The 144179-nt window shown below is 44.5% G+C and overlaps 3 protein-coding genes and 1 long non-coding RNA gene across 13 annotated transcripts; 2 read left to right on the top strand and 2 right to left on the bottom strand.

The window, feature by feature from the left end:
• Positions 1-19405: 19405 nt before the first annotated feature.
• On the bottom strand, positions 19406-48432 carry LOC128326133 (toll-like receptor 6). Of its 7 annotated transcripts, none has more exons than XM_053252367.1 (2): positions 48342-48432; positions 19406-23269 (listed from the first exon to the last, which is right to left on the bottom strand). In XM_053252367.1, the coding sequence occupies exon 2, from the start codon at positions 23202-23204 to the stop codon at positions 20838-20840; it is 2367 nt and encodes a 788-aa protein (XP_053108342.1). In that variant the 5' UTR covers positions 23205-23269; positions 48342-48432; the 3' UTR covers positions 19406-20837. The 7 variants fall into 7 exon arrangements, with proteins under 7 accessions (XP_053108342.1, XP_053108343.1, XP_053108345.1 ...); XM_053252368.1 differs by lacking the exon at positions 48342-48432 and adding an exon at positions 35906-36161; XM_053252370.1 differs by lacking the exon at positions 48342-48432 and adding an exon at positions 33017-33298.
• On the top strand, positions 32695-43900 carry LOC128326136 (uncharacterized). Its single transcript, XR_008307863.1, has 3 exons — positions 32695-32791; positions 34147-34180; positions 43750-43900. It is a non-coding gene; the product is annotated as an uncharacterized LOC128326136 (long non-coding RNA).
• On the bottom strand, positions 41820-53604 carry LOC128326132 (toll-like receptor 6). 2 transcript variants are annotated; one of them, XM_053252366.1, is made up of 4 exons: positions 53558-53604; positions 48342-48430; positions 42190-44276; positions 41820-42065 (listed from the first exon to the last, which is right to left on the bottom strand). In XM_053252366.1, exons 3-4 carry the CDS (start codon positions 44210-44212, stop codon positions 42037-42039), a joined length of 2052 nt encoding a protein of 683 aa, XP_053108341.1. In that variant the 5' UTR covers positions 44213-44276; positions 48342-48430; positions 53558-53604; the 3' UTR covers positions 41820-42036. The 2 variants fall into 2 exon arrangements, with proteins under 2 accessions (XP_053108341.1, XP_053108340.1); XM_053252365.1 differs by having other exon boundaries at positions 41820-44276.
• A 9690-nt stretch (positions 53605-63294) lies between these two features.
• On the top strand, positions 63295-136289 carry FAM114A1 (family with sequence similarity 114 member A1). Of its 3 annotated transcripts, none has more exons than XM_053252376.1 (14): positions 63295-63316; positions 66171-66496; positions 70986-71073; positions 88863-88973; positions 89532-89641; positions 93764-93898; positions 97316-97468; positions 101791-101914; positions 113855-113940; positions 115453-115614; positions 122508-122647; positions 123991-124063; positions 131345-131398; positions 133673-136289. In XM_053252376.1, the coding sequence occupies exons 2-14, from the start codon at positions 66182-66184 to the stop codon at positions 133766-133768; spliced, it is 1647 nt and encodes a 548-aa protein (XP_053108351.1). In that variant the 5' UTR covers positions 63295-63316; positions 66171-66181; the 3' UTR covers positions 133769-136289. The 3 variants fall into 3 exon arrangements, with proteins under 3 accessions (XP_053108351.1, XP_053108349.1, XP_053108350.1); XM_053252374.1 differs by lacking the exon at positions 63295-63316 and adding an exon at positions 63663-64154; XM_053252375.1 differs by lacking the exon at positions 63295-63316 and adding an exon at positions 64468-64588.
• Positions 136290-144179: the final 7890 nt, after the last annotated feature.

Raw genomic sequence — 144179 nt, 5'->3', positions numbered from 1 at the left:
TTGCGCTTCAATTGCCTACCTTGCTGCTTCAGCCCCCGTAGATCTTCCATATACCAAGGGGCCAATTTTGAGGCGGGTCGGAGGGGACACTTAGGAGCAATCGTGTCTACTGCCCTGGTGAGCAAGTTGTTCCAATTCTCAACCAGGGCATCAACAGGATCACCAGCAAAGCCAACATTAAATCCTTCCAAGGCTTCTTGGAATCTTACTGGATCCAATAGCCTCTTTGGGTGGACCATTCTAATAGGCCCCTCGCCCTTGAGGAGGTGGGAAGTGGTTGTGATCTCAACCTTAACCAGATGGTGGTCCGTCCATGACAATGGGGAAGTCACAGGAGTCCCCACCCACGGAACACCACCCTGATCAGAGTAAAAGACCAAATCAAGCGTGTGACCTGCAGTGTGCATCGGTCCAGAGACCACTTGGGATAGGCCCATAGTTGTCATGGCCACTATGAACACCTGAGCTGCCCCAGACAGATTGGTCCCAAAACGAACATTGAAGTCCCCCAGCACCAAAAGTCTGTAAGACTCCAATGCCAAGCCTGTGACCAAGTCTGTGAGCTCAGTAGCATAGTAGCATAGTAAGCTGCCATATACTGAGTCAGACCATTGGTCTATCTAGCTCAGTATTGTCTTCACAGACAGGCAGCGGCTTCTCCAAGATTGCAGGCAGGAATCTCTCTCAGCCCTATCTTGGAGAAACCAGGGAGGGAACTTTAAACCTTCTGCTCTTCCCAGAGCGGCTTCATCCCCTCAGGGGAATACCTTGTAGTGCTCACACATCAAGTCTCCCATTCATATGCAACCAGGGCAGACCCTGCTTAGCTATGGGGACAAGTTATGCTTGCTACCACGAGACTCAGTTGGGCAGCAGGGCGATCGGTACACCAACAAAAGTCCCAATCTATCCCTGGTCCCCAAACTTAAGTACACACATTTAATATGGTCCGATACCCTAACAGGGACCCTGGTAAGGGAAATGTTATCCCTATAGACCACAGCCACTCCACCTCCCCGCCCACATCCCCTCACCTGCTCCTCTACAGAATATCCTGGAGGAAGAAGCTGGGACCAAACTGGACCACTAGCTTCCCCCAACCAAGTCTCAGTAATACATACCAGGTCGGCCCCTTCATCCATAATCAAATCTCAGATGAGCTCTGGTTTATTTTGGACCAACCTGGCATTGCAGAGGAGCAAGGTGAGGCTATGTGGGTTGTTGGCAATGCTCCCCGAGGTCAAAGAGCTGGCAGGACAGCTAGAAGGGGAGACAGCTATTAAATTTCTGACTATCCTTCCCCTGGAACGGCCTGCTGACCTACCAACGTTACTTCTTCTGTTCCCCACCACCACAGGAATAGCTGCCCCACATTCAATGCAGGCGCCCCCTGTCTCCCCATCTCCAGGCAAACCCAAACACATTACCCAATCTCAGTGACAAAGCTGGCACACTTACTGCTACAACTCCTCAAACAGTTAAACTGAATAGAGTGCAGCCCACCCCTCAGCCCTACACCAAAGGCCGGCCCCCTTTGGCGGCCAGCTTCGGCGGCCACCTGCAGGCTGGCTGTGCCGCCAGCTGTGCCACCTGCCACTGCCCTTCCCTTAAATAGGCCCCTGAGGCCGTCCTCTTGCAAAGGACCCTGGGTAGGGCTGATGTAAGCACTCAGTGCCTGCAGATGGTAAAGCATTGGCACTTGGGGAAGGGAGGATCCCAATTAGGCAGCAGGTCTGTGCTGGGCTCAGTTGGTCCATCCAGCAAACAAAGGGGGGGTGGGGAGGAGTCGCTCCAAAGCTCTCAGCTGTCTGACAAAGGAGGCTAGATAGTGAAAAGCCGCAGCTCATCTCCTCCACAGATGCTCTTGCCGCAGCCCTTCCCTTAAATAGCCCCTTGAGTCCTTCCTCTCACAAAGGACCCTGGGTAGGGCTGGTGTAAGCACTCCGTGCCTGTAGGTGGTGAAGCATTGGCACTTGGGGAAGGGAGGATCCCAATCAGGCAGCAGGTCTGTGCTGGGCTCAGTTGGTCCATCCAGCAAAATAAGGGTGGAGAGCCTTCACCTGATGGCCTGGAAAATTGTTCCCTGTGGTGTCCAGTTGTCCATACCGTGTTAGCAGCATCTACGACAATAAAATCATATAATGCACAATGGAGAAGATTCATGGACTATGGAAAATGACATAATTTGGATCCACAGCTCACCCCCATATACTCTGTGCTCTTGCATTTACTGAACTTGAAGAAATCTAGCCTCTTCAGTATGTGTTCACTTGGTGGCAATCATGGCCCTACCACCAGTGGAGCCTTACCTTTTGCTGATCCTACAGTCAAACGATCCCTTAAAGGTCTAGCCAACCTTTGCCCAGATGCTCCCACAGCTTCATACCTTGGGATCTACTCTTAGTTCTATCCCAACTAATAGCAAGCCATTTGAACCCATGGCCTCTGATTTTAGACCTTCAAAATGGCCTTGATAGCAATCACATCAAAGCACAGAGTTGAAGAACTTAAGTTCTCTTAAGCGCTTATGAGACAGCCACTTCTTCTTGTATTCTGTCCGGTATCTGTTATGTTTTGTTGTTCAGAAGTTTGTCCCAGTGGGAATCCTGTAGAGAGTGGAGGGTGGGGTTTGAAGTCAGAAAGAAAAAGGGTGGGAAAGGAGAAGGAGAAAATGGAGTTGTCTCTGAATAAACTCTTAGTTAAAACTAAATAAGATTATTTTGTATTTGTGAGGGAAGCAGTTATACAACACCACACTTCCTTACTTTTCATAAGAACAAGGTTATCCTGAGGCCAGATATCCAATTTCTTCCCAAGGTCATTTCATTCTTTTCACAGATCCTATCTTCTTCCTGAATCCTATCTCAGAAACAGAACACAGCCTACATGCTCTCGATGTCTGCAGGGCACTAGCATTCTATTCTGACAGGACATCTGACATCTCGAACACAGACTTTCTATTCATTTCCTATGGAGAAGCTTGCAAGGGAGCACAGCCTTCCTCCCAATCTATCTGGATTAATAATCCAGATAGCATTATTTCAATAGTCAATATCATTAAACTCTGCTACCAGCTGGCTAGCTACTCTGCACCCCCTCTCTGAAGGCTCATTCCACCAGAACTCTTGCAACTTCTACAGCTTTTGATAGAGCCATACTTTTGGACCTGATTTTCTGGGCGGCCATCTGGGCAAGGCCAACATCCTTCATATATGCCTTGGATGTGCAAGTGACTTGAAGTGCCTCCTTTGGCCAAGCTGTTCTACAATCAATCTTCTCTTGACTGCTGCACCCACCACCATGTAGACCAAACTGGAATGTGCCCAGTTGTGTGAAGGACAGAGACCACTTGGAAGAATATCAGGTTGCTTACCTGTAACTTTAGTTCTTTCAGTGGTCATCTGTCCCTTCCACCCCACTGCAGGAGCTAGTGGTGGACACTCAATCGGAGGTAAGAGGGGAAGCAACACTGCCTATATGGGAGCCAGTAGGGGGAAGAGTTTCTGCCAAAATGAGAGAGAGAGAAGCTTGGAAGGTTCCCGAATGTGCCTCTGCACAGGCACAAAAGCCCAGTAGTGTGAAATGCCAACTGACCACTGAAAAAATCAAAGTTACAGGTAGGCAACCTGATGTTTCAGGAGATATAGAGCAGAGTGTCATGTGCATACTGGTAACAACCAATCCATCAGATAACCTCCCGTGAATACTATTCAACCTCGCTCTCTTATATAAATCTGTTGAACTAGATAATCCGGCGCAGAGCATCTGCACCCCTAGTCCCCCCCACCCCCACAGCTTTTTTGTTTGCCACCTCCACCGCATTCTTCCCAGTCACCCCCTTCTTCTCCCCCTGCCCACAGCAGCTGCGTCTGCTAGCCTGCCGGGCCCACCTACCATTCGCGGCTGATTCGGCCGCCCACCATTTGCTGCTCCGGTCACGACAGCCGCCTGCCGTTCACGGCCGCCCATCTGCTGGGCGTGGTCGCAGCCACTCCAACCGCCCACCAGGCTCACCGGTCACAGCTGCTCTGACTGGCCACCCACCAGTCACGGCCACTGGCCTGCCAGGCCCACCTGCCATTTGCAGCCGCCATTTGCGGCCGCCTGTCAGCCATCTTCTCCCTGCCTCCTGGTGACTGGACATTCACTGAGCCGCTGCTTCTCCCCACCCCACCCCCAGCTTCGGCCACCTGCCATTTGTTGCTCCGGTCATGGCGGTCGCCTGCTGTTCACAGCCACATGTCTGCTGGGCCCAGTCAAGGCTGCTGCAGCCACTCTGGCTGGCTGGCTGCCCGCTGGTCACGGCTGCATTCGCAGCCGCCCATCAGCTGTCTTCTCCCTCCCCCCCGCCAGCATCCAGCCATTCACTGGGCCACCGCTTCTCCCCCCCCCATGGCCGGCCATTCACCAGGCCGCTTCTTCTGCCCCCCTGCAGTCCCCCATAGCTAATCGGCAACTCTCACAAGAGCTGCCACATATGGGATTAGCGACGGGTGTGCCTAAGAGAATTAAATATATAGATAGTTGCGGGGGTGGGCAGAATAGAATCCTGTGAAACACCATATGTCAAGGACCAAACTGTTCAAGCAAGAGTTCCCCACCCCGAGGCGCTCTGACCCATGGACTTCTGGGCCAAAGTCCATGGCCTCCACAGCCCCTAGGCCCCCCCAAAACCTCTTTAGTCTGTCCTGGATGCTGTAGTTGCCTGGCTGAGCATGATGATGCTTAATTTGCAGGGGGGGGGAGGCCTCCAAAGGCCTTTAGGTCCAGGCTCCAAAATTACCTAGGTGCACCTCTGTCCCTATTGCCACCTTCGGAGACATGAAAAATCAGAACCACTCAGGCGCAGAGCCAGCCAAGTGGTGGCCAGGGTCCAGCCCTGCCCGGCAGCCCCTCTGATGATGTCCCATGCATGTGATGTCACACGCATGGGGTGTGCCCCGAACGAAGCCCGCCCCCGCCCGGGCTACTGGGACCCCCGGGCGAGCGCCTGCCGATCCTTTTCAGGCAGTGTTGCTGCCTGAAAGCATCTATTCCCTTTTCTCTCCCTCCAGAGAGGGAGAGAAAGGGAGAATAGATGCTTTCAAGCAGCAAGTGCTGCCTGCAATGACACGGAAGCATTCGCTTGGGCTCTTCGGAGCTTGAGACCTTTTGTGGTTGACATCATGTGCAAAGGGGGCATGGCCTCCAGCTCCAAAGAGCCCGAGCGAACACTTCCGTGTCATTTCAGGCAGCGCTTGCTGCCTGAAAGCATCTTTTCTCCCTTTCTCTCCCTCTCTGGAGGGAGAGAATGGGGAATAGTCACTTTCAAGCAGCAAACGCTGCCTGGAAAGGATCGGCAAGTGCTCGCTTGGGGCCCCCTGTAACCCAGGCATGGGTAGGGGGGGTTGTTCAAGCCTCTTCTGGAGCCCAAGCCACGCCCCCCAGGGCTTCAGCGGCCCCTACCATTGGCAGCCCAGGTTCTTTGAACCCATTCACATAATGGTGACTACGCCCCTGGAACTACTGTAAAACAGTGTCCCCTAGTCCATAGTTAGGCAGCTGAGAAGGATACTATGGTTGATGGTACTGAAAGGTCCTGAGAAGTCTAGCAGAACCAAGAAGAATGCATTTTCCTTGCCTAATTCCCAGGGTAGATCATCCACTAGGAGACCAAGGCTGTCTCACTCCCTTAACTGCATTAGAAGCCAGACTAAAATGAGTCACTATACTTAATTTATCCAGGACTTTTTGGAGTTGGCTCATCATCACATGCATCACATGCTTTCAACAATGAGGTAGTGGTCTGCATTAGGGATGTGCATAAAATGCATTTAGTGTTCTGTTTAGAGCTCAGAATGGAATGCTAAATCCATGGAACATCCCATCGGAACAACTGGTTTAGCCGGTTGTTCTGACAGAACAGCTCGTTTCAACTCAGACTATTCAAAGCGGTAATTCTGGATTTCAAAATGGCACTCTTTTGGCCTCTGTGCACATGTGGTGGCCATTTGCATGGTGGTGCTAACCATGCAAATAGCTGCCACACATGTGCAGAGGCTAGACGATTCCAAAATGGCGCTATGAACGTTCGGAACATTCCAACTCAGAATGGGCCATTCCACTCCAAGTTCAGAACAGGTCCTTCATTTAAAAGGTGTTCTGTTATGAGCTTGGAACCCTTGAAATGGCCTGTTTTAAGTTGGACTATTCCGACTGCGGAACATTCTGCACATCCCTAGTCTGCATAAAGAACCACTGATCCATCTAGCTCAGTATTATCTACACTGATTGGCAGAAGTCTCTCCCAGCCCTACCTGGAAATTCCAGAGAATTAACCTGGAAACTTCTGCATGCAAGCATGTAGATGCTCTCCCATGGAGCTATGGCCCCATCCCCTAAGCACTTACAGTGCTCACATGTAGTCTCCCATCCAAATGCAAACAAGGTAGACCTTGCTTAGTAAAGGGGATAATTCATGCTTGGCACTATGAGAGAAGATGCTCAGGAGCTATCATATTAATGGCCCAGGCCACCATCTTCTTTCAGAGATTGATCAGGACCTCAGCCATACTTGAAGGAAAATCCTGCAGAGCAATCAGGAATTCATCCAGACCCAAAAGTCTCCAGGGCACGGCTTCCTAATGGCCCCCCCACCCTTGCAGAGATTAGGAGCCCCACAAAATGCCTCTGAGATGCCTCTGAGTACCAGTTGCAGGGGAGTAACAGCAGGAGAGAGGGCATGCCCTCAACTCCTGCTGTAGGCTTCCAGTGGCATCTGGTGGGCCACTGTGTGAAACAGGATGCTGGATTAGATGGGCCTTGGGCCTGATCCAGCAGGGCTGTTTTATGTTCTTAAAAGTCTAAACCCTACCTGGTAATATGACCTGTCCACAGTAAAGGAATAATCTTTATTAGCAGCTCAGTGGAACTCAGAAGTAGATAAATCAATGCTGTTAACTCAAATCTTTTGTAACATCCGTTTTCTTCCATCTGCTCATGCTAGGAGGAAGCCACGCTTTGGATGGAAGATCCAATGCAGCTGGCTCTGCCTGATATTGTTTCCTAGGCTAGCTTTGCACAAATAGCTGCTCATAGTTAATACATCTGGGTGTTCCACATTAAACTAAAGACATCTTTCCCATAATCCCATTTCTTTCGCAGAAAGTAGTGGGTTTCCAAGTTAAGTGTAAGCATAACAATCACCACTAGATGCTGCAAAGACTCTATCAAGTTATTGATACCAAAGACAGTGACCACCTCTAGAGGGCACTAAGGCTCTATGAAAAACCTGGGTTTTCCCCCTCCCCCCCTGCTTCTAACTGTTGTATATATTTCAACTGTTGTGGGAAATGTATACTCAACAGGAAGAGTGCATGAATGCTGGCAGTTGTGCAGATTTTCATCTAGGCATAGATAATGTAGCAAAATTCTCATATACAGAATTATCATATTAATTTCAGAACATTGCCCAGTCAATTTCATTTATTTATCTATCTATCATATTTATATACCGCCTGATATGTGTATCCTTAGGCAGTGTACACAGTTTAAAACACAGCAAATATAAAACAGAGTAAAAACAATTTCACAGAATAAAAAAGTTAAAATAATTTCATGGGATAAAAACAGTTTAAAATTAATTTCAGTTAAAAGCCTGAGAAAACAGGTGTATCTTGAGGGGCTGCCTAAAAGCAATCAAAGATGGAGGTGCTCTTATATTGACAGGGAGCACGTTCTAAAGCCCTGGGGCAGCCACAGAGAAGGCCTGGTCCAGAGTCGCCAAACGGGCTGGTGGCAACTGTAACCAGAGCAATCCAGATTATTTTAATAGGCGACAGGGTACATCTTATTTATTTTATTGTTTCTCTGTGTAAACCGCCCTGAGCCATTTTTGGATGGGCAGTATAGAAATTGAATAAATAATGAATTATCATTATCATCAACAATAATAATAATACCTGACAAGGACGGTGCTCTCTTAAGTACCCTGGACCCAAACATTGAGGGCTTTATAGGTAATAAGAGACACTTTGTGTTCCGCTCAGAAACATATCAGTAGCCATTACAGTTATTTCAAAATCAGCATAGGAACATAGGAAACTGCCATATACTGAGTCAGACCATTGGTCTATCTAGCTTAGTATTGTCTTCACAGACTGGCAGCGGCTTCTCCAAGGTTGCAGGCAGGAATCTCTCTCAGCCCTATCTTGGAGAAGCCAGGGAGGGAACTTGAAACCTTCTGCTCTTCCCAGAGCGGCTTCACCCCCTGAGGCGAATATCCCCTGAGGGGAATATCTTGCAGTGCTCACACATCAAGTCTCCCTTTCATATGCAACCAGGGCAGACCCTGCTTAGCTATGGGGACAAGTCATGCTTGCTACCACAAGACCAGCTCTCCTCTCCATTATATGGCGTCATATGGTGTAGTGCATGAAGTAGACTCAGCTTTTATATGTCTCAGGGACAGTCAGACCCTCAACTAAGATACCAGGCCTGTTCATAGAGCAGGAAATTCTTTGGGGAGCTCTGAACTTTGATCTTTGAGGATAGGGCGCTTATGCTGAAGGAATGCTGACAGAGAGGCTTTCTCTGGGAATGATGTTGTGTGCTGATGTGTGCTCTGTGCTGTTCTCATAGAAATGTTGACGAAGAAGCTTTTGAAATTCTGATCAAGCTGCTATACCAAACTTAAAGGTCATTTGGACCTGAGTTTTGCAATAATCATGCTAATCAATGCATATCTATATTGTAACCTGAGCTTGCAAGTTTTATGTAATACTGAGATATTTGAGATGCTTGTCAATAAGGTTCTATAAGGCTGTTTTGCATCTTTTGGTTTTCCTTACTCTCAGCTTCCCCCCGCCCCATCTCTCATCTTTGGAGCCGCAAGAACTGCTGTACTTCAGTTACTCAGAGAGAAACTCAGAGATAGCAAAATTCATGAAGCCTTAGCTTCAAGAAAAGACAACAGAGGCTGTATGAAGCTGGCAGAAGTGATACTTTTAGCAGTGATAAGACTGGTAAAGTTCTGTGTGAAAGGCTTTTCTGAAGGGAGGGGCAGGAACAGTTTTTTCACTAAAACAGCATAAGAGAAATGGCAAAAAGGGAAGAGACACAGAGATTTTGGGAGAGAAAGGAGAAGGGCTTTTGGTTTTGGCTTCTGACTCTTTTGGATGGGCACTGCAGAGTGTGCATCGAAAAGGAGATAGTTGTAAGCCAGGCCTTATCCATAGCACTGAGTCTCTGTTTGTGAGCTCTGCTGAAGAGCGGAGTTCAGAGAAGAGATTTTTACCTGGAACCGGATCTTCTGTTTTTCCAGGCCTACACTCTCAATAAGCTCCGAGACCTTCCAACACCTGAAGCCAGCTTCCAATTTCCAACAAAACCAGCCTTGAGCCTAGTCTGAAGCCTGGTAATATGAACTTTTCCTGGAAAACTTCAGATCCATCCATTCCTTCCTCTAATCCTAATCTCTCTACCTCTCCCCACCTCTTCCCCAACTTCTTCCTTTTCTTACAAAGTTAAGATGTTCTTAATAGTTTTTATGTATTCGTTATTGCTAATCATTAAGGCAACACACATACACACCACCTGCCAGAGGTTATTTCTCTGTAAAAGCGTCTATTAGTTAAGTAAACATTTTAAAACACAGTTTGGTGTCTGTATCTTTCTCATGTCTCTGCCAAGAATTTGCCATACTCGGTAGAGGACCAAAGAGTTCCCAGAGGGTAGTGTTCAGTTCCTTTGTCACTGAGGTGCTCTAGAGCATATGCAGAGTGCAAAGTGACTGAGGACACAGCATCTGAGAGGTACTTAATCTCAGAACAATGTATGGACTCAAAGTTGAAGACCTGGAATCGAACAGATCCTTGGAATAAAGATCTAAATTTGTGGCACTGGAATTGGGCATGTCTGTCTCTGCTCTGAGAGAGAAAGAGCTCTCAAATCCATCCTTGGAATATTGATCAAGTATCTAGCTTTTTGCGTTAGATATTTCAAATCCATTCTGATATATGTAAGAGATCAATTGGACAAGACTTTCTGTGAAGGTGATAGGCACATTATTAACACTTAGTGGCATAAGCATAATACACACAGAGAAACAAGGTCTTCCAAGTCCAAATTACCCCTGTGGGCACAAGAAGTGGGTGGGGGTCCCTTCTGTCTTACTACTCTTTCAACCTTCTCAATCAAATTTTCATAGGTATCAAGCAATTCGTCCCCCCGCCACCCCAAGACCCATGTTTGTGTGGTAGTAAGGAAGTAGGCCGCTGGCTGTACTCTGTAGCTCCTCAGTAGTCCAAGCTACTCTAATGACATCTGCGGCAGCCCCAGGTGGTTTTAGTCCTGAGATTACCCAAGATGTGGCTGTCCTGTATATGTACTCAAGAGGATCCTCTCCTTCCTTCTGTTGTGATGCCATGTTGTCCCAGAGACTAGTCTGCCGCATTCTGTACCAATTGTAGTTTCCAGACAACTTACAAAGACAGCCCCACGTAGAGTGCATTACAGTACTCAAGCCTGGAGGTTACCCGCATTTGCACAAGTGTTTTAAGGTCATTTTACCTTAAGGCCTTGGAAAGGATATTTAGATGCCGTGACATATCTATACCTACAAAGATTGGAATCGGTCGGACAATGGTTTTTCTTGTGACATTCTATGGATGCGAAAGCTGGACTTCGAAGAAGCAAGAAAGAAAAAGCGTTGACACTTTTGAACTTTGGTGCTGGAGAAGACTTTTGAGGATATGATGGACAGCCAGGAAAACAAACAAATGGATCACAGAACAAATCAATCCAGAATTTTCACTCGAGGCACAAATAACCAGGCTCACACTCAGGGGCATATCTAGGGTGAGGCAGGCAGGGCACGTGCCCAGGGCGCCACTTGAAGGGGGGCGCCATTTTGTAAAATTAAAAAAAAATTAAAAATGGCTGCCAAAAACAAAATGGCCACCGTGCATGCTCAAATGGCCTCTATGAGGCCCTAGGTCATGCCAGGCCTTGCAGAGGCCATTTGAGCATGCGCGGTGGCCATTTTGTTTTCAGTGGCCTTTAAAAAAAAAAGATAATTTTTAAAATTGGCCACCACACATGCTCAAATGGTACCTGTGAGGCCCTAGAGGCCAGCGGGGTGAGGGGGAACCTTTGCAACCCCCCCCCAGACTTTAGGAAGCCCCCCAAAGGGGCTACAGGTTAAAAAAAATTTTAAAAATTAATATAATATAAGACACTGTACACATATTCAGATTGGCACTATGTACAGAGAATCAGGGCTTGTGAATACTGAGCTGAAGCTTATGAGCTAGGATTGTAGTCATTTGCTCTTACTTTGCTTCTTGTGATAAGTGAGTTAAATGTGATGTCTTAATAATATGGTTATTAATGGTGAGTTTGTCTTTGAATCAGTGTGAAATCCTTAATATTAAGGCCCACTTGCTCTCTTTCTCTCATTTTAACTATCTTTCTGAAATACTGGAATATATTCCAAGCAGTGACACAGTCTACTCTGCATATCCTTTAATTATTTTCAGAGTATCTGGGAAAAGTCAAATTCTCCATTGATTTTTAAAACTTATGTAATAGTGATGCTACAATGCATAGTAGAGGATTAGACAGGCACTTCTAGTTTTCTAAGTACACCTCCACATAGTATTTGGGTATTTCATGAGCCCCAGCATACTGAAATTTGTAGTTTTCCAGCATTTTTTGATCTGGCTAAGTCCACTGCTAAATAGTTTTTGAAATATTAAAAGATTAACGAGCCTGACTTGTATTTTTCAGCTGATATTATGGTAAAGTTATCTGAAAGATGGGTGTCAGATGCTCGGACAGGGGGCGCAATTTCAGTGCTTGCCCTAGGCGCTATTTTCCCTAGATATGCCTCTGCTCACACTATCATACTTTGGATACATTATGCAAAGACCCAGCTCCCTTGAGAAGTCCATAATGCTGCGGAAGGAAAGAGAAGAAGGAAGGAAAGAGAAGAAGAGGACGACCAGTAGCAAGGTAGATGGACTCAATTACAACAACAATGAATGCACCACTGAGAGACCTTAAAGGCCAAGTTGAAGACAGATCATCCTGGAAAGGATCTGTCTATGTGGTCGCCAAGAGTCGACACCGACTTGACAGCACTTAATCAATCATTCACCTCCAGAAATGATATCAGTCACCTCCAGAACTGATATAGCAGCCCAATCTGATAAAAAGCATTCCTGGCTACTACCTCAACCTGAAAAACCAGAGAGCTTTTGAGATCCTCGAGCACTCCCTACATACTTGATCTTTCAGGAGCAGTGTAACCCCCATATAGAACAGGCAGTTCTAAACCATCTCTCTAGTCCTGAAACCACCCACCCACCCACTCCACTGTCAGTACCTCTGTCTTATTTGGATTAAATTTCAGTTTGCTATCCCTCATCAAGCCCATTACCACCTCCAGGCACACAGTTAGGGAAGTTATGATATTTCCTGATGAGTTCAATATGGAGAAATAAATCTGGGTATCATCAGCATATTGTTAACACCCTGCACCAAATCTCCTGATGATCTCTCCCAGCAATTCCATGTAGATGTTAGAGCATTGGAGACAGTATGGAGCCTTGTTGAATGCCATACTTCTCACTTTGCGGAGCAACAGTCTCCAAGCAAAACCATCTGGAATCTACCAGAGAGGTAGGAGCGCAACCACTGTAAAACAGTGCCACCCAATCCCACCTCCTTCAAGCAACCCAGCAGGATACCATGGTCAATGGTATCAAAAGCTGCTGAGAAATCCAAAGGGATCAGCAGTGTCACACTCCCTCTGTTGATAGCCAATTGGAGATCATCGATCAGGCTGACCAAGGCAGACTGAACCCCATAGTCCGCTTGAAAGCTGGTTTGAAATGGGTCTAGATAATCTGTATCATCCAAAACTGCCTGGAGTTGAGAGGTCACTATCTGCTCAATCACCTAACCATAGAAGATTGGAAATGGGTCTGTAATTAGCTAACTGAGGGATCCATTGCAGGTTTCTTCAAATAGGGTCTAACAATAGCCTCCTTAAGACAAAGAGACATCCTGCCCTGCCTCAGAGAAGCATTTATGATATTTACCAGACCCTCTCTAATACGATTACCAGATGAAAAATCCAAGTTGGGCAAGGGTCAAGATAACAGGTTGTAGGATTGTACAGTCTGAACGTAAAGTCCACATCCACAGGAATCACAAACTGAAAGTGATTATGTGAAAGTGAAAGATTATCATAAGAACATAAGAACAGCCCTGCTGGATCAGGCCCAAAGCCCATCGAGTCCAGCATCCTGTTTCGCACAGTGGCCCACCAGATGCCACTGGAAGCCTACAGACAGGAGATGAGGGCATGCCCTCTCTCCTGCTGTTACTCCTCTGCAACTGGTACTCAGAGGCATCCTGCCTTTGAGGATGGAGGTGGCCTATAGCCCTCCGACTAGTAGCCATTGATAGACCTTTCCTCCACGAAGTTATCCAAACCCCTCCTAAAGCCATCCAGGTTGTTGGCTGTCACCACACCTTGTGGCACAGAATGCCCCAAGTAGATTATGCGTTGTATGAAAAAGTACTTCCGTTTGTTGGTCCTAGATTTCCTGGCAATCAATTTCATGGGATGACCCCTGGTTCTAGTGTTATGTGACAGGGAGAAGAATTTCTCTCTATCCACTCTCTCCACACCATGCATGATTTTATAGACCTCGATCATGTCTCCCCGCAGTTGTCTTTTTTCTAAACTAAATAGCCCCAGGTCTTGTAGCCTTGCCTATTAAGGAAGGTGTTCTAGGCCCTGATCATCGTGGTTGCCCTCTTCTGCACCTTTTCTAGTTCTATAATGACCTTTTTTAGATGTGGTGACTAGAATCGTACACAGTATTCTAGGTATGGCCGCACCATAGTTTTGTATAAGGGCATTCTAATATTAGCAGTTTTATTTTCAATCCCCTTTCTAATGATCACTAGCATGGAATTGGCCTTTTCCACAGCTGCCACACATTGAGTTAACACTTTCAACAAGCTGTCCACCATGACCCCATTATCCCTCTCCTGGTCAGTTCACCAACAGCTCAGATCTCATCAACTTATACTTGAAGTTGGGGTTTTTCGTCCCAATGTGCATCACATTACACTTGCAAACACTGAACCACATTTGCCATTTTGTTGCCCACTCACTCAATTTGGAGAGATCCTTTTGGAGCTCCTCACAATCTGTTTTGGATTTCACAACCCGAAAGAGTTTGGTATCATCTGCAAATTTGGCCACTTCGCTGCTTATCCCTACTTCTAGATCATTTATGAATAAACTAGTAGGCATTAAGCCCGTTACATTAACGGGCGCTAGAAGAGTTGTGTAGAGAACAGTCTTTCTTCAAGGGCAAGGGACGTGGACTTTCCCTGTTCCTAGGTGTCCCCCTGCTGTTGGTCCCCGGCAGCTGGCATGCAGTGTTAGACTGCTTCTATTCAAGGAGGCTCCGTTTGGTCATTAGGACTGACAAACCACATACCACCACCCCCCAAACAAACAAACCCTGTCTCCTTCTTTACATGAAAAGGGGCAGGAGGGACTGCCAAATCCTGCACCTGGGCCAGGCTCCCAGAGATTAGAGCTTAGGGTTTTATTATATAGGATAGGAGGAAGCAGCTAATCAGGAGGAACAGGGAGCTAGGACAGCTAGGACTCACAGTTTAGTGAGGCTGCAGCTTCCTTCCCCAGGCAGCCAGGGCTGGCTTCCCCGCAGGGCCTTTCTCCCCCGTCACAGCAGCGGGCAAGTTTCTGGGGAGGAGGAAGCACGACATCATCCCCCTCTCTCCTCCAGGGCGAGCCATCCCAGGGCGGGGGATGCATTGGGCTCCCTCTGCCGCTGCGCCTGGGCGCACGTGAGCAGCCGTTGCGGGCGGCCGTGGCAGCACCAACCGGCACCTCTCCATCTCCTGCGAGCGCTGGGGGCGCAGCCGCCCGTCTTCTAGCCGCCCTCCTGGGCTCCCGCTGCACTCCCTTTCACAGAGGTGACACCGGGCGGGGGGCGCGGGTGGGCGAGGGGAGGACGCTAAGACCCAGAGGCTGCAGAGCAGGGGCAGCACCAGCAGCCACAGCAACCGCTCCCCCAGCTCGCTGCCGCTGTCCAAGGTGGCTACTGCTGCTGCTGGCCAGGCCGCCACCTCCTCCTGTTCACCCCTCCCCTCCTCCCTCTCCCCCGTGCAGCGGCACCGGCGGCAGCAGCAGCAGGAGCCGGTCCAGCCGCACCCGCCGCAGCCACCCTGATGGCCTCCCCGTGGCCGGGCCGGGCCCGCTACCACCGCTTCTGGCCTCCCCGCGGCTGGGCTGGGCCCGCCGCCGCCACCTCTGGCCTCCCCGTGGCCAGGCCCGCCACTGCGCCTCTGCCCCACACATGCGCAGAACACCCGCAAGAGACACGGACGCAGGTACCTTAGGGTTTTATTATATAGGATTTAAAAAGCACCAGTCCCAGTACGGATCCCTGGGGGACCCCACTTCTTACTTCTCTTCATTGTGAAAACCATTTAAACCTACCCTCTGTTTCCTGTCCAACTAGTTAGTAATCCACACATGTACAGTACTTGTCCCCTTATCCCATTACTGCTAAGTTTTCTCAAGAATCTTTGATGAGGAACTTTGTCGAAAGCTATTTGGAAGTCCAGGTATACTATGTCAACTAGATCACCTTTATCCACACACTTGTTGACACTCTCAAAGAACTCCAGAAGTTTGGTGAGGCAAGATTTACCTTTGCAGAAGCCATGCTGGTTCTCTCCCAGCAGGGCCTGTTGTTCTATGTGCTTTACAATATTATCCTTGAGGATGCTTTCCATCAATTTGCCTGGAACAGACGTTGAGCTAATCAGCCTGTATTTTCCCAGATTGCCCCTGGATCCCTTTTTGAAAAGCAGTGTTACATTGGCTACTTTCCAGTCCTCCTGTATAGAGCCTGATTGCAGGGATAAGTTATATATTTTGGCAAAGAGGTCGTCAATTTCACATTTGAGTTCTTTGAGGACTCTTGGATGGATGCCATCCGACCCTGGCGATTTGTTAGTTTCCAATTTTTCCAGACAGTTTAGAACATCATCTCTTGTCCCTTCTATCTGACTCAGTTCTTTAGCCTCCATCCCCAAAAAGCCTGGTTCAGGAACAGGTATAAGCTCAGTATCCTCTGCCATGAAGACGGACACAAAGAACTCATTTAGCTTCTCTGCAACCTCTATATCCTCCTTAATAATCCCTTTCACTTCCTCCTTGTCTAATGGTCCAACTGCCTCCCTGGCAGGTTTCTTGCATCTGATGTATTTAAAGAAGTTTTTGTTATTCCCCTTGATGCTTTTAGCTAAATGTTCCTCAAACTCTCTTTTCGCCTCCCTTATGATCACCTTGCATTTCTTTTGCCAGAGCTTGTTCGCTTCATTTGGACAGTCCTTCCAATTTCAGAAAGGAGTCTTATTCCCTTTTATGGCTTCCTTGACTTTACCTGTTAGCAATGCTAGCATTCTCCTGAACTTAGTGGTATCTTTCCTCCTTTTGGGTATACAATCTAACTGGGCTTCTAGTATTGTGGTTTTGAGTAAACTCCCTGCATTCTGGAGCGAAGTGACTCTCCTGCTTTTCCCTTTGAGCTTTCTTGTCACCATACTCATTTTGGAAAAGTTTCCTCTTCTGAAATTCAAAGTGTCTGTGTTAGACTTCCTTGGGGATTCTCTCCTTGCATGTATGCTGAATTTGTTCGCACTATGGTCACTGTTCCCTAAGGGGTCAATGACAGTGGCATCATGCACCAGGTCCTGGGTGCCACTCAGGATTAAGTCCAAGGTCGCCTTTTCTCTGGTTGGTTCCGAGACCAACTGTTCTAGGGCACAGTCATTCAGCGTATCTAGAAATCTGACCTCTTTGTCATTACCTGTGAATTTACCCAGTCTATGTGTGGGTAATTGAACTCGCCCATTATTACTGCCCTGCCTCTCCTTGACACCTCCCTGATTTCCTCCTGCAGCTCCCAGTCACTGTCAGTGTTTTGCTCTGGAGGGCGATAGCATGTCCCCAACAGCACATTTCCTTTCAGGCCTTGTATTGTAACCCACAGGGTTTCTGTGGAGGACTCTGGCCCTTCTAGGTTTTCTACCTTGTTAGATTCTATCCCTTCTTTAACATACAGTGCTACTCCACCTCCAAGACGCCCCTCCCTGTCCTTTCTATAGAGTTTATATACAGGGACAACAGTGTCCCACTGGTTCTCACTGTTCCACCATGTTTCTGTTATGCCCACTATATCTATTTATGTGTTAGCAGCCAAGCACTCCAGCTTGCCCATCTTGACTCGGAGGGTTCTGGCATTGGCATATAAGCACCTATATCCTGAATCTCTTACCTGGTGTAGGCTTTCTTTTGACTCTTTGATCAGATGGTACAGCCTTCTGCCTGCTCTTTATGTGGTTCTGCTCTGTGACCTTCTGCTCTTTATGTGGTTCTGCTCTGTCCCCCTTCAGCTCCTGTCGGCTATTTCCCAGGCATCGTTTTAAAAGCTGCTCTGCAACAGTCTGGTTCCATCTTGGTTCAAGTGCTACCCATCCCTTTTGTACAGGCCTTACTTGTCCCAAAATGTATCCCAGTACGTAACAAATCTAAACCCTTTCTCCTGGCACCATCTTATCCATGCACTGAACCCACCCCAGCTCTGCCTGTCTCACTGTACCTGCACATGGAACAGGTAGCATTTCTGAGAATGCTACCTTGGGGGTCCTGGACTTCAGTACGCTACCTATCAGCCTAAATTTGGCTTCCAGGACGTCCCGACTACATTTCCCCACATTGTTGGTGCTGACGTACACCACAACAGCTGTCTCCTCTCCAGCACTGCCTAACAGTCTATCCAGATGCTGTGTGATGTCCGCAACCTTCACACCAGGCAGGCAAGTTACCATGAGGTCAGTACGTGGGTCACAAACCCATATCTTTATACCTCTAATGATCTAATCACACACTACAAGGAGGCCCCCAACCCCCGGAGGAGTATCCCCTCTGCAAGAGGATATGGGCTCTTAATCCACGGAAAGGATCAATTTCCCTGTTCCTCAGACTGATGTCCTCCTTCCCCAAGACCTTCATTCTCCCTGACAGCAGAATTGCTATCAGCCTTGGAGTGGGATTCCTCTACCACATCCCTGAAGGTCTCGTCCACATGCCTCTCTGTCTCTCTGAACTTGTGCAGATCTGTCATCTTGGTCTCGAGAGAACAAACTTGTTCCCTGAGAGCCAGGAGCTCCTTGCACTGAGCACACACCCATGACTTTTGTCCATGGAGCAAACAGTCATACATGTGACACTCTGTGCAATACACAGGGAAGTGCCCCTCCTCTGCTGCCTTTCTATCTTCAAAACTGGTTTTCTTGGAAGTTTACAGTATTTAGAGATAGTTTATTAGAAAGATAGGTCTCAGCTGTATTTGACAGCTATTTAACTGTCCAAACTGACTTTCTCAATATGAGGGAGAGATCAGTACTTATATGAGGGAGGGATTAGAATATGAGGGAGGGATCAGTACTTATGATGGAAAGATTTGTACTTACATTCTCTTCTTCACTGGGCTCCTTGTGATCACGGGGACTTGTTTCAAGCTCCCCTGCACACTTCCCACTAAATTCCCGCAAAGCTCCAATGCTCTGTTTGCTATCCCTGTTTGCTACGCTCTCAGGCCTTCACCTCTTATGTAGAGAGCAGGCATGTGGCTCAGGAATGTGGGCCCTCCCATAGCCCTAGATGACTCCACCCCCTCCAGGCAGGGAGAAACAACAACTGAATGACACAGGGCCCCCAATGCTAACCCTGGCAAATGCTAGCCCTAGCAAATAGCCCTATTAGATTGATCCAATCTAATCCTAGGACTTGCTAGACACCTCCATAGTTGACTCTGCAGTAACTGTGGAATCCAGTTCAGATTCCAAGAGAATCCGGATTCAAGAGATTTTATCCACAGAAAAATCATTGAAGATGTCACAGTGAATTACTGATGGTTCCAAGTTCAAATTCAAGGGGAAGGGGGCACATACTAGCCTCCTCACAATCCTAGACAACTCAGTTGGACTTTATATGCATAGCCTCCAAGTGATGTCAGAATTTTCTTCAGCTGACATACCTAGTTTTTACTTGGCAACTTCACTGAGCAGTGCACTGGCTAAGTAACCACTTGATATCCTTGAGGTTGAAGGTTCTGGGCCTGCTGCAGGCCTGAATCCTGCCTTGATAAACTCACATGAAAACACTTTCTATATATTACTTAAGAAATGTGAAGCCTTATCAAGAACAGTCTTTTGGCAGCTCCCATGGCAAGGTATGAATGAGGCTTCAGTACGTTGTGAACACACATTTAGTTCCAGTTGGATGACAGAGAGGGCAACAGTAAAAATTGTATGATGTGTTTATTTTTAAAGAATACCTACACCATCTTCCAACAAATAATATGGTGGCTGACAAGACATAAAAATGCAATGCATTAAAACACAAAATACACAACAGCACATGCTGAATTAAAAAAACAGAGAGATAAAAGCAATTGTTAAAATATTATCGTACCAAAGCAACTCAACTCAACTAATAACTAATTAAAACACCAGCATGAAAAACCCAATGCCAATTGAAACAGGATGGACTTGGGCTGGTTCCTAAAAGATAACAAAGGTGCCAGGTGGATCTCCCTGGGGAAGGACAGTCATGACTGGAGCACAACCACAGAAGCTCCTTTCCCTGGGAGCCGCCTGCCTAACTTCTGCAGGCAGCCTGGAAGAGGTTAGGCAGGTGAAGAGGAGGTAGAGCTGAGGTGAAGATCTCGGCTCCTCGGCAGGTTCACATGGGAAAAGCAGTACCCTGGGCCCAGGTCCTTTAGAGCTTTATAGAGCAAAACCAGCACCTTGAATAGGGCTTGCAAACAAACTTGGAGCCAGCAATGTTCTTTGGGAACTGATTCCATATGTTCACAATGGCCAACAGCCTACTTGCTGTATTCTGGACCAGCTGAAGTTTTCAAAGACTTTTCAACGGCAGCAGTGGCGCTCCTACCCCTGGACTTTGGGGCCGAAGTCCTGGGGCCCCTCCAAATCCTCTTTAGTCTGTCCTGGATGGTATGGTTGCCGTTGGCCTGCACTGCGCCAGGCGACTGAGTGTGATTATGACCTGTACACAGGTGCTTTAGAGACAGAAGGGGGAGTGTGGAAAGAAATATGTGAGATAAGAATAGGGGGTGATGCTTAACTTGCAGCAGGGGGCGGGGGAGGGTGTTTGAGGCTCCAAAGACTTTTAGGTCCAGGCTCCAAAATTACTTAGGTACACCTCTGAAGGGCAGCCCCACATATAACACATAATAGTTTGCAAGCCTGGATGTGACTAAATCACAATTATCACAGTTAACATGTTACTAAATCACAGTTATCTATAACTGTGGTCAGGCCTTTCTGTTTCAAGAGAACTTTGCTGGTGTACAACCGAAGCTGGAAAGAGGCACTCAGAACTACAACGCCACATGAGCACATAATGGTTTCCAATGCAATATATCTGCCTTTTTAACGCAGCAGATAATTTTGAATTACATGTATCCTGTCTATAGAAATACTGCATACCACAATTACATAATGCAATCTTACATCATGAAGAACTTTTCTATTAATGTGTAGAAAACATCCAATATCCACTCTCTACTTCATTCCAAAATGTTTTCAAAATTGTGTACAATTTGCATAGAAAATTTATAATTGTTGCAACAATATTCAGCAATATAACATGTGTATCATTATCTGATACTTTGAATATAAATTCATCTCATTGAAAACTGACTTTTAATCTACAAATACTCCATGACTTCACTGCTTGGAAGTTTAATATTAATAGATGCCTTCAGATTAGCCCAGAAAAGTCCATGCTTGCTCTTCTCCCTTGGCCACTCCAAGTAGGTTCTCTTAGCCATGAGAGCTTTCAGTTTGTGGTACCTGGCAGGAATGATGTATGAAGGGATTGATTCCAGCAAGAGGAGGATTAAACCATCTGCATTTTCATTAAACAACCTGTGATGAGCAAAGTACAGCTCGTAATGACACCATTCGCTCTGCACAAAATTGGGAGACAACACAAAGATTGACTTGTAACTTTTCTCAATGCAGTCTATGATATTCTCAACAATGCTCTTGCCTGCAATAAAGTTCCTCTCATGTTGGCAGATCCGTACAGACCCATCCTCTTTCTCCAGGTTTGGAATCAGGACATTTTTCACCCAGTCAGAATCACGTTCACTGTAGGAGATAAAAACATGGAACTGTACATTGTCAATCATGCCTTCAGGCTTCTTCTTCCAAACCCTGTGTTTTACTCGAGTCCACTGCCAAATCATCTTCAAATACCATGGGACATCATAACGGAAGCACAAGAAGGAAACAGCAGCTGCTAAGACCAATGCAATAATTAAAAATACAACCACCTGAAGAGTCGTACTGCAAACAAACTCAGAAATGTGAAAATCTGTTAAAAGGGTTCCCTTTAAGACTCCTGGAGATGAACACACATAAGACTCAGGCCAACCAACAAATTTCACAAATCCTTGTTTTTCAAGGTTAATTAACTGTCTTAATTCACAAGAGCATGTAAATGGATTGTGTCCTGCTTTTAGTCTTTTGATATTCTGACAGCTTTGGGAAAATTCAGAAGACTGAAAGAAACCTGAATTCCTTTCTACATTTAGCAATCTCAGACCTCTAAACTGACCACATCCAGGCAAATCAGTTAGTTTATTAGAAGCCAAATTTAGCTCTTCCAAATGGCTCAGCTCAATAATGTCTTTAGGGATGCTTGAAATTTGGTTTTTTTGTAGATCCAACACCTGAATATTGACTGGTAAACATCTAAAGACTGAATCGGACAACCTGTTGGTCGACAAATTCAAATTAATCAGATTTTTCCCCCAGGAGCACTTCTCACTGTTTTCATATCGCAAGGAGTTCTGGCTCACATCCATAACTTTCAGGGACTTCATGAGACTGGTCATCAAACTCACTCTGGTGAGTAGTTGGAGCTTATTCTTTTGTAAAATAAGTGTTTCTAGACGGGTTAAGTTATTGCAGTCTTTGAAAACCATGTCAGTCAATTGATTATTTGAAAAGCATAAGTAGGTAAACTTGTTGGCTTTTGGAGGACAAAGCATTTGTAACATTTTTGAATCAGAAATGGTCAAGGAAGCAATGTTCATATCTGAAAATGTTTGATAGACATATCTCTGGTCAAACTCCGTATCAATAAGTTCAGTACCTTTAATTGTCAATGCTTTTAGTGAGGTAGGAAGATAACTGGGATGTAGAGAATCTGTCACTTCTAAAAGTGACAAATTGTAGATACTGAAATATTCTATGGTGCTTTGCCACACAGCCTGAAAAGTTGTAGTAACGGTATTCCAGGATACTTCTATATTGTTCAGTGTTAGGTTTAGCAATCTTCCTTTTTTTGGTAGATTTGACAAAAATATTGTCAAGTCATGGACCTGCTTATCTCTCATATTTGAAAGTGTTAAGCTTTCTGTAACGTCGACTTCTAGATCCAACAAAATGGAGAATTCTCTATTCTTGGGGAGTGCAATCCCAAGGCTCTTTGTGTTAAACACTGGAAGTTTTCCATATTCAGAGATATCTTCTAAGCCTAAAAACAGAAAGCCCAGCTGTAAATGAGCAAGAACACTGAAATCTGATTTCTCTATTCTTCTAGCACTGAGGCTAAGATGTTCCAGCTTCGACATTTTGCCAAATTCTGGGCAAATGGGCATGGCTGTATAGTTATTGTATGAGAGATCTAGATACTGGAGACTTGCAACGAGATGGCAAGAAAGAGCCGACAAGTTGTTGTGGGAAAGATCAAGATATTCCAAGTCTTCATTGTACTGGAAAACACTGAAGTCAAGGTCTCTGATGAAGTTATGAGAAAGAATTAATATCTGCAATTTAGAAAGATACTTGAAATCTGAAATCTGAAGTTCAGAGATAGTATTGTGTGACAAATCCAACTCTACCGTTTGTGCTGGAAGTTTCTTAGGAACAGCATCTAGGAAACTCGCTGAATGGTTTTCTGTAAATCCATTTTCTGCAGAAGTATGGATATAATTCCAGAAGGTAATCATAAAGATGCAAATGTAGAGGAAATTGTTGATGCCCAAACATTTTGTGTCTGCCATGGTGTAAGAAGATTCTTTAAATATGTTAACTGGTGCTCTTGTTGCTTTCTACTTTCCACCAAGTTCTATAAAAAAGAAAATAATTTACATTTAAATAATGAGTATCCTAATAGAAATGTTAGTTCTTAGTCTTCCAAGACTCAAAGTATCGTATTATTTATTATTTTAATAAAAATGAAAGACATTTCACCATTCAGCAGAAGAACAGAATAAAGTATATATTAAGCATATAATTAGGAAGAGATTTGATGCTGGCCATGTGTGTCTGCAATCAAAAGGTACTGAAAACTTTATTTGTCACATCGATCACCAAACTGGTGAGCCATCTGCCTGGGAGTTTAAAAAATATGTATTACTACGAATCTGGAAAGTGTTCAGCAGCAGGGATATATATATATATCTTTGATTGTTTGTGATCCATGTTTCTTTCTGAGTCAGGTCCAACCTAGAAGTTTCTATAGTATATCCTATAAGATACTGTAATTGTGCGTTTTCCCTCATGAGGCAAACAGCAACTTGTGGATGGGTGGGGGATTTAAATTGGGGAAATGGTGTGGGGAAAGGTTCCCACAGTGTTGTCTCTCTGACCTCTTCCTCAACACACATGTGCACACACATAAACTGCTGCTTTTATCAGAAAAAGAAATGTAGTTGATCAATCATATATCTCCTGATATCTTATCTTGCCTGACTATAATTCAGACAAAAAGGCAGAGTAGAATCGGCTTAAATGGGTAGCATTGATAGCAATGCTCATGGAAGAACTTTTTGCAGTCACGGTAACACCAGAAGAGGAACCACTCAAATGCATGCTGCACAAGGAGTTCCCCTTATACTGTATATGGGTTTGTATAAGAGGCTGAGCAACAACTGCAATATGCTGTACTAGTAGAAGAACAAGTCTGGAAAGAGGTGCATTTCATTGTGCAACAACTGGGCACTAGGTCCTAAGTGAGCACAACAATATTTACTGGATGCTACCCAATATATTGGACACAATATATTGGAGTTTACCGCAGCTGGCTTGCTGGGGTGAGGGCTTCCAGGTTTTAGGGGAAACTGTTAATGCTTGAATGGCTGCCACCAGTTTTTTTTTTTGGTGCATGTCTGCTCCCCTGTGCTCAACTAGTATATTTGTAAATAAACAGCTACTGCAGAATCACCATGCGTTTTTGTACCCTCTACTCAAAAGGAAACTGATCCTGTAAAAAAGCTGCCCTTGAAATTTACAAGCAGCAAAAGTATTTTCGATCACCTTAAACAGCATCGTTAAATTGTTTGCCTAATGGAGAATGAGTGTGAGGTAGAGAATCTGGAAGACAGGCTGGCCCCCAGAACGAAAGGTTCTTTCTAGAGGTTGGCTCGTGGCTATGGTTAGAGACAGCCGTCTCAGGGATGGGCCCACTCTTCCTGGAATGCTTTGAGCCAGATTAAAGGGATGTGCACCGAAACACTTCAGTGCCATCCCAAGGGTGGCAAGGGGTTTCCTTAAGAGGAGGCGGGCAGGTCCTACCTGCCTGTCCTCCAAGCCCCCGCAACAGCGCTGTTCAACCAGAAAGACCTCTGTGCAAGTGGCAGCTTGTGCCACTTTCCCCTTTAAAATGCCGCACCGCAGCAACAGGATACTTCCCCGGGGTCCCTTGCACAGCATCGGCACAAAAATGGCATTGGCGCATGCATCAATGCCATTTACGGGGCCAGCAACAGCAGCCTGCAGGGGAATCCAAGCAAGAGACAGGACTAGTCAGGAATGGTGAGGAGGAAAAGGCTGGATCAGAGGAAGTTCAGTCACAGAGTAGACATTTTCCCACCTGTGAGAGATCCAGAAAGCGCTAGAGGTTGGAATATTCAAACAAAAATAGGTAGATGGCTACATCATTTCATTTATATCGCTTACTTGCAAAACCCAAGTAGAAGGGACTCTCTTTAGCTAACAGAGAACGGAAAGGGGGGAAAAGTTTATGCAGTATTTTCACAGCAGTCATATTCACTATACAAGTTAGAGAGCCACAAGTAATATCTTGGCTAATTCTTTTTGAAAGCTTCTTATTTTAGCTCAGTGTATATTTCTGCATATATCTAAAGGCAAAGCATAACATCATCTGCCTTATGCCTCAGAGTGACAGCAGAGAAGGACAATTGTAACCGTCATGCCACTGTCAGAAAGCCATTGTCTTAAAGCTAGGACAGAAGCTGCCCCCTGCTTGCTGTACAACCGAAACCACCCATCTGTTCAACGGAGTGTACTCTTGAAAGACAGTAAGAACAAAAGAACTAAGTAGACAATAGTGACAGTATTTTCACAAGGGGTTATAAGCATTCATCTGGACCTGAGGAAACTCAATGCAGAACTTGTCTCACCACTCTGTCATGAGCTAAAAATAACCGAATTTACAAGAAGTCAATGCTACTTGCCAACACTTCTTCTCTTTTTGTATGTGTGGGTTGTTGTTTTTTAAATTGTCCTATAGACCCAAATATTGTTGAAAACTAATATATAGTAGTATACATAACCTCACTACAGAAAAAGGAAAAACAGTGCAGAGAAAAACAAAAATGAAGCATGAGCTTTTCTTGAAAAAAAGAGGTTCCTGTTGAGTTCATACTAGGTACTGGCATAACTTTACATACTGTTGCAATATTATTGTTATGAATATTTCTATACTGTTTTTCATCAAAACGTTCTCAAACTGGTTTGCATAGAAAAAGAAATAAGATGCCTCCCTGTCCATAAGGGACTCGCAATCTAAAAAGAAACATAAGTTAGACATCAGGAACAACCATTGGAAGGAATAAACAGTACCACTCCCCTATTCTTTGAATAAAAGGATAATTGTATATTACTTAGTCTGAGAAACTCACGTGCTATTGTTTTCTTAGGATGCAGTCCTGCTACGCATGCTGTAGTTAGACTGCTTAAATCCCACTGAAAACCATGGGATTTAAGCAACCTACCTGTTTCTATGGTATTTCCAAACAGAGGTTGATTCCATCATTAAAGCCATTCTGATGGACAATTTTGCACAACATTCAGGCAACATTTTCCTCTGTTCGTGAGAAAGGAGCCCTACTCCTGTGAGGCATTTGTATCCTTTCAGGACACATTTTTCCTAATTTAAGGTGCTGAGGGGAAAACTTGCAGGAAGAGGAGAGGTATAGATGGCCCATCACACAATTTGAAGAGAAGCAGCTTCCTGCCAAGCAAGGTGGTGACGTATGGGAGCGTTGGCTCCTAACAGCACACCCCACTTCTTCTACTACTACTACTACTACTACTACTACTACTACTACTACAATATTACACTCACTCGGCACCTGAGTGTACCTTTGCCACTTTATTTCTAACCACGGTCTTTTGAGGTTCTGTTTTGGTTTTATGCCCCCCACCCCTGAAAGGTATTACCACTATTGCGATAGTTTTCACCTCAACCTGTGTGTGTCTGTGTGTGTGTGTGTACAGATGAGAGAGGACGAGGCTCCCCGGTGGTCCCCAGTGTGTGAGTGAAGAAGCAGGAGTGTGGTGCAGACAGAGATGAAGAGCTGAAAGCACCTTTAAAGTGCGGGGCTTCTCCAGCAATCTGATGTGAGGAGGTGGATCAGCTTCCTGGTTGAGCCTCTGCTGCTGTCTCTCCCAGGGCGGAGCCAACATTGGGTGGATGGATTCAAAGAACCTGGGCCGCAGCCAATCAGGGGCCATGCCTCGCGGCCCTGACACACACACACACACACACAGACACACCAGCGTCTGACGTCAGATGCAGAGGTGCTGGTTTAGCTCCCGAGCGGGGGCCGCGGAGTTAAATGGCTGCTGTGTTCAAGGCGTGGCCAGGTGTGGCTCTTCCCTGCCTTTAAGGCAGGGAAGAGCCACTCCTGGCCGTGCTGCAAATGCAGCACAGGCCCCAACATAGTTCCCAAATGGGGCCACACAACCCCTTTCGGGAGTTGGACGGCCCACGCCGCGTTCGCAGTGCTGCATTCTGCTGGTAATAAACGCCGGCAATTCCGCCAGTAATAAACAGCACCACACCGGTGCTGCATTCGCAGTGCGGCCAGGAGCAGCTCTTCCCTGCCTTAAAGGCAGGGGAGAGCCGCTTCTGGCCACGCTGCGAAGGCAGCACCGGCCCGACTCAAACTCCCAAACAGAGCCGCACGGCTCCATTCAGGAGCCAGACCACACACCCCGCGTCTGATGTCAGATGCGGGGGGTGGGGTAAGCAGGGCCGCTGATGGTCTGGCTCCGCGCCTGGTCTCTCCTCATGCTCTACTTTTATACTTTTAAATAAATCAAACATTACTAGAACTCCATAAGTCTCGAGAGCTCTTTTCTTGCAAAGGAAAGCAACTCCAAACAATACTACCCTTGGAATTTCTCCCCATTGTAGAACTGGAGAGTGTGCAACAACATGAACTGGGCCTAAAATTTATTTTTTATTTTATTTATTTATTTATTTATTACATTTATATCCCGCTCTTCCTCCAAGGAGCCCAGAGCAGTGTACTACATACTTGAGTTTCTCTTTCACAACAACCCTGTGAAGTAGGCTAGGCTGAGAGAGAAGTGACTGGCCCAGAGTCACCCAGCTAGTTTCATGGCTGAATGGGGATTTGAACTCGGGTCTCCCCGGTCCTAGTCCAGCACTCTAACCACTACACCACGCTGGCTCACATGATTGAAAATGATTCACATGCTACATTTTCCAGATCTCTTCCAGCATGTCCAACTCCTCAGGTGGTTTTAACTTCAAGACCTTATTGCAGTCTATCTGAGGATGACTTGGGAAATTAATCAGGGCTTAAATGGTGCAGAACAAGTGGACAGCTAAGCGTACAGGAGGGAGCATTACCAAGTTAGCATCACCCCTGCTAACTTGGCAAAGAGGCACCTTTTAACATGGTGATTCTCTTTATTTAGCAGGGGGAGAGTAAATGGCCCTATCCACCCCCAGCAAAGTACCTCCAGTGACTGTTGCTGGTCTCTATCTTATGTTTCTTTTTAGATTGTGAGCCCTTTGGGGACAGGGATCCATCTTATTTATTTATTATTTCTCTGTGTAAACCGCCCTGAGCCATTTTTGGAATGGCGGTATAGAAATCAAATAAATAAAATAAAATAAAATAAAAAGAGCATTGCACACCAGTGTCTGCACTGCTTTTTCTATAAGCAGGGTTGTGTTTGATCAGTGCTTACATTGTTAATTCAACCAGTTAGGAAGATTGGAAACCCAATAACGGAGCAAATAAATGCCCAAAATAAGCTGAATCACCAAAATAGTCCTACAAGCATGAGATCTGGCAGAAATGTTTTCAGATACACCTTTTTTTCAGAAAATAAGGGCAACACACCAAAAATCCAACATGATGGCTAATAATAAACATATAAAATATGCAATATAAAATATCTATATCCATGTCTATATATTTCTCTTAGGCGTACCCGTCACTAATCCCATGTGTGGCAACTCTCGCGAGAGTTCGCAAGCAAGCTGATGGCAGGGGAAGAGGAAAGTGGCGGTGCCAGAGGCAAGGCGGGAAACAAAACAACGGCGGTGAGCAGGGGGGTGGACAAAATAAAACTGCGGCAGGGGGCGGGCAGGGGGAGAAAACAGCAGCAGGCTGGCTAGGAAAGAAATTGGCATCAGCAGCAGCAGGCGGGAGAAACTAGAGGCACAGATGTTCTGTGCCAGGCCCAACTAGTATAATGTAAAATGTAGAAAATCATTAGAATCATTCACATTGTGATACAAACCTGAGATTTAGCAGCAATATTGTACTAGTATAATATGTTTATGATTTTAGAAATTTCTAACCCTTAGGCACCCAAAACATCCTATGCACCTTACTGGATGCACCCAAGCTCCGATTGTAAAGGTAATGCACAAGAACGATTTACAGTAACTTCAGCATGCAAAGCAAAGAAGGATTCTGAACTCCCTGCAGGCATGCAGGGAGCTTGCTGGTGGCCACGCGACAAGGTCCTGTCACCGGCTCCCTTCTTCATTGATTTCTGTGCACACATTGGCATGCACGTGCCCAAGTCATGACCCCTATGTCCACATCAGATGCATGGGGCGTGGTCTATACTAGAATGGGGCTATTTAGCCACAAAGCAAAGTTTCCTCTCCAGAGTCAGCAGTTTGTTGAATCGCAGAGAAAGCAGCTCCAAGTCAGCGATACAATGAACTGCTGACTGGGGTGAGGAAACAGGGCTGAATAGCCCCATCTGGGCACTGACCATGCCCCCTGCGCCCAACATGGACACAGGGGGAGTAGCCGGTAGGAATCCTTCCCAGCCAGAGTTTCAGTCAAATGCTGGCTGGTTCTGTGTTTTGCCTCACTAAAAGTGAGGCAGGGGGAAAGTCCTGAAGCAGCCAGCATTTCAGTAAAACACTGGCTGGGAAGGAGAGGGGCACACCTCACTCTCCCTGCCAGCAAACTCACTGGCTGGGTGCAGGAAGGGGCAGGAGCAGGAGGGGTGCCCTGGGTTGGGGGTACCCTTGCAGCTCCCCCAGACCCTGGCGGCCAAGGGATGCTCATCTCCATCTGCTCCATTGTCCCCACACCCTTGACTCCCTGATACTTTCACCAATATCAGACCAGCTTACTTTCCAAAGAGCACACCAACTCCTCCTAAAATGATATCTTCCTGTCCTGTAGTGTTACCTGCCTTGTTACTCGTCAGAGACATCCTACATATGGAGACAGAATGGCTAGTGAAGATAAGCCTCATGGAAGAGGTGGACAATGTTGCCTGCATCACCTGGTCAGCCCACCATGCACACAGAGAAGTAAACAGTTTGAAATCAGCATCACATTACAGCTGCCTCTGCTACATGAGGAAGCCCATTCAATAGCTACTGTAAAATATGTTTTGAACAAAACACGGGAGACAGTTTAGCTCTTAAACCCAGGGCAAACTCCCATCATGGCTGCTAACCAATCGTTCTTTACTATCGCCAAACAAATCCAGTGGCAATAGACAAAATCATATGGAGAGGACAAGTTTGTCATAATGTTTGGAGGGTTACATATTGAAATGGTTGCATTAAGATCAATTGGGAATTTGCTGCACAACTGTGGTTGGATAGGGTTGCAGCCCTTGTCAAAGCAGGCACAGCATTATTATTATTATTATTATACATTTATATCCCGCTCTTCCTCCAAGGAGCCCAGAGCGGTATATTACATACTTGAGTTTCTCTATCACAACAACCCTGTGAAGTAGGCTAGGCTGAGAGAGAAGTGACTGGCTCAGAGTCACCCAGCTAGTATCATGGCTGAATGGAGATTTGAACTCGGGTCTACCCAGTCCTAGTCCAGCACTCTAACCACTACACCACGCTGGCTCTCATTTGGTACTCCAAATATATATATATATATATATATATACCGGTAGTTAAGAAAAAACATACCATCATATATATATATATATATATATATATATATATATATATATATATATATATAGTGTTGAAATCATGTTGATTTCAACACCATGATTTCATGTTGAAATCATGTTGATTTCAAAAGTTGAAATCCTGAGGTGCTCAATAAACACAGGTATGTTTTCTCTTACCTATAATCTTATCATGCTTTTGGAAAAAGAAAATTTGTTTAATAGTTCAGGTTTTAAGAAAAGAAAATTCTGCATCAGGCAATCCTAGTACTGCATCAAGAAAAGTTCTGCATTTTGTGTAATTATACAAACTGATTTGTGCTGGCCTACTTTGATACATTGCCTTCGGCGGTTGTACAATGTAGATATAGTCAGCTTCCTTACTCTGAATACTACTGCCCATGTGATGCACAGATGTGATGCACATAAAGGATGTGGCTCATGTTTTATTATATTGTAATTTTTATAGGGACTAGCCTTGATTAAGGATATACTAGGAACTTAAGAGAAGATGAAGTATACAGTATATCTCATTTCTTTTGTCAGATTATCAAGCCAGCATTACTCACAACATGGTTAACTTTTGTCTAACAGCAATGAATAGACGGTAATACCTAATGACTAATGTAGTTGAAAAATTTACAATATAATTACATATGCATTAAAACTATACTGCTGCTATTTTAACAGATGTGATATTATGTTGCTTCATGTTTCTGTCCTGGTCAAAGACTGTAATAAACTTTATCTACAAATTGAGCATATTTTCATTCTCTCTTATTTTACATTATTTGTTCTTCAATTTGTACTATTTTGCATAATTTATTCTGGTGTTTCCAGAGTAATGTGGAGGGCTGAAGAGTTATGCAGCATACTGAAAATTACTGGGAAATGTTCTGGCTTCTGAGATTTCATGCATTGCTGACACACTTTTAGGCATACTTTTGCATCCATACAAGCTAGAAACTTGCTTTTTTAAAAACTGAAATCCTGAGGTGGTCAATAAGCTGAATTCTGCACGGAATGTAATTCTGAATTCTGTTTTTTGTCTGTGTTCCTGTGAAATTGCAGCACTTGCAACCTTTTGGGCACAATTCAAAGTGCTGGCTTAACTATTCTAAATTTTAAAGAACTTGGACCTTGAAGACATAAGGGATCACCTCTTCTTCAGCCATAATCCAAATCTATAATACATCAAGAATATATATATATATTTGTAAGAACATGTAAAGAAGCATTTTTGGTGGCTGATAAACTCCATCATCGGCATTCAGGCTTTAGGCACAAGGTATACATTGAGGCAGAGATGGGAAAGCCAGTGGTATGCCATCTTGGGAAGGAGGGGGACCTTATAAGGGCCATATAAGAGTAACAATACTAATTTATTATTGATTAACTAAACAGAAGTTTCAGGTATCCAGATATTATTTGGATTTCTGTTTGCAGCTTTAAAAATCCTTCCCCTTCCCCATGCACCTCCCCCTCCCAAGATAGGACTCTCTGCTTTTCCTAGCTCTATGATATAATCATTCCCATGATAGAGTTTTTCCTGCATTTTCTAAGATGTTAATTCATTTCTCCAAGGTTTTAGATTTTTGTGGTAGGCTGGCCAAGGTCTGGAACCTACCTGTGAAACCATCATGTTTCTATCTTTCATGGTTTGGTTTGGGAGTTTCACAGCAGTCAGTGAGGGAGTGACTCAATGAGAGCTTGCAGTTTGCAAGCATATTAACGTCTTAGCTATCTGTGACTCTAGTCTTTTGCTGTCTCTATGGGCTCTCATTCCCTATGCTTTCCAATGATAGCATTTTCCCAGATTTTCTGGGAAAGTAATGCATTTTGTTTTGTTTTTTGTCATCTGGACAAGTTCTGGAACCTATATGCGAAAATGACATGTTCCTATCTTTTGTGGGTTTGTGGAGTTTCATGTCAGTGAGTGATAGGAATGCCAGCTGTCCCACATTGCGTGGGATGTCCCTATTCCTGCTTTCTGACTTTTTTTTTAAACTTAAAAAAAAAACCACCTTTCAAAGCAGAACAGGGATGGCGACAAGAGTTCCGTCCGCCTCACCATCTTTCCCGCCTGCCTCCAGCACACACGCCCCACCCCATCAACTGTCACAGTTCGGGAGGCGGGCAGAGCTCTCACCGCAGTCCCTGCTCTGCCACGGCCACACAGCGGCAGCCACCACCAGTAAGAGTGCCCGCCCGGTAGCTTGCTCCAGAGGACCTGACTGTGCCCTTGCCACCTGGGGCCAAGTCCTGCCCCTAGGTGGCCCCACCCCCAAGATTCCCCCACGTGTCCCGATCTTGGCCAACGTAATGTTGGCAGCCCGAGTGAGCGAGTCATTCAGGCCTAAGCCTCTCTCTCTCCCTCTCTCTCTGCAGAAATAGCTTCAGTCAGAGTTGGCAATCCTACCTCAGTTGGGCTCAGGGGAGAAGCTACATCCCAAAGGATGCAGGGCTGGGCCTAGATCATCGCAGAGCCATAGGTTCCACGACATTTTTTTTACTTTTGTTTCTTCTAGAAGTCTGTGGCGGAGGGCAGCCTTTGTTGCTGTCGTGGCTTGCCACTGCCACTACCGCTGCTGCCGCCACCTCAATGGCAGCAGCAGAACTAAGCAGCACACTACTGCCTGGCATGTGGGGGGTGGTGGCAATTAGCCAGCATAGCGTAGTAGTTAGAGTGTTGGACTAAGACTGGGAAGACCCGGGTTCGAATCCCCATTCAACCATGAAACTCACTAGCTGACTCTGGGCCAGTCATGTATCTCTCAGCCTAACCTACCTCACAGGGTTGTTGTGAGAATAAAAATAAGCATGTACACCACTCTGAGCTCCTCAGAGGAAGAGTGGGATATAAATCTAAGTAAGTAAGTAAATAAAATTAGGCACATTCCGCTAGCTTTTAAAAACATCTCTCAGATATACAGCTACAGGATCAAAAGTGTAGACATATGTGTAAATAGGAGTTTCTCCAATGAGGTGTGTGTGAGAGTGAGTGAGTGTGTGTGTGTGTGTGTGTGTGTGTGTGAGAGAGAGAGAGAGAGAGAGAGAGAGAGAGAGAGAGTTATGAATTATTATTATTATTATTATTTATTTGATTTATATACCGCCCTTCCAAAGAATCACAAATTATTATCACTGTGCTTACAACCAAAGATAATTTGTCTCAAAAATAGAAAAAACCAAGACGCTCTGTCAACAGAGCAGTCCCCTGCTAACTGGGCAAAGAGGCACCTTTAAACATGTTGATTCTCTTTATTTAGCAGGGGGAGAGTAACTGGCCCTATCCACCCCCAGCACAGTACCTCCAGTGACTGTTGCTGGTGTCTGTCTTATGTTTCTTTTTAGATTATGAGCCCTTTGGGGACAGGGACCCAATTTATTTATTTGTTATTTCTCTGTGTAAACTGCCCTGGACCATTTTTGGAAGGGCAATATAGAAATCAAATAAATAAATAAATAAACAAAACAAAACAAAACAGAATAGTAGCTTCAGAAAAACAAGGCACATGGTTTAAGAAAATTATTATATGTATTTGACAGGGAGAGTCAATGCCATGGAATTGTTTGTTGAAAGGTAATTTCTTTTAATTATTAGAAATGAGATATGGTATATTGAAGCAATAGATTTTAGCTCTGTTGTGATAAGCTTTACTGTCTGTATGACTAAAAGCCACAATAATTTGTTTATTTGAATGTTAATCTTTGAGATATTATTCTGATTTGTTTTGTTATGTTTTTATATTTTTCATAGAAAATTGAAGAAAACTTCAGATCTACCCCAAGCAAAGTCTCTAGATTAAATCTGGAGATGCTGAACAGTCTTTTGCTGAAAAAAGCAAAAGACTATGCAATTATAGCTTCTCCTTCCCCTCTACCTATTTGAATTCTATAGTCTTGATCACTATTGGTTTGCACTATTGATATGATTTATTGATATGAGTGTTAGACTTCTATATGTACCTGCATTTTGTCTTTTTTTTGCGGGGGTGTGTGTCTATTTTTTAAAACATTTTGTCTATTTTGGGCTCCTGAGTACAAGGAAGAGGAAGTGAGAGGGGAGAGAAAAAAGCCAAGCCACCTCAATTATGCAATGGGTTTAAAAACACCACAAAAACACCGAGTTAGATATTTTCTGTGCTTGCTGTCAGATACTACATTACATCAACCCAGGAATTTCCCTGCAATTGTACATCATACAGGTAACTGTTTAGTAAGGACTGCTAACACCTTTTTCTGGCAGGACTCCTGGGTCTTTAACAGCTACATGGCACACAGAAATACCATCACTGAAGTGTTTCCCATCATTGCATCTGTATGCAGGAAAAAGCTTCTCTTCTGGCATTTATTCCTTCTAGAAACTTTCCAGAAAAGAAAGGTAGTAATCCTGCGGGTTACACTATCTGAAAACAGCAGACTAGGTTGACCAAATGTACATGAGAACAAGTTTCCTATAGCTTGAAGAGTTGTGTGGAAGAAACAGAATTTCAAAAAAGTAAGATTCTTTTCTCATCTCTGCATGACAAGCAGCAAATTTCCTCCTTCTGCACAACTATTACAGATGTTACTTAAAGGGTGGGCATGGGCATGACAAAAACTCCATGGCAAAGCTAGGAATTCTCCAAAACTGCCTTAGAGAATATGAAATCCCAAACCTCATCATGAAAACCACTTAGAAGCTTGAGGTGCACGTATTTTATTTATCTAAATCTAAGAATAGCCCCCGCCCCCCCGCCTCTAGTTCTTTGATGTTAGAAATCGGGGGTGGGGGGTGTTCCTTACATTCAGAATCCTTTTTCTTTCGGGTAAATACAGTATAACCTGTATTTAAACTGTGTTTTTAAGGGGGTCGTGGTACATTCAGAGTCATCTTCTATTCAGGCAAATACGGCAATGTTAACTGCAAAATAATAGCCGTGTTTGTCTGTAGGGCTGGAACAAGAAGGAAAAGTGGGGTGGGCACCGGAACAGTTTCGAACGGCAGCTTAAAGTACTTGCTGGTTAATATGTGCACGCGTTTTTGAAATGAATCCATCCCACTGCACATTTTTAAAGGGTGTGTGTCTCTTGCCAAGTTTGGAACCTTGAAAAAACAGATCGGAAACTAAAACGAGCTTGTGCTCTCTCTGCTTCCCTCCCCATGCCAAGTTCTTTAAGAACCCAATTTGGAAGAACTAAGGTTCTTTAAATGCCATTGTTAAATGGAAGCCAGGAGCGGAGAAAGGGTATACTGAGCACTCAAGCCTGCAGGCGAAACGCAAACAGCAAAAAGGATCCTCTGTGAGGCTCCCCGTTTTATTACCTGCTTTGCTGCGAAGGAAGTGCGCGCCTTAGACGACGAGGCCATAGGCAGAAGCTCTTTTTTTGCCCAGAGGAGAAATCCTAGAGCCTCCTCCGAGTTGATGAGAGTGCCAGGCAGGCGGAGCGTTATCAGTTCTTCTGTACGTCTCCTTATGCCTATTATCACTTCCTCTCCTCCCCCGCTCCCCCACCCCCGGGTTTCAAGTATGAGGAAGAAGTTTTGTTTCCTTGCCTTCGAAATAAAGCTGTGTTTTTTAGCCTGCTTTCCTTAAGGGGGAAAAGTAGGTGTTCTCATAAGATCACCAGAATGTGTGTGCAGTCCGTCCCCGCCCCCCACCATCAACTTCATAATTACTGGACCAATATGAACCAAATTGGGAACAGTTATAGAGACACATAGGACACATCTCAACGGCGTAGTTTGTGATGATGTCATCTACCCCAGTTCAAGATGGTGGATGTAATGTAAACAATTTGAAGAGCAAGTGTGCTAACTTGTGAACTGCTTAACTCAGCCCTGGATTAACCATAAGGCAAAACAAGCACATGCTTAAGGCATCAAGGGAAGGGGGGCACCACAGAGTTTTCCCCCAAGCTATCATGCCCTTAACTCTTTCACTGAAGAAAAGAACAGCTCTGCTGGATCAGACCAAAGGGCCATCTAGTCCAGCATCCTGTTTCACACAGTGGCCCACCAGATGCCGCTGGAAGCCACCGGCAGGAGTTGAGGGCATGCCCTCTCTCCTGCTGTTACTCCCCTGCAACTCAGGGGAGTAACTCCCCTACAACTCAGAGGCATCCTGCTTTTGAGGATGGAGGTGGCCTATAGCCCTCCGACTAGTAGCCATTGATAGACCTCTCCTCTATGAAGTTATCCAAACCCCTCTTAAAGCCACCCAGGTTGTTGGCTGTCACCACATCTTGTGGCAGAGAATTCCACAAGTTGATTATGCATTGCGTGAAAAAGTACTTCCATTTGTTGGTCCTAGATTTCCTGGCAATCCATTTCATGGGACAACCCCTGGTTCTAGTGTTATGTGACAGGGAGAAGAATTTCTCTCTATCCACTTTCTCCACACCATGCATGGTTTTATAGACCTCTATCATGTCTCCCCACAGTCGTCTTTTTTCTAAACGAAAAAGCCTCAGGTGTTGTAGCCTTGCCTCCTAAGAAAGGTGCTCTAGGCCCCTGATCATCTTGGTTGCCCTCTTCTGCACCTTTTCCAGTTCTACAATGTCCTTCTTTAGATGTGGTGAGCAGAATTGTACATAGTACACCAGATGTGGCCGCACCATCGTTTTGTATAAGGGCATTATAATATTACTAGTTTTATTTTCAATCCCCTTCCTAGTGATCCCTAGCATGGAATTGGCCTTTTTCACAGCTGCCGCACATTGAGTCAACACTTTCAACGAGCTGACCACCACAACCCCAGGGGCATTGCAAGGTTGGAGTGGGCCCAGAGGCAAGATTTTAAATGTCCCCCCGCCCACTGAAGTTCAGCTCATGAAGTAAAGAAATCTTAAATGAGGCTGAATAGTGGTAACAAAAAGCATAGGGGTGTGTGTGTGTGTAACCTATGTGCCACAATAGAACATCATCCTAAATTATTTTTTAAAAGGTTTTGTAAATTGTGGACAATGCAAGTCATTTAATGGTACTAGAGAAAGACATGCTGTTCTGGTAGCTCCAGGTCTTAACGCTCACATCAATTTCTGAGGATGAATACAACTGAAGGAAGCCCGGGCGGGTGTGCAGCTGGGGGAGTCAGTCATGTGACTTGCTTTTGGGGGGCCCCTCAAGGCAGTGGGCCCCAGACAACTGTCTCCCCTTGCCCTATTATAGTTACGCCCCTGCACAACCCCCTCTCCTGGTCTGTCACCAACAGCTCAGATTCCATCAGCGTATACTTGAAGCTGGGGTTTTTTGTCCCAATGTGTATCATTTTACACTTGTCAACACTGAAGCACATTTGTCATTTTGTCGCCCACTCCCCCAGTTTGGAGAGATCCTTTTGGAGCTCCTCACAATCTGTTTTGGATTTCACTACCCAAAAGAGTTTGGTATCATCTGCAAATTTGGCCACCTCACTGCTTACCCCTACTTCTAGATCATTTATGAATAAATTAATAAGCACCAGTCCCAGTACAGATCCCTGGGGGACCCCACTTCTTACTCCCTCCATTGTGAAATCTCGCCATTTATACCTACCCTCTGTTTCCTGTGTTTTAACAAGTTTGCAATTCACACATATACTTGTCCCCTTATCCCATGACTGCTAAGTTTCCTCAGGAGACTTTAATGAGGAACTTTGTTTAAAGCTTTTTGGAAGTCCAGGTATACGATGTCAACTAGATCACCTTGATCCACACACTTGTTGACACTCTCAAAGAACTCCAAAAGGTTTGTGAGGCAAGATTTACCTTTGAAGAAGCTATGCTAGTTCTCTCCCAATAGGGCTTGTTCTTCTATGTGCTTTACAATTTTTTCCTTGAGGATGTTTTCCATCAATTTGCATGGAACGGACGTTAAGCTAACCAGTCTGTAATTTCCCGGATTGCCCCTGGCACCATTTTTGAAAATCGGTGTTACATTGGCTACCCTCCAGTCTTCCGGTACGGAGCTTGATTGCAGGGATAAGTTATATATTTTGGCAAGGAGGTTGGCAATTTCACATTTGAGTTCTTTGAGGACTCTTGGATGGATGCCATCTGGCCCTGGCGATTTGTTAGTTTTCAGTTTCCCCAGACAGTTTAACCTTGGCCCTCCAAGGTTGGGTGGGGAACCTTGGCTCTCCAGCTGTTGTTGAACTACAACTCCCATCATCCCCAGCCATGGTGGGAGTTGTAGTTCAAAAACAGCTGGACGGCCAAGGTTCCCGACCCCTGGTTTAGAACATAATCTCTTGTCACTTCTATCTGACTCAGTTCTTTAGCCTCCATCCTTGAAAAGTCTGGTCTAGGAACAGGTATATGCTCTGTATCCTCTGCCATGAAGATGAACATAACGAACTCATTGAGCTTCTCTGCAACCTCCATATCCACCTTAAATAACCCCTTTCACTCCCTCATAGTCTAATGGTCCAATAGCCTCCCTAGCAGGTTTCCTGCTTCTGATGTATTCAAAGAAGTTTTTATTATTCCCCTTGATACTTTTAGCTAAATGTTCCTCAAACTCTTATTTCACCTCCCTTATTGTCACCTTGCATTTCTTTTGCCACCTTGCATTTCATTGCCACACTCAACTTTAGTTCATTTTTTGGTAACTGTTTTTATCTTCCATGTTCGACTTTACTCTGCATTGTTAAAGAAACGTTTTCTTTGGCTCGGTGAGTGACTAAAGTTTCAAGAAACCACTGAACTATCTATCTGAAGTAAAAAGTCATTGATTTGCAAAAGATTACTGTAAAGAGCATTACAAAATATTGATAAAACTTCACATAAAAGATGGTCGGATGTTATGATGTCTGACGATGAAGATATTTTTCTCAATCATTCCTTCTGTTGCAGCTATTTATAAGAAATTATAGGCAGTGGAACTGTTTTGTTTTACCTTAAAAAATCTAGAATAAAACTTTTTAAAATTTAAATAAATTTTAAGGTATAAGTAAATAATTTGCTTGAGCCTTAATGTCTTGTCAGTTAAGCAATGGAGGGGGCTGGGGGGGCACCATTATTGGGCTGTGCTTAGGGCTTCAGTTGCCCTTAATCTGGCCCTGGCATAACTGATTTGAACCAAGTTGGGTACAGTTGTAGTACACGTAGGGACACCTCAAAGGCATAGTTGTTTGCTCTGATCAGGGTGGTGTTCAGTGGGTGGGGACTCCTGTGATTTCCCCATTGTCATGGATGGACCACCACCTGGTGAAGGTTCAGTTTGCTGCTGCTAGTCACCTCTGCAGTGGTGAAGGGCCAATTAGGTCAGGATGGTCTGCCCAGGGAGGCTATTGGATCCAATAGGATTCAAAGAAACCTTGGAGGGTTTTACTGTTGGCTCTGTTGGTGATCTTGTTGACACCCTGGTGGAAAACTGGAATAACAAGTTCACTAGGGTATTAACCGCCCTGAGCCATTTTTGGAAGGATGGTATAGAAATCGAATGAATGAATGAATGAATGAATAAGGGAGCTTAGCCCGCTTTCCACGGACTGTGGGAACCACCGAGCTTGCAGGCAAACCCAGTTTCCCCAAAGCGGGTAACCCACTTAAACACCCCTCCCCTTAGCCCAAGTTAGTGGAGTGAGCGCTCCGCTAACCCAGGTTTTTCCAATCGTGTATTGCCGTGCTGCCGCTCTGTGCCGCGGCAACTCACAAGACCCCTGTCAGGAGGCTGCAAGCAGCCTCCCAGGCTCGGGGGTCTCTCCAGCATGACCCACGCACTCGTGCGGGGCATCCTGGAACTTCCAGGGGTCACGTGGCCCCCGATCCCTGCAGCCCCTACCGGCTCCATGACAGAGCCAGCAACCTTGATCATCTGCAGGGAGAGCAGGCTAAGCCCGCTCTCCCTGCAGAATCCCCTCTGGCGGGTCTCACTGATCATGAGACTCGCCTCATTGTCTAACAAGCTTTGTGTTTGGTTTTGCTCCAATACTTTTATTTATATGTAGCATGGTCAGATTGGAATTATACTGGTCTTTCCTCCACAAACACTAGATGGTAAATAACATGGCCTGTGCTGTATTAACTAGCCTGCATTTAGAAGATAAAACTTTAATAATTATGAGGAATTCGCATGAGAAACATTTGTAATAAAAGACAAGACATCCAGCGATACTGTCTGGTGTGTTCCAACCAACAGGTATCTCTGACGATGATCTCAGACTGGGATTATCTCCCAGGAAGTTGTCACTGCCCCTGAATCTGACAGAACTAGAGTGCAAGTGGGAACTCCAAGTTGACTCCTAGACCATTGGGAGAAGGGCAAGGAAGCCAATAGTGAAGCAAGGTCATTGGAGGCAGTCTGTAATCAACACAAGAATAAGCACAAGCAGTGCTCCTAGTTACTCAGATGAGAGAGCAAGCCTGACTCAGAAGCCTTTCTACAGGGTCAAAGAACCAGCATGCATTGGCCTATTTTTATTATGAGGCTTCATTGCTGGTCTCCCTTTAATTTAATTTAATTGTCTCCTCTGGTCACAGTTAGGAATATAGGAAGCAGCCTTATTCCAAATCAGAGCATTGGTCCATCTAGCTCAATATTGTCTACACAGACTGGCAGTGGCTTCTCCAAGGTTGCTCCAGGAGTCTCTCTCAGCCCTATCTTGGAGATGCCAGGGAGGAAACCTGGAACCTGCATGCAAGCATGCAGATGCTCTTCCCAGACCATTCCCCAAGGGGAATATCTTACAGTGCTCACAAATGTCTCCAATTCAAATGAAAACCAGGGTGGACCCTGCTTATCAAAGAGGACAATTCATGCTTGCTACCACAAGAGTAGCTCTCCTCCCATATTCAGGTGGGGAGAGGTGCAGCCCTGCCAGGCCGGCTTGAAGCTCTCTGTTGCTAGAGGCAAAAGCCAAGATGCCACTGGACCCATTCCATGAAGCTGGTGTCAGGCCCTGATGCTGGTGCCAGTTTTACTTCAGTCCCTGGCCCGCTCTCTTCCCCAACAACCAGCTACCTTTAGCTTCTGGGTGCACCGCTGTGTCTATTTTAATGGCAAGTTGACAAGAGAGGCAGCAAGGATAGGACTTCCAGCATGGAGCATCGGACATGCTGCTGTCACTTTGCAAGGTCCAGGAGCCAGACCACGTTCTCTCTTCCTCTTCATGCCTTCCATTAGAAATATGCTGTGTAAAAAAACTCTTTTCATCCTGGTGCCTTTACTCTGTGTTCCATATTTGCTCCCCAACTAAGTTCAGCACGTGTAGAACACTTGTTTTCGTACTTTTAAAAAATTAATTTCATTTCCTAGATCAAATAATACAAACTGACTTTTAATCTACAAATACTCCATGACTTCACTGCTTGGAAGTTTAATATTAATAGATGCCTTCAGATTAGCCCAGAAAAGTCCATGCTTGCTCTTCTCCCTTGGCCACTCCAAGTAGGTTCTCTTAGCCATGAGAGCTTTCAGTTTGTGGTACCTGGCAGGAATGATGTACGCAGGGATTGATTCCAGCAAGAGGAGGATTAAACCATCTGCATTTTCATTAAACAACCTGTGATGAGCAAAGTACAGCTCGTAATGACACCATTCGCTCTGCACAAAATTGGGAGACAACACAAAGATTGACTTGTAACTTTTCTCAATGCAGTCTATGATATTCTCAACAATGCTCTTGCCTGCAATAAAGTTCCTCTCATGTTGGCAGATCCGTACAGACCCATCCTCTTTCTCCAGGTTTGGAATCAGGACATTTTTCACCCAGTCAGAATCACGTTCACTGTAGGAGATAAAAACATGGAACTGTACATTGTCAATCATGCCTTCAGGCTTCTTCTTCCAAACCCTGTGTTTTACTCGAGTCCACTGCCAAATCATCTTCAAATACCATGGGACATCATAACGGAAGCACAAGAAGGAAACGGCAGCTGCTAAGACTAATGCAATCATTAAAAATACAACCACCTGAAGAGTCGTACTGCAAACAAACTCAGAAATATGGAAATCTGTTAAAAGGGTTCCTTCTAAGACTCCTGGAGATGAACACACATAAGACTCAGGCCAACCAACAAATTTCACAAATCCTTGTTTTTCAAGGTTAATTAACTGTCTTAATTCACAAGAGCATGTAAATGGATTGTGTCCTGCTTTTAGTCTTTTGATATTCTGACAGCTTTGGGAAAATTCAGAAGACTGAAAGAAACCTGAATTCCTTTCTACATTTAGCAATCTCAGACCTCTAAACTGACCACATCCAGGCAAATCAGTTAGTTTATTAGAAGCCAAATTTAGCTCTTCCAAATGGCTCAGCTCAATAATGTCTTTAGGGATGCTTGAAATTTGGTTTTTTTGTAGATCTAACACCTGAATATTGACTGGTAAACATCTAAAGACTGAATCGGACAACCTGTTGGCCGACAAATTCAAATTAATCAGATTTTTTCCCCAGTGGCACTTCTCACTGTTTTCATATCGCAAGGAGTTCTGACTCACATCCATAACTTTCAGGGACTTCATGAGACTAGTCATCCAACTCACTCTGGTGAGTAGTTGGAGCTTATTCTTTTGTAAAATAAGTGTTTCTAGATGGGTTAAGTTATTGCAGTCTTTGAAAATGCTGTCTGTTATACTGTTATTTGAAAAACATATGTAGGTAAAATGAGTAGGTTTTAAAGGGCAAAGCATGTGTATCAAACCTGCATCAGAAATGGTCAAGGCTGTAATATTCATCTCTGAAAATAGTGTATACATATGTTTTGGGTCAGAACGAAATGTTGTGATCGTAGTCTGCTTTATTGTCAATGCTTTGAGCGAAGTTTCAGTATAATTAAAAGGTATTGTATTAGGAGCCTCCAATGATCCCATGTTGGATACTTCAAAATATTCTATGGTTGATTCCCACACATTCTGAAGAATGTCCGTGAAATCTTCCCAGGTGCATTGTGCATTATTCAATGTTAAGTTGAGCAATCTTCCACTTTTTTTCAGATTTGACAAAAATGTTTTAAGGTCATGGACCTGTTTATCTTGGATATTTGAAAGTTCTAAATGTTCTATAACACTGAGTTCTAGATCCAACAAAATGGAGAATTCTCTATTCTTGGGGAGTGCAATCCAAAGGCTCTTTGTGTTAAAAACTGGAAGTTTTCCATATTCAGAGAGATCTTCTAAGTCCAAAAACAGAAAATCCAGCTGTAAATGAGCAAGAACACTGAAATCTGATTTCTCTATTCTTCTAGCACTGAGGCTAAGATGTTCCAGCTTCGACATTTTGCCAAATTCTGGGCAAATGGGCATGGCTGTATAGTTATTGTATGAGAGATCTAGATACTGGAGACTTGCAACGAGATGGCAAGAAAGAGTCGACAAGTTGTTGTGGGAAAGATCAAGATATTCCAAGTCTTCATTGTACTGGAATATACTGAAGTCAAGCTCTTGGATGAGGTTATGAGACAGAATTAATAACTGCAATTTGAAAAGATTCCTAAAATCTGAAAGTTGAAGTTCAGATATAGTATTTTGTGACAAATTCAACATCATTGTCTGAGCTGGCAAATTTTTAGGAACTGTAGCAAGGAATCTGTTGGAATAGTCCACAGTAAAGCCATTTTCCACAGAAGACTGGATAGTATACCAGATGGTTACTGTAATAATAAAAGCACTAAGGAAACTGTTGGTGATTGAACTTCTTGTATCTGCCATAGTTCGTGAGGATTCTTTAAATGTGCTGGTTGTTGACCTTCATCACCCCATTTTGGACACAGTCCTTAAAAAGAATTTGGATTAAACTATTAATGTAATCATTTTTACAAAGTTTCTTTCCACTCTGCACAAATGGACAGATACTGCCCTCCAAATACATTCAGTGTTATGTGTGGCATGAGATATTGCCTGCCCCTCCCCCACAACATTGGCTTACATGTCCCGCAGTGTAACACAGGCATTGCAGAAACACCCACACCACTGCGGGCCTCTAACATATGTGGTGATGGTATGGTAGTACCGGAATTACTGACCTCCTGCACAATCATGCTTTGTGCACTACTTCTATCATTCCCAATAGAAGTAGTGTGTGATGGGCAATCATACAAGAGGTCAGTCGTTCTGCATGTGTTAGGGCCCCACAGTAGTACAGGCAGTTCTGCACTGCCTGTGTTACACTGCAAGACATATAAGCCAGTGTCTTCAAGGGCAGTTTTATATCTTCTGCAATGTGTGAACTATTTGCTTATATGGAAGAGATAAAGGGGTGCATATGAGTGGACCACAGATGTAGGTTGGGAGTATACCTGCCCCTGCCTCTTGTGACGCCAGTGTTTGAGGTAGTTATCAGGTTTTGTTTCCTTTCACTAGTTTGAGTGCCTGTTTCAGATGGTAGTCAAGTTTTGCTTCCTCTCAACAGGAACCACTAAACATGGGATGCATTCACATGTAACATGGAACCAGAGTTGAAGGGGCCATAGGTTACCGGACCGTTAGTCCAAATGCAGGCCAGCCCTTCAGAACAACAGTTCTGCTCAAAGAACAACCCAGGTTCTGCTCTCTGAACTGCAATTTGTACTCCTGGGTTGTAGTGAGTTTTGCTACTCTAACCCAAGGTTTAACACATCCTGCATTACGTCTGAATGCATTAACTTCAACCAAAGTTGAGGGAGGAAGTTCCTCCCTCTCTCCAGCCATCATTGGCTGTGTGGGCCATCCCACATTTTAAAAAGGAAGCCCACAGAGCCAGTTCCCCCTCCTCTCTGCAGTCTCGCTGACTGCAGAAAGGGAGCTCTCCATTACATTCCAATTTGGACAGTAAGTGGGGGCAGTGGGAGTGCATTGAACCCGCAGTTCCATGTTACATATTAATGTGGCCATGGAGCCACCATTTCTCTGCATAGCCCCTATCTGCACAGCCTAAAATAACATGTGTGCAACCCTCTGCCAATCCTTGGCAAGAACCTTGTATTCCTAGTTCACTGATGGTCACTGATAGCAGTCAGAAAAATCTAGGCAATGCATTAATTTTGATAAGGTTTGAGTTCCTGGAGATGGAAAATAAGTCATAATAGCTTTGCATAGATTTTTCTGCATTATCTTCACATTTTTGGCCATGCCACCTGCATCTGGTAAAGACAAAATTCCAAAACTGTGTCAGAGGGTCTTTATATCAATACTAGTAAAACGGTTTGCAGTTTGCAAGCATGCCTCTAGTGATAGGGTTTGGGGGGCAGGTGAGGACAGGGGAAAATACCTTTCAAAAATGATGAACATCGCCGCTGGCACCCAGCATCCTGCGGAAAGCCTGGGAGGCAGATCCAGCATCCCACAAGGAGGCTGCCCTGCCCCTGTTGGTCAGCTGGCCTCTGAGCATGTGCAGCGGCCACTTGAGTGGCCATCATGGCAGTTGAGTGCAGGGCTGACCACTCAAATGGCCACCTCACATCTACAGAGGCCAGCTGTAGTGATGTGCACGGTCCGGAGAAGTCCGGACCGGCACCGAAGGGGGGCCTTGTTTTTAGGGCGGGGAGGGCTTGCTTAGCCCTCCCGCCTCCTTGCCCCCGCCAGCGCCCGTATTGAACAGTATAGGGGCGCTGGAAACCAGCCGCCCCCCCCCGCTACCCGCCGCGGCCGCGGCGAAATAACCCCCAAAGCCAGCCAGCCAGCCAGCCCTCCCTCCCTCCCAGCTAGCTGCCCGCCCACCCACCCACCCACTCGCTCACTGGATAAGAAACGAGAGGAGCTCCGGCACAGAGCTCCTACGTTCGGAAGGCCTCCTGCAGAATGGCAGCATGCGCACGCGCATGCGCGCGCCGCAAAGCACGCCGTTCTCCGGAGGCCCGGTCTACCCGCCGGGAAAGGGCCGGGTAGACCGGGCCTCCGATCGCTGAGTAGACCGGGCCTCCGATCGCCGGAGGCCCGGTCTACCCAGCGATCGGAGGCCCGGTCTACCCGCCGGGAAAGGGCCGGGTAGACCGGGCCTCCGATCGCTGGGTAGACCGGGCCTCCGGCGATCGGAGGCCCGGTCTACTCAGCGATCGGAGGCCCGGTCTACCCGGCCCTTTCCCGGCGGGTAGACCGGGCCTCCGGAGAACGGCGTGCTTTGCGGCGCGCGCATGCGTGCGCGCGCAAGCCGCCATTCTGCAGGAGGCCTTCCGAACGAGAGGAGCTCTGTGCCGGAGCTCCTCTCGTTTCTTATCCAGTGAGCGAGCGGGTGGGTGGGTGGGTGGGCGGGAAGCTAGCTGGGAGGGAGGGAGGGCTGGCTGGCTGGCTTTGGGGGTTATTTCGCCGCGGCAGCGGCGGCGGGCGGCTGGTTTCCAGCGCCCCTATACTGTTCAATACGGGCGCTGGCGGGGGCAAGGAGGCGGGAGGGCTAAGCAAGCCCTCCCGCCCTTCAAGGCATACCCCCCACCCGGACCCGAACCAGGCAGGGCCGGACCGGTCCGGCAGTTCAGCCATTCTTTGGAATGGCCGCCGGACCGGTTCGGGCACACTGCTAGCCAGCTGAATGGTAAGAGTGGAGCAGCCTCCCCATGGGATGCTGGCCTCCCAGACTTCCCGCAGGATGCCCGACACTAGCAAGGGTGATATTCACCATTTTTAAAAGGTATTTTAAAATTTGTTAAAATTTCTTGGTTTATTTTATTGCTATAAACCACCTAGAGACTTTGGTAGTGGGTGGCATACAAATATGTCAAATACAATATTTTTCCCCACCTCACTGGAACCGCCATCACCAGCCACTACTGTTGTATCTGTCTGTGACACTAGTCTTTTTCTGTCTCTATCTCTCATGCTTTTCAATGGTAGAATTTCCCTGCATTTCCCAGGGAATTAATTATTTTTCCCAGGCATTAAGTTCTGGAATCTACTTTTCAAAACAGCATGTTTCTATCTTTCACGGTTTGGCCTGGAAATTCCATGTGAGTGAGTGAGTCTCAAGCAGCTTTATATATAGGGAGATTCTATAAAATCTAAATTGGTTAACTCGGGACATTCAAATGAAGAACAAAGATAATAAAGCAACTGCCCTTGCTAGGGTAACCAAAAGCATTCAGTTACCTTAACTGATTTGTCATCAGCAGCTCTTCTATTTTTCCTTATAAAATCCCTTCTCCAAATGCTCATAGGTATATTGGCTGACATCCAAAATAATGCTGCATTGGTGCTACGAGGGAGGAGCAATTTCTGCCATTCTCCACTTTCCTCTCAAGCCCACTGTGCCTCCCAAAAATATATCCCTGAGGATAACGTGTCCCTCAGAGGACACTTCCTTATTCTGTTTGTAATTGCTACTTTTTTTAGTTGTTTTATTTCTGAACAAAATACAATGATACAAAGAGAAGTTTATTAACATTCTTTCTGTCAGTCACTTTAATCATGTTGGCTAACATCCTGACTAAATTAATCAATGGAACTACTACTGAAAGTAAGTAGTCCTTTAGAGCAGCTCCTGAATAGTAATATTCAGACTAGTTTTGCGCTAGCTCAAACATGGTTGTGTTTGCACAACAAAGTGTGCAGCCTGTGGTATGCCTCATACGTTTTACAGGGAACTTTTGCACAAGAGCACAAAGACGCAATTCCGAAAATCCCAGTGATTTAGCACAGTTATATGATATTCTTACACTAACGCAACTTGGTACATTGTGCAACTACTGCATTTGTCATGGTGTCAGATGGTGAATTTTTATGCCCCATTTGCACTATCAACCAATATTGCTTCCAAATTGTGTATGAAGGTGAAATTTACTACTCAGAGGAGCTCTAAAGACCTTGATCCACACAACCTTAGATGGTGGCTCTGCATTAACCTCCTTGCCACATTACTAGGCAGCAAACTCACCAGATCGACTGGGCGGCAAGTGACAAGAACAGACAATGAATCCTGTTGGATCAGAATCAGGTCCAGGAGGTCCTACTGGCTACATTAATCTGGAAAGAGATAAAAGACCACCAAATTGTTATGCATATCCTTATATGCCATGCTACAACAATAGGATCATTTGAGGCAATGGCTATCTCCAGAAGTCCTCCCATACCTGAGAATGGTTAATCCATAATCCTAAATTTAACCCAAATCAGGAAAAAGGAAACCCTGGCTCACAATTAATCTTTGCAAATATGGGGGAGTGGGGGACAAAGAAAATTCAATCCCTCTATTCTAGTACTTTCCTGTTATTATTATTATTAATTTGATTTCTATACTGCCCTTCCAAAAATGGCTAAGGGCGGTTTACAAAGAGAAATAAAACAAATAAGATGGTTCCCTGTCCCCAAAGGGCTCACATTCTAAAAAGAAACATAGGACACACACCAGCAACAGTCACTGGAAGTACTGTGCTGGGGGTGGATAGGGCCAGTTACTCTCCCCCTGCTAAATAAAGAGAATCACCACGGTAAAAGGTGCCTCTTTATCCAGTTAGCAGGGGTTCAGTTATATATGCAAAGAGATTCTTTTTAATGGAAGTTCTTCACTTATGTTCCATCTCTACGGAGCCAGAGTTTACAAAAAACATAATGAATTGCCTTGATCTTTCTGAGGGATCAAGGATGGAGAGGGGCAGACAAAAATTGGACAGATTTTTAAAGCTGTGGTTGATATTGCTTAGATATGAGAAATCTTCCAGGAGAAATTAATTACATAAGAACCCTTTTTTCTATCTAAGAAATACATTTTAATACATACATTTTGCATTACCAATTAATTAGTTTATCAATCAGACAACAGACCTCAATAAACTAAACAGAACAGTGCCATGCTTTATAGTATTGCAAATCAAAACTCATAAAAAGATGATACACAACTAAGCATTGAATATGCAATATTCACTTTTTTTTTTTCAGGGATTCAGCCAGGAACTAAAAAACTTGCCACTGACATCTCTTAGGTTTAATACAGTAATGTTCTAGACGTTAAAGTGAAATGCAAATGTTTGTGAAACAAAAAGATAGCTTTGTATATATCTACAGTTTTTGCAAATTTCTTTTGTTTATTATTATTTTGTTGCTTATGTAACAAAAACAAAGTTGTAGCAGTGGGTAGGATCCAAGTAGTCATGACTAAACACATCTGAAATCAATGGCTGACATCCTGACTCATTTATTCAATAGTACTACAGGCAAAGAATCTGTGGACTCTATATTCATGGTGTTGTATATCTGCAGGTGTCTAATTGACATCCAGTTTAATTATCTGGGGATACAAAAGAGTTAAAACCCACGTATCCTAGAGGGTTTCTAGAGGGCTGGAAATGACCAGAAGAGGTCATTTCTAGCTGCCATTTTGTCAGGAGCTGCCATTTTTGTGGCTCATTTCTTTTTTCTCATTTCTGTGGTTTTTCACAGGGGCAGGGGAATGGGGAATGGAGAATTTGGGCCTGGGTGGTGCATCCCTGGAAAGCTGGACACCTGCAGAGTACAGTTGGGGACTTTTTGCATTCCCCCCCCCCATTTTTGCCCCCTTTTCCAGCTTCCAGGAACCTAACCAACCCCTACATCCCAATGCCTCAGTATCCGCAGTTTCAGCATCTGTGGTCCCTGCCCCGGAATGGAATCTCCACAGATACTGAGGTTCGCCTGTATTCAGGAGTTACTTTAAGTCTAAAGGATTACTTAATTTCAGTAAGCTTTCTGTTGAGTAATTGAGTCAGAATGTCAGCCAATGAGTCAAGTTAGTCATGATGACCTGGAGTCCCATTAATTCGATGTGATGTAGTCACAGCTAACACAGGTTGGATTTTGCCCACTGTCTGATAATGTTCTCTCTCCGCCCCACCCCCTCCATATTAATGAGTGGAAGCAGCTCTAAGAGGTAGTGCTACCTGGGTTTGGTTTCCTTTGGAAGAGAGATCATTGGAGGGTTATGGTCTTTGTAAATTTAATTGCTTTATAAATACTGTATTTATCTGAATCTAAGACTAGGGGTTTTTTTTCAAGTAAATGCAGGTATAACCTCTATTTAACCTCTACTTTTTAAGGGGATTGTCTTAAATTCAGAATCATCTTCAATTCAGGTAAATACAGTATATATGTGAATATCAAAGGGAAATAAGCAGCATATACACTTCTATAACTCAGCAACGCATTACATCAGATTCCCAGACAGACAGCCCCATGCCCTATTCCATCAGCATTTTCCTCTCCATTCAGTCTGACTACTTATCTGTGTTTCACCCAGAAATTGCACTCTGGCTGCTTCTTTCATCTTCCTTTTACAGGCACACTTCATCTCCTCCCATCTTCAGGAGAAAGTTAAATTGCACCTTAAAAAACTCTTATGCCTTCCCAAAAAATCTCTAAAGAACTCTCAACCATGATAGTACATATTAGAAAAAACGAACTGGTGTTCTTCCTCAGTCTTTAAGAGCCACATATGTCTCGCATCAGGTGGCCAGGTTCTGTAGAGCTGCAATTAAGATCTGCACTGATGGGTGTGTGTGTGTGTGTGTGTGTGTGTGTGTGTGTGTGTGTGTGTGTGTGATGAATTGTGGGTAGTCAAAAATTCTTCTTTCCTTTCTGACTCAGCCAGCAACTAGGCGAATGATTAACTGACTGGCCAGATTTAACTAGTTCTGCAGCACGAGGGAGACTTCAGTGCGGAGTCATCTCTTTTCTGTGCTCTGAGAGAGTTCTGAGAAGCAGACTAGCTGGTTTAAAAGTCTTTAGTTTTCCAAATCCATAAAAGCAAAGAAAAGGATATTGGTAGATAAATATCGCTACCACCAAGCCACTTCTATAAAAAGTCTTTCCCAACGGGGTTTGGGGTGACTAGCAATCTCTGTTTCAGTTTGCTTCCCCTTGCTAGTAGGCAAGAATAAAACCTTTCCCTCCCGTGCATCTTACTGCACATGAAGTTAATTTGGCCAAGCTCTCTTCTGCACCAGAGAAAATACCCCCCCTTCTCCTGCTCAGTTAATAATCAACTCTCTTGTAAGCTTGTAAAAAGTAAAAGACAGTGCGGGGGGGACGGACACTTTTTATTAGACTTACTACAGACTAGTTCCATCTATGAGCCCCTGGTGGCGCAGTGGTAAAAACTGCCGCCCTGTAACCAGAAGGTTGCAAGTTCGATCCTGACCAGGGGCTCAAGGTTGACTCAGCCTTCCATCCTTCCGAGGTTGGTAAAATGAGTACCCAGAATGTTGGGGGGCAATATGCTAAATCATTGTAAACCGCTTAGAGAGCTTCCAGCTATAGAGCGGTATATAAATGTGAGTGCTATTGCTATCTAAGGCTTTTAGCTTTTTAGAAACACTTAAAAATGTTTAACTTGGTTACAAGAATGCTTCAATATGACTTGCTAGTTCTAAGGTGGCACACTTTGAAATCCTAGTTACTTAGTTGCAAAGAACAGATATTTAGGAAAATGCAAAGCACTTACACAAAAGCAAAATAAATTCCTGACACAGAAGTCACAAACTGTTCCCTATGCTGGGTTTCCAAAGCCATAAGCCCTTGCTTCTTCCCTTGAACTCACCATACTCCTGATGAGAATCAAGCCTCCTGCAGATCTCTCACCCTGAGATTATCCTATAGCCTCCACCATAGCAATAGCAATAGCACTTACATTTATATACCGCTCTATAGCTGGAAGCTCTCTAAGCGGTTTACAATGATTTAGCATATTGCCCCCCAACATTCTGGGTACTCATTTTACCGACCTCGGAAGGATGGAAGGCTGAGTCAACCTTGACCATGAGGCAGCCCACCTCATACTAGTCCACACTCTCTGCTGGCTTTCTCCTTCTTGTGCCCAGCAATCCCAGCAACAGCCCTCCTGTCCCACCTACCTGGTGGATTGATTGGTCGAGCGCTGGAGGTCACCAGCCTGTCAGTCAAGACAGGGGTTCCCTTCCTGTTAACCCTTTAGAGGGAGAGGAGACTATGCACTACAGTATGTATGTACACTGCATGCATGCACTCGCGTACACAAACACCAATATTCACCCTTAAGGTTATTTTCATCTGAGTTTGGACTGAAATCTGTATATTACTCTGATGCCAAGCACTTAATCTTAGAAGTACAAATGTATACTTTTGTTCAGTATGCAGAAATGATTCAAACACTAATCCTATCACCATCGATTTCACTGGAAGTATTTCCCCATGCTGATGACTCAATGCGGGGACTCGCAATGTGTGAAAGCTATTCACCACCAAAGTGTATACAATTGTGCACATGTCACAAAGTGTCTCCATGCCACCACCTCATATTTTTTGTAGTGACTAAAACAAAAATTTGGGGCAATCCATGTAGTAAGCACCTTTCTTGCATAGAATGTGGACTTCTGGATGGAGTTGCCATGGGGGAGCGTTTCTGTCAGCGTCCATCTGATTGCTGTAATATTTGAAGTTGATCCGGCTTGTGCAAGGTGTTTTATTTGTATCAGTATACCCGAACAGAGGTGCACCTAGGTAATTTTGGAGCCTGGACCTAAAGGCCTTTGAAGGCCGCCCTCCACTGCAAATTAAGCATAATTATGCTCTACTGGGTGACCAAAACACCCAGGACGGACTAAAGAGGATTTGGGGGACCCCAGGGGCTGTGGAGGCCCTGGACTTTGGCCTCAAAGTGCAGGGGTAAGAGTGTCTCTGTACCCAGAGACATAAACCTACAGCTCTTTGCTGAGGAGATTGTTCAGAGATTTGAAAACCTAGTTCCCCCCTCTAAGATTGTTAAGTGCTTGGCATCAGAGTAATTAACAATCACTGCACTGTGTGTTTTTAGCAATAATGCATTTTAAACCCTATGTAACTACTCAATGTTAATAATCAAACAATCCTAGTAAGTTCAAGTTAGTCAGTATAAATGCAAATAACTTTAAAAATAAGCACTCTTAATGAAGACAAATAAAGGCATGGCAAAGCAGGGTTTTTGTTTTTAAAAAAGATCACACTGAGAAGTATGCAAAAGTCACATTTTCATCAGTTTTGAGTTGTGAAGAATAGGGAGGGATAGTGTAGAAGTACAACCATTATAGACAGTAGAGAAAAAGGAAGTGAAAGAAAAGAAGCAATAAAGCATTCAGAAAAGAAGAGTGTCTCCCTTGCTCTTAATACCTGCTTTGGTAGTTCAGGAGTTCACTTCTGTCTGAAGTAATACACCAGTTGATATTCCAGTTGATATTGTGATATTCCTTGTTTACCTATTGTGGATAGGAATGAAAAGTTGTGATTGTCTTCAGATTTAATGGGGAGGAACACAGAAAAAGAGTCCCTCCCTCTTGCCTCTTTTCTCCTTTCTTCTAGCCTTCATCCTGCATGAAAAGGAAGAAGGGTGTGCACAGCAAATAGCTCACTCTGACAAGCAATTATGCACCCTTTGTGTTGCATAACTTTAACTCCAGCTCAAAGTGTTGTGTTAGCACAATGCACTGACACATGATGTCCCAGGCCCCATTTCTGAAAAAGGAACTGGGGATTGTCCTCCAAAAGGAGCCTTAAGCCGCCCCAAATTATATACTCCCACAACCAGGAGACTGTCCCCTATGAGATGCCCTAGCATTGTATTTCTCCAAGACTTTGTTTTTGCCCAAGTCACTCTATATGATGCCAGTCATTGCCAATATGCCTGTGAAAGTTGGAGAAACTGCACTCGCAAAAAATGTTTTAGCCCCGGTATAATATATAATTATATTGTTATATAGTACTAGCTTTGAGTACCCGGCATTGCTCGGGTTTATGGCGCAGGTTTCTCTCTGTTATTCCATCCATCTCCATTTTGTGGATATACCAGTTGTATATCCGTCTGTCTGTGTGAGGTGGTTGTCAGGGTTTCCAGGTACCCTATGTTACTCGCAGGGTCCTAGGCAGTCACTATGCCAAGTTTGGTCCCGATAGCTCAAAGGGTGTGGGAATGTATAAGGAACAGATGAACAAACAGACATGCAATTTTATATTTATAGTTATTTAGGGAGGAGTTATATAGTATAGGAATATAGTATAACTCCCCTATAATTGGAAGACTATTTTCTACAAAGATGCCCTAGGATTGTGTCCTGGGGGAGGGGATAGAGGTGTTTGGATAGAAGAGACATTTTGCCTGATCTTATTTACAGTAAAGTGAAGTAATTAAGGCAGCAAAAGAGATCATATCAGGTGTTTGCCAAAGAAGAGTTTCCTGCACCTGCCTGCCTTATGTCTGGCATGTTGTCTCCACTGTTTAGAGCAGAATGCTCAACTCAAAAGCCCCACTGAACTGGAACCATCCACAGTGTGGCGTTTGAGGGCTGAGATCAATTTTCAACACATTATTACATTAAAATGAATTATTTAAAAATATAAATAAAAGCAATTATTAGTAACTTGTGGATCTATTCCCCTTGTCAAGGGACACACAATTTTAACTAGTGGTTCTGTCGCTGCTCAGTCACTGGGGTACCTGGAATGCACACCAGCCCCAAACAAATGTCAAGTCCTCTTCTCTCCCTAAATCGCCATTCCTTTCAGGTTCCAATCCTACGCATGCTTATTTAGGAATAAGCCTCACTGAGAATATTTCTGAGTAAACATGCATAGGGTTAAGCATTTCAAGCAGTTTTAGAGAGGACAGAAAATGGCCCCTTGGAGAAGAGGGAACAGACCTACAGAGTGGTCCTCTGCCTTTCTGGGGTACTGTTGCTGCAGGATATTTCTACCTGCAAGCCAAAAACGTTCCTACGGGCTGGATCTGGCCTCTGCTGCAGCTGTGTGCGGACCAAGGGTTTGTGATTTGGACCCAACTGCGGGTCAGCGATCCGATTAGGTCCAGCTTGGGCCAATCACAAGCCAGTTCAGTGGTTTGAGGACTGTGTCAGGAGGGTGGCGAGAGGCACTTTTAAAATTAAATAAACAGGTCCTTACTGGCGGCAATCCCACTCCAGGCAACTTCCCGGTGTGGCAGCACTCCCCCCAGCAGCCTGCACACCACCACAGCATTAATAATTTAATTTTAATGGAGTGGTGGCAGCGTGGTGGTTTGGCAGTGGTGGCAGCACTCATCTGGCCTCTGTGCATGCACAGAGGCCAGGTGAGTACAGGAGCCATGCCGCCCTTGCAGGAGGCACCGCCACACATCCTCGCAGGGGGAGCACTGCCATACCAAGAAGCTGCCTGGAATGTTTACTTTTAAGGTGCCTTTCATCACCCCCAGGCGCTACCCTCGAACTGCCAAACCAGTTCGCATTTGGCCCAAGCTTGATCGAACCGGTTTGCTGACCCATGGTTCTGTCCGAACTTGGACTGAACCATAAACCCTTGGTCTGCACACACCCATAGCCCCTAGGCCTTATGTTGTGCAGGCCTGCTTTATTTATTTATTTATTTTATTTTACATATTTTTATACCACCCAAAACTTACGTCTCTGGGCGGTTTACAACTGCCCAGTATTGTCTACACAGACTGAGTGCTGCCAGTCTGTGTAGACAATACTGAGCTAGACAGACCTTTAGAGGTATCCTGCACCAGTTCTGAGTCTGTGCTTAATTTTCTCCTGGAAGCTCTTATGGTAAAGAAATCCCTCCTTATGCCTGGCATTCCAAAGATAGGGACAACCCATTGCCATTGCCCAGCGAAGCGGGGTGGGGGTGGGGAGACCTTCAAATCTTGTCCCAAGACCACCTCCAACCTTGCTATACCCTGGGGCATCCTGTGTTAAAGCATGAGTATAAAGCATAAAGTAAAGAGGAGAGCTGGTCTTGTGGTAGCAAGCATGACCTGTCCCCTTAGCTAAGCAGGGTCCACCCTGGTTACATATGAAAGGGAGACTAGAAGTGTGAGCACTGTAAGATATTCCCCCAACATTAAGGTCCATACTGGACTGGTGCCTTTTGCTGCTTTGAAAAATACCAATCTGGTGATTGTTGAGGAATTATTGTTCGAAATCCCCATAACAACAGGGAAAATAACTAAGGGAAAGTTAGCTAAGAGCATAACAGATAGTCTGCCCACTGAGAATTCTGAAGCCGGCGTTGGGAGGGGCAATTCCTGGCAATTTCTAGCAAGTGACTTCCTGGTTCAGAATGTAGGTGCCTGATAAGCATAGTCTATGAGCACTCTGGCAGTGGCACTTTTATGGTTAAACAACCATCCCGACCCCCCTTTTCCTTTCATGGGCATTTGTTTTCTCTTCTGCCCCCTTTCATTCACCCCCATCAACGCGGAGAAGCAAAGTCCTTCAGAGAAGCTTAGAATAAATCACTAGAAAGTTATTTCACTGGCGCTTACTTCTAAGTAAACACACATAGGATTCAGGACTAGCAGAGATCCTAGGCAAGAATGTCAATTCTTTTTCCCCCCTTCCTCCCAGCTCCCCAGCAAAGCATAGAAAAACCTACGGGGGGGACCCCATTTATTTCTCTGAGGCTTACTTCTAAGTAAGCATGTATAGGATAGGGACTAAGGGGACCTCATGCTAGGAAGTTCCAAAGACATGCAGCAAGGAAATCCTAAAAACCATTCCTACCCAGCACCAAAAAAACCCCCTGAAAATCATTCTGCTGTAGACTGATTTTGCACATGGAGGTTCTATAGCAGAGCTCAACTGCTTATGGATATGAGAACTTCACTTGACCATACTTAGGAAATGAAGCCTCCACATTTACAGACAGTTTGACTCTCATGTGGAACCTCCATATTCAAAGGCAGTCTACACCAGAATGACAACTTCTTGGTGCTGGGTAGGAATGGTTTCTGGGATTTCCTTGTCATACTTTTTAGGGCTTTCTGGAAGCATTTAGCTGACCACTTTGAGAAAAAGGATTTTGTGGGGTACACATGCCTTTTCCATCATCATTTTGATAACTGAGCCTCCAGTTCTACACGCAGACCTACAAGGAAATAAACTCCATTAAATGCAGTGGGACCTGCTTCCAAATAATGAGGGAACAGTTAAACAATCCCTCAATAATGGTGTGTGTGGTAGTGGGGAATAATGGAAGCATCCTTTTAAATATGTGGGTGAGAAAGAAACCATTCCCATGCAGTGGGAATTCCCTACAAATGATTATTCTGGTGTAGACTGCTCTTGAACATGGAGTTTCTACATCAGAGCCAAATTGCCTATGAATATGGAAACTTCATTTGACCATAATGAAGAAATGAAGCCTCCATGTTCACAAACAGTTTTGCTCTTATGTAGAACCTCCATGTTCAAAGGCAGTCTATATCAGAATTGTCATTTGTTGACACTGGGTGCAATTCTTTATACACACTTAGAAGAGAGTGAGGTCCATTGAAATCAGTGCGACTTGTTTTAAAATAAAGGTAATAGTTAAGCATTCCTTGAAAAAATGATATTGGGAGGAAAATATTGGAAAGAGCTTTTTTTTTTTAATGTGGGTGGGAAACATGTGAAAATTCTATAATATAAACCCACAACCACTACTATCACCCTACCCACTGCACTGTCTGTTCTCACAGATCTTTATAAACTGTGAGATCATATGTTCTCACAGACATTATAGATAGATATTTTATTTACGACCCATGGTCAGCTTAAAAAACAATTTTTGAAAAGGTAGAATAAAGAAATCCTACAAAAGGTTAACAGTTGCTAGAAAATAATAAAACATCAGTCACATATAGTACCAATCAAAGACTTAACTAGCAATTGCTAACCATAAATATAAATAAAAACTAAAAATTCAGAAAGAACATACGCATGAAATAAAAAACTGACATAATCACATAGCATTAGAGCAAAACTTTGCCACCTTATATGTAATGGATGGAGATTGATCTGCCAAAAGATAAGAGACACAAAAATCTTCTGAGCATCCTGGAAGGGGTGCCAGACAAGGAGAGATCAGGGAGCATCTTAACTCTCTGTAAAACAGACAATGGAGCAATACATGTTGGATGGTTTCAATCTCCCTATAACCACAAGGGCAGATTCTATCTTCCCTAGGTATACTCTTTATTCTCCCCACCAGCACAGCCAATGGGAGCAGGTCGTACCTTGCTCTAAATAAAGCCCTCAGATAGCGCAGGTTCTCTAGGGTATACAGATAAATAGTGGGACCCCTGACAGCAGTGCATAAACCAAGCCTCCTTCTTGAACATTCTGGGATCATAGAAAGCTCATGTTGATTTTTCAATATCCAGGATTCTCTGCTTCAGAGCCTGTAGAGCTTGATTATGGCTCGACAAAACCAGATAATCCATGGAAAATCCCCATGAAAGAATTTTAGCATGGATTGCCCGGGCCCAAGAAGATTGAAAACTATCAGCCAAAATCCATCCTTAAGGAAAGAAGTTTATCCTAAGCCAAAATGCCACGATCAACATCCAGGCTCTAGCCTCAATTCTCAGAACACCCAGATCAAATCTCAACGTCACAGAAGGAGCACATCTTGGTGTTCTTAGTATTGCCCTAAGAAATTTATTTTGCACAGCTTCCAGGGGTTTATAAGAAAGATAGGGGCCCAACTATGTGCCATACAGTGACTGACTCTTAGCTTTGGCTGCAAACAGCTTGAGAGCTGCCGGTATGATCTCCCCTCCTCCAGTATAAAAAAACCTCCATATAGCTTGAGAACTTCTCTGAGCCATCAGTGTAACGTATCCTATTTGAGCATTCAAGGTCCCTCTGGCATGCAAAACCATTCCCAGATATTTATATGTATAAAGCTGCTCAAGCTGATGATTATCTATCGACCATCATAAGAGTTTGGATCTTCTCGCAAATACCATAACCTTCGACTTCTGATAGTTAGTGGAGAACTGGTTAGTTCTAAAATAGAGAGCCAGACTCTCAAAGCTCTTCTGAGGCCAACTGGCAATCTAGCCATAATAGCAGAAGCATCTGCATATAATAGTAGAAGCATGCTTACTCCTACAATAGATGGGGAGTGAAAACTAGAGTCCCGTAAACAAGGGGCAAGATCATTAATAAAAATATTAAATAGCATAGAAGCTAAAATGCACCCTTGTCTGACTGCTTTACAAGTAGAAATTGGCTGAGATAAAGCTCCTTTAGGATGAGGTCTTATTCTAATATTTGAATTTTCATGAAGCCATTGTACCAAAAAAGCAGCCACTTATCGATGCCCCAGCTTCTCTCACAGAAGATATCTAGGTATAGAGTCAAAGGCTCATGGACATTATAAACAACGTACCACAGGGCATCGTAGGCCCTGTTTGCTAGTATATTTAAGAAAATAATGCCAATAACCCTACTATGTACAGCAAGAAAGAGCAAGTGGCTGGCATGATGAGGAAGATTAGTCAAAAGTAACCATATTCAAATTAAAAGGACAAGTTAGGTAATACCGAACTTGTTCTTTTTATTTAAACTAGCAGGCCCAGGCGCAGAGCATCTGAACCTCTAGTTCTCCCTCCTCCCCCCCTCCCTCCCGGCTTCTCCCCCTGTTATCAGCCCCACCAGCTGCCATCGCCATTTTCTCCCCCCACCGCCGTTTTCTCCTGCTGCCATCATTTTCTTTCCGCTGCCTTTTTCTTCCTCCCTCCGCACACATGCCTGTCTACCGCTGCTTTTCTCTGCCCCTCCCGGCAACTCGCTCACTAACTCTCACGAGAGCTGCCACGCGTAGGATTAGCAATGGGTACGTCTTAGAGAACTAGATAGATAGATAGGACTACTTTACCAGACTATGGGGAAACAACTATATCTGGAAGCAGCGGTATAGGAAGATGCTGAAAGGCATCATCTTATACTGCACGGGAGATGGCAATGGCAACCACCACCACCCTGTATTCTACTATAGACAACTACAGGGCTCTGTGCTCGCCAGGAGTCAACACCGACTCGACGGCACAACTTTACTTTACTTTGAGTAATCCTCTTCATGTCAGCCATTAACTATTAAGCAGAAGCCTATGGCTTAAAGGGGACAAATGTACTCTGTACTTAGAGTCTATGTTCTCTGTGAACAATTACTTTCTATAAAGCAGGAAAAGAAACAAACGGACACTCGTAAGTTTCATTAAAAATAGCTGGGCCGGGCACAGAGCATCTGCACCTCTAGTTCTCTTCTCTACTTTCTTCTCCCACCCCCTGCCAGTGGTTTCCTCTCCCCACCCCCAGCCACCACTTTCCTCTCCCCCCTTACTTTCCTTTTCCTCTCCCCACCTGTTGGCCTCCGCTTTCCTTTTTCCTGCCCCAGCCACTGCCTTCCCCTCCCACTCCTGGCCGCCGCTTTCCTCAGCCTGCCCATTAGCCTGCACCTTATCTTCTCTGCTGCCACTTTCCTTTCCCTCTCCCAGCAGCTTGCTCGCGACCTCTCACAAGAGCTGCCACACATGGGATTAGCGACGGGTATGCCTAAGAGAGAAAGAGAGAGAGAGAGAGAATACTAGCTTAACCTGCACAGAGCATCTGCGCACTAGTACTTGAGTGCTCCCCTCACCCTTGCCACAGTCCCCCTCACTGAGATCTCTCCATGCTCACCTGAACTGCACTCCTGCTCCTCCTCCTCAATCTGGTTGCTTCCATCCCCCTCACCCCTCTTGGTCACGGCTGGCATCTATCGTCCAAGCTGCAGCCCCCTATCTCCAGAGATCTCCCCACCCTCACCCAAGCCCTGCTCCTCCCCACAGGAGCAGCAGCAGCAGTTTACCGGGTCCTTCTTCACTGCCGCCATGGTCGCTTGATCCCCTCAGGCCACTGACAGGCTCGGGCCCATCCCTTGCCTGCCTCCCCCACCCCTCCGCTAATGGCCTCGGTAGCCCCAAACTGCAGCAGTGCTGGACAGGGCCCTTCCTTGCTGCCAATAGGCTCCGCGATGGCCGCTCGTTCCCCTCAAGCCGCTGACAGACTTGGGCCCATCCCTCGCCCTTCATTCTTTCTCTTCCCCTCCCTTTTTTCCTCTCTCTCCTTCACTCGCTCTTCCCTTCTGTCTTTCTTTCCCTCCCTTCTTTTTTTTCTCTCTCTCCCTCCCTTCCTGACTTAACAGATCTTGTTTCCTCCTCTAATTCACACAATGGCAGCCTCCTTCTCCTGAAGGGGCTCTTTCCTCCCTCACGACCCCTCTCTTCGGAGACCCCTGCTGGCTATCCTTCTCTTCTACAATCATGAACATCTTACGACCAGTAACTGACCTTAAACATCATAGGCTCCTCCTATCTGCATATGGAATCCCCACTGCCCAATCACCACAGAGCCATAGTCTCCTCCTCCCTATCTGCATATGGAACCCCCACTGCCCAATCACTATGGTGCTTCTGATCACTAATTCTCGCGAGAGCTGCCACACATGGAATTAGCGACAGGTACGCCTAAAAGAAATAAATATATAGAAGATAGATATGCCACAACTGTCTTAAAAGACGAAAAAGAGTCAAGGCCAGGAGAGCTCTTACCTGCTTCCAAGATGCCAACTTTGCCCTGAGAACTTGGCCGTTCCCCACTTTTCCATGGCTTGCTTAAGACCTGGATGTCCTGAGGGAAGGAGAGAGAAAAAAAATGCTCATAACTCTTTCAAGATAGGAACACTTTTGAGATAAAAACCCTAGGTTTCTATATTTTATCTTATTTTAGGTTACTTATTTTAACCTAATTTATTTTAGGTTACTTACTAGGTTACTTATTTTATCTTGAAAGTGTTGGTTTTCCAAGAATTTGGAAGCTTGTTCTACTATAGGAGGGCATAAGAGTATGAGTTATCATATATGGTTTTTGGTTTTTTTTAGGTGCAATTCAGAGGGTGGGAGGCAGGTTTTACCTCAGGACGCTCAGAGATCAGGTTGACTTGATTAACATGGAGACAGTAGCAAAGATCTGATCTCAACACCATCCTGAAGAGATTTGAATCAAGCGAGAGAAAACTGTAAGGTCTGTGGGAAATTTCTGGAAAGCCTTGTTTTGTACACAGAGTATAAAACAGTTGTTGTTTTTAACTAACTGTGATGCTGCTTATGAAAAACCAGGCAAGGCTGTTCCACTTATTTACAGTTCAAGTTGGTAAACTGAACAACACACTTGAGGTCCTCCTGCTAAGTTAGCTTCCTTTACTTAAGACAGTTATTTCCACCCCTTCACTTCACATTCCAGGATGTTTCCCTCTCCAAAACCTAACTTAAATTCTTAAAGTGATACCATCACTATCACCAAATCTCCCTCCTTTATTTATTTATTTATTAAAGAAGAAAAATGAAGTACAAATTTGAAATGAACAGAAAGTACCTGCTTCTTGTAGTGTCCTCATTCACTGCTGTAGCAATCATGAAGTGGGATCACACTGCTACTGTTACTGAATCCACTAATTTCATTTACTTTTGTATTTTTGAAGAAAACTGTGAGTTCATTTTAGTTGAAGGAGTTACAGAAATGTCTATGTTCAACAAGAGGAAGTTGTGCTTTGAGTCCTACATGATTATAATATTATTTGGAGGGCAAGTTTCAGAATAACCTTAATCAGAATAAGGCTTTGAAAACCAGTTGCTCTGTTGGACTGAGTTGCCAACTGTTCCCAATAAAGAACTAAATATTCTATAATAACTATGGGTTGTCAGAAAATTTAAAAGCTAAAGTGGGGACGGTATTCTGTGAATTTGAAGATACATTCTATGCCCAGTTATTGAGGCCTATTAGTTTACTAATCTGGAGATGCATGGGTAGTAATTTATCAAATGAGGCTTAGGACATTATAAGGTAAAGGTAAAGTATGCCTAAAATGCTTCCCTAAATTGTCACTTATACAGTTGTAGTCCTCAAATAACCTGCACGGGATGCAACAGGCAGTTTCAGTAGGCTTTTCCAGGCTGATGCTCATTGCCTACACCTCAGCCCAAGCTGATAGCAGCAGCTGGAGGAACTGAAGGCAGCTGGATCAAGTATTTGGATCCTTCAAGCATTTCAGAACTTTATTCAAACTTAAAGAGTAAGTGTATTAATAGCATATCTGCAAATAGAAAAGATTGCCTAGCTATTACCATTTACTCCTATGTATGTATGTGTAGGAGTGCTCACTTCAGGATACAGAGTAAGTCACACTGGTAAAAGTGGAACTTGCTTCTGAATCTGTTCTTATTTACAAGAAGACCAGAAGCGGAGCTGAAACTGATGAAAGAAGTACAAAAACCCAGCACCCCCTGCTAAAATGAGCAAAAGGGTACCTTTTAAAGTGTGCGCGCGCCTGGTCTCATTTAGCAGGGGGAGAAACTGTACCTAGGTTTCCTGCCACAGCACAGCGACCCTCCGGTGGTTGTTGCTGGTATTTCTTTTTAGTGTCGAGCTCTTTAGAGACAGGGAACCATCTTATATTATGGTTGTTTTTCTACGCAAGCCACTTTGAGAACTTTTTCGAAAAGTGATATTCTATCCAGAGGAGTAGTAGTAGTAGTAGCAGCAGCAGCCGCCTCCCAGAGATAAACTAAGGACATGCAGCAGAAGGATCAAGGAGTGGAGGAGGACCTTCCCTCCTCCCTGTCTTTGCGACCTGCTGCGTCGTTCCTCCAGACGAAGAGAGAAGTCCAAAGGGCGTGACGCCGTCGGCCCGCGCTCGTTATGCAGACCAAGCCCACAGGCGGGCTTGCTCTGCTGCGGAGATGAGCCTCAGGGTTGACGGGAGGGCCTGACCCAACCAAGCAGTGAAAGCCCGCCCCTCTCGGCGCTGTTTGCCCGCCCCTCAGTCCCCAGCCCACTCCCAGCCTGTGCCGACGTGGCCGGGCGGAGAGAGGAAGGTGCAGGGGGCGCGCCAGGCAGGCAACGGCTCAGCGGTAAGGGGCAATGGGGGGGTTCTTCTCTTTTTCCTGCCCCTTGAGGGAGACGCTTTAAAACCCGCTTTTCTTGCACCTAAAGGGCAATGGGAAAGTTTTGTTTTCCTTCTCCGCTTTTTTTTTTTTTTTTTAACGAACAAGGGAGTCCCAATTGCTCCCTCCTTTGTCTTCTCCTAGACGCAGTGGCACATACGGAGTTTGTCACGATGACAATTCTCTCCCCTTTTGACCCCCTGCTCAGAAAGTCGTGGGGAGGGGTCTTTGTTGCTATGAGACACTCACGCTGGTCCAACGAAGGAAGAAATCTAAAAAGTGCAGAATTGGGAGACAGTTGCTTAGAAGCATCTCCCGTTGCAGTACACACGCATCGTTTGCTTTAAAATAAATAAATAATGGCCGAAAGGTTTCTGCCATCCCGAAGACCACTTTACACGGTACATGTTTAGAGTGCAGGTGTGGTGCAGAGCTATAGCGGTGTATAGGCTGAGAAATGTTCTCTGAAATCAGAGATGTATGCCCAGGCACTAAGGAACTGGTGGGTTGGTCTGTGATGATCCCTGCCTCTTTAAAACACACACACTTGTCTCCTGTAATGTGTGACTTGGCAATGGCCATCACTTTCAAATAATGGATGAAATTTTGAAGAGCACTGTGTAAGAAGCTATCTGTCAGCAGATGTCAGTCCAATCCAGTAAACTGGCTGAATTCATTCATACGTGTTCAAAGCATTAATGCAAACTAAGGGCCAAACTAGATGTACCAGCAACAGTCATGTTTGGTTATGTATGTCTTCTCGTCCCCATTCATGTATAAATGAGGAATCCCTGATTTTCACAATAAAAGATATGTGCAGATCTGGGGAGCTGAACCCTTCACTCTCCCTCGCCATGCTCTGTTCTGTCAGACACCCTTTAACCCAGCCCCTCTTGGACCCAGGCTGGGGGCATGGAGAGCTTAAGCAGAGGAGAGTTCAGCTCCCCATACATGCTTGAATTTTTAGTTGTAAATATTTTAAATCCTCCTGCTTTATATATGAATGAGGAAGACATGAAAAATAAATGTGGCTATCCCATCACCTCTAGTTTGATCCATAGAGGGCAAATATATGCAAATAAATGCTGTAAATATATTTGGTTTGCTATTTTGTTGCTTTCTCAAGAGAATTATGACATGTAATAATATATGTGACTTGGTGCCCAATGTCATTTTGCTGTGAGCCACCCTGAAGGACTGTCAGGCTGATACACAATTTTTTTTTTTTTTTAAGTCAGGTATTCAATTATTTTGTCAACAGCTTCAAAGAGTTTATCATTTTACTTGGAAATGATATTTTGTATTGTCCTTATTTATTTTTATTGTTTTTGTTTATTATTCAATTTCTATGCTGCTTTTCATTAAAATAATCCTAAAGTGGTTTACAATATAATTAAAACAATGCTTATGGTTAGATAAAGTATTCCCTTTTATTATACTAGGCTCAATATATGGAATCTATTTCAGTTTACAGCATTTGTAGTCATTGTTTTCACAAGCTTCTTATGCTGTCTGTTTTGATGTTTAATTCAATCATTCATCATCAGTAATAAAAAATAGAAATTGAAACACTAAAAATACAAATAATTATTATTGCTAAAGTTTCTCAGACCATATTTGTGGTTACGATGAGCTGGTTTTCAAGTCACATTCTCCACTTTATATTGCAGATAAGAGTGATTATTTTAAGCAATAGGTCTTCAGCATCCAACCTTTAACATCCCCTGAATCAATTTGTCACAGCGGACTACAAGAGCAGCCAGAGATCTTTAAACAACTCTGAACTGTAGACCTCTTGAACAGACCAGGGAAGCAGTGCAACTCTATATGATTTTGAAATGTTCTGTTTTAGCCTCTAATTATAAAGGAAGCAATATGTTCTAATATTCTTCAGCCATGGAAGGATTGGTTTTTTTATTTTTCTGTTGTTCATGACTGCCTATTACAGGCAATCAATGAGTTGCTTTTGTTCTTTTTCTGCAGAATTTTAAAATATGTCAGGTGACACAAGTGATGTGTTGACTGAAGAAAAAAATGAAGAAATATTGGAACCTAGCCTTAATGTTCCAGTTTCTGAAATGGAGGTACACAGTAGAAAGGCAGAGCTTTTACCCCCACAAGATGATGAGAAGCAAGTTTCTGAAAGCTCCAACAATAAACATGAAGACCACCTGTCCACCTCAGATCAACCTTTGAATGAGGAGCATTCTAGTGGAGACATAGCAGAGAATGTTCCTGCTGAATGCAACGAATCTGTGAACCTTGAAGCAGAACCTGGATCTGAAGTACTGAATGAACAGAGTGGCACAGTAAGAAATGCTTTTTCTTCCAAAAAACCCCCCACTTTCCCCTGTTTATTTTTCCCCCTGCAGCACATTCAAAGCTGTATCCTAAGTCAGATAGCTTTGCACATTTCATAGAGCACAACCATGTGTGGAGTTCTCCCCTACATTTTATGGAGGGAGAGGGAAAATCTGACATGGGGCTCTAGTATTTGACGGTGATATTGTCTCAATATGTCATTCCATTCTAATTTTCTGATTCTTCCATAATGCAATCAAACATATACATGTGAAGCTTGTTGCCATAGTAGTATACTTCATCAGCCCCTCACCCAGTCACTTCTTGGTGCGCATGCTCCCAACTTTCAGTATGCAGTTAAGAAAAGCACACAGACCCTGAATAGTTTGGTTTGCAGTGATTCCTAAAATTCTGCACTATAATGAATGTGAGAAAGTGATGATTTGTACATTCAATATTAATGGAATGTGTAGTACCACCCCAAAAAATAAGTGACTGACATACTGTGCAAGTTATGTGTATATTTTAATGAAATGATATTGTGCAAATGCATAAAATTGTGCAAATGGAGATATGTGATGGACGGCCATTGGAAATAATGGCCGTCCACAGTGAAAGAGTACACAATTTTTGCGTTACTGTAAGAGTTCTCTTGATAAATTTCTTTGTACAGTATGTCAGCCAGTTTTAATAAAAACAGCACACTATGCTTTTGTTCATGTAAAACATGCTCACTTAATATTCTTGCATAGAATATAGACTGTCTCATTACAACCACCTCACAACCATTTCCATTAGGGATGTGCACGAACTGGTCCAGAGGCCATTGTAGAGGCCTCCAAACCGGTTTGAACGTGGCGCAATTCGGCGGTTAGGTGCCGGGGGGGGTGGTTCTTTAAGGGCAGTGGGGCACTTACCCCTCCTGCCACTTTCCCCCCACCGGTACTGCAGAGGCACGATTCCGTGCACACCACTAATTTCCATCCCGAGCACAGCATCCCTACAGTGGCTGTTGCTGGTGGCAGTTGCTGCTTCTCTTTTTTAGATTGTGAGTGCTTTGGGGACAGGGAGCCGTTTTATTTATTTATATATTTATATGTAAACTGCTTTGGGAACTTTTGTTGTAAAGCGTTATATATAGATATTTGTATTTCTTTTGGGTTTTTTGGTGGAAATACCTGACCTCCCACAAACTTTCTAGTTGCTTATAACTGAAAAATCTATAACAATTTAAGCTGGACTTTCATGATCTTGGTAGTATCCTCTAGATGGGTTTTATTATTATTGACAATTTGAAATAATTGTCTTCATTAATTTGAAACTGTCATATATCACATGAGTAGACTGCTTTGTTAATATTGTATGTTTTGTTATGTACCTGCAAAAAATTTAATATAATTCAAGTCTTAACTATTTTTTTAATCTGGATCCTCCCAACAGTGTTTGGGAATAAATAATAATATACTAGCCGACCCCGCACAGAGCATCTGTGCACTCTTTGGAGCCAGCTATTCCCCCCCTCCCCCTCCCTCCTGCCCTGGTCTCTCTTGCCTGCCCTTCCCCCACTCCAGCCCCACACTCTCTTGCCCTCCCCCCTTCTGTTCCTCCCCTCCCTTCTCACCACTACCTCCTCACAGGTCAGTGGGCGGCCAAAAAGGGCCCCGCCGCTGCTGTTCCTCCTGGGCAGCAGACAGGGAAGCCCTGCTGCCTCTTTCTCTTCCGCCCTGGCCTTCAATGGGCGTTTCCCTCCCGCCCCGGCCTCCAATGGGCGCCGAGGCTGTGCCCCGTTGCCCTTTTCCCTTCCGCCCCAGGCTGCAGCAGGCACGGGGGCTTCTCCCCCACCTCCCGTTCCCCATTCACCCCCGCCAGCACCACCTGGGCCAGTCCGCCCTGCTGCCTCCCATCTCTTCCCAGCCCAGTCCGCGGCCAGGCTAGGCCTGCTGCTGCCTCCTCATAGCAGCCAGGCCAACCGGCACTCAGCCAATCAGGAGCCTCCACCAACCAACTGGAGCCCAGCCAAGCAGCAGGAGCAGGGCTTGTCAAACATCTACACGAATCCCCTAGCGGTTCTCTATTCAGTTGGCCGTAAGAGAATTAAATATATAAATTATTGCTATTTTTGGTATATGCTGGAATCAGCATTCAAGTATTACTCTGGTCGTCATCCTCACCAAAGGGGAAAAATGTATATACTACTACTATGAATACTATTTTCCCACACACACACACACACACACTTTCATTATAGTATGGGTGCAGAACTTTGTGAGTTTCTGGGAATTATCCAGGAATCCATTCTCAGAGAACCAGGGAGATGGTTTACTATGATGTGGTAATAGCAGTATAATGTTAAGAACATTGAATATATCTACGTTCATTCTATAAAAGGTCTTGTAATATATTAAAATTATTTTATAATTTCTGTAATCCATATCACATAAATCCAGTTAAATCAATTTTGAAAACTAAGAATAATTATTAGTCATTATTATAATTACATAAATTGTTTAAACTGATAACATGCACGTGATGGCCGTAGATCTTCAAACATGAAAGTAATGCATCTTCTGTGCACTCTGAACACAAATCTACATTGATTGTCCCTTCCCATTGAACAGATTCCTATAGAGATTGAGCTGTGCCCCAAGGAAGAAGGCATCCTTTCCTCCACCATGGTTTGGCAGATTTTTTTGTGGCAGGTGTGCTTTTGGCAGGAAAAACAAAGTGCAAAGGACACAGAGGCTAGGCTTTCCTGGAAGGAGAAATAATCCTATTTATTTTTCTGTGTAAACTGATTTGAGAACTTTTGAAAAGTTATATAAATATTCATAGTCATAGTCATTTGCTGACTTGTCTCTGTGAAGGCTTCCCATTGCTTTTTGTAGAACTAGTGGGGCTTGCTCCTATTTTGGTAGCACCCCAATGCATCTCTCTTTGTCCCATGTACAGAGATATATTGCTTTCCTATCTCTTGCTCACACTGAGTTTCTGCTGTGTATACACAGACCCCTTAGCTTACAGGAGTATGAAATACCTTCAAAGCCAAGAGTGGCCAAACACTGCCCTTAATGTATATGATTGAACTGACCTTAGTGTCAAAGTTTCATGAAGCTTCAAATTTGGTCCAGGGTGGAAGCACAGAACTAGTAACATCATCATTATTGCTTGTGCCTGTAATAAATAATAAAGCCAGAGCAGCAATAGCTGTTTTCCCCCCAGTCAGCAGAATTTAATCAATGTTGAATCAGACTGCATTCACCTAATTTTTCACGTTCGAATGTAAGCTGGAAAAAGATGCCTGATTGATTTCAGACAAAATGGATCTAGGCCAAGGACTAGAAGAGGTGATTATTCATTCTCTCCATCTGGCAGTGGGTTAAGAAAATCATATGCATAAATAATTTACTCTTTTCTAATATATCATTTTATTTTCTGGTTAAAGCACCGAGTATCTATTAAAGATTAGTTTCATTGAAAATTGGGTGAAGATACAAAAATGCAGCACTATTTTTAGCCTCCATAGTACTCTATTACAGTGGTTTTTCAAACATCCTACCTTCAGGGAACTGTTTCCACATTGTTTTGTCTACCAAAGAGCCCTAAGCATTGCAAAGGATTCTGGGGCCACTCTGAGCAGCACTGTCATGAAGGGCATGAGCCAGACATCCTGAGCCTCAGCATCATCTCATATAAGCAGAATATATGCCCTAGAACTCACCTGACACTCTTCAATATTGTGCATAGAAATGAAAATCAGTAGTGATAGGTACGTTATCCTTCAGGGATCCTGCCATTGAAGAACTCCAGAGTTTTTCAGAATATGAAAGTTAATGCAGGCTTGAAGAACTTTTGATGAGCTTAAGAGATCAGAAGTATAGGCCAGTATCCTAGAGTGATTCTTTTCCAAGAAGTTGCTGCTTTCAACATGTGCTTGAGGTTCCATTCGAAAGTGAACTCTTGTTACATGACAGCAGAATGCAATATCTTCACAATCTTACACACATGATGCTTTTTGAAAGACTCAGAAGTGTTCACTGCAATTACAAGAAAATTTAGTTCAAAAAATCGCAGCTAATAATAGTTCACATAATACTTTCACCTCTTTACCTTTTCATATATTGAATTTTCTCTGCAAGAATCTCATAAGCTGGAAGTGCTTCGCCTTTGGATTGTGTGAAAGATGAGCAGGAAATGGATAACAGCATACTGACATGATCATTAAGACAGTGAGACCCTTTCCATAGTAACTTGTAGCACTTGTACTATATTTCCACAGAACATGACCTCCCTCTGCATGCCCCAAATCTGATGTTGTCACATGTAGAAGCTCAAGCCATAAGAAATTGATTGGCCTGTATGGTGCTAAGGCCCCTTTTGCTTCTTATCTGGATTACTTCTTGAAGTGCAATTGTTTTCATTCAGTCATCATATTTGTCAGTAGTTATATATAAATAATTCAGATGGCTGATAGTGCTCTGAATATATTTTTCTCCACAGGACAGGGATTCACCACCTAAAGGACGTGGATGGACAACTTGGGGGTCCTGGGGCAAGTCCCTGCTGTCGACGGCATCTGCCACTGTTGTTAAGTATCCAAGCCAGTCAAGTCATTATATAAAAACATTTAAACAGAATTGCTTTGATTTCTCTATAGCATGAATAAATAGATAATTCCCTGAGGCAGAGAATCTTGATCCCAACAGATGTTGGTCTCCCTTCCTTTTAGGACCAAATGAAATGTTATAACTTGGCTGCCTGTAATATTAGCTTGTTTAGCCTTTTCACTGTCAACACATTTACCCCCTAAAATCACACACACACATACACTCTATAGGAACACAGGAAGCTGCCTGCCTTATACAGAGTCAAACAATTGGTCCATCTAACTCAGTATTGTCTACAGTACACAGATTGGCAGTTTCTTCTCCAAGGTTGCAGGTGGGAGTTTCACAGCCCAATTTTGGAGATGCCAGGGAAAGAAATTGGAAGCATGGGTCTGGAAACCTACAGGGGAACAAGTCACTGGTGGGAGGAGATTCAGGGGGAAATGTATAGGCTTGGAGAGCAGTAAAGTACTTCTCCAACTCCTCCTCTGTAACTCCCCTCTAGGTGGCACTTTGCAGAGGAGAAGCAGCCTTTGGTGTATCAGACATGGATGCACTGTAATGTTTAGTTAGCTCTAAGTGTAAGCAGAGAGGGGTGGTAGAGCTGTTGGATCAACTACGGGTTGATTCCCATAGGCATGCATCTAACTCAGTAATGCATCACATGATAATTGATAATAATAACTAGCTGACCTGGCGCAGAGCATCCGCGCCTCTAGTTCTCCCTGTCTCTCCCCCATCTTAATTTCATTCTCTCCCCACCCTTCAGTCCCATTTCGTTCTACCCCCCCCCTTCAGCCCCAGTTTGTTCTACCTCAACAGGCGGCCTGTCTGACCGCCACTTCTTCCCGCCTGGCAGCCGGCCTGGCCACCGCTTCCCCCACCTGCTCAGTGTTCTCCTGGCCAGCAGTTTCTTTCCACCCGTCCCCATCACTATTCAGCAGCTGCTCGTGAACTCTCACGAGAGCTGCCACACATGGGATTAACAACAAGTGCACCCAAGATAAAAATATATTTACTAGCTGGGCTGGGCGCAGAGCATCTGGGCCTCCAGCTGGCCCACCAACCGCCGCTGCCTGTTTCTCCCCCCCACCAGCGCGCCCGGCTTTCTGGCCGTCCGGCCCACTTCTGGCCCCACCATGCGCTTTTTGGATGGATGGCCAGCTGGCCCACTTCTTCTCCCCCCACCCCCACCCCCACCCCCGGCGCTTTCTGGCAGGTCAGCAAGCCAGCCCACCACCTCCTCCTCCCACCTGCCCACTCCAGGCAGTGGCTGCCTCCTCCCAGCAGCCAGGCTTGGCCAGCCTGCCACCGCCTCCTCTTCCTCCTCCTCCCAGTGGCTGAGCCATCCCAATGCCACCTCCTGCTCCCGGTGGCCGGACCAGCCCACCGCCGCCGCCTCTTCCTCTTGGCACTCGGGCCGGCCCACCACCTCCTGCTCCCCACTATTTTCTCTTCCATCCGCATTGCTATCCAGGCAGCTGCTCGCAAACTCTCACGAGAGCTGCCACACATGGGATTAGCAACGGGTATGTTTAAGAGAATTAAATATATAGATAGATATAGATAGATAAACTTTATTTGTTAGCTGCCTCATAACAAATTGTTCTCTGCACAACTCACAACACAGCATTAAAACACCAAGTAAAAAGAACATACAAATCAATTTAAAAACTTGCTTTAAAGGCAGCTTTAAAAATCCAATTTAAAAATCAAAATTTAAAAGGTCTGGTGAACAAAAAGGTCTTTACCTGGTCACTTGGTGACCAAATTGATCACTTGGTGACTCTGCTGAAATAAGTGAACTGGCTCCATTGAAAAGCATTGTGCTTGAGGTGACATAGCTGACATGAAAGCTCTGTCTTAGTGTTTAATCTATGGTGGCATTCCAGTCATACAAATTGTCACCTGATGTTGCAGTCTGCCTGAGAGGGAGAAAAGGGTCTAGATTTGTTCCCCTGCCCACACTAGTTGTGAAAAGTCCAAAGCCCTAATGATGAAGCAAAATCAAGGCTATGCAATGTAATGTTTGTGCTGTTGTGGAGTTCATCTTACAATGGTCATTGAGATTTGGTGAATTTTGTCAGGAACAGACATGATACCACAGCCATCTATTAGAATAAAACTCACGTTTTCACAGTCTATAAACTAGTTAAGCTGAACATTCTGAAGTACTGGAATTTAGGGCCAAACTGTTATGTTAAGTATGTGATTGGCCCCTACATGCTTATTTTTCCTTCCCTAAATAGCCATGGGGAACAATCCAGATAGACTGGAGCCAAGATGTTAAAGCTTCTAACTCGCATGCCACTGTCCTAATCCCCTGCCCCATACCTGCTGTTTGCGGGGTGGAGAAACAAGCATATGCAATGTAGGATATTGTTTGGGTCTACATTTGAATATGTAATTGCCACCATGCCAGTTGCTCAGTCAAGTCTGAAAAATGCTTACTGTATCTTGGTTTATTTGTCGTAAATTATGGGGGGGGGGGAGTACAGATTGGACATACATAGCTATGTCCAATCTGTTAAACTTTCGAGAGTCCAATTCTTTAAATATAATATATTTAATTTCATCAGGGCAAAATTGAGCTCCTTGTTCAACCTTCTGATCTTGCAGTGCCTGATTTCGCTTTGTCAAACAGACTAGCATTTTTTATATAGCTGAAGAGTAGTTTCATTTGCAATGTTTTCAAGCAGCAATTTGTATTCTTCTAATTATTTTTCTGTCTTTAGCCAATTTTATTATACACACTAAACAAATTCATCTTTCTCAATAGGAGGACAGTCAGGCTTCTTAAAATATTGTGTTGTGAAGTTAGATATATGCTTTTAAAAATTCTGAATTATTTAGGAAATTGAATTATATGTGCATTAATATACCATCAACAAACACTCTTGAATTCAAAACTGGAAAGTTATAACCTAGAAATACAAAAGCTTCAGAAACAGAAAGTAAGTGAGGGGGAGAAAACTTTTCTACAGAAAGTTTGTGGAAGGAAGATAGCCTTGACAAAAGCTGTCTTCTGCACCACCGTTGAATGTTTTTATTTATTTGTATTTGTAGTTGTACACTACCACTTTTTCGTTAACCGCCTCAGCAAGTAACAATTACAAGCCATAGATCAATAACAGAAGTATTGAAAGCAAATGCCAATGATACACAAGCAGCAGAATTTGAAACCAAAAGGCCCTCCCAACTCATCAAAAAAACAGAAAAGGTGTAGGGGAATAAGCAGGAGCTTTTTCACACAGGGCTTTTAGCTTGCACCTCCTCCAGAATGGAGGGTGTGTGTTCACATATCAGCCAGATCTACCCTGCAAGCTATCAGGGAGCACTTCACACACAATTCAGGTTTCTCATTGTGCGTTAGAGTGTAGCCTGATTTATATCTGGGGTAAAATAATCCACTTTTTGCATTGGTTATTTAAGGCAATTTCAAACTCACAGTAAACTTACGGCAAAACCTGCTGTCTGAGAACGTTCCAGGTGTTTTTAATTTTTGCCTAAAAATGAGAGGGGAAGGGTGGCTCAAACTTCCCAGGGGAAGGAAGGGCACAGCTATGGAAAAGGCCCGCATGTTTGCCCTCATTAAGTGCTGACACATGAAGCAGAGCCTTCCATGTCTTCCTTTTGTGTTTGCTATGAAAAGCTATATCATTTTTCAAGCTACAAGTATACTGTGTAAGAAATCCAAGATTATTTTAGCAATAAAACATATGATTGATTGATTAAGTGCTGTCAAGTCAGTGTCGACTCTTAGCGACCACATAGATAGATCCTCTCCAGGATGATCTGTATTCAACTTGGCCTTTAATGTCTCTCAGTGGTGCATCCATTGCTGTCGTTAATAGAGTCCATCCACCTTGCTGCTGGTCGTCGTCTTCTTCTCTTTCCTTCAACTCCCCCCCCCCCACACACACACAATTAAGGACTTCTCAAGGGAGCTGGGTCTTCGCATAATGTGTCCAAAGTATGATAGTTTGAGCCTGGTCATTTGTGCCTGGAGTGAAAATTCTGGATTGATTTGTTCTATGATCCATTTGTTTGTTTTCCTGGCTGTACATCGTATCCTCAAAAGTCTTCTCCAGCACCAAAGTTCAAAAGCGTCAATACTTTTTCTGTCTTGCTTCTTCAAAGTCCAGCTTTTGCATCCATAGAGTAATAATACATATATAGAATTATATATGTATATACTTGTCCTGCCATCAATTAAGGATTTGTAATTTTCTAATTACATATTGATTTGCTTCTAATATATTTTCAGAATCTCTCTCTCTCTCTCTCTCTCTCTCTCTCTCTCTCTCTCTCTCTATATATATATATATGCAATATTTCTGAGCATGCTTTGAAAAGATAATCTAATCTCAATTATTGCTTTCCTCTAGGCTGTACCATATATATGGTACAGCCTAGAGGAAAGCAATAATTGAGATTAGATTATCTTTTCAAAGCATGCTCAGAAATATTGCAAAGCAGTAAAGAATATGAAATTATTAAGTAGTGAGTACAGAAAGAACTGTTGCTTAAATGAGACCCAAAGGGCAGGTCAGTGAAAGCCATAAATGATTATGAATTTGCTGAAGTTAATTTGAAGGAATTAGATCCTCAGGAGGCACCCCAAAGACCTGCAAGAAGTAAACATTGAGTGAAATAGCAACACTCTAGGTGATCCCTAACAGTGTCAATGTAATTAAAGCAGATTCTGAGGGAATCCAAAAGATTTTCATAACACTTGAGAGCTGACAGATCTGGATAGTGATCCGTTGCATTTATAACATTGGGTTCTGCGCCTGCGCAGTGACCTCATGGACCGATTAGCTAGCTCCTCGCTCCGCCCCTAACTGCCATGCACGAGGCTGTGCTGCTCTTATCAGTAGCAGTTGGGGCGTGTCTCTTTCAGTTTCTGTTTGACCGCCGTTGCGTGAGTACCTCGGACTGTTAGCTCCTCGGATAGTAAATTTGGACAAAGACTAGGTTTGGAATTGGAACATGGAAAGGATCTTGATTACTGGACTGTTTTTTGGACTGGATACGGATTAACCTAAGGAGAATAAGCTTAAAAACGACGTTTCCAAGCCGGTTATGGCTGAGGCCATGGCGGCCAGAGAGAAGCCCAAAACAACTTTTAAGCACTGCTAGGAATGTAAGGCAAAGTTGCCCTCCACGGACACGCATGATTCCTGCTTGCTATGCCTGGGGGAGCAGCACAACCCAGCGACTTGTAGAATATGCTCGTCTTTCTCGAAGCAGACGTTAAAGAACCGGGCATTGCGGTTGCAGGCGGCACTTTATGATGATGCCCTCCGCCTGCCAACGCCAAGACCCTCGACATCGACATCGATGTCGGGAATTACTTCGATACCGACAATAAAGGCATCTGTGCAGTCGGGGCCGAGTGCTCCTACAGTGGACTCTGCCTCCGGGCAGTCGAAAGCCACCACGTTGAAGGAGTTCAAGCAGCCAGAGGACGTGGCGAAGAAGCGCCACCGGCATAAGCGAAGTGCACATAAGTCGTCGACGGAAGAGAAACGGGATGCTTCGCCCCCCAGAAAGCGAAAAAAGAAGACTCGGGTGCATAGTCATACTCCGTCGCCATTGCCACTCCAGTCCGATTGCGAAGGCTGGGAATCCACGGGATCGACGGCCTCGACATCGTGGGTGTCGACATCGAGGAAAAGCCCAGAGCCACCAAGGTCGACGGAGCAGTCGAGCATTGCGACGCCGCGACAGGCTGAAGCTTCCTCATTCTCAATGCCCGCACAAGACTCCTTGACTCCGGCAGAGGAACTGCTGCAACCGATGTCGAGTTCGATGACGCCGTCAACCTCGGTATCGAGGCCGCAGGTGTCGGTAGGACAGAATGTACCGATGTTGCTGACATCCTCGGTACCGAGACTCGTTTTGACGTCGTGCTCGGTGTCGAGGGAGGCACCGTTGGATCTACAGGGTGTGAGACTCCTTCTACAGCGTCGGCCAGCAATGGAGCTTACCCCAGCGCATACCCCTCTGGTCTCACCTGCTTTGACTCCGCGACAGGAGTACAGACCGGAGGACTACCTTGATTTTGGGGAAGATGCTGCGGAGAGAGGTATAACAGAGGGAGCACAGGCGCGGACTGACTGACTTGCTCTCTTGGACTCCACTGATACAACTCCGACGGGAACAACATTTCATGGCTTCTCGGGTGCATCAACGGACCAAGGTGTCAGGTTGCTGTCGGTACCGAGCGCTTCGCCTGTCCTCCCAGTACCGAGGACACCATCGATGTTGCCACAGCATGCACCCCTACGTTTACCTGCTCTGCTGGGACCACTGCAGCGCGTTTCTGCTGCGACGAGCCCGATGCAACTGCAGAGACCAACGATGATGGATAGGGCAACCCTGACGGGGCCATCCCTGGTGTTTGTGCACCCTCCTGCGATGTGTTTCACCCACCCGCAGACCTCACATTCTAATCATGTGTGTGGCTTTACTCATACCCCTTCGGTGGTTTATTCAGCGGACTACGCCAAGTATAAGATTTGGAAAGCACAGTATCAATCTGGAACTCTGGTGGCCCAGGCAGCGACGCCAACACCTGTACCTCCACCCAGGAGTACGCCGGTGGCTGCACCACCAGAGAGACGTCAGCCAGTGAGACAACAGAGCCGGGTGCCTGTCCAACCACCTGAGGTGCCTGAATCTGGAGATGCAGATTCTTCGGACACTTCTGGTTCAGATGAAGATGACCCTTCGATTCCAGAGGAGCCGCTAGAGCCGGATTTGCCGTCAGATGTGCCCCCGCACACATCTATGTCACCCACAGAGGAATTAAAAGCCTACCATGTTCAAATTCGTGAAATGGCAGAGGCTTTGGGACTTGAGTTAAAACAACCGGAAATGGACTTAAAAGACCCTGTATACAATATGATGGCGCGTGCCAAGGTAACACACCCGGTGTCTTTACCCATGCTGCCAGCAATAACAAAGGCAGCAAAGACAGCTTGGGACGTATTACAGACGTCGACAGCTACTTCCCGTAAACTAGAGGGGCTCTATCGTGTACAGGATGAAGACAACGACTACCTCATGAAACACCCAGTTCCCAATTCACTGGTGGTAGAGTGTGCCTCTACCAGAGGTGGACAGCGTCATTCGACTCCCAGTGACAAGGAGGGCAGAAAGCTTGATGTGCTGGGCTGCAAAGTTTATGCGACATCAAGTCTGGCGATAAAGATCGCAAATTACTCAGCGTGTCTAGCACGCTATGGACACCATATTTGGGACACGTTATTTCAAGATTCTGCGACTATGACGCCAGAAGAATTTCAAGAAAATTTTAGAAAGACTTATGAAAAATCCACAGTAGTGACAAGACACCTGCTGAGTACGTTCAAGCATGCAGCTGAGACAGAGTCTCGGGCAATGACTATGGCCATAACACTGCGGCGTCATGCATGGCTGCACTCAACAACTCTGCAGCAGGACATGCGTGAAAAGGTTGAATATCTGCCATTCGACGGCAAGGGACTTTTTGCAGAGATTACTGATTCGACGATGCAATCATGGAAACAGTCGAAGTTTACCGCAAAGACATTCATGGCGGCCATGGGAGGCCAGGCGTCTAGGAACCGCACGTTCGGACGGCAGCAAGGCCGGATGGCCTATAGGCAAGATAAGAGAGAATACAAGAGACGCTATAGGCCTTACCAACGTAGTAAACCTTATGCCCAGCACCAAAGAGGTCAGAAACAGGGCAAGGATCAACAAAAGCAGTCTCTTTGATGGGACGGTCCATCCACCTCTGAATCCAACATCACCTGTGAGACCAACAACACCACAGCAAATAGAACCCAAGACCCACAACATCGGTCTTGTGCGGGTCAGCAACACCATCAAGCTGGCCAGCCACGCCCAAGCGTGGCACCATATAACATCAGATCAGTGGGTTTTGAAGATCATAGAGTCTGGCTATGCAATAGAGTTTAAGGCAGGCATCCCCAAACTGCGGCCCTCCAGATGTTGCTGAACTACAACTCCCAGCATCCCTAGACACAATTTTTTGTAGCTGGGTATGCTGGAAGTTGTAGTTCAGCAACATCTGGAGGGCTGCAGTTTGGGGATGCCTGGTTTAAGGCTTTGCCACCCTTTCAGGGGATAACGTATACCAGACCTACCCAAGTGTTGTTGGAGGAGGTGCAGGAGTTGATAAACAAACAGGCAATTGTGCCAGTGAGGTGGGTGGACAGGATGTGGGGCTTCTACTCCCGCTACTTTCAAATCCCCAAGAAAGATGGGGGAATAAGGGCCATTATGGACCTGAGAGAACTGAATATGTATGTAGACACAAGAAAGTTCAGAATGATAACCTTGCAAAGTATCTTACACCTTCTTGTGCAGGAGGAATGGGCAGTCACTCTGGACCTGAAGGACGCCTGTTTTCACATAGGCATTCGGGAAGACCATCGGAGATACCTGCGTTTCACCGTCGGAAGTAGAGTATACCAATATGTGGTTTTGCCGTTCGGCTTATCCACGGCGCCACGGGTATTCACCAAAGTGATGGCGGCTGTGGTGGCGCATTTGAGGACCATGGGTATAGTAATATATCCGTATTTAGACAATTGGTTGATGGTCAGCGACGACAGAGAAAGGTTACTTTCGCAAGTCCAGTGTGTGTTAGATCTTCTAAGGGACCTGGGAATTACGGTGAACTTGAAGAAATCCAGGTTGGAACCCAAAAAGAGGGTCGATTATATAGGTGCGGTATTGGACATGCAGGAGAAGAGGGCGTACCTGCCAGAGTCCAGATTCTTACAGTTCAAGGAGCTTATTCGCCCGTTTCAACGACACCCAGAACAAAGGGCGGTGTCAATACAGAGGCTCCTGGGACTGATGGCATCGTGCAATACAACAGTTCTCAACACTCGACTACGTATGCGCACGCTGCAGAACTGGTATCTGAAGCACTTCCGGCCAAACCACGACAGTCAGCACATGTGACTAACACTCCCGGGCGTGGTGTTGGAATCTCTGAGTTGGTGGACAATCCCGGCCAACTTGCTGCCGCTTACCCCGGCGTGCAGTATGACAACGGATGCCTCCCTACAGGGTTGGGGAGCGCATTGTCTGCACCATCAGATACAAGGACACTGGTCGAGTCAGCAAGTGCGCAGACATATAAACTACCTGGAACTTCTGGCTGTATTTTTGGCTCTAAAGGCATTTCAGCCCCTGTTGCAAGGAAAGGTTGTGCAGGTTCAGCTGGACAACACCACAGCGATGGCGTACCTGAACAAACAAGGAGGTACGGTCTCTCGGTCGCTTTGCGTGCTGAGTCAAGACATTTGGGAGTGGTGCATAGCTCGAGACATGGTGTTGATGGCAATACACATCAAGGGGGTCGACAATGTACAGGCGGATGGTCTCAGCAGGTCACTGCTGTGTAGTCACAACCACGAGTGGGAGATAAGTATGGACTATCTAAGGCCCCTCTTCAACAAGTGGGGATGGCCAACTGTGGATCTGTTTGCGACAGCTGCAAACACAAAGTGTCCAACGTATTGATCACGTGTGGGTGTAGGCATGGGATCGCAAGGGGACACTTTTCAATACAAGTGGACCAGGAGTCTTTTCTACCTCCCCCCCCCCCCCCCGCAGCCGCTGATATCGAAGGTTGTTGTGCAGATGTTCAGGGACGCCACAAAGGGCATCTTGATAACGCCATGGTGGCCCAGACAACAATGGTTTTCAGCGGTGCTACGTATGTCGAGAGGGGTCTACCACAAGTTTCCCAACGTGCCGGACTTGTTGACTCAGAGCGACGGGGCGTTGCGACATCCTCAGGTGGAAGTACTAAGACTGACAGCGTGGCACATAAGCTACTAAGTAGAATACTGCTAAATAATAGAAAAAAGTCAACGCGCCAGAATTACGATAGTAAGTGGAGGCGTTTTAAACAATATTCCAAAGAACAAGGTTTCTTCCCAAGGAGAGCAAGTGTGACTCAGGTGTTGTTGTACATGACAACTCTCAAGATGACAGGCTTAGCGAATACTTCGCTGAGGGTTCACTTGTCAGCAATATCGGCAGAGCATAGGGGTTGGGACGAGACTACGGTGTTTTCCCATCCCGAATGCAAGAAGTTCCTCAAAGGCTTGAATAACTTGTTTCCGCCAATACGGCGCCCACAGCAGCAATGGGATTTAACATTGGTGCTGCAGGCAATGACTCAAGAGCCGTTTGAGCCCATGTCTACGGCTTCCTTATGTTTACGGACTCTAAAGACCGCTTTCTTGATTGCGGTTACCACGGCTCGAAGGGTGAGTGAGTTGGCTGCCCTCCGGATGGATCGGCCATTCATGCAATTTTATCCACATAAGGTCACGTTACGCTTGGATCCGAGATTCCGCCCCAAGGTGACGACGGATTTCCACATCAATGCAGATGTGATTCTTCCAACATTTTTCCAGAACCCAGAGTCCAGTATAGAACGAGATATGCATACTCTGGATGTGCGTAGAGCACTGTTGTACTACATGGCAGCAGCAAGCTGTATGCGACAAACTAAGAAGCTATTTGTCCTCTATAAGGGATGCTCTAAAGGAAAGCCAGTATCTAGGCAAAGATTGGCTCAGTGGATTGTACAAGCAGTAAGGTTGGCTTATACTGTTCAGGGGAAGCTTCTGCCAGGGTCCATTACTGCGCATTCAACTAGGGCCTACGCGTCGTCGGCAGCGGATTTGGCGGGAGTGCCGATGCATGACATCTGCAGAACAGCAACTTGGACATCCAGCCAACCTTTAATACGGCATTATGCCCTGGACATTCGTCAATCGAAGGAAGGAGAGTTTGGGTGGAGTGTGTTGAAAAGGGTCCTGCCATGACTGTTGCCCACCACCAGGGTTACAGCTGGCTAATCACCCAATGTTATGAATGCAGCGGATCACTATCCAGATAAACAGGTTGCTCACCTGTAACTGATGATCTGGAAGGGATCCGTTGTATTCATAAGACCCGCCCGGACCTCCCCACGGTGAATGAGCAGGACAAGATCATGTAAGGACTTCAAGGAGTCAACTATCGGTCCACCAGAAACTGAAAGAGACACGCCCCAACTGCTACTGATAAGAGCAGCACGGCCTCGTGCATGGCAGTTAGGGGCGGAGCGAGGAGCTAGCTAATCGGTCCGTGAGGTCACTGCGCAGGCGCAGAACCCAATGTTATGAATACAACAGATCCCTTCCAGATCATCAGTTACAGGTGAGCAACCTGTTTTTATGTTATGAATAGAATTTAATGGCTGACATCCTGACTAAATTTACTTGAGGAAATCCCAAGTTAGGCATACTAGGAACTACTGGTCTTTAGGCTGGCAATCTGAGAACCAGCATACTGCTGTCCTGTGTGACCCCACTGAACCAAACCCACCCCGCTGTCCCTGAACCAACCCCACCCAGCAGATTTGTTCATTGGCTTTTCCAGGTCAGGAAGGATATAAAGACTTCCTGTCAGAGCTCAGGCTTGATCTCAATTTCAAGGTCTCCTTGGGCCTGATGTGGTGTTTCCCGAGGACATCCTGATGTGCCTGCCCTTGGATGGAGTTCCACAAGGCTCCATACTGTCTCTAGTGCTGTTTAACATCTACCTGAAACCGCTGGAAGAAATCATCAGGAAGTTTGGTATAGGGTGTTATCAATATGCTGATGACACCCAGACCTGTTTCTCCATACCAGCTTCATCAGGAAATGGCATGTCATAAACACACACACCTCCCCAATGCCTGCCTGGAAGCGATAATGGGCTAGATGAGGGATAACAAGCTGAAGTTGAATCCAAATGAGATGGAGGTACTGGGGGTCAAGGCCCGAGAGATGGTTTAGATCTGCCTGTTCTGGATAGGGTTACACTCCCGCTAAAATATCAGGTAGTCTGGGAGTGCTCCTGGATCCCAAATTCTCCCTTGTTTCTCAGGTTGAGGCAGTGGCCAGGAGTGCTTTTCAACAGCTTTGGCCAATGCACCAGATATGTCCATTTCTGGAGAAAAATGACCTTAAAACAGTGGTACATAACAACAACAACAACTACATATTTATATACCTCTTTTCAACAAAAGTTTCCAAAGCTGTTTTACAGAGATAATTAATTAATAAGCAAGCAAGCTTCTGAAGGGATTTTTCAGTGTGGTTTTTGTGTCTCCCCCCCCCCCCCCGATGTGTTTTTGACCTTGCAAGTTGTAGTGGATTGGAAATTATTTTCCTGTCCTAACCCAGGCCAGGATAATTATTAATCTGCATGACTGGTCTAAACCATCTTACAGCAGCTTCCTCAGTTACCTAGCTCACGTGGGACTCTTATCAGCAGAGTAATTCGTCGGAGAGTTCTGAGAAGCTGCTTGGCTGTTAAAAATCTTTAACTTTCCAAAAGCCCAGAAAGCAAAATAAATGGTTCTGGTAAACCCGGAGGTTCTGGTAGGTTAATCTCGCTGCCACCAAGCACTCTAAGGCTTTCCAAGGTCCAGCTGTTGGACTAGAGTGCTTTAGTCCAAAGTCTCTCTGTAACTGGGTATTGGACAAATACCAAAAACATACTCCCCTTTGCTAACAGGCAAGAATAAAACCAATTGTTCTCCCAGGCGTCTGCCTGCACGTGGAGTTAATTGTTAATTTGACCAAGCTCACCTTGAGATGTGTTCTGCACCAGAAAAAAATCCCACTCCTGCTGGGTTAATAACCAACCCTCTGAGGCTTGTAAAAACAAGGGGGGGGGGCTGGTTCTGTCTGAGGCTTTTAGCTTCTTAGAAACACTTCAAAATAATTAGTTAGTTACAAGAATACTTCAAAAGTGCCCAGGTTGTTCTGGGGTGGCACACATTGAAATCTTAGTTACTCAGTTGCACAGAACAGAAATTTGGAAATGCAAAGCAACACACACAGAGAAATATAAATTCCAGATATTAAGTCTGACTAAACAAACTTTTCCTTACACTAAATTCTCGAAGCCATAAGCCCTGGCTTCTCCCCTTGAACTCACCAAACTCCTGATAAGAATCAAGCCTCCTACAGATATCTCACCCTGAGAGATTATCCTGCAGTATCTGCCATGAGGCAGCCAACCTCATGCTTGTCTGCATTCTCTGCAGACTTCTTTCTTGTTTCCAGAATTCCCCCTGCAGCTCTTGTGTCCCGCCCACCTGGTGGACTTGTTGGTCGAGCCCTGGAGGTCACCAGCCTGTCAGTCAAGACAGGGGTTCACTTCCTATTAACCCTCTAGAGGGAGGGGAGACTGGTCACCACACAAGTAATTTCTCAACAGTGCCATTTCACAGTGTTAAAATATCTTATATGGTTTCTTTCCTTTTTACTTTTTAAAAAGTAAATCCTTTATTTGCCATTCAGTATGACTGTGGAGGAACAGCCCTCTATTCCTCCTAACCTTTTCACCGCTGCCACCAAAGTGGACTTTTGGAATGGCTGGGTACACTAAAACAGCCCTTTACATTTATCAAACTTACAAAAAAACACCCCTCAGTAGTGTGGGAAAGCTTATAGGCGTGGAGTGGAGACAGATCAACAAGCTTCTGATTTTTTATAACAAGAAAGTTTACTTGTAGAAAAAAATAATGTTCAATTAAAACATTTCTTTTACAGAAAAAAAAATGCAAACACAAAACAGTTACTTACAGAGCAGGTCAGGGAAAGTAAAAGCCTGGAGAAACATAATCATTACCTGGCTCTCTACTGGTCTCTACTCAGAGTCCTCTTGTACTTTCTTTCTTCTCATCTTCGGGCTTGCTGGGCAGACTCTTTGTTCTGATTACAGCACAGGTCAGGGGTGCAATCCAGCCTGGCTCTTCCTTTTCTTCCAGTGATTTCAGCTAGAAGGCTTCTCTTCTTGCTGGCTGCTCACTCTCTGCATGGATTCACTCTGGCAGACTTCCAGACTCTCTCTCTTCTTCTGCAACCTCCAGCTCTGACTTGCTCCAGCAGACTCTCTTGAGTTCTCCTTCCAGAACTCTGACTTCCCTCTCTAAACACTCCCAATATATACAGTTTTTCTGGCCCATCGGTTCCTCAGCCCAGCCAATCAGAACAAACAAAAAAAGTTCTCTCTATTGTTTTAAACATCTTTTCCCTCCAAAAATCAACTGTCAAAATGCTAAACCAAAAATGAAACAAGAATGAACTTTTGCAACCACAGAATCCTATTTACAATAATGGAGTTTGGGGAATATAATATAAGACAATTCATTTATCAGGGCTTATTTACAAGAAGAGTTTTGAGAATATTAATTACAACCGGCTGAACCTGCACAGAACATCTGTGTGGCACTACACTCCCCCCCACCTTCTGCCCACCTCCCCTGCCCCTTCTGCCCCAGTCTCCTCTCCTTGCCACCGCCTGCCCCAGTCTCCTCTCCCTACCGCACCCTTCTGCCAGGCACCCCATTCCCCACTGCTGCAAAGTAGACAAACTTCATGGCGGAGCCGGTTGCCGTTTTGCAGTCCCTCAGTCTTCGTTTTGCAGTCCCTCAAGTAATTGCTACCAGCCTCAGCCATCCCCTCCCAGCTGCACCCAACCACTGAATTTCCTCCCGCTCCTTGAGGATGCTTCTTGAGATCTCTGCATCCTTGGGCAAGCTCCTTGTGTCCGTTTACCTCACAGGGGTCTGGTTTCCTCCTTTCTCCTTTAGTTTTCCTCCTTTCTTCTTTTCCCCGACTCTGCCGATACCTTGCTAACCACTCTCTCCCGCCTGCGTCCCTCGCTGCCGCTCAGCATCCAGACGCATTCCCACACAGTTCCCAACGCAGTCAGCCATAAGAGAATTAAATATATAGATACCGGGGCTTATTTACAGAAACCCAAGAGGTCTAGGACTCATTCCTTCACAATGACAAATAAATGTACAAAATAAAAAATAAATATAATGTAATTAAGCTCAAAGGTTATTATAATAATCAATATATGTAATCTTTTTTTTTTTATTTTAACCCCTGGTGAATAGTTATTATCAAATTCATAGAATATCTCACGAGTATTTCAACTGGTGGTCATGGAACCCTGAATTATTAACAGAAAGAACTTTCCTTCTGATCCATATTCTTAACTTATTATTTGCATCTGGTTCTAATTAGATGGCACTGAAGCATAAAAACATAAATTGTCTCTTATTAGTTGGAACAGTCTGTTTTTACCACTGTAGCAATATCTCATAAAATGCTTGTTTGTATTCTGATGTATAAACTTCACGCAATTAACTGCATCTCGTTGATATAAATAAAAGGTGCAAGCCAGCCAAAATCAAGCTTAGTTCTCTCCTGACAAAGACAGTAGGATGTACAATACAATCCTAAGCATTTTTACTGAGTTTTCTCCCTAATTCGTATTCTTACGATTGCTGGAAAAGTGTGTTTAACTGGATTGTGCCATTCAAAACTTGCCATTGATTTATATTTTTCTAATTGTCTGTATAACCAGCTCAACAAAAATAATTATATTTTAAGTATTGATTTGTCCTGAGAGGAACTTTTCTGTGGTGCCTTTTAAAGATAAGTCTGAAAATTAAAAAGTGAAATGTAGCTGATTGCAAAGGACAGTGGGATGAATTTAGCTTTGAGATCAGTACAGCTGTTGATAACCTGAACTAGTTAATATACTGTGTGATGGAGTTAATGTTTCAGGCAAATGTTTTCCTGCAATGGCTTCAGAGAAATGAAGCCATTGTGTATAGAGAGAGATGTATAAAAGCCAATTTCTGGGTTTTGTCTCTTTGATGCATTCTGGCATAATATTTCATATTCGTGAGGCATTTTAGGGTGTCCAAAGTGCTTCACAGACATAATCTTGATATAATCTTACCCTATAAGATAGATGGGTATTATTGAGCCCATATTTCAGAGGCAGCTTTATTTTCAATCCATTTTTTTTGCTGAAAAATTTGCGCCCAAAGTAGCTGTTTAACACTGAAAGTGCCTTTTGCTGCAATGGCACTTTTGAAGTTAAATAGTGTCTGGAGCAGGAAAACAGGAAATAAATAAAGGCTTTAATGCCCCCTACTTTTACAGCATTGTCTCTGTCTGAGCCATGCCCCTGCAGCTACTATTCACAGTAAAGTTAAGCACCTCTTCACATACTGATGTATGTAATGTCACGTGATGTTTGACCATCAGTCACTACATTGCACCAGCTTACTATGCTATGCCACCATTCATGTTTTGGCATGACCAAGAAACACAGCCAGGGTATTGCTATGTAGATGAAGGTGTAGGAATATGTAAGTAAGTAGGCCCTCTCCAGTGATGTCCCTAAGTACATGCTTTTCCCCCTACTGTACAAATGAATGACTATTATCCACTCCTGTGAGAAAAAGCAAAGCATTGTACTTGGAGCAAAGCCTTCTGACACAATGAATGACTCAGCACAGAGAAACAGTGACAGACATACTATGCATGGATACGTCAGACCAGTAATTTTGCATGTAAGTTGTGCAAACACAAAAATTGTGCCTGTGACATTACACAATAGCAAGCATATGGAAATTATGAGCTTACTCTTGTGTAGCATATGTGCAGTTTAAGTACATGCAGTGTTATTGGGCTGACATACCCTTGTGCAGTATGTCAACCACTGTTCTCCTCCCAGGATCCTGCCATATTGGGTGGGGATCATTCTGCATGATCCCCAACGCATGTTAAGGCCATCTGAGGATGTCTGTCTCCAGTTACCACTGGTTCGTCTGGTGGTGACTCAGGGGTGGGCCTTCTCTGTAGCTGCTCCTGGACTATGGAATGCACTCCCAGCAGAAATCCACAATTTGAGTTCATTACTGTCTTTCAGGAGAGCCCTTAACCTATCTGTTTGGCCTGGCCTCCCAGGGTTTTTAAACTGCTGTAAACTGTTAATTGTTTTAAATGTTTGCCCTGGTTTTCCAGGGTTTTTAGCTGTTTGAATGTTTAATTGGTTTTATTCTGTTTTTTATAGTTTTGATTTTAATTGCTAACTGGTTTTAATTGGTTTTATTCTGTTGTAAACCACCCTGAGCCATTTTGGAAGGGCAGTATATAAATCAAATAAATAAATAAATAAATATAATATATTGGCCATACAGACAGACATACATTGGCCATACAGACATTTGTATACATATATTAAAAAGGCAACGATACTTTAACCACTTTATGGCGATAAGGGCTTAAATTGTTAATATTTTAGGACTGTATCCTTACAACCTTAATTGTTCTGAAAACATCTAAAGGGTCTCAAGTGACTGAAGGATACATTGAGCTCATTCACACAAGCAGCAATACCCAGGCTTTCACAGCCCTACCTGGGTAGGGTTGATCGTGTGGAGCACCAGGACTGGTCTTTATTTTGGTGCTCTTGACTGGGGTGTCCTGGGTTTTTTGCTGAGGCTTATAGTGGGGTAGTAGGGCACAAGCCTGCCCTTCTAACCAGTCCCTGGTTATATGAACATTTGGGCTGCCTGCAGCCTGATTGTTCATAGAGCTGGGTGGCTGGCACACCCAGCAGCAGGGAAATCCCCCAATGCACTATGCTCCTCAAGTGGTGCATCATGGGATTTCTGGAGGTTGGGCTCCCCAGTCATACATTTTCAGTAGCATAAGTATGCAGAATGGTTGGCTATAAATTACAGATAGTCACTCTAATGATCTTTTAGATAGAGGGGCAGCATAAAACAAAATATTATAAATGAAATAAATGAAATGAAATATTATAAATGAAATAAATGAAATGAAAATGAAATAAATATATATTTGTTCCACTGCAGGGCAAGGATTAACAGCAGTTAAGGAAAAAGCAGCTACTCTCAAAATTCATGGTTCGTCTTCTGGACCTTCAGAAGATGTACATCCTGACACAGCTGAAAGTCCTGTGACAGGTAATGAATGATGCGTTGTCTGTTGCAATCTATTATTACAAGAATAAAAAACAACTGTTTTCACATAAGTGCCAAAATGAAGTTTGTGATCACATTTACATGATCCCCACCACACCTTAAGATCATCTGAGGAGGTCCGTCTCCAGTTGCCACCAGTTTGTCTGGTGGCGATGCAGAGGCAGGCCTTCTCTGTAGCTGCTCTTGAGCTATTGAATGCACTCCGGGCAGAAATTCGTAATCTGAGATCATTGCTGTCCTTCAAGAGAGCCCTTAAAACGTACTTATTTGGCCTGGCCTTCCAGAGTTTTAAATGATTAATTGTTTTAAACTATTGCCCTGATTTTCAGGGCTTTTAGCTGTTTTATTGGTTTTATTGTGTTTTAATAGTTTGATTTTAATTGTTAATTTGTTTTTAATTGTTTTTATCAAGTTGTGAACCGCCCTGAGCTGTATTGGAAGGGCGGTATATAAATCTAATAAATAAATAAATAAATAAATAAAGTCATGCAATTTGAAGTATATGAACATCATGCTGTTTTGTTTGTTTTTTCCTTTAAGACTTGGAAGAGGCCACACAGCAAAGCCCTCTAGGAAACACACCTTCTCCTTCATCTCCTTCTGGGTCACATGGAATGTTTTCAACCATCACAAGTGCTGTACAGAATACAGTAAGCAACTCTAGTGATAGGAAGAAGTTAATGGAGGATGCTCCAAAAGGAACAGGAAAAATCATTTATCCAACAACAACATTTGCTTAACAACAGGATTGAAAAGTGTGTGCGTCTGTGTCTGTGAAAGGGCAACAAAGTTCCAATAATTATTTTAAAATGCAATGATCTCCAAAAAGTATGTGAAAGTTCTTATATGTCCACAGAAAATAATGTTCCATATTTATACTTCAAATGTACTCTCATAAGATAATAGTAGCAAAAATCTAACCATGCCATGATTTAAATTAAATAAATGAATGAATGAATTTAGACTAGCTTTTATACATTGTCTAGGATCCAAATAGCCACAAGTTAGATGTATGCAGCAAAGTTTTTCTGAGTCCCCATTCCCACTGCAGTTCCTTCTGCACACACTACATCCCAGCACCCCCTAGCCAGAAAAGTAGATTTTGAAGGTCAAGGAACTTTCTGGAGCAGTATTTTGATGCAGTGTGAAACACCACTGCTGGAAGGGAAAGTTAGGGCACACACACTGTGTATATGCAGAAGTTGTTGCATGAGCTCATTAGATCCTTGTCATTATTGATTCTCACATTTTGCCAATATTATATTATAGGAGACCATCATTATCTGCATTTTTGTGGATTGTGGTTTCATGTATCTGCAGATGGCACTTAGAGACCCAGGTTCGTTATCTGTGGAATGAAATATAGCTGACTTTCACCTATCTGCAGTTCCTGAGTGGCCAGAAATGACTTCTGGTGTCATTTTCAGCTGTCATTTTGAAGCACAGAGCCATTTTGTGGCTCTTTTTTGTTTTGTTTTGTTTTAAAGGGTGGGGAAAAATTTAAATGAAAAATAAGGGCATTTGGGGGGCATTCCCGGGGACCTGGAAAACAAGGTACTATGCTTTTCTACCCTTATTTCTGCCTCCACCCCACTTTTAAAGTATTTTTTAAAGCTGAATGTACCTAACCCCAGAATCCCCATAGGGTTATTGTCTCTTTATTCGTGGTTTCATTATCCGCAGAAATTGGCGGGAACTGGAACCCCATAATAACGAGGGCCACCTGTATAGTAATCCTTTTACTGAATTCTGATGCCTACTAATTGTACTGAAATGTTATTACTTGTTTTTAATCCCATTTTGGACCAGTTAAGATTCTGAACAAGTCACATGTAGGGATGTGCATGGAACCGGCAAGGCCAGTTCGGTTCCTGTCAAACCAGACTAGTTCAGGAATCAATGAGGATTCTCCTTTATGAGGAGAGGCCCAGGGGGGCTTCCCTACCACTAAGGGGGCAAATGGGGAGTCAGAGGTACTTACCTTAAGGGGTGGCAGCAGCTCCCCCACTGGCCTCCTCCAGAGTAGTCGGGCCACTAAAGTGACCTCACTAAAATGGCTTCCATGTGCATGCAGAGGCATGAACCTAAAGTGAAGTCATTTTAGTGACCTAACTAAAATGGCCTCTGTGTGTGAACCAGGCCTGAACTAGGCCGGAGAAGGCCCAAACCAGGCCACAGCTGGCCCAGGCTTCTCTGGAGGAGGCCAGCGGGGGTTGGGGGAGCCACTTCACCATCACCCCTGCCCCTTCTTAAGATAAGTATCCTCATGGATTCCCCTTTATGAGTATACCCCTGAACTGATCAGAACCAGTCCTGTTCGAACTAGGGACAGTCCAGTATATTAGGACTGGCCCTATATTAGGAATATATTAGAAACATAGTTATGGAGAATCACATTCTATTTGGATCTATAGTAGAAGCTATTCCAGTAGCTTCAGTTCTGGAGATAATTCTCTGAATTGTACTAAATATACAGTAATATGCTTTCCATACTATTTAGTGGTGTATTGTTGGGTTAGTGAGAGAGAGAGAGAGAGTGTGTGTGTGTGTGTTTGTGAGAGAGAGAGCGCAATTCAACGATACATCTGATTTACAAACATCCACACATACTAACAAAGCTCCATAACATATTACATTAAAGAAATCCCCAATTTACTACTCCAACCTACACATACAAACAAGTTACCACTCTCAGGAACTATATGCATTCCAAATTATGAACATCCAACTTACAAGCGAGCTTTTGGAACACAACCCATTTGTAAGTTGCGAATTTCCTGAACTAGTAAGTCATCTCATGTTTCTAGAGCTCAGATATTTTGGGGTGTTTTTTTTTTAAAATCCAATATAGAAAGGTGCCCCTAGTATGAGAAAGTGCTCCTGAGTGGTCTTTAATGTGACAAGAGAAGTACTTGGAAGAAGGTACGTGGCTGGGCAGCAGAGGCTCCTGATTGGCTGGCGCATCCAGGAGAATTGGCCGGTGGCGGGCCAGGCCATGGTGATGGTGGTGGCGGGTCCGGCCCGGCCGCAGAGGTGAGGCAGCGGGCCCAGCCGTGGAGGCGGCACTCGGCCCGGCACCCTGGGCGGCAGCCTGGGCAGCACCCCCGCCCGGAGACTGAGGCAGAGGGTGGGGGTGGGGGTAGAGGTTGCCAGCCCTGAAGAGGCTGGCCACAGAGGTTGGCAAGCGGCGGCAGCATTCGGCCCGGCGGCGGGCCAGGCTGCAGAAGCGCTGGGCCCAGCTGCAGAGGCGGCACTCGGCCAGGAGGCGGCGGGATCAGCTGCCGAAGCCAGGCGCCCATGGGATGCTGGGGTGGAAGGGAACCGGGCGGCAGAACTTCCTTGTTCGCCACCCGGGAGGAGGAGTGGTGGCGGGGCCCTTTTTGGCTGCCCACCACCCGGTAAGGAGAGTAAAATGGGGAGGCGGGAAGGGGGAGGGGAGAGTGAGGAGGGCAAGAAAGTGGGGGAAGGTGAGGGTAAGAGAGCGGGGTGGGGGGCAAGGGGGAGGGCAAGAGAGCGGGGGCAGGGGGGGAGGAGAGCAAGAGAGCAGGGGGAGGGCAAGAGAGAGTGGGGCGGGGAGGAGGGGGCAAGAGTGTGGAGCAGAAGGGAGGGAGGGGGAGGGGGAGTGGGGCAGGAGGGAGCGGGGAACAGCCGGCCCCAAAGAGCGCACAGAAGCTATGTGCGGGTTGGCTAGTCTGTATTTAATCCCCCTCCAATGTTGTTTAGGGAGCCTTTTGTATTTCAGCTTGTAAACTAAGGAACCCCACCACATCTGCCATGGAACTCCTGTACATTGCAGATGATTCTGGGGTGCACACTCAATTCAGATGGAAACTTGCCAAGGTCTTGTGAGGGTCTCATTGTTGCTGCAACTGAGCTGAGAAGGCACCCTAGATCATAAACAATACTCCTCTGCAGCTGTGCATGTATAGCATGGCCAGTAATGGAGAACAAGCTGTCTTTCAAGGAAGCTTTTCTCCATCACCTTCATTGAGGAACTTCCTGGAACTTTGTCAATACTTGTGTCGGCATTGGCTGTTTTTGTTGAATTCAATAGAAGTCTTTTATTTTAATTAACCTTTCCTTTAATTACAGTATTTTTTCATCTGAATTATAACTTCATAATTAAGACATGATTAACTAATCCATACATCTTACTGTTTGCAAATATGGGGGGGGGGGATGATTAAGCAGTCATGAACTGCAGATTAAGTCTTCCTGCATAGTTCTATATAGGTATTTACCTAAATGATGTCTGGAATCCAAAGCACATTCAGTTAAAGGAAAGTGCCATTAAAATTAATGGGATTTGTATACTTGCAAATAAATGAGCAGCATCCAGACGAAATTAGTCATGACTAAGCCACCTATTGGCGCACTGGGGAAATGAATTGATTAGCAAGCCAGAGGATGCCAGTTTGAATCCCCTCTGATATGTTTCCCAGACCATGGAAAACACCTATGTTGGGCAACAACAATATAGGAAGATGCTGAAGTGTATAATCTCATACTGCACGGGAGATGGCAATGGTAAACCGCTCCTGTATTCTACCAAAGACAACCACAGGTCTCTGTGGTCGCCAGGTATCGACACTGACTCAACCGCACACTACTTTACTTTACGCCCCATTAAAAGTGATGGGACTTTTTAGTTATGACTAACTTGTCCCATTGATTTCAGTGGTGCTTAGTCATGAGTAACTAGTCTGGATGCTGCCCAATGTGTTTAGATTGTGGTACCAGTCTAAAAGAATATTGCTACCTGTTTTACACAGGGTAAGAGTGTCTTAACTGGTGGTCTTGATGCCTTGGAGTTCATTGGCAAGAAAACCATGACTGTCCTTGCGGAAACCGATCCTGGATTTAAGAAAACCAAGATACTGATGGAACGAACAGTTTCTTTATCTCAGGTGATATATGCCAGCTCTGATAAAGCAGTCACAGAAAATGGCTTAAGCAATTACAACAAAGTCGCTGTACTTGACTTTGAAGATAATCTTGTGTGGAATTTTACAGTATTTATTACATTTGTATTCCATTCTTCCTTTAAAAACCACATTCATGGTTCTTCTTTCCTGTTCCTATTTATCCTCACAAAAATCCTGTGAGGTTAGGTTGAGAAACAATAGCTGGCCAAAAGTTGCCCTGTGAGTTTTTTGGCTGAGTGGGGATTTGAACCCAGGTCTCCCCAGTCTTAGTTTAACATGCCAACTGCCGCACCACACTGGCTCCTAGTGAAGTTTTGGAAAACAATGTGATAATTTTCCTGTGTTTAGACATCAGCACAAATGAGTAGGGGTTTATCCACTACTAGCCAACCCGCACAGAGCATCTGTGCGCTCTTTGAAGCTGGCTGTTCCCCCCTCCCTCCTCCTCCACTCTACCTCCCCCTCCCTCCCTTCTGATCCACACTCTTGCCCCTCTTCCCTTCCATCTCGCCCCACTCTCTTGCCCCCTCCCCTCCCTCCCTCCCCCTCCCACCCCTTGTTCTCACCCTCCTGCCCCAGTCCTTCCTGCCCTCCTTCCTCCCTACCCCAGTCTCTCCTGCCTCCCTCACCCCTGCCCCAGTCTCTCCTACCCTCCCTCCCCCTCCCCCTGTTCATCTCTCCTGCCCTCCCCCTCTCCCCCTTGGCCCACTCTCTCGCCCTCCCTCCTCCTCCCCCTGCTCATTCTCCTGCCCTTCCCCTCTCCCCTGCCCCACTCTCTCTTGCCCTCCCTCCCCCTGCTCCTCTCTCCTGCCCTTCCCCTCTTCTCCTTCCCCTCCCCCTCCCCCTCCCGCATTCTCTCTTGCCCCCCTCCTGCCCCATGCTCTCTTGCCCTCTCCCTCCCCCCTGCCCCATGCTCTCTTGCCCTCTCCCTCCCCGCTGCACCACACTCTCTTGCCCTCCCCCCTGCCCCACGCTCTCTTGCCCTCCTCCCCCCGCTCTCTTGCCCTCCCCCCTCCCCATTTTACTCTCCTTAGCAGGCGGCGGGTGGCCAAAAAGGGCCCCGCCGCCGCTCCTCCTCCCGGGTGGTGAACAGGGAAATTATGCCTCCCGGCTCCCTCCCACTCTAGCATCCCATGGGCGCCTGGCCTCGGCGGCTGGCCCCACCTCCTCCTGGCCAAGAGCCGCCTTTGCGGCCGGGCCCAGCGCTTCCGCAGCCTGGCCCGCCGCCGGGCCGAGTGCCGCCTTTGCGGCCGGGCCCACTGCACCAAGTGCCGCCTCCGCGGCCTGCCGGGCCCACTGCTGCCACTTGCCAACTTCTGCGGCCGGCCTCGTCGGGGCCAGCTACCTCTCCCCCCACCCCCACCTTCTGCCCCAGTCTCCGGGCGGGGACGGGCCCAGGCTGCCGGGCCGAGTGCCGCCTCCGCGGCCGGGCCCGCCACCTCGCCTCCGCGGCCAGGCCGGACCTGCCACCACTGTCGCCATGGCCTGGCCCGCCACCAGCCAATTCTCCTGGGTGTGCCAGCCGATCAGACGCTTCCGTCACCCAGCCAATCAGGCTGGGTGCCAGGACACAAATTCGAAGGCACACCTAGGAGAAATAAATATATAGATAATATGAGCAAGTGCAGGTGCATGTGTTATCGCATCCACCCTTGACTCCAGAGGCTTGGTATGGTGACTTTGATGCTATGGATGTAAATATATACTTCTACTTGTCACATGAAAACTCCCAATGAGCTGGAGGATTTCTTTACCAGTGATAGATGCCTCAGGATCTGTATCCAAGACTGGTACTGAAACTCACATCAGGAGTTTCCATGTAAAAAGCAACATCACGCCTGATGCCTTGCATCCTCAGCACAGACAGTCATCAGGCAGAAGCAGCTAGGGCATAAATAAGATCATGTATACATGCTACATTGCTCTGTCCTCAGAAAGTAATGAAATTTTTTGTTCAAGAATACAGTCGTCCAGTGATACACCTTGTAATGTTTTTCTTGGTGATTTATAATATGTTTTATTGGAAATGGCGTAAAGCATAGAAATATTTGAGTTTTATCCCTTTAAAAATAATATAAGATGGTTTGATGCAATGTAAAAAGTAGGTTTTGAGCAATTATAGCACTTTTACATCAAGAGCAACTGTACAATGAAACAAGTTTTTAATTGAAGGCAGGAGATACCTTAAGCAGTGTCAGAGCAATGTCAGACATATAGCCAAAGAATTTGGTTCTTATCTGTGTTAAACTCATTTCTGATGATGTATTAACTATATTCTAAGAATGAGCCAGCAGAAGGCAGACTGTAGCAACCATAAGGCTTGAGCAGGAGTGGAGATACTTTTCTCCATAGTGAAGCTTCCAAAGCAGACAAGTCTTTCAATAAAAAACTAAAAACAAAACATGAGAGCTAAAATAACTTACAGTTTCACCACTAGAAAGCAGAATCACAGGTAAGAATCCACTTCTCCTTTTGCTACAGTACAGTTGTTCCCCAGTCCAAATTAAAGAGTGGGTAATCAGAAGTTGGTTATCTGGTTCTTCCTGTGGCACCCTCTATTCTATATATTAAGTGAACAGTATGAGTGGATGTTGGTCCCTTGCCTGCAACTAACACTGTGGGTCCCTTGTCTGCAATTCTCCCTGCTGTTTTCTAAAAGCAGATACATATCCATTCTCAGGATGAGGGGCAATTCCATCTCAGAGAACGTGATGTGCAGACACTGAAGGCAGATAGAGTGGCACAGATATTGAGATCAGACTGTTAATGTGCAAATTGGTTTACATTTCCTTGTCTCTTTTACAGTCAAAATCACCACCTGTGAAGTAGGTTGTTGGTTTCTCACTTAAAAGAACAGGGAAAATAGTGAGGCTAAGATGTCTGTATGTAAGTGAGCTGCAAACCCATCAAAGAGCTCATGGCTAAACGGGGGTTCAAACACAGGTGTTGAGGAACAGCAGTTTATTCACCAGATCCTTTTAAGTATATGTAGCATGATCAACCAAGAAGCTTTCCTGCAGAAACCTCATTTAGATGAATGAGAGAAACACAAGAGTATGCATTCTTATATTATAATAGACAGCAAATAAAATAAACACTTTTAATGTTTCTTCCAGTACTGATTTTACTTGATGAGCTGTTACCTATACCTATAGTTGTAAACAACTTCTTTAAAAAATCAGCTGTAATCATTGTTAATTTGAAAACCACACAAAGAACCTTTCTTGAAATATTTGCTTAGAAATAATTTATTAAAATGTTGAAGCATTTCCACCTTTGCTGGTATGCCCTGCCTCCAAATGTTGTTATTATCTAGAGGAGCTGAGTCTAAAGGTGATAAAATCTGTCAAATCTGCCATACAAACAATAAACCAGCGACCATGATCTATATTTCTACAGCTGTTGCGAGAAGCAAAAGAGAAAGAGAAGCAAAGACTGGCCCAGCAAGTCACATTCGAAAGGACAGCACATTATGGGCTGCTTTTTGATGAGTTTCAGGGCCTGTCTCATCTGGAAGCTCTAGAAATCCTGTCTAATGAAAGTGAAGCCAAGGTACAGTATATGGACTGCATAAATCAAGATTACAAGAATGCTTACTGAAACATTTTTCAGGAATAGTTCCCAGTAAGATTGAACTCCTGCCTCTTGGAAACTCCCATGTGCCATAGTGAGAATGACATTTTCCAGTTATTTTTTTAGCTATTTGAATTTATACTCTCTCTCAACCTGTAGGCTTTCAACATTCTGAAATTTTCCCACCATTTTTGGCTCATAGTGTTGCAACTTACCACTGTAGGAAAACTAATCCCCATATTCCACCTCTTTCTAGTCTGTTTTGTGTTCATTTCTTCCATGAACAGGTTTTTTTTTTAGCACTGAACAAATTCTCAGTGAAATTTCCTATCTCTTTTGTTTCCTACCCAAATAAATAGCTTTAGGTTTCCTCTCTCCCCTGCCTAATCTTTCAACTAGTTCCAAGATGATTCCTTGCCCAGCTTCTTCCCCATCCTATCAAGCATTTGGAAAAAGAAGGAAAAGGAAGAATACCACCCTCCAAACTGTGACTTAATTTAGACATCACACTGATCCATGGTTAAGGAAGCTTAACTATTGTTTGGTGTGCTGTTGACCAGCAAACCAGAATCAGAAACCATGGTTTGAAGTAGGTATGCAAACAATGGTTTGTGCTAGCTAGAGTTTGGTGAGATATCTGAACTGACAACTATAGTTATTGCCATTGCTCCCATCTAGATGTAGGTCATTACACCTAGAAGCAGGAGTGCTGAGCACAATTGAAAATGAAAGCATACAACACAACGAATATTTATATACCGCTTTATATTCTGCTTTTCAACAAAAGCTCCCAAAGTGGTTTACATAGATATAAATAAATAAAATGACTCCCTGTCCCCAAAGGGCTCACAGTTTTAAAAAGAAACATAAGCAACATTCACTGGAGGTACTGTATGCTGTGCTGGGGATGGATAGGGCCAGTTGTTCTCCTCCTGCTAAATAAATAGAATCGCCACTTTTTAAAGATGCTTCTTTGTTCATTTAGCAGGGGATAGCTTTAAACTATCATTTGCCTGTATGTGTGGAAGCTCAGACCATGGTTTGGGTTCTAAACTGTGGATGGTACAAACTATTGCATGATGCCAGAACTGAGCCTGTATCTACTAGTCATTACACTTTGTGGGTGCGATTTTGTGATTTTGATTTTCCTCGGGGAATGCCCAGATATAACTTTGCAGTTGTTGCTTTGGCAGGGATACTCTTCAACCACGCCTGAGTGTACTTCACCAGCACTAAATGCTCTTGTGTTAGACTTGTGCAAGCAGAGCACTTTGAACATTGAAATACAAAGCTTATCCTGACTTCCGTGGAAGTCAGTTCAGTCCACAAAGGCTAACTCAATAGTTTCATAAAATCTATGAGAGTTTAGTACAGCTATGTGTGTGCGTGTGTGTGTGTGGTTTTCAATACAAACGAACATGCAATTTGGGATAAGAACATTACACTGTTTCTGTTGCCCTGTTTACATGGCGGGGGGAGTACACATTAAGGTCATTCACACAACCCAGTAAGTGGGCTGGGGGGGCAGGATTGCACGTACCTTCCCCACCCCACAACAATTCTGTTCTTTCTTTTAGCCGCACAGCTCATGTACCCACATGAGTGGTGCTGCTGGGAGCCATACAGCCATCTGGAGGCCGGGGAAACGCAACCCAGAAATCCCACAATGAACCGTACAAAGAGGACGGTACATTGGGGAAATTTCCCCACTACCAAGGCGCTCTAGCCACCTGACTCTGTGGCTGCTCGGGCTGCAGGCAACCAGGTACTGGGGTAGAAAGTACTGATACAATCAGGTACTGGGGTAGAAGGGCGCATTCACACCCTTCAACTTCGGTAACAGGCTGGGTAAAATACTCGTGCTACCTGGCAGGGCAGCGCCAGAATTGGGCCCAATCCCGGCGCTCCACACAAACAGCCCTTCCTGGGTAGGGCTGTGTGAGCCTGGGTAGGGTTGCTCATGTGAACGGCCTCATTATGTGGGACAAGGGGGTGCCACAAAAAACGGCATCCTAGGATGGCATTTGTTCCTCTCCTGTAACATTGGTATATTTTTTCCTCATGGAATGAATGCTTTTCCCCAACTCCACCAGCAGTGGCTAATGACTGGCAGCAGAAATGGGAGTAATATACAGCATGAGGATATCACAACATGCAGAGAGCAATCCTAAGCATCACTGGGAAGGGCATTACATGGCATGAGTATACTCTTTTCAGTGACAGCCCCATATCCCACATAATATGTAGTTAAGCCAGAGATGCTCTGGTGGGCCAGAACCAACCATGATTTGGTGGTCTGAGATCAATTTTTGGCATGTCATTACGTTAAAATTAATTAACAATATTAATGAAAGCAGTTATTAGCTACTTGTGGATCTTTGCCCTTGTCAAGGGACCCACAATTAAGGACAGTGGCCCTGTTCCTGCTCAGTTAGTGGGGCACCTGGAGTGCATGCCAGCCCCAAACAAATGCCAAGTCTTCTCCTTTCCCTAAATTGCTGTTTCTTTCAGGTTGCAATCCCAGAAATGCTTACTTGGGAGTAAGCCTTACTGGGTACACCATGGGATGTATTTTGAGTAAATGTAAATAGGATGGTGTTGTAAAGCAGTTTCTGGAGAGGAAAGAAGAATGGCCCCCTTCTCACGAAAAGAGGAAATTGACCAAATGAGCAACCCTCTGCCTTTCTGAGGTGTGCTTTGCCCATGCCTGGCAGATGCTGCCGCCACCACCATCCCAACCCACTTCATCCATCACAGCTGCTTCTGCTCAAGCAGCAAAAACTAGCTCACTCACTCATTGGTTTGTCACTGCCACATGCATCTCATCTTGTCTCAAGTGCTCAACTCCATTGAGCCATTGCTGCTAATCAGTGGGACAAGCCAAGAGCTCTTCAGGTCTCCTGCTGCAGAATATTCCTACCTGAAGGCCAGCAAAAATGGCCCTGTGGGCTGGTATAGGTCCTGAACCTCTACTGAACCTTCTCTCTAGATTGATTGTTTCCAGTTTGCGGCAGACAATAAGCTACATCAAAGTAAACATCTCTTTGCATATTTTGCAAGCTATATCGCAAAATTTTGCCACATTTAAAGAAATGAAGTCATCATCGTCAGACAGAAAATGGTGTATATAAAACATGTCCGTATGGCCGGGGAAATTTGCTAAAAAGGGTAAAATAAAACTAATTCAAATGAACCTTCTCTCTATGCAGCTTGAGACTTAAGCTGTATAGCGACAGTAGTAGAGGGTCAGTTAGTAGAGGGTCAAGATTGCATTCCCTGTCCTCGCCTGGCATCCAAGTATTGGACACAACTTTTGAATAAAGTTTTTATATTCCCACTCCGATATGCTCAATCTCTGGAAACTTTGCATTAACATACAAGTTTTATAATTTACATCCACCCAAAAAATTTACATCCACCCAATTAATAATAAGACTAATAAAATAAAATTAAGGCTTCCAGGATATCTTTTCCTGAGCTTTTACTTATTTATTTAATTGATATAGCACCTGACGCCAAAGGCTCTAGGCAAAGAAATATAAAAGGGGGTGATGTTTGCCCTTTTTTATGAAGGCAATGGGAAGATTCCTCCACATATGGGTGGGATGATGGCCCAAGGTGGGACTTCAGTTCCAGAAGTTTCTGTAATTTTCTACCATGAAACAAGCCACATATAGGACTTCTTTGAAGTTTTTTTTAAATCCAAAAAATAATTTAAAATTCAACAGATCAGTTAATCTGCTTGAAAATTAATACTCAGAGTCCTAATAACCTGTCCTACCTCTCTGCCAAATTACAGTACTCTAGGCCAAGCCATTCCAGAAATATAAAAGCGGCCCTCTTTTCCCTTGGGAAAAATCATGGGGCCCTCTAGGAGAATGGGCACATGGACCTGGACCCCCAAGTCCATTCCTAATGGCGCCCCTGCAAGAGAAAGCAGTTCATTGGTGGATCGTTCAGCCAATACAGATCTAGAGAATAATCAAAAGGGAACACAGCACAGTTCTGTTACTGAAGCTAAGTAGGTTTGGCCCTGGTTGGGTGACCACCTAGAAATCATACGACTGCCACTCTGAAGTCTTTAGAGAAGAAGAGAAGGACATAAAAACTAAAACAGTTATGTTGCCACAAGCCTATAATTTTTTTTAAAATGGTGGTACTAAAGTGTTATAATAGGGTAAGGTAGACCAAAGTGAGGGCAGACCTGTTACATTTTACTTACATGTGATGCTGCCTTAGCATGCTCTGTCCCAATAATGCATATCTTGAATTAATTAAAATTGGTTTTTTTCTAATTTCAGATACAGTCCTATTTAGCATCACTTGAAGGAGAAGAGTTGGAAACAACAAAAAATGCTTTAATTGCTATTAAAGCAATCTTTCTTACACAAGAGTCAGATAATGAAGACAATGAAGCAAAGAAAGGTAGATGCAGAATTACTGATATCTCACATGTGTGACAGCGGTCTACATGTTTTATTCAAAATAGTGAGATTAGTTGGTTCTCTTAGTAGTGAATGACCTAATCTCCAGAGTTAGGTTATTAAAAATCTTCCCATTAAGACTCTGCTGTCCAAATCAGTCATAGCTAACATACAGTGAAAAAGCTGCATTTTGCTCTAATATGGAACATATATTATGTGGCATAAAATCAAAAGAACTTACCTGTGCCCTATGCACTGCTTTTGGCATCATCAGTGCCATTGCTCAGGATTCATCGTGCAAAGGACAATTTCAACCTATCAGGCACCCCTCCTATCTTGAAAATGAGGGAGTGAATCCTGGTGCAGAAAGAAAAGTACAGTGTTACTTTATGGACCTTTCAGCATACAGAAGGTTCATTACTCTGGACTGGCACAAAATCAGGTCCCACTCCAAGTGATCTGTTTCTTTTAACTGTGCACGAGGAATGTGAATCCATTACTAAACTTCTTGACTGCAGAGGCAGCTGGCAATAAAACAAGTAGCTTGAAAAAATAATAGACTATCCCAGATGTAGGAGGTATTGACAGTTCTGCTATTATTTTCATAACTAATTAAGCTTGTTCCAAAATTATTTCCCTTTGGAAATAAATATTAGTTATGATTAAGAAGGTAACAGAACAAGATCTTCCATATAGTCCTCTGGTTGTCTTGTCAAGTCATTAAAAAATATGTTAGGAAAATGAGTTCTGGTAACCACTATACTAAGTATTGCAAGAATTTAAATAACTTCCAAGCAGAACACTAAATTATTGAATGCATAAGCACAACATGGAACACATTGCTGCTAGAGAAGCTTGTTTATTTGGTTGTTTGTTTATGCAATTATCTTTAAGGAATGAAGAGAAAGAAGAAAAGTCTTTATAAAGCATTGGAACTTTTGTCTTTGGGGGATAATACACAGTATATACAGGAGTAAAATATTTCAAGAAATATGTACTTCTCGTGTTTCTTGAAGTATCTTGTAGTTATAGTGATTTAAAAGTGTTAGGCATATGTTTATTATTTTATGTTTTTGTTTTTACTGTTTTGCTAGTGGCTTAACACTTTCTAATAACTATAAAAAACAGGTTGCTTCCCTGTAACAAATGATCTGGTAGTAGTTCCAGACATTCATAATAAGTGGGTTCTGTGCCTGCGCAGATCAGCTTTGGTTGGAATTCGTTAGCTCCTTGTGATGCCTGCGACCACCGGCTGCACGTGACTGCAGTATCCTCTAGTGGCGGTTAGGCATCCCTTTACTCAGTTTCTTGCTGACCGCCATAGCGATCAGACCTTGGAAACAGTTTGCTCCTCGGAAAACTACTTTTAATACTTTAAACTCCATCAAACAACTACTGGCAACAGACTTAGACGACTCTTTGGATTTCCCCTTGGATTTGGCAATATCTCATCCAGGGCGGCCAAGTCATCTTGGGAGGTACTCCAAACTTTGACGCCCACCTCCAAGCGCCTAGAGGCACTGTATCGTATACAGGAAGAAGAAAATGAATATCTGGTGCACCACCCTGTGCCAAATTCCTAGGTGGTTGATTGCGCCACTACATCTAAAGGAGGGCGACGGCATACTACACCAGTGGACAAGGAAGGCCGAAAGCTGGATGTGCTGGGCAGACATACTCACTCTACAGCTTGCCTTTCAATAAAAATTGCCAACTATATAGCCTATCAGGCCAAATATACCCATTCCTTATGGGAAAATCTGTATGACCAGCGGACGTCATTGGAACTGTCAGACTTCATTAAGAGGTTTGAGGCCACCTTTGTAAGAATAATGGTGGCAACTCACCAGCAACTAGCAAATGCCAAGCATCTGGTGGAGTCCGTACTTTAACTTCCTCCATCGTTCTGAGGAAACACGCCTGGCTGAGGGCTACTGGCCTACAACAGGACAGGAAAGTTCATATTGAGTCACTGCCTTTTGAAGGAAAAGGGCTTTTCTCTGACAACATCGATGAAAGAAACAATGGAGCAATGGGGGGAAATCAAGAATAATGGCATGCTCCTTCACAACTCAAAAATGCACCAACACCAGATACTAACCTTAACAGCAGTATCAAAGAAAAGAAAACTTTTGCCGCCAGAACGACCGCAGGGAGTACAGGCGGCCATACAAATGCTATAATAAAAGGCCTTTCTACCCCAGGAACAAGCCGAATCAGTCAGGACATAATAAGGCTGCATAGCAATCCAAGCAGCAGCTTTGATCTGGGCCAGAGCCCATCTGCAGACTGGAATGCGCTTCTTCACAACAACGACAACAGCAGCATAAGCAAAGGATCAATGAAAACCTGCGTGAGGGAAAACATCTCCTTAACGCCAGCCAGAATAGCCATCAAACTGGCAAGCCACACTCAAGCGTGGCACCATATAACACCAGACCGGTAGGTCTTACGTATAATCACAGTGGGTTATACAATGGAATTCAAGGAGAACCCGCCTTTCATGGGTGTGAAGTTCACTCCTGAGACACCAACATTGCGAGAGGAGGTACAACAGCTATTGCTAAAGAAAGCCATTTCACCAGTACAATTGGCTCACAACCAGACGGGATTTTACTCCCGATACTTTCAGATTCCCAAGCAGGATGAGGGCATACGACCAATAATGGACTTGCAATGGCTGAATCAATACATCGAAGTAAAAAAATTCCGCATGACAATGTTGCAAGCCATCCTTCCACTACTCCAGAAGGAGCCATGGATTGCAACGTTTAACCTCAAGGATGCGTACTTCCATGTCAGGATACAGGAGAGTCATCGCAAATATCTCCGCTTCACTATGAGGCCGGAGATCTATCAATACAACATTTTGCCCTTTGGACTAGTCACCACTTCGAGGGTATTCACGAAATGCATGGCCGTCATAGTAGCCTACCTCAGGGTACAGGGCCTGTCAGTATACCCCTACCTAGATTATTGGCTCTTCACGGCCAAAACGGAACAACAGCTTCTAGCCCACATAGGCATGGTGACAGCACTGCTAAATGATTTGGGAATCCAAATCAGTTGGAAAAAGTCGTTCCCGAAACCATTAACATGCTTGCAGTACATCAGGGCACAGTTGGATATGGTGGTACAAATGGCTTATTTACCAGAAGAGTGCTACCAGTGCATACTGGCGCTCATAAACACATTCCATGCCACTCCACTACAAAAGGCAAGGAACATACAGGTACTTTTAGGCCTGATGGCTTCCTGCACCACAACAGTCCATTATGCAAAACTAAGGATGTGCAGATTACAACTATGGTTGATTCGCTCCTTCCGCCCAAGGTCCGAACCACAGTTCAAAAGGATCCTAGTCCCGGAGAATGTGCTGTCCTCCTTACACTGGTGGATGAAGAGGGTGCACCTACTGAAAGGAGTACCCTTCCGAATGGCGCTACCAACCTTGACAGTGACTTCAGATGCCTCCATGGGGGGATGGGGAGCCCACTTGGCAGAGCACAGAGCCTCTGGGCTCCAAAGGAGGCTCGTCTTCACATCAACTTTCTGGAGCTCTTAGAGACTTACAAGGCCCTTCAAGCCTTTCTGGAACACATTGGGACATTGGGTGGAATGTCGTTCAACTTTAAATGGACAACGCTACGACCATCACCTGTGTAAACAAACAAGGTGGAACAGTATCCAGGTCTCTTTACAAACTCAGCCTCCGGCTATGGAACTGGTGCATCCCCCAAAAGATCCATCTGATAGCCATTCACATCAAAGGGACCCTGAACTGCCTGACGGACTCATTAAGCAGAGACCTAGTACTACATCAGCACGAATGGGAGCTGAACCCGATAATCCTGGAACAGCTGTTTGCAACATGGGGACATCCGGAGGTAGATCTATTCTCAACGACACAAAACAAGAAATGCGGCCAATATTGTTCCAGGATGGGTCAGGAAGTACTATCCAAGGGCGATGCCTTTCAATATCAGTGGACTCAGGGTATATTCTGCACTTATCCGCCGATACCTCTACTGTCTAAGGTAGTTGCAAAACTGCTACAAGATCAGACACGGGCTATGGCCCAGGCAACCATGCAGCTACTCGGACTGTCCAGGGGGAGATACAGAAGACTCCCTTGGTGGGCAGATCAGATATCTTAGGACCACAGATGCATACTGCACCTGAACTTGTCGGTGCTGAATTTCACCGCATGGAGTATAGGCTTCTAAAGAGAATCCTCCTCAGCACCAGAAAGGTATCCACCAGACGCAACTACAGAGCTAAATGGTGCAGATTCTGTGCACATGCTGCCTCCCGGGGATTCGAACCCAAGGAAACAAGCTTGAAAGCTGTAGTCTTCCACCTCACCACCCTAAAATGAGACAGCCTAGCTAATGTATCCATAAAAGTACATATGGCGGCAATATCAGCCGCCACAGTGGGTGGGATGGTAAAACAGTATTCACCCACCCCAGATGTAAGGACTTCCTAAGAGGTATTAATAACCTTTATCCGCCTGTGAGACCACCTACGGAGAAATGGAGTCTATCTCTAGTACTCGTGGCACTGACAGAAGCACCTTTCGAACCGATGGCAGCATCACTATTGAAGTTGGCAACTCTCAAAATGCTTTTCCTGGTGGCTATAACCACAGCAAAGTGCGTTAGTGAGCTCAGAGCACTCCGGATAGATGAGCCCTACACTAAATTCTGTCCCGATCGTGTCATCATTTGCTTAGACCCTGACTTTAGACCAAAGATTATTTCAGACTTCCACTTGAACACGGATACTGTACTACCAACATCCTTCCGAAATCCTTCATCTCCTCTGGATCGTGCCACGCATTCATTTGATGTCCGCAGAGCCCTGCTCTGCTACCTCAAGGTGACCCATCACATTCGGAAAACGAAACATCTTTTCATATGTGAGAAGGATAGACACAGAGGAATCTCTCCAGCTCAACAGAAGCTCTCCTTTTGGTTGATAGAGCTTATTAAAATGGCGTATGACCAGCAACAGGTCACTCTACCAGTCTCAATATGTGCTCATTCCACTAGAGCGTATGCCACCTCGGCAGCACATCTGGCGGGCATCAGATTCAAGGACATTTGCACAGCTGCCACCTGGGCATCTCATCATTCCTTTATCAAACATTACACCTTGGACTTCTGCGTACAGCAGCAGCTGCAGAATTTGGACGGGCATCCTTAAAAGAGTACTGCAGTAGCTTGCAGCACCCACTACCAACTGGGTAGCTCGTAATTCACCCACTTATTATGAATATCTGGAACCACTATCCAGATAAACAGGTTGCTTACCTGTAACAGATGATCTGGAAGTGGTTCCATGACATTCATAAAACCTGCCCGTCCGTCCCCGCTGCATAGGTAGCAAGCAACTACAGTGCCAGCTACGACGCCAATGGAGGCATAATTGGAAATAGGCTACAGAAACGCCTACAGTTGCCACTCTAACTAGTCGACCATCAAGAAACAGTAAAGAGCCGCCTAACCGCCACTAGAGGGATTGTTCTCTTACAACTCTTTATCTGACTTTCCTGTGTTTGACCTGGACTGTATTTTTGACTATTCTTCTGTCTCTCGGACTTGCTAGTCTATTTGGATTTTTGACCTTGGACTGTCTTTGAATACTTTTTGGCTTGTGTTTCTGGACTTGGCATGGTAACTCTGAACTGGCTGACCTTGGACAGTTTTTTGGGCTTGGCTGTGTTTTAAAAGGTGTGCGGCCTGCAGAGGCACTATGCCCTCTTCTGATGGCCATGCTGAGTGCCTCATATGTTTGGGGGATAGTCATAATACCAGTACCTGCGAGATCTGTTTGTCATTTAAGAAAAAGACCCATTTAAGCAGGGAATTCCTACTGAAGGCCTCTCTGTATAAAAATATTCTCTGTCCGGGGACTCTGCAGCCGAGCCTGCTGTCTCTGCCAAGAACCATGGCGTCTAGCCTCCCAGTGCCATTGGTACCTACCTTAGCGCCTAGCCTGTCGACGTCCAGCGCTTCTGCAAGCGCAGAGTTTAGGAAGCACTTGGAGAGAGGCCGGGAGCACTCCCCAAAACACAAGCATGACCGTCATTGTTCATCCACAGGAGAGCCGCATGAGAAGCATGCTTCTACCTCGGCGCTAGCTTCGACGCTTTCCGTGTCGCCAAAATTGGACTCGGCGCCTAAGCCTCCGACTCCATCTTCCGCCAAGATCCCATCACCTTCAACTGCGCAGCTGGCTACTTAGTTTTCTCCTTGGCCTTCGTCCTCTGGAATTGTCACTTCCAAGCAGTGTTCTCTCTAATATTTTTCATCTGTGTGCGGAATGAGTTTTGTTCTGAGCAGCAGTATCAAGGTGTTTGAGCACATGCACTCAAAGTGGGGCCTTCCATATTCAACCTGAGCGAGATCTAAAATTGACTGAGCGGACATCCAAAAACGTGTGAGCGCGCGCACATGCGCATGCCTTAGAGAGAACACTGCTTCCAAGTCTTTGATGCCGAGAGCTTCGGTTCCGGCCCCCTCGGTGTCGAGGGACCTAAGCACTTTGGGACATTCATTGACAGTGGCGCACTCGACGTCTACTCTGTTGGCTTTGATTCATACTCTGGCTCTGAGGCATTTGACATCTTCGACACCTGTGTCTCATGTTTCAGCGTTGACTTCAGCTCTGACCCCAAGGCTCTCATCTTTGCCGATGTCAGTGACCTTGGCTCCGATGTCAACAGTGCCTTTGCCGGCTCCAGCTTCTCTCAGTGCCCCTGCGACTGCTCTCCATCTCTTACCTGCTTGTTTGGCACCACCTTCACCCATCGTCATCACCCATGGTTCAACACCTGCCCAGTCTCCTCTCCATGACTCCACCTTTCTCCGTTGCAGCCTGCCACACCTTTTCTGGACTCTCCAGCTCTGACAAACCTACTTCGGAAGAAACTGGAGCGCCTACTCAGCTCTGCTAGCTTAACACTCTCAGGCTTTACTTTCAAAGGTTTCACCTTGTCACAGGGTCTTGACACTGACGAACCCAGTTTGCCGCTTCCTGTACCTAAGACCCCTACAGGTGGTTCTTCCACCTCAACACTGACTTGCACATTGGCTGTGCCCTGGAGGGAGTGCTTCCACTTGTCTGCCTCCCATGTCTCAAGGAATCCCCTGGACTTAGTAGTAGCTCCCCAGGGGCCTTTGACCCTCACATTTGAGGGCAAGGGAGTGTTTCCGTTCATGCTCCCTTTACTGTTCTCCAGCCTTACCATATGGCTTTGAAGAATATAGACTGTGGATGGAAATCAATGCACCTCTTGGGGGGGCTCTTCCAGGGCCTCTTACTCTGGATCCCACTGGCCCTTTTAAGCACCCTGTCATGCTGACTGCCCTTTCGAGGCTTGCTATGCCGATGCACAGGGCCCTGCCACCTACACCTGTGCTGCCATTATCACCTGCACCTGAGCTCCCATTTGTGCTTGTGCCTCCTCAGGCACCTACTCCCCTGTGTGCCCCAGGACCTGCGGCCCCTGTGATACCATCTGTGCCTGGACAGCCTGTTCCCCTGGGTGCCCCAGGACCTGCGGCCCCTGTGATACCATCTGTGCCTGGACAGCCTGTTCCCCCTGCAGGGCATCACCCCAGGACTCCATTGCCTGAGGATCCTGATATGGACGTGGAGTCCTCTTATGCACCTGATCCTGACTCTGAGGTCTTGGAAGCGCCACCGGGCATGTCGCCAGATGATAATATGGCAAACCAACTGTCTAACTCTCCCACTGAGGAGACTAAAACCTACCAGGTGCAAATCCAGATGGCGAGGGCCTTAGGCCTGGAGGCACCCCCTCCTGAGGATGCAATCAAGGATCCTGTCTATAGCTATCTTTCTTCCACATCCATAGCTCTCCCTACTGTGCTGCCCATGCTCCCGGCTCTGGTCGCTGCTTCCAAAGTTGCTTGGTCTGCCCCAATGACATCCATTGTTCCTTTTAAAAAGATGGAGAGCCTGTATCGGGTCCATGATGCTTTTTGCCCATTTATGTTCAAACACCCGGCACTGAATTCGCTTGTGGTGGACCGCGCACTGCAAGCCAAGTCCATATGAAAACATTCAGCTCTGGTGGATAAGGAGGGCTGGAAATTGGACTTCATGGCAAGGAGGTTCTACTCCTCTGCTTGTCTTCCCCTTAAAGTTGCCAACTACTTGGCCTGCAATTTTTCACTCAGTCTCGCACCTTGTCCTTCCAACACAGGTACCGCCCTGGTTACCAGCAGCAGTACCATCCCTGGACTTCCCAAGACAGAGGCAGTTTCAGATGAGGATCTAGGTAGTACTCTAGGCACCTCTTCCATCAGCACCAGAAAGGCCAACAGAAACCAGAGCCGCAGGACCAATCCAAGCAGTCCTTTTTAACAATGAAGACCTGGAAGTATCTATCCCCATTACCTCAGCCTCTATCCGTCTCGCTCCCTTCCTCCCTTCCTGGTGTCAAGTGACATCAGATGCATGGGTGTTGTGCATAGTGGCCAGTGGCTGTGCTATTGAATTTGACTCTCTGCCCGCCCATGCGGGCATAAAATACACCCACTCAACTCCTATCATTGAAGAAGAGTTTTCTTCGCTGCTCCAAAAAGACTCCATAGAACCAGTTCCATCTTCTTCCATGTATTCTAGCTATTATTCAAGATACTTCCAGGTTCCTACGCATGATGGTGGGATCCTTCCCATCCTGGACTTGAGAGAACTGAACAAATTTGTCAAAACCTCCAAGTTTTGCATGATCTCCCTGCAGTCCATTCTCCCATTGTGGGAAGAGGAGTGGTTTGTGTCCTTAGACGTAAAGGACACCTACTTCCACAGCTCTATAAAGCCTCAGCATTGCCAGTTCCTACATTTTTGCCTGGGTACAAACGTGTACCAGTATAAGGTGCTCTCATTTGCACTACGTGCATGGTGGCTGACATTGCCTATTTGCACATACAGGGTATTTCTGTATTTCCCTATCTAGATGTCTGGCTTATCAGTCATCTAGAGAGAAGTCCACCCTGTTGTTCAACCTGCAGCTTACTCTCTCTCTCCTGGCAGGTCTGGGGCTCGGTGTCAATCTGAAGAAATCTGTCTTGACCCCCCAGCGTGCCAGCCAGTACATCGGTATGACCTTGGATCCTGGTGAGAAAACTGCATACTTACCTGTAGAACGCATTTAGGCTAGTTCTTCTATGGTGATCGCTTTCCAGTCTACTCCCATGCAATGGGCTCAGTCCATCCAACACCTCTTGGTCCTTACGGCTTCGTGTACCATGACTGTGGCGAGCGCATGCTTGAGGATGCGGAGACTACAACTCTGGCTGCTGTCTGTCTTCTGGCCAAACCTAGACAGTCAAAACAAGTGGTTAGTTGTACCAGAGAATGTCTTGAGAGACTTGCTCTGGTGGGCCCTGCCTGATTCTCTTTCTCAAGTCCCCTTTCAGGAACTCAGCCCTACAATATCAATCACTTCCATGCAGGGTTGGGGTGCTCACTGTGGTTCCCTCCAGGCACGGGGCCTTTGGAACTCTCAGCAGCAGGAGCTTCATATTGATGTTTAAAGCTCTTCGCATGTTTCCTTGCTTTCAAGGCATTCCTACCCATTATCCAGGGCCAGGTGGTTCAGGTCCACATTGATAATACTATGGTTATCGCCTGCCTGAACCATCAGGGTAGTACTGTATATCCGAGTCCCTGAATAACCTTGCATTGCAATTGTAGGAATGGTGCCTGAGATTTGATATCCTCCCCATGCCAATGCGTATTAAGGGGGAGGATAACATTTTGGCTGACTCCCTTAGCCGGGATCTCTCCTCCTCTACCCTCCATGAGTGGGAAGTATGATTCTGTTCTGACAGATGTGTTTGACTCCCGGGGTGTCCCTGCTGTTGACTTATTTGCCACTGCACAAAATGTGAAGTGTCCTTTGTTCTGTTCTAGGGCGGGCATCGGCCCAAACTCCCTAGAGGATGCCTTCCAGCTACAGTGAAAGGACAAGCTGTATTACCTTTCCCCCTGCCCTTTCCACTAATATCCAGAATGGTGGGGAAAATGCTGCAAGAGCACAACTAGCGCATCCTGGTTTGCCCCTGGTGGCCCAGGCAACCCTGGTTCCCGGCTCTCCTTAGGCTATGCAAGGGCTCTTAACTTTGCTTTCCACTTCGACGGGACTTCCTCACAAGAGACGGGGGTCTGGTCCTATACCATGCCCTTTGGACCCTCTCACTAACAATGTGGAGGCTGAACTTTTAGATGAGATTCTGTTGAATGAAAGAAAGGCCTCTACAAGAAGGGACTTTATGTGCAAATGGAAGCGTTTCACACTCTATGCGTCTGCTAAGGGCTTTGACCCGCTCCAGGTTTCGATCCGCCAAATACTTCTCTATCTCACCTCTCTCAAGGGTTTGGGTCTCTCAAACAGCTAAGGTTCACCTTGCTGCCATCTTGGTTCGCCACCCAGGCTGGGATGGTAAGTCAGTTTTTATTCACCCTGACTCTAAACATTTTTTGAAAGGGTTTAACAACCTGTACCACTCCCCAGTGCGGGCACCGGTTGAGCTGTGGAGTCTTTCACATATGCTGTCCATTCTTAAGGGGGGCCCCTGTTGTCATCCTCCATGAAACTACTCTGCTTTCCTTGCGGCCATCATGTCTGCGAGACGTGTAAGTGAACTCACTGTGCTGAGGGCAGAGTCCCCGTATACTAAATTTTACCCAGACAAGGTTGTCCTGCATCCGGATCCCACCTTTCACCCTAAGATCATGTTGGACTTTCACATAAACCAGGACATTGTGCTGCCTATGTTCTTCTGTGACCCATTTACACCTCTCGAGCGTTCTGTGCATGCCTTAGATGTCCACAGGTGTCTCCTTTATTTCCTGGATCGCACAAAGACAGTCAGGCGTTATAACAAACTGGTCATCTCCTGTTTAGGAGCTAGTAAAGGTTTCTTCATTTCTAGACAAAGATTATCCAACTGGCTGGTGCAACTGATTTTCTTCTGTTATAAGAAGCAAGGCATTCAGCAACCCTCCAAAATTTGGGTGCATTCCTCATCTAGGTCCATCGCTACCTCAGCTGCCCACATGTCGGACATCAGTATGAAGGACATTTGCAGGGCTGCCACCTGGTCCTCGGACTTGCCCTTTTCCTGTAACTATGCTGTGGACTTGCATTTTGCTTCAGAGGCCAGTTTTGGTCAGTACTGTAACCACTAGCACCCACCTTCTTTTTACGGGAGCTAGTCACTCACCCAGTTGTGAGGGACCATAGATCCCCACAGAGCTAAACAGATTGCTTACCTGTAACTTGTGATCTCTGTGGGAATCCATGGTCACTCACAATACCCGCCCTGCCATCCCCTCTGCTAGCTTGGCATGCACTGTTTACTTATCTTTGTTACTGTGGCTTGTCTACTGTCTTCTCTATCTCTCAGTGTTGTCAATCCCTTCGCAGCGGCCGATTCAGGAACAGAAGAGGGAGGCACTCTACTTCCAGCTTTGTAGGCTCAGACATCATTACACTTTAAAGGGCTGGAGAGCACCTAAACTGAGCTATAGATTCTTCTGCGGGTCTTCTGTGCAGGCTCAGAAGACCCAGTTGTGAATGACCATGGATCACCACAGAGACCATAGGTTACAGGTAAGCAATCAGTTTTTTTGTTTAGGTTGCTTGAATGGTATCTAATTAAAAAGATTTAAAAAGAAATAAAAGCAATCCTAAGTTGTCCCATGCTCGAAACTTTTATAGAAACCGCATAAAGGTCTATTAAATAAATATATGGGGTAGGTTTAGATATATTAATTCATACTTTATTACAGGGGATAGGATTAGATGAAGCCCAGAGTTCTTTCCAGCTGTATAATTCTGTGTTAAGTTGAGTATTGTACTATGTTACCATTATCTTTCCCCCCATTTTTTCTTTTGCAGCAAATATGGGAGATGAGTTTGTAATCATATTTACAGAACTGCTATTTGAACTACATGTTGCTGCCACTCCTGACAAACTTAACAAGGTAAGAGATGTTGCCTAGTTTGCTTAGGATCCTGCCTTTGTTGCAAAAGTTGAGAGCATATTGATTAAGAAGGACTAGAACAGTTTGCTAAAAGTCAGAGCAGTGGTGCAAATGCAGCTTTGGTAAATGAGTAGGCATAAGAAGAGGGCGCGAGAGGCAGAGACTGAGAGAGAGAGGAAGTGGTGAAGAATAAATCAGAGAAGAGAAAAGCAGATGGCTTTGTGCACTCTACTTGGTATGTTTATACATTGTTCTGTTAGAGGTTGTTGATTTTTACCCACAATAGGTAAAACAGCAGAGCACTAAGGAATGAGCACACACTCCAGTTACAAAGTAGGTAGCAGAGGATGGTTTGGATATTGCAGCTATTTAGAGAAAACACATGGAGATCCTTGTGTGACTAAACACTAAACATTTATTGGTTAAATACACTTAGATAGGAAAGACTTATATCTAATCTAAAGGACTACATAATGGATAGGTAAGGAGGGAGAGAAGAGAGAGAGAGAGAGAGATGTTTCCATCTGCTCTCTAGGAGGAAAGGAAGGATTGTGACTCAGCACAGGAAGTGCTGCAGAGTCAGTTCAGGGGTCATAGAGTAGGGACAGATAGGGAGACCCTGACTCACTGTCTCTACTCCCAATGCCCCTAGTGGTCATTAGGACAGTTGGTGCAAAAGGTCGATGCACTGGAAGTTCATCTCCAACATGTTCATATCCAGAAATTTGATTTCCTGGAGTTAAAAGATTTTCAATTATGCTTTTCAAATCAGTGAATTCTTACAACATATTATTTAACTGTTTGTTTTTACATTTATATCCCGGCTCTTCCTCTAACGAGCCCACAGCAGTGCACATGGTTATGTTTATCCCCACATTTCTTGAAGTTTGACAACTAGAGCCATTCCCTTTGCATTGCTCCCTTTTGGAAGGGCCCCAAAGGATCCTAGAAATTTGAGTGTGGCGAGAAGCTAAAAATTCTGTTAGAGATCCCAGCCCTCATCTTACAAAACTTTCTAACCCTGTTTGTGGACTCTGTTGGTTCTTGTGGGACTTGCTGGAATGGCCTTTGGAGACTGCCTGCGGGTGGTGGGCTCACTCTGGAGAGTCCTTGCTTTCACGGACAAAGGCGAAGCTTTGGGCTCCGATTGCTGACGGTGAGATGGAGCGTGGTGCTGCTTCATGTATAAAAACAGGGCTGGCTCAGGCATCGATTTGGCCTCTTCAAAACTGTTCAGCCTGTTGTGAGACAAAGAATACTTGAAGGCGCCCTTGCTGTGGAAAAAGCTGAAATGAATGAAGAAGTCATTTGCCACTGCAGTGTTAAACAGTGCTGTGCAGCGTTTGGCTTAGAACATCAACAACTGGACCTCACATTTCTGTGCCTTGAATATATATATATTTTTAAAGTTCTTTCCATAGCAAGGAAGCCTTTAAGTATTTTTGCGTCTGCAGAAAGAACATTTTATTCTCTGTGTAAGTTAGGGTACATTTTCTGGTGTTTGTCTTGTAGGCTAGAAAGAAAGCTTATGATTGTTTGGAAGAAGCCTCTCTCACCACATCTATAGAAACAGAACAGAACCCAGAAAATAAAACTAAAGAAGAAAATAGTGATGAAAATCCTCAAACAGGAGAATCTGGCAACAGAGAAGAAAAAAAGAATAAAACCATTGAGGTGAGAGATAAACAGATTTGTTTGACTGCCTATCATAATACTTTATCATTACATGTAAATAATTACATTACTTACATTACTTCTTACTTGAGCTAACAAATTATATTTTTGTGTTGTTATGCACTGATTATTTCTAAGAGAATAATAGTACTACCCTGCCCATCTTCTATGAGATTTTTCTGCCCATCTCCATATAAGATCAAATTGGTTTTCATACACTACATTGTTTTTTCTAAGTTGGAAAACCGTGTCAGTTACAAATTCAAGTCAGAGAGCTGAGAGAATTCAAAGATATTTGTCCCAAGCAGGCAAGAGAGAACCATGCACGGAGCAATCTTTCTGCATGCACAGATCAGATGTGCATCCAGTGCATATCCACACCACAGTGAACATCTGTCTGTCACGTCACATATACATTCCTTTGCAGATAGGAATGCACATCCCATCTGCTCCCTCACACTACTCGTTTCATGCAAAGCTTTCTTGCAGTCTGACTAAAATTGGACTGAAGCCAATGATCACAGAACGATATCTTAGGTTCTCATTATGTATTGAATGCAGGCAGTCCAACCTTTCTAAAATGTCTACAGATTGAAATTCTGTGAACCAAAAAGGAAATGCAGACAGGGGTTCCTTTCATTTCCTCTTGCTTATGGCTCTTTGCCCACCTTCCCCGCCTTCTTAATGGCTTTGTACTCCTTTTCCTTCTCTTCCCACCTATATTGGATAGAGGTATAAAGTGATAGTGCATTAAAATCCAGAAGGGATATCCCTCTGGATCTTAATGTACTATCACTTTGCACCTCTATCCAATAGAGGTGGAAAGAGAAGGAAGAGAAGTGCAAGCCATTAGGAAGATGGAGAAGGTGGGCAATGAGCCATAAGCAAGAGGGGGGAAAGGCAAACCCCTACCTGCATTTCCTTATTGGTATAGAGTCTATACCTTCTGGCTCTTAATGCACTATCACTTTGTACCAGCATTGCCACCTATCCCCAGCTTTGACATGCCTCTCTGCCCCTTTCTTCACCAGATATACTGGCTACTGTTTTCTCCCTTTGAGACTAGTGCATGGGACACATCTCTTGTCTGTCCAGGGATAAAGGCACTGGAACAATTTAATATTTAAAGCAATAGGTCTGGAAGAACTAAACTGTAGAACAAGATACTGTAGATCTGGATAGTAATCCTATGACAGTCATAAACTTTTGGGTTCTGCATCTGTGCAGATCACTTCAGGTAAAATTTGTTAGCTCCTGGAGATGCCCCCTACCGCCCGTTGCACATGCTCAGCGTCCATTTATATTGGTGGTTTGGCGTCTCTGTTTCGGTTGTTCTGACCACCAAAGTGATCACTTTTTCAGATTTCTAAAGCTCCACAGAAAAAACTATTTAAAAATAATCAGTATGAATGGCAAATACTCAGAACGGCTTGACTACCCTAACGGAAAACGATAAGTATAATACCATAACTGCATGGATTACGGAACACATAATGACAATCCTAACATGCAACAACTTAATATTGATCTTCGGTGGAAATTACTAGCTAGAAAAAAAACCACCTTTAAAAGGTGTGTTGATTGCAAGGGCAAACTCCCCTCGACTGACGGCCACAAACTCTGTTGTGTCTGGGAGAAGGGCATAATACAGCCTACATAATAGCCTGCTCAGTCTACTCTTCATTCTCTAAGCAGACTTTGAAAAACCAAGCAGCACACCTGAAAGTAGTGCTGCTAAAAAGCACGCTAAGCCCCAAGGACGCTTTCCCCCAATCACCCTCAACATCGAGGTTGACATCGAGGACCGCTTCATAAACGCAGTCTAAATCTTTGATGCCTGGGTCTGTGGCTACAGTGCCGAAGGTGGGATCGACCTTCATAAAGCTGACAGTCCTGAAAGCCAGTCCCAAATGGTACAAAACAAAGTGAAAAGGTGATGTAGTGGCCGAAGAAACATCGAGACAAAACATTAAAACATCATCAGAGGTCAAGCGAGGCAACTCCTTCCCCAACAGAGTTGCAGTGTATGAAGCCCTCTACATTGAAAGAACTTCAATGGCCCATGGGCATTCCAGCATCAAAGCCTCAGCATCGAGCAATTTCGCTTTCGCCCACACCAACTCAGCAGAAGTCTCTGTCTTCACCAAGGCTCCTGCTATCAACAGTGGCTGCCACAGCAGCTTCGTCAACATCGAAACCAAGTGACCGGACTCCATTCACTATTGACATTGAGCAAGATGTCGAGCTCAGCACCGAAGTCGCACTGGATCCGTCGACTTCCAGGGACATCATGTTACTCATAGAGTCGGGTGAGAGTACGCCATCAACTACCACTTTTAAGGGCTTTTTAAGCCATGGCCTCGACGTCAAGGAAGGGGAGGATACTGAGCAAAACCCTCAGACACCCAGGACTCCATCGATATCAAACAGAAGTCTGTATGGTACCACCCCAATTCATGGGTTTCTGCCAGACAAAGGATGGGGGGAGAGTACCACAACATTGTCCCTGGAAGAATACTCAAAATTTAAGCAGTGGCAAACTCAAAGAGCAGCTCCACAGGTGCTGCAGGTGGCGACACAGGTCACACTAGCAAGGAAATGTGATTCAAGATGCATCAATACAGACTACTATGCAGCAAGAAACTATTGCTACAATCCAGGATGCAGTGTTACAAACAAATTTCCTGCCACCTCCAATAATACCACCACCTCACTTCCAGGTGACAGCATCAATTCAGACACAGATACAAAAGGAGTGTGTCACAGCTCGGACTATGGCAACACAGACAGTGACAATACCACAAAGCATAGCAGCACAGACGATGCTGGAAAGAGATTCAGACATGTCTAGAGAGGATAGAAGGAAGTCCTCATCGGAAAAGGAAACAAGACTGGTCTCATCTGGTCACACCAGTTGCACAGCAGGAAGCTGGAAGGATGCAGGGAAAAACAAGCAAAGACAGGCTGCCACGGCACGTACTTCTGCAACCACCTGTGCAGTAGTCCGTGAGGACTAATCAGAAGAAGAGGATGATTATGTTACTGATTCTACTGGGGAAGAGTCTAGTGAACATATCCAAGAACCAAGCGAGAATGTAGCGGCGACTCCGTCCATATCACCATCAGAAGAGATGAAATCCTATCACCAACAAATAGCAGAAATGGCTGAGGTGCTAGGTTTTGATCTAAAACAGAAAACTACAGATCTAGATGATCCAGTATAAGCATTTTTTTAAAAAAAGTCAGCAAACAAGAAACTGAAACAGGGATGCCAAACCACCAATATAAATGGACGCTTAGCACGCACAACGAGCGGTAGGGGGCGCCTCAAGGAGCTAACAGATTTTACCTGAAATGATCTGCACAGGCACAGGACCCAATGTTTATGAATGTCATGGGATCACTACCAGATCATCTGTTATAGGTAAGCAACCTGTTGTTGTTGTTTTACTGAAAAGGACTCTCAAAAGAGAGCAAGGCATAGTCATTTGGGCTTGCTGTTTCTAAAACTCAGATCTAGTTTGTGATCTGTTGAATCCATTAGAAATGGGTTCTGTGCCTGCACGGAAGCCTCTTGGTGCAGACTACCACAACTCCTCATGGCGCTTTCACCCCACCCCAAGTGACCATATGGTTATTTAAGGTGGGGTGAAACACCAGCACTTCAGTTCCTTTGCGACTGCTGTAGCGATCAGTCACTAGGTCTCTGCATTTAGGTTCCTCTTTCTTGTGAGTCCTAGATAATTATTTTTTTTGTAATGGACTGATTTACTGGGAATTGACTTCGGATTGCTATTGACTACAACTTCAGATAGATTGGATAACTTTGGACTGATTTAACGGAATGCTTGACAACAGCTATGGATACTCCTAAACAAACTGAGAAGAAATCGCACAAAAAAAGTTTAAACGTTGTGCCAAGTGCAAAGCAAAGCTCCCGTCACAAGACGGATATGCCTTATGCTTAATTTTCCTCTGAGGAGCCCACAATACCGTCTCATGCAAAGTTTGCCAATAGTTTTCTAAGCAAACCTGCCTCAACAGGGAGCTTCGTTTGAGGCTGCTCTATATGATGATGTTTTGAGTCCCCCTGGGTCCATCTAAGGAGGGGGCAAGCTCATCTGCTAAGTCTTCTGGCCCAAGGGCTGAGACTCAGTGCCTGTTTTTAAGTCTCTGAAGACACCCAAGAGACATGGAGACAAAATGGCAGCAGCATCGGAGTCCGCCAAATGGAAGAAGAGGTCATTGACATCAGAAGATACTCCCTCCCCGTCGACAGCATAAGATGTAGTCCTAACATCTATTTCGAAGCCGTCAGCACCAAGCTCAGACTCAGCATTGACAGTGAAGGAGTCGACTTCAACACCTTCAATGAAGGAGCCATCTTTAACACTGAGGGAATCAGCGTCAAAAGTGTCTGCATTAACTTTGACATTATTATTATTTATTATTTATTTATTCAGTTTTTATACCGCCCTTCCAAGCTGGCTCAGGGCGGTTTACAATTAAAAAACAGAAATCATTAAAAACAATTAAAACAGAAATACAAATATAAACACCAGTTTAAAAACATCTTAAAAAACAATTAAACTATCAAAACAATTAAAACCCTGAAAACCAGGTTAACATTAAAACAATTAAAACTGATTAAAAACCCTGAAAGACCAGGCCAAACAGATGGGTTTTAAGGGCTCTCTTGAAGGTCAGTAAAGAATTAAGATTACGAATTTCTGCTGGGAGTGCATTCCACAGCCCAGGAGCAGCTACAGAGAAGGCCCGCCTGTGAGTCGCCACCAAACGAACCGGTGTAACTGGAGACGGACCTCCCCAGATGACCTTAACGTGTGGTGGGGATCATGTAAAAGAAGGTGCTCTCTAAGATATCTCTGACCCAAGCTGTTCAGGGCTTTAAAGGTAATAACCAGCACTTTGTATTATGCCCGGAAACATATCGGCAGCCAGTGTAACTATTTCAAAACAGGCATCATATGGTCTCTCTGGGTTGCCCCAGAGACCAATCTGGCTGCCGCATTCTGAACTAACTTAAGTTTCCGAACTACGTACAAAGGCAGCCCCATGTAGAGTGCATTGCAATAGTTAAGCCGGGAGGTTACCAGCTGATGCACCACTGTTATGAGGTCATCCTCTTCGAGGAATGGGCGCAGCTGTCGAATCAGCCAAAGCTGATAGAAAGCACTCCTGGCCATGGCCTCCACTTGAGATACCAGGGTGAGGCCTGGGTCCAGGAGTACTCCCAAGCTGCACACCTGCTCCTTCTGGGGGAGTGTAACCCCATCCAGCACAGGAAGATCTAACTCACCCCTCAGATTCTGAGCCCCCACAATGAGCATCTCCGACTTGCTTGGATTAAGCTTCAATTTGTCATCCCTCATCCAGCCCATTACTGCCTGTAGGCAGGCATTTAGAGAATGAGTGCCATTTCCTGAAGATGAAAAGGAGAAGTAGATTTGGGTGTGTCATCAGCATACTGATAACACCCAGCACCAAACCTCCTGATGACCTCAGCCAGCGGTTTCATGTAGATGTTAACAAGCATTGGTGACAGAATGGAGCCCTGAGGGACTGCTGCACTTTGGCTCCTGCTCCAGTTCTACCCTGCCAAAGACATGCTGCGCTTTGGCTCCTGCTCGGTTCTACCTTCGTTCTACGGTGTCAAAGTCTGCCTCGGTACCAAGAGCGAAGTCTCTTTTACTGGCATCAACTCCAATAAGATCGCCGTCAACACCAACAATGTAAGACATACCTTCGGCACTGAATACACCAATTCTAATGGAACAGGTTACTCCATTTTGTCAGGCCCCATTCACTTTCAAGATTGAAGATGCTGACGCTAGTTATATTGAGGAGACTGGGGCCTTGGACCCCAACACAGCACAATCTCTGCTTTCAATGCTGGCCTCCAATAACACTACCTCATCTACATTGACGTTTAGAGGTTTCCCTCAGCCTGTAGACCGTGGTACTCATACAGAGCCCCATGATTTGGTGGAGTCAACTACTACTCAGCAGCACCCACCTGTGTGTTATGTGCTTACAGCAGCGCATCTAGCCACTATGACCAGTTGGCACACATGCAGTTTCTCACACCAAAATCTATCATCTAACCTGCCCACCCTTGTGGTTTTGGATGGGATTCCCCAAGTCTAGCATAAAATTACTAGGAGGATAGATCATGGAATTTTGGGAGAGGAGTTCTTAAAAGGGTGTTACAATAATGACTACTGCGACCTCCATCTAGAAAAGCTAACGAAACACCAATTTCTAATGGATTCAACGGACCACGAACCAGATAAACAGCTTGCTCACCTGTAACTTATGATCCGGTAGTGATCCGTTGACATCCATTAGACCCTCCCAAACCTCCCCACTCCAGCGATCATCCAAGAACTGAAGTGCTGGTGTTTCTTCCCGCCTTAAATAGCGGGACAGGGTGCCCCGTGGGGCAGGGTGAAAGCGCCATGAGGAACTGGTAGTCTACACCGAAAGGCTTCCACACAGGCGCAGAACCCATTTCTAATGGATGTCAATGGATCACTACCAGATCATAAGTTACAGGTGAGCAACCTGTTTTTAAGCCACCATACAAAGTGAATTTAAAAAAAAAAAATTTAATGTCAAGTAAATTTTGAAAAAAATACAGGAAACTGAGGAGTAGTTTACTACATCCACTGGAATTTATGAGATGCTTTGAGGTTTTTTATTGTTACATTGTAACAGCATGTCCTTAGTTCAAGGTGCTATTAGCCAATTATATTTGCAGAACACATTTGCACTGATGTTATAGTGACAGTGCATTGATTACCTTAGAATTCAAGGCATGTTTGTTAATTCCGGTTAATCTGTTGCCCTGAGCCTTTTGTATTTCATTCCAGGAAATCTACATGTTATCTATTGAAAGCCTTGCTGAGATAACAGCCCGTTGCATTGAGCAGCTTCATAAATTAGCAGAATTAATTCTTCATGGGCAAGAAGTGGAAAAGCCTGCCTTGGACCAAGCAAAAGTTTTAACAAAGTGAGTATATGTTTTGTTCTCATTCTTTCTGTTTGTGTGCAAGCACTTGTTTAATACTTCCCCAGGGTAGTTCCACTGAAGCCGACATTTGATTATCTGCACCTCTCTCATGAACATCTGCACTGTTCTTTCTACCTGCTGTGTTGCAGAATGCCTTTGTAACATCAACACAGTAGGCTTTCATGACATCCATTGCTGCTGTAAGCATATTCTTTCTTAAGCACTTTGTGCTAGTGGTGCAACAGGACTTCAAAACACCAGACCCAGGTTTTAGTTACTATTTTGGTTTTAGGCCCCAAAGAATCCTAGGAATTACAGTGTGGTGAGATGCTAAAAATTCTGCTAGTAGAGATCCCAGCTCTCACCTTACAAAATTACATTCTTCCCTAGGTTTTTTAGGGCCAAAATATATGTTACATTAAAATGTATAGTTTAGCACTGTGGCTGACATCCAGACTAAATTACTCCTGAGTGGTCCTGTTGAAATTAAGTAGTTCTTTAGAGTAATTCCTGAATAGTACTATTGAGTACCTTAGTCCGGATGTCATCTTCTGTTTTGCGGTTTGTTTGGGGGTTTTTTTAGTTAAATAACAGCAAGGCATGAGGGCAATCAGGATACAAGCTGCAATGTATTAGGAGGGGCTATTGAACACTCTCCCATCACACCACAGTCCTGACAAAACTGCCTCCCTGAAACTGCTCTTAGCTCTGGGAGGGAAGCTTCCATTGGTGCCAAAAGCAGCTTTGAAGCACAGTTTTTGTCAGGAGGGAAGCATGGTAGGAGAGGTTTAATGCCCGCTTCCTGTGTGTTGCCGTCCCAATCCTGATCCCTCCCTAATCTCTCACACATACAAACACACACACAGTCAGGCTGCTATTTTACTTTAAAAAAATTCAGAGCCAAGGTCTGCATTCAGCATAACATATAGTTTGATCCTTAGGGAGAGCTGATGGCTTTTAAACTATTTTATTTCTGTAATATGAATATGCCTCCAGTTACACATGTGCTCTTGCACAAACTACCATTTACTTGTGAGGCTTGTGCAGAAATTCTCTGTCCATTAGACAAACCCAGCGTAGTATTTCTTCTGCTGAAAAGATTATTTTGATTATTCCTTACCATTAGTTTCTACTGCAATAAAATGGATTGCTTGTGATTTGTTTGCACTTCCTCGATCACACATTATTGTTATAAAAATGCAACAAGTTGCACAAGTTGATTAAAATATTCACAGTTAATTGCTATTCATCTGTGTTTGATTCATACACACTAAACATAGTCAACAATATGCTGGTAAGATGGGCAAATACATTTCTTCTTTCTGTTCTAATTTTTTTAACAGTTTGATAAGTACAATGTGTAACGAAGTATCATCCCTATCAAAAAAATGTTCTGAGGTTTTAACTTCAACTGGGGTAAGTTGTTCTGCTTTTCTTTTATTTACAACTCACCTTTTCATCTCAAAGTCTTATCTCTTGGCTGAGTGAGAGAATCAGCAAATATGGAATTTGGAATCCATTTTCTAATGAAGATCCAGTAATACACAAAAATTCCTTCACCATGGAACCATCGGCATATCAGTGACTTGGGATCTATTTTAGAAGCTGCAGTCCTGTGTCCTCTATCTGCTTTTAGTGCAGATAGTAGTAAATGCAATTTCTAGGGCTCATTCTTCAATTTCCCTCACCAGCTTGAGACATTTCTTTCATCCTAGATGCCCAGCACAGCCAAAATCTGCAACCATCTGCTATATATGAATAACTTCTCATTCTTAAAAAGCAGTTGGATTCATAGGATAGTACAGAGATTTAGTTAGTCATCAGGAATTGTTTTTTCACATTTGAAGGAGCTAATTTGTATAAATGCCTGTCAGTTAATTGTTCTTAATTGAAACTCTCAAATACATACCTCTGCCCTATGGTTGATGTTTCTACCACTGAAATAGTGTCATATGATAGAATGCTCTTCCTGGTTTAAGGACTCTTACGTTGTCCCCTTTTATTCCTGTTCTGTAATACAATGCAAGCATTGCAGTCCGCAAGTACACTTTGGCAGCCATTTTGGCCTCCTCCAGAGCTATCATAATTCACAAGTTACTTTTTTAGATAAAGATATCACAAGTTATTTTAGCTTGCCTGTTTTGAATAGTGGTGAGAGCTGATATTTACCATGTCAGCGCAACACATGAACACTAGAATTGAATCAGGCTTGGTGTCAGGCATGAGCTAGACGAGTGGGGTGAATAGTTCATCATGTGGCCATCTTTTCTTCATCCTAGGGTGGAAGCCTATTGCACTGGGCAGCTCCAGAAATTAGCAGAATTAATTCCTCATAGGCAAGATGTGGAAAAGCCTGCTATGAACCAAGCAAAAGCAAAGTGAGGCTATGTTCTTACAATAATGGTGATCTTGGTTAAAGAGTTAACCAGGTTTGCTGAGTCCTGTGAAGCTGATTATGGTAATGCAGATTTTCCAGGCAATCCTGGTTAAATGTGGTTTAACCACAGTGATTTGACCAGGATTGCCTGGGAAATCTGCCTTCTTAAAACCAGTTCCATGGGGCTCAGCAATCCTGGTTAACTCTTTAACCATGATTGCAATGATTGTAAGAACACAGCCTGAACAGATTTTTGTTCTCGTACTTTCTGCTTTTGTGCATATTATTATTTAATGGTTGTCTTGAGTAATTCCATTAAAGAAGGCATTTGACCTCTTGCACCACTCATGAACACTTCCTCTGAGCCCTAAGAAGGGACAATGGGTTCAGTACAGATCTGCCTGCCCTCCCAGTCTTTGCAAAGTTTACATGGTTCCTTATGGAATACAGGGAAGCTGTTAATGAGGATTAGCAGATCCTTTTTAGTTGGCACCTTTAGGAGCGAGGGACCTAGAAGATGCTGAGGAGATCTTGGCTACATTCTACCCCCTCATTCATGACAGGACAACCATGATGATGTCAGTAGTGATTTGCTGATCCTAGCTGCTTCTTGGTCCTAGTGTCCTATTGCTTCTTTGCATATTCAGTTGATTAGGCAGCATGTTACATGCGGCAAATTCACGTTCCTTTTCCCCAGCAGACTGGGCATCATACATAGTGAACAGCAACTCTCATCATATTAAGGTGTATTCAAACAACCTACCACAAGCAACACTAATAATCTAGAATTATCTTGTGATGATTGTACCATGACTCACTGTGACAGGTGATCTGGGCTTCAGACGCAGGTCTGAATTTTGAGTGATGTTTCAGGATTCTGGCAGATACTAAGAACAAAAAGGCAAGTCTGTCAGGCTATAATTTTAAGTGGGGGCAGGAACCTAAAGAATTGCATGCAACACTCAAGAAAGAACAGGACTGGGCATGTGATGTCAACAGGATCAAGATGAAACTAATGTGTCAAATGAACTTCAAAGATGGCCTGTCCCCAGAAAAGCATGCACACTGAAATGATAAAAATGATCAAAAAGAATACTTCCTATGAAAAAATTCAACATACTTCATTTTTGTTTGATGGTGGAATTTTAAAAGTGACTCTCATGAGCCCTTTCCATCTCCTTTGCCTCAGTGGGCATCTCTTCAGAGTTATTTTTAAAAGCACATAATTTAATCATATTGCTTTCACTTTGAATAATTTATGTTGGTGGCAAGTTATAGGAATTTGTCTATTTCTGCATTTTCTTAACATCTTTTATCATATTTCTCTGAGGCAATTGTGATAAATATTTATATCAAACAAAAGTTTCTACATGAAATATTAATCTGATCCAACTTCAAAACTAGGCATCACATATTCGTTTCAGTTTTGACCTTGGTGCTTCTGCACTTCAGCAGCTTTGTGTGATATAATCACACAGAATTTAAAACAGACTTGGCTCTGATTTGCAGTATTTGTGGCAAGTATTTGTACTGCCGAATTTGTAGCAAACAATTCCATACCCAACTGTGTTTATAGAGCAAGGGAAGCTGGAATTGAACAGCAGAAGCTTTATCCTTAGTACAGGTTCTTTGTGATATGAATGTGTCAAATTGATATGGTGAAATGGTTTATTGTCTAGCAACGCAAGATAGTGGAATTTCTTACAAACCTTATACTGTGTCAGACCATTGGTCATCTAGCTCTGCATTGTCTACACTGACTTGGCAGTGGCTTTCCAGGCAGAAGTCTTTCCCAGCCCTTTCTGGAGATGCTTTGGATTGAACCTTGGATCTTGGATCATCTGCCTGCCAAGCAGATACTTTACCACTGAGCTACGGCCCCATCCTTACGTTTCAGAAGGCTCTTAGCACAGGGTTTTACAGTTCCCAAGCACCAGGTCACCATGGCACCTGGAAATTTAAATGTGGTGCCTGAACCAAGTGATGAAAGAATGTGACAGGAGGAGGAGGAAGCAAGCAAGTCAGGGGTGGTTTGCTCCCTCCTCTTCCTGAATAGGGATGTGCGAACCAGTTCAAATTCAAACTGGGGTGGTTTGATGGTTCACATTCGAACCAAACCAGCCATCAAGTTTGAGCTGCAGGTTTGAATTCGAACCAAATGGGGTGTGGTTCGATTTGAACTTGTTCGAACCGCCAAAAGTGGGTGGGGTGGTAGCTGGCACCCGTGGGTACCTACCACCCAAACACCAAAGCAATTGGACACTCCTACGATTTTTAGAAATATTTTTAATTATTTTTCTCATAGGGTATAATGGGACCCGAACCAGCCTATTATTCCCTATTGTGGAGCACCCATGGATGCCAATAACCACCCAAACCCCAAAGCAATTGGACACTCCTATGATTTTTTAAATGAATATTTGAAATATTTTAAATTATTTTTTCTCATAGGGTATAATGGGACCCGAACCCACTCATTAATCCCCTATTGTGGAGGATCTAGGGGCACAAAAGTGGGGTGGTTGGTAGGCACCCAGGGGTGCCTACCACACACAAAACCCCAAGGCAATCGGACACTCCTCCGATTATTGGTGAATTTTTAAAGTATTTTTGAATTCCTCATAAGGAATAATGAGGATTGCAGCAAATGTATAGCTTCATGTCGGGGGGAAAGGGGTGTCCTAGAGTAAAGTGTGGTGGGTGGTAGTTCCCAAGGTGGGCAAGGAAGCTATCAGGATTATTTGAAATGAATTGGGCAAAAGGCTGGTTTTTAAGTGATTTTCGAAGTTTACGTGTCTTTAAGGTTTTTCTCCATAAAGAAGCATGGAGGTGTCAGCAAATTTATAACTTCACATCAGGGGCAAAGGGGTGGCCTAGAGCAGAGTGTGGTGGGTGGTAGTGCCCAAGGGGGGCAAGGAAGCTATCAGAATTATTTGAAAGGAATTGGGCAAAGGGCTGATTTTTAAGTGATTTTTGAAGTGTATGTGTCTTTAAGGTTAACAAATGAGAGTGGAGTCACGGTCTGTCATTGAAAATCTAATATGCTACCAAAGAATTTACACTCAGAACACCTCAGAAACAACAAAACCCAGCACCCCATGGGTTAGCAACGCATGGGGGTGGTTGGCACCCCTTGTGCACTACACCACCACTCACTCTGGGCCACCCCAGCACCCTACAAGTGGCTTTAAGGTTTTTCTCCATAGGGAGGAATGGAGGTTTCAGCAGCCCCATAACTGCACTTGGGGGGTGCTGGGGCGGGCCAGAGCAAGGGTGCCAACCACCCCCATTCGTTGGCACCCATGGGTGCTCCACAATAGGGAATAATGGGCTGGTTTGAGTCCCATTATACCCTATGAGAAAAAAATATAAATAAATTTCAAAAATTCATAAAAAATTGTACGAATGTCCGATTGCTTTGGGTGGCACATGGCAGGTACCCATGGCTGCCAGCTACCACCCCACCCACATCTGGAGGTTCAAAACGCTTTGAATTAGAACTGAACCAGCGGGAGGTTTGAGCAAAACCAAAACCGAACCTCCCCCTCCTGATTCGAACCTGGTTTGAATTCGAACCGAACCAGGCAAACCAGTTTTGTGCACATCCCTATTCCTGAATGCATCAGTACATCATCTGCCTGAGTCAGATGGACATAACCAAGGAAAGGAGGGAGCAAGTTGCCCACTTTGTTTGCTTCTTCCTCCTCCTGGTTGCATCCATCCACCACCTCCATTCCATGGGGATGCAGAGATTGGTGGGAGTCTGCACCCCCATGGAATGGAGGTCACTGCAGGGGGTAAGTGGTGAGTCCACAACCCCAATGGAATAGAGGACAGTCTGGCTCTTTAATTTTTGAGCAGCCTCCTAGAGTCAGAGAAAAGTTGTCAATTTAATCCACAGGATCCCTCCAGTCTGAGTGGGCCCCAAGAGAGTCATTCTACTACCATCAAACAAAGACTATGGGCATAAAGGCGGTCTCATGAATCAGCAGTGGGCTCAGCTACCTAACAGTGCCAACTCCTGATACAGGCCCTGTATAGTCCGATTAAAATCAATTGGTTTACATCATTCATAATTTGATTTATGTGGCCAAAACATAACTTTTTACTGATGTGGCTGGCCCTAATGAACTTCTGATAGCAAGGCCAAGGAATAGCTGCAAGAGGACCATATAAGTCAGTCATCATGTAGATTTAGAGCAGATGAGGTTCCCTCAGATTAATAGCGTCTGCGCAGAAGTGCTATACAGCTCAGATATTTAATAACGAAATTGTAACTCTGGCGGTATCACTACAAGTCAGCAGTTATTCAGAAATAGCAGACATCTCTTCTGTTTATCATTATAGATTTCCTTCACACTGTTTGCACTAACCATTGATTCTATCAATCAATATTGTTTAATAGGCAATCATTTCTTTATTTTTCAGAGGTTTATATATGCTGAGATAAACAAGGGGATGAGTATTGGATTTTTTAAAATTACTGACTTTGAAGTAGTACTCTTGTTTTTATTGTCTCAGTTTTGCCTTCTTTCCCCCCTCAGTTTCTAATATCTATTTTACAATGAGGGCTTGATTAATAATTGCAATTCATATTATGTATATAATGCTGGCACTTTGCTGAGTAATTACAGTAAGACCAGTCCCTACCCTTAGGATCGTAGTCTGAAATTTATTGTAGTGGAGAATACCAGGGGTAAGCAATAGAAATGTGCACCGAATTGCTTCGGTGCACATCCAAGGGTGGCGAGAGGTTCCCTTAAGGAGAGGCAGGCAGGTCCTACCTGCCCATCTTCCAAGCCCCTGCAACCCCAGCACTGTTGCAATGGAAATATCTCTGTGTCAGCGGCAGCTTGTGCCGCCTGCTCCTTTAAAATGCCGTAATGATGGGATGTTATCCCTGGCACCGCTCGCACGGCATCAGCACGTAAATGGCATCGGCGCCATTTACATGCCAGTGCCGCATGAGGGATGCCGTGGGACACATCCTATCGCTGCAGCCCGGCATTTTAAAGGGACAAGCAGCACAAGCTGCCACTTACATGGAGGTATTTCTGTTGCAACAGTGGCAGGGGCTTGAAGGATGGGCAGGTAGGATCTGCCCGCCTCCCCTTAAGGTAACCCCACACCAAAACATTTCGGTGCCAGGGAGCCAAAGCGTTTCGGCACCTCTCCAAAGAGGCACCAAAACACTTCGGGCTCATCCCTACCCCTGATATATAGGAAGTGGAAGAGAGGAGAAACCAGAGTAGAATGAGAACTTTTCGGGACAGCACTACCCAGGCTTGGTTTCCTTTGGATGAGAAAGCACCAAAGGCTGGTATCATTTTTGTAACATTTGCTTTATGTACCCATATATGAAGCCACCTAATGGCGCAGCAGGGCAGTAACTTACCTAGGGAGCAAGAGGTTGCTGGTTCGAATCCCTGCTGGTATATTTCCCAGACTATGGGAAACACCTTTATCGGGCAGCAGCGAAATAGGAAGATGCTGAAAGGCATCATCTCATACTGCATGGGAAATGGCAATGGTAAACCCCTCCTGCATTCTACCAAGGATCAGGGTCTAATATAAAAATTGAAAGGGGCAGGGCTGAGGCATAGCAAGGTTAGAGTGGACCCTGGAACTTAGAGTGAAGATGGGCCCTTGCCTACACACCTTCTTCTTTAGAGGTGCAAGGGGGAGAGCAAAGAGCAAGCTGTCACCCAGCTGGTGGGCCCCCCTCCATCAGGGGTCCACAGACATTCCCCCCGCTCCTTATTCAATTGTAGCTATGTCCCAGGAGAGGGGCATGGTAGGACACAGAAGTATGGACATTGCAACAAGAGTGGAGTTGGCTAGAATTAGTCAGGTAATAGGGAAGGAAAGGGTTTGGTTTCATCTAGTGTTCCCAGTTCAGATGAAGCTAGTTTGGTCTAGTTTGACCTATTGAAATCAGTGGAATTTAAGTTGTATTTGTTATTTTGTTAATGATAATTTGTTGCATTAATTTCAGCAGAATTTAAGCAAACTGAATCCTTTGGACTGGGCCCAGTGTCTTCATGAATTCTCCTTGGTTCATTTTTAGTTTGAGAAAATTGTTTTTTCAGTAACATTCTTACCCTACAATATAATTTATTTTCTTCTGCATTGAAGGAAAGTGCATTTTTTGCTTGATCTTGAAACATATGTATATTTGATTGATATGTTAGGTAAGCGAGCGCTTTCAATATGTCAGTATTCCAAACCAGATAATACTAAAGCAAAGAAATAATTTGTTTTATTACATTTTCTCAGTGTTGCCTCAGCTTTAAAACTTATCCATCTTTTCATTTGAGCAGAGTGACAAAAAAGCTGAAGTCCTTAACCCAATGGTCAATAGTGTACTGTTGGAGGTAAGTTTCCAACTATTGTCTATACAAAAATACTTCATTTTCAAATGAAGCACATGCATTAATGTCTGTTTTAAGAGCCATACAATGTAATGGTTATGTCGTAATTTCATGCCATTTCATAAACAGTGTCATTTTGTGTGTTGCTATATTTTCTGTAAATAAAGCATATTTTTAAGACAGATATGAAAAGCTTCTCATCACCTCTTAACCATATTATATTGAAAAGAACTAGCTGAACAATTTGGAGTTACTTCAGTAAAATTGTCTCGCTTTCTTTTTGAAAAATGCCACACTCTTGATCTTGAATGTTTCCTCTATTTGATGTTGAATATTCCTCAAATCATTTCTCTGAACAATTATTTTCAGCCTGCATTTTGTTCAAATAGTTAGCTATATTTGCTTTAACTGTGAAAGGAAATATTAATATATTCTTGTGGGCGTCCCATTTGTTTCAGTGGGATTGGCACATGAAAAGTTTTCCCTGGGACTGTATGTGGAAACAGAGCCTAAGCATTCATCATAATGCACTAAGGGTCTTTCTCATTCTTTTTCCTTTAGAAAACTAGCATTTTTCCTCAGTTGATGTGCAGAATTCAAATAGCACATCCATTGGTACTTCCAATGTGGGAGCATCTAAACCTGGGCGTTTTTCACAAAGGGTGGCTTGTGCCACCTGCTCCTTTAAAACACCACAGTGATGTGTGTTTACATATCAACAGATTTACCCCAAAGTCTGTGAACTATCAGGGAGCACTTCAGATATGATTCAGGTTTGTCACTGCACATTAGAATGCAGCCCAGTTTATATCCAGTATTTAAAAATCCACTTTTTCCGTCGGTTTTTGGGGACAACTTCAGACTCACAATAAAGCCTCGCAGTAAACTTACAGTAAAGCCTGCTGTGTGAAAAATGTCTTGGGCAAGCTTGCACTTCAGTTACATGGAAATTGCATTTTCCTAGCAGTAAATGTTTTTTTGTGGTTGCTGGAAAAATATTCTTCAGCTACCATGACAGTTATGAGTACAGGCAAACGTCGCTATCCATGGGTTCAACACGTGCAATTTCACATATCCTCATTCAAGGAATAGGCACCCAACCTCAGCATATGCTTGGTGGGGGGACCTCATGGAACATGTGTACCCTCAGGTTAGGGTGACGGTGGTGCTGTTTTCTTAGAACACAGCTGAGTGACAGGGATGGCTGTGGAGGTGGCTGCAGCTGCAGGGACTCCTCTCTCCTCGCTTCCCTCGCAAATGACCTTTTAAAACTTCGGAGATGGTTGAATAGTTGGCTGCAGCAGTTGGGATGGTGGGGATGCAGCAGCGAGAACCCCTTCTCTCTCCCCACCTCCCTCCCAAATGGCCATGCAGGCTGGTCTGCACCCCATTTCGGGCCTCTTCAAGCACATGCAGAAATAATGTGCATGAAACACTTTGAACACACTGTACAAATGCTAAGTCTTATCATCACCACCACCACAACCACCACCACATTATTAAATTAGCATATGCAGTCATGTAACTTGCTTGTCTTTGTGAGCATAGAAATAATTATTAATTAGTAACTTCAGTGCCTCAGCCAACTATCCCACCCATCCAGGAAGATTGATTGATTGATTTGTTCCTTCCTTCCTTCCTTCCTTCCTTCCTTCCTTCCTTCCTTCCTTCCTTCCTTCCTTTCTGTCTGTCTGTCTGTCCCACCCATCCAGGAAGTTTTTCAGATCCGGATTTTAGTTCTCATCTCCTCCGGAATGGAGGTGTGCTTTCACATATCGGCCAAATTTACCCCGAAGACCCTGCCAGCTATAGGGGAGCACTTCACACACAATTCAGGTTTTTCATTACACGTTAGAGTGTAGCCCGGTTTATATACGGGGTAAGAAAAATCCACTTTTTGCATTGCTTTTTGGGGGCAACTTCAAACTCACAGTAAAGCCTCGCCAAAACAAAAAACAAAAAACCCCGCAGTAAAGCCTGCTGTCTTGGAAAGCTCCAGCACACTACTCTTCTTACAATGAAACATCCACATGTCATAAAATCATAATGTGTGGATATTTTATATCCACACATTTCATCAGCTGTGTACAAGTGTCTGGAAACATCTCAGCTAGATTTCCGAGTCACGTATACATGTTTGTATGGCATCAACGTTTTATGTATTTACTTCATGTGATAATTGTACTGCATGGAGTTGCTCATTCTTGGAAGCAATTACGGGGTTGGGATTAATGAGATACACAATTATATGGTGTTAACAACATTTTCTTTCCTCAGGGCTGTAATAGCACCACTTACATTCAAGATGCCTTCCAGTTACTGCTTCCAGTTCTTCAGATCTCCCATATTAATTGTTTGAAAACGCAACAGTGACCATCTCCCATCTAAAAGAGTCATTGACCTAATCTTTCAGTTGTATGTGTAGTTCAAAAACATGTCTGACGCTGTTAGGCCACCAAGGCGCCCTTTAAGAACACTAAATGCAGTTTTGCACATGTATTACTGTATAATATTTTCATATTTAGTTAGAACTCTTTAAATACAGTGGCTGTTATCCTGTCTAAAATTTCAGTGGGAATTCCATTGAGTAATATAGTCAGGATGTCAGCCATTGTTACTATAATAGAAAAACCTTTGTTTCAAATTCTTTGCATTAATTTAAGGTAAAATCTCGTATTTCCATTGTTGTTGGTTGAAATATAGAGCTCTTTATCCTTTTTTAATATTGACGTACTAAATAACTGACACCCCATTTTGAAACATTTGCACTGGCCTTAATTGCCTGCAGCAATGAAGTAGAACCCCTTGCTGCATTTAATGTGCTGATGCAGATTTGGCACTCTCCAGATTAAACATTTTGTGGTTGCTGGCAGAGTGAGGATTTGCAGTCAATAGAATGAGACAATCTCAAGCATGGACAGGGCAATCTAGTTTGTCCCCTCTATGCAAAAATGCATGGATGAAGGGGAGGGGAAGAAGAATGCAGCAGGGGATTGGATCTCATTTTTTAAAATTTCAAAAGTACTTTTTAATATCATTTTTAAATATTTTCACTTTGGCTTAGAGGTAATACAACCATTTCCTTGCCTTAATAGTGTCATGAATGAATAAAAATGTTTCTTTCATAGATATGAAGTCATAATCTCATATGCAGGAAAACTATAAAATATTTGTTGCTAATTCACCTCAGAGACCAGCATGAATCAATTATGTCAACTGCTCATATCCTCAGTAGTCTCTGAGGGCCACCATGCGAGGATCGGTATTATACTTCCTGGTCTGGTCTAGAAATTCTCTGCTGCCATTGCCACTCGTTGGCAATTGCCAATGTGTGGTTGTCAAAACCTCATTCCCACATGTGCCAAAATTGCTACTGTTTACTTGAGGTTTTTGCTATGGGAAATTCTGATGGACACCAGTTAAGACAAAGCAATAGTGTTTGCCACTAAAGTATGGAGCTGCTCTCATATGTCAGTTTCTGGTTTTATTTTTATTGTTTAGCCATTACAAAAACCTTTTGAAATAACTTTAAAACAGTATGAAAGATTAACACTACTTTAAACATTCAAAAGTCTGTGACACAACCAGTAACATTTAATAAAAAAAATTCTTGGCTTGACTAATGCAGGTAGAAAAGTAGCAGCTCTTTCCATGATCCTAGAAGCTCTAGAGCCATTGTCGAAGAGCAAATAATCTATCTTGTGAAGAGCAGACCATATAACACAGGTCTTTAAAAGGTCAGCAAGATATTTCTCTTATTGTATGCCTTTGAATGAGTATTTTTGACAAACCAATACATTATTTATGGTAGAAGCCCTATCTTGACTTTCGAGAAGTGATCAGCAAGAAAACAAATTTACTTGCAAAGCATCAAAAGCTTCCATTTATCTGATATAATAAAGAGATGTCCTTTTGTTACAATAAAAAATAGAAGTATTATACATGAGGACATTGCAAGTAGGATTTTGCTACAAAATTAAGTCGTATTAAAAAAATTAAGTCGTGTTAAAAAATTTTTTAAAAAAATTAACCATATGTTGAGTAATAATCTTCTTTATTTTTAAGAGCTCATCTAGTGCTGATCAGACAGAGTTAATCCTATGAGGAAAGTACCAGAAGGAGCCATGAAAATTGATTGCCTTAATAGAGGTGCTCATTTTACTAAAGGTTGTATAGAAATAAATTGTAACTTGTAAGCCTTAGGAGATATTTTAAAGACATGGTGAGAGAATCATTTAAAACAGCAGATTGCTTATTTGAAGCAGTCCTTACTATGGGTTTTGCTGAAAAGCTTACATTATGCTTGAGCTTTGCCCTTTAGGAAAACAAGTCTAGTGTTAAGGACATTAACTAAGGACACAGGGATCGGGGCTCATTGAGAATTGTGGAGACAAGAGGCATAGATCAAGCGGAGGATACTAGCTCTAGAAGTGGGGTGAAGGAGGTCCACTCAATCTTGTACAAGGTAGGATGGATAAGAATAAGGCACCGGAAACACTAAACCCTGGAATTCCAAGATCCAGTGAAGGTGGGAAGAGGGGTGTTTTAATACCTCATATAGGATGTGAAACACCCTGCTGCTCATTCTATGAAACCGCATCAATTTTAATAAACTATTTGATAAGCCATGTTTAGATCTAGTATATCCGCATCAGTAGTTTTCTAAAGAAGATTTAACTTCTTTCCTTTGCTTTATTTATATTTAAAAGTTTTCATTTGTGGCTTACACACACCACACTACAACCTGGGCAGTTTATAAGAAGAGTTGAAAAGGAAATGCTCATTACTTTTTCTCAAGTCATACAGATCACCCTCTGAAACGGGTACGCTGTTTTTACAAAAACTGTAAAACTTAACATTTCCTGTTCTAATTGTAATAAATGGTTGGAACCAATATCATTTGTGGTTTGTTCTCATGCTGTTTCCAAGTTGATGTTTCAAAACTAACTTTAGTGAATCTGAATGGCATAAGAATCTTTGGCACATTATAGACCTGGCCTGCACAACTTATGTCTCACCATGTCAAAAGTAGCCTGCCTTGTGTCAGGGCTCAATAAAGCTGCTTTTGCAGCATGTCTAGGGCTACAAAAACAGAGAGATTGGCAGGCCACCATACCCATCTGGAAATGGAGCATTTCCAGACAGGGCTTTTAGCTCGCTTCTCCAGAACTGAGGGTATGCATTCATATATCAACCAGATTTACTCCAAAGTCTCTGCGAGACATCAGGGAGCACTCTAGACACGATTCGGGTTTTTCATTGTGCATTAGAACATAGCCCGATTTATGACTGGGGTAAAAAAATATTCACTTTTTGTGTCAGGTTTTTGGGGGGTGGGGTGGGAATTAGAACTCGCAGTAAACCCGCGGTAAAGCCTGCTGTATGGAAATGCTCCTGGACGCTTTACACACAGGGCTTCTACCCCAAATCTCCTTTGGGGAGAGAGTGTGTGCATTCACACACCAGCTAAATTTACCCCGAAGTCCCTTCAAATTCCTTGGACCCACTCCAGACACACGTTGGGTTTTGTCTTGCGAATTCTAGCTTATCTTGAGGTATTTCTGGATTTAAAAAATGCTGGCTTTAAGCTACTTTTTCTGAAAACTCCTGAGTAAATAGGGAGAGGAACTGATGTAGAATCATTAGCCTGATAAGAAGGATACTCTCTTTACAAATGCAGATGGAGCTCTTCAGTAGTCTCTCCCCCCCACCATTGGCTAGAAGGAAAACACAAAGGAAAACATGTGAACTTGCATCAGAAGCAAACCCGAGAGCAGAGGGGAGGGGCTGCTTCCCTCAGTGCCGCGAGTGTACTTGGAAGTGGCTTCACTCAACATTTACCCCGCAGCATGAAGCCATGTGCGAATAATTCCCTGGTGAGATATATTCAGCATGCAGGTCTGTTAAAGACTTTTGTGCTTGTATAGTTTTTGGGGAGGGCAGTGGGTGTGAGAAAGAGTGTCACACAAACAGTAGCTTGCTAGTAAGATTAGCCATGAGACATTCCACTTTAATTCAGGTGACAGCCCTTGTCTCTTCTATTAGTCTCAAAGAAATGGGAAAATTTGAAAAAGACTTGATATTCTGAAAAATAATCTCATGGCGCGTCTTAATTCGATACTGTCAAAAATTCAGTCTGCTTTGAAGTTACTACAGTCTTACTGCCAAGTCATTTAGATGATAAAGTGAGAGTGGGGGAGGGACAAAAATACATCTTTCCTACTGAGAACTTGAAAGAAATCAAACAGCCTAGATAGAGCCTCTTTCTAAGCTCTATCTAGTTATTTTAGTACATAATAACTGCCTCAGCACAACCATTTTACAGTCCTAAACATACCCTAGATGTGTTGCTCATACTAGATCAGGGTTTCTTAACCTTGGGCCCCCAGATGTTGTTGGACTACAACTCCCATCATCCCCAGACATGGCCTTTGTGGCTGAGGATGATGGGGATTGTAGTCCAACAACATCTGGGGGCCCAAGGGTGAGAAACCCTGTACTAGATCATGAATGTGGAATTAAAATGCAAAAAGTAAAGCAAACCAACAAACATACATGGTCAGGAAGAAAGCCATCATTATATAATATAGCAGGTGAAGAGGAACAGATCCGTGGGAAAAGAAATGTATTTAGTCTGATGACAGTTCTGAAAAAGGTTTTAAGAGGACTGCATAGCCATAGCATTGCTCAAAATAAGTAATAAGTAACATCTAATTACTTGCAATTGAACCTGAAAATCCATGTTCCTGAGGTGAAAATAAAACCTAAACATAAGGAGACAACATCTAAAATATTAAAAGGTACAAAACCAAAACACAAAGCAAAGCAAACTGATGATTTGAAATTCTAATTAAAACTGGGCTAAGAAGCATATCCACCTATTGTCATCGTTACTTAAGATCTTCCTACCCATAACTTGGAGAAGTACTAAAAATCAAAGATTGTCCCAAAGTCCACCCTAACATCACTTGTTGACAATCTTTAGAAGAAATAGTCAGCATTATACCCAGCTCATAGGATCAGGGCTATGGTAGTAGCTATGTGAGTAGCATCATGAGCCCTTTGGGGACAGAGATCCATCTTATTTATTTATTATTTCTCTGTGTAAACAGCCCTGAGCCATTTTTGGAAGGGCGGTATAGAAATTAAATAAATAAATAATTGTACCCATATAGGTTCAGAGCTTTGTATTCTCCAACATTGCACTGCAGAACAAAGTTTTGGGAATAAAGGGAGCTTCAGACCAGAACTTCAAAACAGAGTAGTGGTGCCGAGTGTTTGCCAGGGACCCAAGACAAACAGGTCCAAGTCCAACAGCACTGCCAGTCTTAATTTGCACAGGGAACCTAAGGACTCTGTATACCCTGTTTTTTCCAGATATAGGGATCCCATTGAGGATGTTGTGATAGAAATCCAGGTATGCAAGGCCTTAATTTTCAGGCCTTTACACAGGGGCGTAACAATAGGGGGGCGGGGGGGGGCACGTGCCCCGGGCGCCACCCCGGCGGGTCATGTGGGGGGCGTCAAAAAGTGGCTTCCCCCCGCCCCCCCGGATCGCCCGCCGAGTGTGGTGGCAGGCATGCAGCGGCAGGCTCGGCGTCGCTCTGCGGCCTGCACTCCGTCCTCAGCAGGCGATCCGCCGCTGCCGCTCAGGCTGCGCTACAGCCCATCGCCGCCACGCCAGCCACCAGCCACCGCCACACTCGGCGGACCGCAGGCGACCTGCTGCCGCCGCACGCCACCACCAAATCGCCGCTGCACGCCCGCTGCCACACTTGGCGGGCGACCCACCACCGCACGCCACCACCGAATCACCGCCACCGCCGGCGATCTGCCGCCTGGGGGGCGCCGCCGCGCCCTCACAGGTATGTGGGGGGCGGGGGGCGCCATTTCAGGGCCAGAGCTTGCCCTGGGCGCCGTTTCCCCCCGATATGCCACTGCCTTTACACCCCAGCATTCCTCAACCAGCAGCCATTTACACGCAGGCTGGCCACCTGAAAGCACCCTGAACCCCACATCCTTCAAAAACACTACAGGCTACGTTCAGGCATGACAACGTGGGTAATTTCCTGAAGCCTAAGGGAAACCTCCAAAAATTCCCAGAGCCTTTGCAAAGCAAAATGACCAAAGCAGACACAGGTAGGACAAATGTGCTTTAAAAACAACAACAGCAGAGTACAGGATTATAGCAAAAAGGTAAAAAGTCTCATTTAGTGTGGTAAAAATCAAGGAACAGAGCTTTATAAACTAAAATAAAAATAATACCAAAAACATAAGCATTCTACTTATATCCTAGACTAGATGTGAGTAAGCCAGGAGGCTAAAAGTCTTAGTTGCAAGGGAACAAAAAGATGAATGTTAAATTGCAAGCTTCAAAACATGGTTGTAGCAGTCCTTTGTCACACATCAGAACTCTGCTCAGTCTCAGAAGCACTCAAACACTTCAAATTATCCCCAGGAAAAGCTCTTTACTCCCATTTCCCCCTTACCTTTAAGAGCAGACATCAATCAGAAAAAGCTGTCTTCAGTTCCAAGATACACAAGTAAAGAGGTAAATTAGCTCAGAATTCCCCTGACCGGATTATGTCATCCTGTTGAGTATTGGGTACTTCCGTTGGAATGGTGGGAACCATTATGCAGGGTTGCAGCAATAGAAAGACAAAGGCAGGGGATAAGTCTCTCAGGATGACAGCAGTTATCACCAAATAGTCAAGGGGGGTGGGGAGGCAAGAAAAGAGTTTTATGACTTAAAAGTTTTCAGTAAATGGAATTCTAAAACTCTCCAAACAAAATGGGGATTCTGGCCTAGATCTAAGGAGAAGCTTTTATTGACAGATGCCTTGTCCGAGGGTCCATAAAATCTAGGGTTGGCACTGATTGTTTCAGGCTGCTGTTTGAAGAAAAAAGACACCCTCAAAAATCCTGCTATGTGCATGCAAAGCCCTTAAGTGCACATAAAATCGCTTTCTAGATTGTGGCCTGTACCAAAAGCTAGGCATAAGATCCAAATGCAGAAAATATACAGAAATTTAGTTATTTGTCCTCTATTTTTATAAAACATTTCTTAAAATGCAGAAAGGAGTCCAAAGTGTCTACGTATGTTTAATATGTTTACTTTAAGTAAAAAAATATTTTAAAAATAAAATGAGTTCAAAGCTCTTATTAAATCTGAACTGCTGGGCATGGTGTATAGCAATGAGAGAAGCAATTTCCAAAGCTTCTGGAGGGAAAAGCCATCTAAATGGAAGGGATTGGCGTTACGAAGTATTAACAGGATGCTAAATTGCTGCATATCATATTTGCAATGGGCAGTTTACAATCTGTTCATCCTGATGGATTTAGCACAAGGGAGTCTGAAGCCTGGGCTCGGCAATTTCTGTCTGCTGTTGGTAATTTATGGTGAAATGGTACCCACAAATAATGTGTCGGCACAGAATGAATTTGGGACCCAGCTCTGCCCAAACGGCTCCATTATGTTCTCAGAAACAGTAATGAATGGGAAGTAAGGAAAAGTTGCAGTAGAGATAATGAGTCTGAATACTAATCGCTTGTGCTGGTGCAAAAATAGGATTGCAATTTATCAGGTATTACTAAATCATTGTGGTGCCTCTAATGAGGGTCGGTTTTTTTTAAGTTTGTAGTTTAAGGCCAAATCAAGGATAGTTCTGTGCTTTACTTGAAGACCTGCATGCAAAAACTTGGAAATGGAAATCTTTTCCCACCTCCCAGCCCCCAAATAAAATTCTGAAATCCTCATACACAAAAGCAAACTGCATACCTGTGATCCACACTCATCGCCTAATAGAGTGGGGGTGCTGTTTTCTCCTCCCAAGCAGATGATCAGAGCAGTACACAATGTAAGGCCCCTCCTTCCCACCAGTCTCCTCCTGAAGATTCAAAACAAACATCTGTTTCTGTGCACAGATGCTCTTTGCAGGATCAAAACTGACTTTACGTTGGGCTCCTAATTTGGGTCATGATGAGAATCTAATTTCTTTTCCAGTTTCCTATACAATTTTAGATGGTAGTGTCATCATAATGCAGTACTGAACAAGCTGTGGTCTGGTCCAAATATCCATCACTTTATTTCTCTGTTACTTTGTATTGGATGACTGGCAACTGTGAAAGAATGGATCCCATTGAAAGATAGAAAAGCTGTTCTCACAAGCAGCCTAACCCAAGCTAGGGCAGCCCAACTTGGGTTAGGCAGCTCGTGTGGAACACCAGGATTGCTCCTGATCTTGGCATTCCCACCCAGCCTTTAGCCAAGGTTAAGGATGCAAGCGCCCCTTAACCCAGCTGTCAGGGTCATATGTGTCTTTGGGCTGCAAGCAGTCCTAGAGCGCCCATCTCCTGGGGGATTCCCCCAATGTGGTCCCCATCCCCTGGGGGATTCCCCAACATTCATCATGCGGTGCATTGTGGGATATCTGGAGGCTGCAACACGTGGTCCTGGCCTCTAAAGACCCACACTGCCTGGTACAACATGGATCATCTGGGACCACGGGCTGCACTCCAGGCAATATTTGTTTTATCATCTGGGGGGAAGGTAGGTGAAACCCTGCCTTCCCCCCTCCCGCCCGCCAGCCCAGTAGGACATGAAAACCCTTATTGTTTTTGAGATTACAATGGGCAATATGAATAGTCTGTCTGTGGTGCTGGATCTGCGATGGCTCATCCACATGCAAAGCATCATTTTATCCCCGTTCACACATTATGTTCAATGCTCGCACAACAAGTGTACAGTGAGTGTACACAGACACAGATCTGAATACAGGTACAGTCATTCACAAGTTATGTTCAATGCAGGTACAGAAGTACACTTCCTATCTGTACCATGCATTTGAAGGGCCTGTATCCAGGTCCACTTTTAAAATGAACACAGGTATATTCATTCACAGGAACACATGTAACACATGTAAGACATCTGTACACTTGTACCACATTATGTTTTAATCTTGCTATGTTCCAATCATCAAGTGATGAACATGTATGTATGAGCCAGCTCTGTGGCATTTCTAAACAATGCAGTATAAGTGGCTTAAAGAGAAATACGGAAAATTAGGATAAGAAGGTAAGTTAATATTCACTTCAGTAATCTAATGAATATTGATTGATTGATTGATTGATTGATTGATTGATTAAGTGCCGTCAAGTCGGTGTTGACTCTTAGCGACCACATAGATAGATTCTCTCCAGGGTGATCTGTCTTCGACTTGGCCTTTAAGGTCTCTCAGTGGTGCATTTATAGCTGTCGTAATTGAGTCCATCCACCTTGCTGCTGGTTGTCTTCTTCTCTTTCTTCTGAATATTAAGCAATTCAATATTCCTATTCTACCTTTTCAGACTAACCACAGATGGTAAGAAGTTTCTGCGGTTAATACTACTTGGGTTTGGTTCCCTTTATAGGAGAGAACACTGCAAACTAAGAGCATTTTAGTAATATTTGCTTTATTCACAAATATACAAGCAGGAGACGAGTAGAGGCAGGCAAGCCGCATGTGTACTCTGCATCAAAGCTCCAGAGAGAGGCACCCTGCACCCCATAAGATGCCTTTAGCTCTCCACTTTCTCCCTCTGCTTCTGTCCTTGCCTCTGTTCCCAAACTGCCAAGTATTATTTCTTCACACACATACATCTTGCATCAGCCTCAGCTGGGTGGTGGGAGGCTCATCTCCTCAGCACCAGTTTGACACTGGTTCACACCCGGCAGGCCAAAAATAGCCAGTTCTCCCCATACTGGCCCTGCCCCCTGGGTAGGAGCCAAGATCACCCTGTCCCCTTACAATTGCCATCCTACCCTCACCTTCCGCAAGCCTGAGCACTGCTCTCTGTTCTTTGCAGAGCATGCCACTGCACTCCTGGCAGGAACCTGCCTGGGCTTCTCCACGCTGCCTCTCCATAGTTGGTGGCCATGCTGCTAAGCTGGTGCTGGCAGCATTCTCCATCCCTTGCTTGCATTGTATCTTGTTCCCTCAAAGCATGGGAAAGAGAGCCAGTGGGGAGGAGAGACCTGCTGCCAGTGCCACCGCCACCGCTGGCTTAATAATGAGAGAACCAGACAGTCACTCCGGAATTCTTCTCACTGGCATTCTATCTATCTATCTATCTATCTATCTATCTATCTATCTATCTATCTATCTATCAAATGTCTATGCCACCCCAAACTTCTGGCTCTGGGCGGCTCTGGGCATGCCATGCAAACAGTGTACCAAGTGGGAGGAAGCCTGGAGCAGCTGCCTGGGTCCTCTCCTGGGTTGTCTTGTTATTTGACCAGCAGCAGCAGTTCTCTCCAACCTCAGTTCCACTGAGTCTCCTCCTCCCCATGCTTGAAGGGAAGGAGACCCAGTGGAACTGAGGGATGGAGAAAGCTGCTGCTGCTGCTGCTGCTGCTGCTGCTGCCGCCACCGCCACCACCTTAATAGTGCAGCAGCCCGCTATGGAGAGGCAGCACGGGCGCTTTCAGATTACACGCTGTTCAGCAGTAAAATGCTTCAGTTTGGCAGGATTGTTCTGAAAATGGGGAAATACAGCTCTCCCCCGCCCACCCTCTCTCTCTCTCTCTCTTTTCGGCGATGCACATGCAACATTGTAGGGCTGAACCAGAAGGATAAAATCCAAGAGAAGGCATCGGAAATGTGAACGGCACCTTGCTGACAGTGCAGGGACTGCGAAGTCGATACACAGGCAGTATGGAAGCACATTTAATGAACACCTAGTGACACTGTTGTAACATGTGATCTAGAAAGCGCCATGGAGAAGCCCAGGCAGCTTTCTGTTGGGC

This window comes from Hemicordylus capensis, chromosome 5 (genome assembly GCF_027244095.1).
Source record: "Hemicordylus capensis ecotype Gifberg chromosome 5, rHemCap1.1.pri, whole genome shotgun sequence".
Lineage (NCBI taxonomy): Eukaryota > Metazoa > Chordata > Lepidosauria > Squamata > Cordylidae > Hemicordylus > Hemicordylus capensis.
This window is presented reverse-complemented; position numbering and strand designations above follow the sequence as displayed.

What these genes read in the sequence shown, in the direction of transcription:
- LOC128326133 (XM_053252367.1), bottom strand. Translation starts at nt 23,204, where the DNA reads ATGGCAGACACAAAATGTTTGGGCATCAACAATTTCCTCTACATTTGC.
- LOC128326132 (XM_053252365.1), bottom strand. Translation starts at nt 44,212, where the DNA reads ATGGCAGATACAAGAAGTTCAATCACCAACAGTTTCCTTAGTGCTTTT.
- FAM114A1 (XM_053252376.1), top strand. Translation starts at nt 66,182, where the DNA reads ATGTCAGGTGACACAAGTGATGTGTTGACTGAAGAAAAAAATGAAGAA. An exon ending in GACGGCATCTGCCACTGTTG is followed by an intron (nt 71,074 to 88,862) that starts TTAAGTATCCAA and finishes GTTCCACTGCAG; the next exon opens with GGCAAGGATTAACAGCAGTT. An exon ending in CTAATGAAAGTGAAGCCAAG is followed by an intron (nt 97,469 to 101,790) that starts GTACAGTATATG and finishes TTCTAATTTCAG; the next exon opens with ATACAGTCCTATTTAGCATC.